Consider the following 119,486-nt stretch of genomic DNA (forward strand, 5'->3'; position numbering starts at 1 on the left):
CGCCCGTTCCATCCCGGGCCCCGAACGGCCCCGAACGGCCACGCCGCCCGCCGGGCAGCGCCCGTTCCATCCCGGGCCCCGAACGGCCGCGCCGCCCGCCGGGCAGCGCCCGTTCCATCCCGGGCCCCGAACGGCCACAGCGCCCGCCGGGCAGCGCCCGTTCCGGCTCCTCCCGGGACCACGTCCGCTCCCCTGGGACACAGGACCCTTGGCTGATGCTTTGTTCCCCCTGCGGTGGCCACCTCCAACCCTCTGTGCTTGACAGATCACCCCCAGGTTTGCTGGAATGCACAGCAGTGTTTTACCCTCTCACTAAAAACCCCGTTGTTTCCATAAATTAACTGATTCTGTTACTGTCCCTGACAGTAACTACAGACCCGAGTGTGGCACCTTGGTCCCCAGCCCGGTCACACCAGCCCCAGCCAACTGTTTACTCGGTGACTCAGAAAAGTAGGATACACACAAATAAACATCAACTTCCACTTTCCTTCTTGGGAATGTTAATTTGTTTTCCTTCTGGGTAGACAGAAGCACAAAATAATGTTCTTTCATGCTAGAGTCACGTTGAAATTCTGATGTTATAAATAAAGACGCAGCTTGAGGTGAGGGCTCTGGAACAGTGGATTTAAAATTGGCAGAACTGGAGAATCAAACAGAATTTCTGTCCCCCCACTCAGTCAGGGCCTCGATGTGACTCAGACTCTTGCTGTTATCACAGCACATAGGAATATTACCCACAACAGCAACATCAAATTTATCCTGAGTTAACTTTCCTTGTAAATAACGAGCAATAAAAATCCTGTAATTTGGATTTACAGGACTAACAGTTCCATTGCATTCTAGCATCAAATCCAGGAACTGGGTGACAGCAAATTTTTGAAGAGCAGATGTTTTATAAAAAGATGAAAATCAATTGCAAATATTTTATTTAAGAAAAAACCCCCAATTAATTGGTTGAAGAATAAGGCTTTGTCACAGAGAGTGCAAAGCCGGAGAGCACAAAACACCAACACCAAACACGCAGAGATGAACACAAAACGCCCAAGGGCTCCGTGGAGCAGAGCCCTGGGGTGTTTGTGTTCACTGCCATTACACAAATCGTCCTTACCTAGGAAGGTTTAGAAATTCCCAATTAAACCCGAGGGCTGGGTCTCCCTGCTAGAGGCAGAACCGACCCCACCGGGCCCTTGTTGTCACATCTCCTTTTCCAGCTGTTTATGTCTGACCCCTCAGCGTCCCACAGCAGTCAGGCAGGAATAATCTCCACTGAAGGCAAACCAGCCACCATCTTCACAGGGATCTCTATGTTCTGCCAAAATCTAAACAATAATAATTCATGTAGGGGCAGGAAAGGGCTTCAGCTGACTGATATGGTTATGGAAAACACGTCCCAAAATGCCAGAAAGAAATCAGGGTGATATGATTAGATCAGAGAGAAGCATCCTGGGAACTCCTGACTGAGGTGGAAAAGGACAGGCTATTTCTTCCCTTCAAAATGTACCAAACCAAACAAACAGTGCTTCTTCCTGCTTCTGGCAGTGTTTTTCCCAAAGCAAATCTGTTCCCTGAAAGCAAACATGATTTGCTGTAGTATTCCCAGATTTTAGACGCAGGGGTTGAATGACGATATTGGAAATTCTCACAGTGTTCCCCCAAACTCCCTGAAAAACGTCAGCCAGTACCTGGACTGGAGACCCCTTCTCCCACTGCTGTCCCCAAACCCCCACAATATCTCTGCTATTGATTTTTGTGCCAGACTCTGCCTGTGTGTCCCTGAGCCCCCATTGATTCTGCCCTCCCCAGGCAGAGACAAGCAGTGTGTACCAGCCAGCAGGGCATTGCTGCAGAATAAACCAGCCCAAGTCCCCAGCTCCTGACAACTCTGAGTTGTGGCACCATTTCCTCAGCAGCTCCTGACAACCTCCTGCTCGTGGGTTTTTAAGGACACTTTAGCAAGAGCTTTTTTATGCACTTCCTTAAGCTTCTATGTAAACTAAAATAAGGAATTGCAGCCTAAGGCATCCACAGTGTTGTCAGGCTTTGGTGTGAATGCCAATGACTTCTCCTCACTAAACATTTCCCATTGTGGCTGTCAAAGTGGCACTAGTGGTAGGAGTCACACAGCACAGGGAAGTCCCTGCCATGTCTCTAGTCCCTCTCAGCAGAGGTTTAGAGCCTGAACAGCCAAGCCATAAAGTGTGAGTTGGAAATTTATTTATGTGGGAAGAGCCCCCCTCGGGAAATTTCCAGCTGCAGACGTTTTCAATCCAGCCAAAAATGCCCCTTAAATCACTTCCTCGGAGGTATTCTGGTACTTCTGCTCTTTGCCTGAGTTAGAGGATGAGGAGGCAGATGAGAAGGTCGAGACATACACAGGAAAAGACCTGACCAGGTCTGCAGGGAAACCTGAGGGAATTCTCAGCTCACACTTTGTCCTTGCCCAGGAGTGAAGGTGCTGATCCTGTGTCACAGATACCATCAGCCAACAACCCCAACTTCCAATAAAGTCCCCTTCAAAGGTAGAAGCCCTGTCGTGTTTCCTTCCTTTCTGGTGCATTTTACCCTTTCAGATTCAGTTAGTTTCTGAACATCACCCCGACTGTAGCCAGGAGATCTGGGCCTCCTGCATTACACCTGAACTGCCTCTTGGAGGTGACACTTCTCGTGGCTTCTTGCCAGAGAGTATGGATTTATTTTTCCCCCCTCTCACATCTTTGTCTTCTGCTTTCTTCTATTTTGTGTTTTCAACTCAATTTATTTATTTATGTATTAACCTTTTCCCTTCTGACTCCCTGAAGCCTCTGTTTGATCCTTGGAATGTTTTCCCTCCATTCCCCCCTCCCAGTTTCTCATTCTCACCAGCATTTGTCAAACACTCCAGCAGTGGCTCAGACGTGCTGAGTGATGCTTTTCAATTTCCAGGTATGAGCTTTGCTCCAGAAACCTCCCATCCCTTCTGGAAGCATTCCTCTGCAAGGCCCAGGTTTGATCCCAAATCCTGATGGGCTGGCTGTCACCGTGGGGGAACTGCGCCAAATCTGCCATCGGGGCCAAAAATACTTCCCTCCTGTCCTTAAGAGAAGCCGAACAAACAAACCTAAGTGAAGGAGGAAGGAAGAGAGGAAGGAAAGGATGTGCCAAGTGTTAGTCCGAGGTGACTTCACCTTGCCAGCTCCAAACGCGTCAGCCGCGGGTTCCATCCGGGGTGGACCCCGAGCCAGCCCGGGGCTCTTCCTCGGCCGGGACACGACGCTCCCCGTGCCCCGCGGGCTCCGAGGACGCGGCTCCGATGCCTTTGTCCATCAGAGGGCATTAGAGGCCGCCAAAGCCCGCGGGTTGGGGCTGGCTGCAGCGACCGGCCCGGTTGTTCCACCCGCCCGCCCCGGCTCGCCTCCTTCCCGCGGTGTGTTTGACCCACTCACCCCGCGCCTGAGCGTGCACGGCAAACCGTGACGGAACTTTCCTTAGGAGTAAACCACGGACTTCCCTTTGTGTTATCGGCTTCCCAGTTCCTCCCTGACCGCAACAGGACCTGTGAAACAAGAACAGAGCCAGCAAACGATCGGACTAGATCAACGGTAATCGCAGAATGATGGGTTATGCTCCGGAGAAAGTAGAGATTCCGTACAAAATACTCACTTTGGAACTTCTACCCCACAAAGTCCAGCCATCAAAGGAGCATTCAAACTGTAGCACGGTGTTTCACACAATCAATTCTAAAAGCAAATATTTCTGTTCGAGTAGAAATCTCATTTGGATGCAAAACACCAGGAGTTTAATCCCTGTCACTTGATCTGATAAAAGAAATAGTCTATTATCAAGGCCTCATAAGAGCTCAGATACTCTAATTGCACTTAATGGAACAGTAAATTTTCTGAAATGGAGGCTGATGCCGTGCAGGGGAAAGAAAGGGACACAGCCCTGTTAGTGTCTGCCCGTTTGCCTTGCAGCTATAAACAAGCTCTCTGTCGAGTCCCAGTTGAAGTTTGTTTGATCACAATCACTCCCAGTGTATGTGCTCATGTTCCAAAGACTTCAGCAGAATGAGATCATGTCGTGTATCTACTTTTCCCTTCCCTAGTGAGTAATGCCATCCCCACATGTGACAGTCATTGCAGAGGTTAAGTTACTTAAACACTATAAAGCAATATTTTAATTGTTCTGGATGACTAATCAGTTGAGCCTAGATTAGAACATTGCCCCAAAGGATAATTCGAGGTTATCACTTCCTTTCCCTGACATTTGGTTTCCTTTCTTGTTTATCACACCACAGGGTCAGCAAGAGGAGCTTTCAGCTTGTTCCTAGTCCCTATCTCCTCTGCATCCTGCAGTGGCTCCGCTGTAAGCAATGCAGAATTCTCCATAAAATCACATTAAACTTGTCTGGTGCTTGTCTGCAGAAAGCCTTCCAGTGCCTTGTGATCAGCTCCAAAGGCTCCTCACACCCCAGCAGACCCACCCAAGGAGTCCCAGGGAATGGAATGCCCATCACTCAGGGGACCCCCGGAATTAAAACCAGTCTCAACTGGCACAATACAGGACTGGGCTTGACGCTTTTCCCCCGACACTGTGTAAAAACCTGTGTGAGTCCCATTCAGTTCAGGGGCGTTATTTCTCAGTAAGATCAGCTGGTTTTAGACCACAATCACATAGTCTGGAGCCAGGATTTGGGGCCAGTGCCATCAGCACATCCAGCAGGTGTGACCTTTCCTGCCGCAGCCCGGATCTGAGCCCTGCTGGCACCACAGCTCTGACCTGCCCCTTCAGCACTGACCAAAGGGCTGGGGGCAGAAATGGGATCTACTGTCCCAGGTGAGCAAAGACCTGCAGGATTCACATATGGGACACCTGGACCTTATTTTAACTCACTTTGAACACGGGTGCAGTGCACTGGGGAGAAAAGCCACCGGAGCAGCCTGGCCATCAGAGACTGCCTTTCCTTCCTGCTCTGTCTTCTTAAGTACTCAGGTTAGGGGAGGGACTGATGAGGGAAAGGAATTGTCTGATGGAAGGGTAAGTCTTGAACTGGTGTGGAGAGTGTGATCGACAGCTGGCTAGCTGCAAAAGGTCGCGCAGACATGAGAGAGCTTTGCTGAGCACACAGGCACTCTCATGAGAACCAGCAAGGCAGCAAGCTTCGCATGTCCTTGAGCACAGCTGCGATACGATAACAAGACCTTGTAGCTGAAAGACATGAGGGAGAAGCACGGTAAAACTAAAACTTACTCAAACTATGTAACCGCAAAGAAATGTAGAAAGAGGTGTAGCTGACTTTTAGTCTGAGCACCAGTCCTGAGCTTAACTTTTGCAATATGCATGAGCTCATTAGTGTTATTATAAATGTGCTGTGTGAATCAACAATAAACGAGATTTGCCGATCACTCATATTGAGTGCCACATTTCTCCCGCCGCGGATTTCCCACAGACTGGGAGAATGTCAAGACCAGAATTGAGTTTTGTGCTTCTTAAACAACCTCTGTGTAAGCCTCGTGTCAGCCTGTATGAATTTATGAATATAAAGACTCTTTGTTACTGAAGAGTTTTCCCCAACTGCTGCTCACTTTCCTCCCCATGACTCATGCCATTAGCTGATGCTGCCCTATTTAATTGCAACTGCTGCTTAAGCCCACACAAGCTTTTCTAAAATAAAGCCTTAAAAAAGCTTACTTGCAGTAGATAGCCAGTGGTTTGGATGGATGGTACATGGCAACAGCCTCTGGATAAAACATGTGCTGCTTGGCTGGGATTCCAAACAATGCTGAGCAGCACAGAGGCCTCGGTGATGCTGTCTTTGAGTTGCTGTAAAGTGGAGCTGGAAACTGGGGATAAAGCTTACCCCAGAGCCATGCCCTTCTTGTGAACACCACATTTACATTTGCACTTTCCTGGTGAGCTCCCAGCTGGTATCCACACACAGATCCACTCTTTGTATTTATTTTTTTAATTCTTTGGCCACATGGGCAATGACAATGCTGAAGAATCACATTGCTGGCCATTAATAACTCTCCTTGCCCTAAACCTGAACCTGACCCTTTAAGGACTCATTAACCCACTTTGCATTTTTGGACTCGTTTTTCATTGTGGATGTGATTTTACAGTGCTGCAGGTCCACGGATTTCCCAAATATCATCATGTGACTTAAAAGCAGCAGCGAAACAAAGGCAGCACCTCTGCCTTACTTGCAGTCATAACAGGCATTAAGAAACAGCAAGAAAGCATTCCAGAGCTGCAAAGGGCAGGGACAAATGCCAAGCTCCCTCAGAGTATGCAGTAGGACAGGAAAAGCCAGCTCCAACAGAAAGAAGGCAAGAGGGCAACACTTCCAGGCTCAGTGAGGAGGGAGAGGAAAAGGTTTTAGCTGTGGAGCACACGAGCTTCCTCCAGCTAAATTGTGCAATGGAATTGCACTTAAAATATTTTCTTGTGTTAGACTGGCAGGGTTCAAGTGGTCAATTCATCTTTTACTTCCATATACAGATCTCAGCTTATATTAAAAGAAGAAAATGTCACCATTTTTTTGACAGAGTCGTGGCCGAACAGCTCTCAAATGCAGCCCAAAAGAGGGCCTGGATTGAGCCACGTGGGAGCTGGAAGGCTTTGGCCCAGGAGCGTGGCAGGGACTCCAACTGCAGTTTGAAGGTTAGAAGCTACACACAGATTGAGTGTGAGTCTGCCTGATCTCCACGGGGCGGCTTTATCACCTTCCACCCGGGTGGTGTAACTCAGCCTTTACTGCGGACATGCACTGCAGGGACTCCTCAGGGCTCCCACTGCATCCCAGACCCTTTGAGTTAGTGCTGCACAGGCACTGATGAGAAAGCAATCCCATCGCTGCCGCCTGAAAAGATGGAACAGGCAAGATTCTGGAGGGTGAGCAGCAGCCCCCCAGACCAGGGCCCTTCCTGGCCAGTGGCCCTTGCCCAGAGCCTTGGAGAGCAGCTGACCTGTGTGCAGCGGGGGCGGCCTCAGAGCAGGCTGCACATTGCCTGACGTGTCAGGTCTGGCAGGAATGTGCTCCCTGAACCGTGCCTTTAGCTCCCAGCAGCCTTTCCCCAGTGACCAGAGCACGCCCAGAGCCATTCCCAGTGTTCAGCTGCCTTGACAGCCCGTGAGCAGCCAGCCGTGAGTCCCTTTGTTCTGCAGCCGATCCCTGTGTCTGTAGGTCTGAGCACATCCAGCTCACCCCCCATTTATGACATCTGTCAGAAAGGTAAATTATGCCCCCCCAAATCCTGCTTTGCTTTACTGGGGAACATATTGATCTTATTTGTTACACATTTTGTGTGCAATCTGTGCCTTCGGGAGAGCTATCGTGAGAGTACAACCAGAAATCTCATCAACCTCTTTTGGGAAACATTTATAAACAGACCGGAGCAGGCCCCAGTGAACATGGCTCCTACCTGTGTACACACTGCCCACATTCTGCTTGCACAAGGGACTTGTTACCTACCAGCTGCTGTATTTTCAGTGCTAGTGGCAACACTGAGCTTTTACTTTCCATGCTACGGAGGCTGCTGCAATAATGGAGCCCATAATTACATCCAGCCACTCGTTAGGGCTCAAATTACAAAACCGGATTTCTGTGCCAGACCTTCAGGAAGTAAGCCATGGAAGGAACCTCACAAATAACCTGCAATTACGTTAATGCAGAGGGCAGGGCCTTCCCTTAAGAGTTGTCAGCCTCACTGGCTGAGCAGGGCCAGACGGCAGTGGAGAGGAAGGTGATGCAGCAGGTGGATTACCTCTGTACCCCGGGCTGCTCAGGAATGGATGGAAAGAAACACAGCCTGCGGTGTGGGGCAGCCCAACGGTGGGGTCCGAGCTCTCTCCTCACTCTGGTGCCTGTTTACAGCACTTTTTGTCACCCAGAAACGGGGACTAGGAGAAATTGGCTTGTCCAGCCTCCACTTTCAAAGAGTGTCCATTTCTCTCAGCTTCGGCACCTCCTCCGTAGCCCTCTGCACGTGTTCCCTGTGGCAACAGGGCTGGACACAAGGCACCCAAATATTTTCAGGCGCAGTTCAACACCAGCTCAGGCCCACCTGGAGCTGTTTGATCTGTGAGCAAACACTCTTTATCTGTGAGCAACCTGCTCTTTCCCAACTGCCCGCAGCAGGAATGCAGCCTCGGCTGTTTCCAGGCAGAAGCTGTCACACATAGCCCTGCAATTCCCCAGCATGCTGACTTCTCCTGTCCTGATTCTTTTACTGATCTGCTCTACAGAATATAGGGAGTCTATCCCAGTTGTTTTTCCTATAACCACAACCTGGTTTTCTATAAATTGCATTTATAGATGATTTATTGGCATTTACACCAACACCCTTCGTGACACTGATTTTCCCTCTGTTTGTGCAATCCTGATAGTCCAATGCCAAAACATTAAAAAAAAAAAACAAACCCAAAACAAAATAACCAAAAATGTTTTTTCCAAAGTGAACATGCTCAGCAGTTTATTACTGCTTGCACCCCAGGTTAGCAGCAACTACTGTAAAGTTCTGCCTTGAGTCATATATTAAAAAAAAAAAAAAGATAAATATTTCATATTAACACAAAAGCATTCGGGTTTAGAACAATTCAGAACATTCTCTGCTGTCTTGTGATCTGAACACTCTGAGCTGGCCAGGACACAGCCCTTTCTCTGACTCGTTATGTGACTGCTTTGAATTCCTCTGGTCTTACACCAGCTTCCCAATCCCAGCCTGTTTTGGCCAATGCCTGAGGGACCAGGAGAATTGAGCACTAGGCTCCTCAGCACTTGCAGAGGTTCCTTCCCCCCTGTCCTTGTTTAGGACAGCTCAAAACTCTCAGTGTCACTTCAGCCATCTGGGAGAAGACCTCTTGTCCCCTCAGAGGGTAAATTTAGCACAGATACTTCTGAAAGCAGCTCCCCTACAAGGCACCCATGGCTGGCTCACAGAGAAAGGACGGTTTGAATCTAAAAGGAGTAACCCCAAACTTCTGTCTCCATTATTTCAGTGCAGCTACTCATCATGGAAGCACTGAAATCCCCACATACACTGAGCCATCTGCTCTATTTATTATACCCAAAGACGTGTTCCAAAAATTATAAAATCCCAATGAGACCAAAAGAACGCAGAGAAAAAAAATTCCCACAGTCTGATATCCCATCTGTGCAGTTTTTCCACTGCACACTCCTTTAGCAGACCTTTACAGATTAACCCCTTAAGTACGAGATGTACATCGCTTTAGAATCACCTAAAATTCCTCACAAGAAGGAATGGTAAATAAGTGACAGAGCAAGGGACAAAAGGGGAGAGAGAAATGACAGCCCAGAATTCCAGGAAGGGAGGCAGCCTTATCTGGTGCCCGTGGGAAAATCACACAGTTATGCTCCTGGCTGCTCCACGATGACCCTGAGAAAGTGGCCTCATCCCCCTGTTCCTCCTCCCGAGTGCTGTTTGCCTTGTCTGTTTAGACTGCAAACTCTCCGGGGCCACAGTGGTGCCAATATTGCTCGTAGCCACCAGGCACACAACAACACGTCCGTGGAATGAGGCAACAGCTGAAACGGGGCCAGGCCCAGCAGCACCTCAGGGCAGAGCAGCTGCAGCGAGGAGGGCAGGAGACACTCAGGGGCAAACACTGCTGAGAGTTTTGAAGATGTATTTACAGACCAAGAGCGGGCAAAGCCTCGTTTGCAAGGTCTCATGCACTCCAACAGCTCCCTGCAGGGCTGGGCTGTTGCTTTACTTGTGTGTTGAGTTTTTGAACACTCAGCTTGGGGGTGGCCGTCACTTGGACCTCCCTAGGACCACAGCATCCCAGAATGTCCTGAAGTGGAAGGAACCCACAGGACCATTGAAGTCCAGCTCCTGGCACTGTCTCGCTCCTCTGCTGCTCACCATTCACTTCCCTGCGAGCCCTTTTCCTCCTCAACCTTCTCTGCCCTGTCCTTCTTTCTTCCATCCTGCTTTTTCCTTTCACCTTCTCTTCTGTCTCCACAGAGGCTGAACTTTCTCCATCCCCAGGAGGTGCTCAAAACAAACAGGAGCTTGTGAATTATTAACAGTGTAGACTAAAAATAGCATAATTTTTAATGGCAAGCACTATTGCACAGATGAGCTACCCTGGACTTAAGTGTGACTGGGCCTAACTATTCCTAATTTGCCAGGAGAGCTTTATAGAATGACAGCTGTGAGGAGGAACATAACTTGTGGGCCTGAAAAAGAGAAGACAAAGCAAAGGAAACGGGTCGAACTGAATTCACCCCGTTGGAATACAGGAATGTGAAATCAGCAGATCCTGGTGCTCCAGCAGCCTGGGGAAAAGCTCCATAGCCTGGATCCCTGAAGGTATTTCCAGGAGACAGAAAGGACAAAAGCCCTTTCACTTGTGAAAGTTTATCGCAGCGAGCAAAGACTTGATGGAGAAAGATGGCACCAAGTTTGTGAGCTTCCCAGCTGAGCAGCCCCGTGCAGGCTGGGCAGCTGCATCCCTAAAGGAAGGTAATGGAAACCCCATAAATCTGCCTGAGTCACCCGCTGCAGGCCCTGGCCTGTGACAGTGTGTGACAGCCTGGGTCCCACAGCCAACCTCAGCCAGGCAGAACTGAAAAATCATCTGAAAAATCACCCTGCACGCGCTGCTTGTAAGGAGAATAAACACAGCAAGAGTCCCGAGGAAGGAAAGCGTGGCTGCTTTATCTCCTCAAGTTTATACTGAATTTTGGACAGATACATTTTACTGAGCAGAGGGGATGAGTTGGCAGCTTGCAGACAGAAGAGCTTTTCACCCCTCCCACTCTGCCTTCAGACACAAGGACTACGGCCCTTCCAGCCCTGCCTGAAAGGAGAAGGTGCTACCAACGCCCCAGGACAGCCCGTGACACCAAACAATTTCTTACAAGCCTGCAAACCGCTGGGATTTACATATCCCTTTTTGCCTTTGTGTCCATAATGCACAAAATGTGGACTGGAGAAAAAAAGAAAAGTGAGAAAGGCAGCAGCGTGGTAACACCCCCGCAAAACTGAGTAACCCAAAGCTGCGGTTTGCTGGCTCTAAAGAGCCCCCAGGGTCAGCAGTGTGTGCTGGCTGAGTGAAGCTCAGACCCTCCAGAGAATCCTTACGTGAGTCAGCTCAGCTCTGGGCTGGCCTGGCTCAAACATTCACAACCCATGAGCAATTCCAAGCAGCATTGCACAATATTCACTGGCTACAAGGGTGCCTTGTTGCAAGGAGTTGTCCAGGGATTAGCTGCAGAGGGCTCAGGCCACTGCTTTGGAACGAAATCACGGTTATTATCTGCAGTTAATTATCCTGCTGGGAGCTTCTCCGAAGTCCACAGACAGAGCAAGGAAGAGTTACTTCGGCTATACATTTATAACAGTCTAGAAGAGGGGCAGAATTTAGATATGCAAAAGGAGAAAAGATGATGGAATGAGAGAGGGATGTATAGAGATGTAAATACAAAATCAGAGAGAATGAGGTGCTCTCAGGGTCTCTTTCTCCAAGTTCTTTGTGAACAACTTCATTAACAGCAAACTCAAAATTTTACCGTAAGCCTGATGCTGCTGGATTTAAATGCCGAATTACACACCTATAGAAGCAACACCGAGAAGTAGGAGACTCCTCCAGCCGCTGGAGCAGGGAGGCGCACGGCGGGAGGACGGGACCAGGCTGCGAACCGGGCCGGGACAGGGGCACGGCCGGGCACGGGCGGCGGGCCGGCTGCGGGCGGGCAGGGAACGGCAAGGCCGGACAGCCCCGGGAGACCGGGCAGGGAAGGGCAGGGCAGGGCAGACAGGCCGGGAGGGCACAGAGGCCGGGCAGGGCAGACAGGGCATGGCAGAGACGCCGGGCAGGGTCGATCGGGGCGGGCAGACAGGCCGGGCAGAGCAGGGCAGAGAGGCCGGGCCGGGCCGATCGGGGCGGGCAGACAGGCCGGGCAGAGCAGGGCAGGGAGGCCGGGCCGGGCAGGGCCGATCGGGGCGGGCAGACAGGCCGGGCAGAGCAGGGCAGAGAGGCCGGGCAGGGCCGATCGGGGCGGGCAGACAGGCCGGGCAGAGCAGGGCAGAGAGGCCGGGCAGGGCCGATCGGGGCGGGCAGACAGGCCGGGCAGAGCAGGGCAGGGAGGCCGGGCCGGGCAGGGCCGATCGGGGCGGGCAGACAGGCCGGGCAGAGCAGGGCAGGGAGGCCGGGCAGGGCCGATCGGGGCGGGCAGAGGCGCCCCCGGAGCCCGGCCCGGCCCCCGGAGCTCTCCCCGCCCCGCTCCGCCTCCCCGCCCGCCGCCGCCATCTTGCCCAGCCCGCGCCGCCCGTCCCGCTCCGTGGCAGCCCCGCCGTCGCTCAGGCCGCCCGTCCATGGCCAGCTTTCCCCCGAGCGTCAACGAGAAGCTCATCGGTGAGCGGGGGGCGGGCGGGCCCGGCGGGGGCAGCGCGGCCGGGCCGGGGCTCGGGCGGGGCGGGCGGGCGCTCAGCCCATCCCGCAGCGCGGCGCGGCGCGCTCGGGGCTGCCCGCGGGTAAGGGCGGGATCGCGGCACACGGAGCCGCGGCCGGGGACACGGATCCTTTCCCGGCACACGGAGCCTTTCCCGGCCGCCGCCCCTTTCTCCCGGCCTGGCGGCATCGCCCGCAGTGCGGGCAGTCCGTTCAGCACCGCGTGTTTCCTTCCCTGCCGGGGCTCACCCTGCTGGGTTGTGCGGTGACACCGGGCCCCCTCCCGAGCGCGCTGGTCGCCGCGGAACAAAGCGGGGTGACGCGCGGGTGCCCGAGCCGCCGGTGCAAGGCGCTGCAGGGATCTCCCTCCCGCTCACGGATCTCCTCTGTCCCCCCAGCTCGGTCGCGCACGGTAGGAGAGCTCCTGGCCCCCACGTCTCCCTTCGACAAGAAGTGCGGCCGCGAGAACTGGACGGTCGCGTTCGCTCCCGATGGCTCGTACCTGGCGTGGTCACAGGGACACCGCATAGTGAAGCTGGTCCCCTGGGCACAGTGCCTCAACAACTTGTAAGACAAACCGCTGTGACTCTCCGTGCACCTGAAAAACAGGAGGGTTTAAGAACAGGAGATAGCCTCAAATCGATTAAAACGCATGTATTGGTCTTCTAGGCTTTGACACCTTGGGGGAAAATTAACTCCTTAAAATAACAGCTGTTGTGTCTCTTCCTGTGTGGCCAGCAAGAGGAACTATTGCAAGAGGAACTACTGCAAACTCACAAAGCCTGCAATTAACAAACTTGTTAATCAATTCGGACACACGAAAATAAGAGGAAGTTAGAATGAAAAGGGAATTTAGAGACGTGGGAAGATCTGGCCCTCTACACTTCCTATCACAATGCTGTTTGGCCTTACCTTTTAGGAATTTACTTAAAGGCAGACCTCTTTCCTTATCATTGTTGTTAGAATGCAAGTGGAGTTCCAAAACACACATTTTATTTGCACTTGCAGGCTGCATGTTAGCAAAGTTGGTAGCTAGCCACTGCAGTTCTGTAGCGGGTTACATTTCTCTGACCCATTCTTCCCCCCTTTTGGGGGAGGTTAATTGTTTTCCATGTGCTGGACACTCAGTATCTCTTTTCAAGGTTTAACACAGGTAAAGGAATTGCAGGAAACTTCCCACTCAGTTAGCAGAAAACCCTAGAAATTTTTGTGGGTCATTTTTTTGTAAATGCTTCAAAACTGTTGGATTTTGCAATAGTTTAAGTTGGTATCTTGCTCTCCACAGAGGTAAAACCGTATACAGAATATTTTGTGTTGGAAGGTTTCCAGGTGCTGGTAATTCTTGTCAGGTATAAGAAATATCCACTTTTATAATTTTAAAGTAAAAGTGCAGCGTTTTGCAGAGGTGTACGTTATGACAGCTCCCAGGTTTCACTAGAGCTCGAGGAAAGGTTTGTTTTTGGAGGGGCCTGGCGCCATGCTGTAGCTGCTGTTGTCTTTGCAGCCTGCTGCACGGCACCAAGAATGGCAGCAACGCCGTCAGCCCGCGGCAGAGCAGCGAGGGCAGCCAGAGGAGCAAGCCCTGCGAGCACGTCATCGACTGCGGGGACATCGTGTGGAGCCTGGCCTTCGGCTCCTCGGTGCCCGACAAGCAGAGCCGCTGCGTCAACGTCGAGTGGCACCGCTTCAAGTTCGGCCAGGACCAGCTGCTGCTCGCCACCGGCCTCAACAACGGCCGCATCAAGATCTGGGATGTGTACACAGGTGAGTGCAGAGGAGCTGGCAGCTGCGGGGACACACGGGGAGCGTCCAGCCCAGCTCCTGGCCTGCCACAGGACCCCCAGCACTGCCACCCTGTCCCTGAGTGTTGTCCAGACCTTCCTCATCACGCTCAGGTGCCAACTCGCGCCTCACGCTGTCGCTGTAGGACACGAAACGAAGATGAGAGACTCCAGATATTTCAGAAGGCAAAGAGCATAGAAAAAAGGCTTTTGTTGTCTAATTCTTACTACCTTTCATAAGGTGTTCCCTTACACACTTAACGTGGTTGGTGAATAGGAATGACAACTCTCTAATCCTAGGACCTTTTATTTTTTTAACAAGAAAACGAGTGACTCAAAAAGACCAAATCTGAGCTTAGGGACTTTCAGTTCTGCTGGTAGCACAGCTGCTAGGTTGGAGAGAACTCAGTTAAGAAAAATAATGACTATTGGTTTGTCCTTGTAAATTTAAGCTTAGAACAGGAATGTCTATCAAAAGATAAGTCTTGCCTTATTTCTGAGGTTCTAGTAATTAGATTTTGTAACTTTTCCAGGAGTTGCCTCTTGATAAAGGAGAGTGAAAGGATCCATGTGCTGCTCATTGTAGGGAGCATTTCTACAAAGAAAATTGTCTTTACATGCTGTAATTTTATATTCAGTATTTGTATCCATAAAGCATTTGATGCAATAGTCCTTCATGTTAAATCGTGGTGTTCTCATGTAACAGGAAAACTCCTCCTTAACCTGATGGACCACACAGAAGTTGTCAGAGATTTAACCTTTGCCCCCGATGGCAGCCTGATCCTTGTGTCTGCATCCAGAGACAAAACCCTGCGAGTGTGGGACCTGAAAGATGATGGTAATGTCTGAACTTTGTCTGCTCTAATGCCTGAGAGAAGTATCCATGTACTTGCCTCCTTTCCTGCTCTAGACTCAGTTTGGTCAGCATTGCTGAAAAGCTGCCTGTTCTGTTAGTCACCCACTCTGCACTAGGAATTCTTTAGTCGCTCACTCTGCACCCCCTTGGAATTCCTTACCTGTCTGAACCCTGGAGGCAGAAGCAGGTATTGGGCTAAGAGTGCATGAAGTGACCTGTCTGAATAGGGACATGGAAGTAGAGGCTGCATCCCAGGGGTTTTATTTCTGTGTAGAATGACTCTGCAAGAAGTTTGGGAAAATAATACACAATTTCGCAAAGGAATAACTGATTTGGGAAAGCTTTTCCATCCGAATTCTGTAATATTTAACCAATTCTTACAGCAATGCCTTTCTGTTTAGGAAACATGATGAAGGTGCTGAGAGGCCATCCGAACTGGGTGTATGGCTGTGCATTCTCTCCAGACTCCTCCATCCTCTGTTCTGTTGGAGCCAGTAAGGCAGTATGTGTCAGAGTTTCTTGTTCCTTAATTCTCCTGAATTGTGTGCATAATCATTTTAAATCTAAGTAACATTAAGCTTGTGCTCGGTGTCATGAACTTCTAATGTTTGATGATGATGTAAAAGTGCATGAAATTAAACTGGCAAATGGTGCATTGAGACCCTGATTTGTGAATGGAACTTGCACTGCTTTTAGTTGAAGAGGCTGTAAGTGTGGAGAAATAGGTCAGCACAGGGTCATGGCATAAAGCAAAGACCGCTAAAGCTGCCAGTGTTAAAAGATACTTAGATTAATGCATAAAACTATTTTGATTTTGATTTTGTCCTTCCTGTTCCATGCTCAGTGAGAAAGACTTCACAAAGTCTGAGCCAGTCAGACAGGGCATCTCCTGCTGAACAAAAACATTTCTCCCTGTTTTCCCATAGCAATGGCAATGGTGTCTAAGAGTTAGAGGGAAGAGGGGCACACTGTTCTTGCTTCCATCCTAACGCCCTGCTAGAGAACTGAAAGCAGTGCAGGTGATGCATGTACGCCATAAGCTACTCCTGGCACTGCAGAGTTCGGGCAGAGCAGAAAGGGGAGCTCAGGCTGGCTGCAGGGGCTCTGCAGGCAGTGTAGTGGAGCCTCAGAAGGCCCAGTTGAGGCACTGGCCATCACTCCTGTGGGAGTGCTCCGAGGCCTCGGCGAGCAGGCCGAGCTCTGGGGTTTGGCTCTGTAGCGGAGCACAGGGGGATGTGTACATTGCTGTCTGGAGGCTGTGTGTTTTCCATAAGCTTCTTGCTTTCCCTGTCACAGGTGGTGGCAGCAATATTGGTGTGATTGAGTTAAGCTGGCACCACTCTGAGGAGCACAGTGGTGCTGGCGGGCAGAGAGCGGCAGCTCTGGCCGCCAGCCCGGCGAGCTGTACCGTCTGTACCGTAGGACGAAGTAACCTTGCCCTCGGCTGCAAGGGGTCCTGTACGTACGCAGGTGCTGCTCCATGTCCACTGTCTGCTTGCTTGCTTGCTTTTTTTTTTCTTTTTGTTGTTTTTTTTTTTTTTGTTTTTTTTTTTTTTTTAATAATTTTCACAGCAGTGAAACACACTGACTCCTCAAACTTAAGTTTCCAGTTTTATGGAATGTTGGGGTCCCCTTGGGAGAATTAGGGAACGCGTTTGTAATTGATTGTAAAATGGTTCAGGGTTAGGCAGTGTGGGAGGCACTAAGGCTGAGTTTGGTTTGGTGAAATGTAAATTTATCCAAGATGTCAGAATTTAAACTGTGCAGGGAAAAATCAAGGCCACCAATGAGCTCTTTGAGGGACATAACAGCTTTTGCTAAAGACTTATATTCCTATAAAACCATGCTGCAGTACATGGATAGTTCCTATTAAATAATTCTGCACAGTCCTTATTTTGATTATAAATAATGTACAACTGCATGTAAAATACTGTAATATTCTATGAATTCTTACCATACACTGTGCAATTAGCTGGGTAAATTGTTATATTAATGTTGTTTGTTACTGTTGACTTGATTTTAAATGCCTAAATTCTTTCTAATAATGTGGTTAGACTTCCCTGTTGTTTTGCCAAAGACGTAACTTTTGGCTGTGAAAATTCTTTTTGCTTGCAGTATCTGTTTCTCTTCCTAGGCTGACGTTGGTGATCCAAGCAATTGTAAACAAGTGATCTTAAAGGGATGCCACTGGAGTAACAATATGTTAACCTTACATTTTCTGTCTGTATATTTCTTAAAATTTTGGTAGTTACTGAAAAGAGGGGACTGTAGAGTTTAACCCTATTTATTTCTGAATATTTTAATAAAATAGTTTTGTAATACATGAATTTCAGTAAGCTACATGGTTAAATTTTGTTGCCTTTATCTTATATTTTGGCTTATTTTGTTAATAACATTTAACAAATTTGAGTTAGAACTTGCATGTCTGCTTTAATTATTTTTTTAAAAAACCTTGATTTTAATCTGAGTATGACACTGAGCATATTTCTTAATTGTAGTAATTCATAATACCTGATTTTAATATAATCCTAAATAAGACTAGCTATACTTAAAAAACAAATTAAATGCTTCATTGCCTCTCTGAGCAGAGCTATAACATCAGCTCGTTTAATTGCAGGTTTTCCTCTGGGATATGGATAAATACTCCATGTTACGGAAACTCGAAGGCCATCACAATGATGTTGTAGCTTGTGAGTTCTCTCCTGATGGAGCATTACTGGCTACTGCATCTTACGACACTCGAGTCTATGTCTGGGATCCACATATTGGAGTGATTCTTAAGGAATTTGGGTGAGTAAAGCAACCAAATCTGGAAACCTTCTCCCGGGGTGGACTTGGAAATGAGCAAGGAAATTCTCAAGTGGCAGAGGCTGGAGGTTGTTCTTCCATCTGCGAGAGGATTCACAGCGCTGGTGTTTCAGTGTGCGCTGAGCTGTTGAGCAAAGCTGAAGAGCAGTTCAGTCCCCGCTCCCGAGTGCAGGGTTAGCTGGTTAAGCTCTGTTTGTTTGTTTGTTTGTTTGTTTGTTTGTTTGTTTGCTGGGCCGTGCTGTCCCTGAGCTGTGTCTCTGTCGCAGGCACCTGTTCCCCCCGCCCACGCCCATCTTCGCCGGCGGCGCCAACGACCGCTGGGTGCGCTCCGTGTGCTTCAGCCACGACGGGCTGCACGTGGCCAGCCTGGCCGATGACAAGTGAGTGTGCCCCGGGGCTGGGGCTCCTCCTGCACTGCTCCCAGCACAGGAGCCCCTCGGGAGCCCGGGCTCCTGGTGCCTGAGCTCTGCTCCACACCAGCTGCTTGTGCAGCACAAGCAGAAACCTGCTCTGGTAACCTCCTGTGTTGTCCTTCCCCCTCAGGATGGTGAGGTTTTGGAGGATTGATGAGGAGTACCCTGTACAAGTTGCACCTCTGAACAATGGGCTCTGCTGTACTTTCTCTACCGATGGCAGCGTTCTGGCTGCAGGGCAAGTACTGACTTCTTTTCCTTTCTAAAATACTAAGGTGACACAGGAGATGGAAAACAGTGGCTCAGTGTTCTAAAAATCTTCAGTTGTGACTGGCATGCTGGTGCTTCTGACTGGTTCTGTTTGTTTAAACATGTCTGGAATAGCAGTAAAATCAATCAGCTGATAAACTCACTTCTTATCTTTAAAAATAAATACGTGAGAGACCCAAAACATGAAGATTGGAAGGAGCCCATCAGATAGCCGAGGGCAGTTGCTGTGTGTCAGGTGGCACAGCAGGAGCTGCTGGGAGATCTGCTCCTGTTGAATAGACAAGTTGCTTATTGTGCTGCTGTAGCTTAAAATAGGAACTGGAGTAAATCAGGATGTGGAGCAGCTGGAACTGAGCAGCAGCAAGTCCCCTACCTAGTCACGTGCATTTGAGTTGGTAGCAGGCTGAGCTGGTTCCCGTGGAATAACCTGTGGGGTTTGTGGGGTTTTGTGCAGGACCCAGGACGGCAGCGTGTACTTCTGGGCTACCCCGAGGCAGGTGTCCAGCCTGCAGCACCTGTGTCGCATGGCCATCCGCAGGGTGATGCCCACCAGCCACGTCAAGAACTTGCCTCTGCCCTGCAAAGTGCTCGAGTTCCTTTGTTACCAGGTTTGAGTTATTGGAGAAGAAAAACAAAAACGAAACCAACAACTGGGAGGTGGCCCAGCTGCTGAAACTGGCTACAAACACTTTAGAGAATCCTCAAACTGTACAGCCTTTAAGCTTAAAACTCTACAGGTTTTCAAGAGCTATTTAAAGTGATAACCTAAATACTATTTTATCAAAACGCCTGACAGGTAATTTTTTTTACTATTTATAGAAAACACAGTAGAAGTATTCCTGGTGTTCTCAATTTTCTAAAATATAACTGTGAAAAACATGTACATATATAGACATAAGCTGCTACATGTTATCAATGTACCTTTAAAAATTGCTTGTATGATTTTTTCATGTGTCTCGTGTATATATTGCTTTGGTAGAGCCATGATGCATCTGAGCTGTAAATGGAAGGACAGCTGTTCTGGCACACCGAGGTAGGAAAACTGTTGACTTACAGAGCAGTTAAACTTCCTTCTGTACATTGGTTGGGGCCCAGAAAGCTGCCCCCCAGGTCAGACTTTGTGCTAGTTTATTTGTGAGGAGGTACAGCGTGGCTTTGTAGAGGGCAGTGCGTGGGGAAGGGCAGCAGGTTAAAAGGGGTGCAGTGTATCTGATGTAACCCAGGACTATGCTGAAGGCCTTATGCTCCATAGCAGCAAACCAGGTGAAATTTCAGTATTGGGCAGTGTTAGAGAACCATTTCCTTACATTTCTGAAAATCGGACTACTGTATTATTGCCTGATGCTGTGTCTGTAACGAGAGACATTTACAGACTCAGTTTATTATCCTTTAACCCTATAATATCGGTTTGGGGGTGATTATTGGTTAATGGCCAAAGATAAGCAAAATACTTGGTTTTGCCTTCTGTTATTTATCTGTACCTGCAGATATAAAGAATGTATGCATTGCATAAAATGCCTGATTATATATATTTTTGTTGAATTTTGTATTAAAAACTTGTATAAAAGTTTTCTGGTATCTGGTCTGATTTACCAACACTGTCTGGCTGCAGCGTCCAGGCTGAGCTGGTGACGCCTGGTTTGTGCTCCCAGACAGATGCTTACAGAGCTCTCTGAAGCCAGGACAGTGTTAGAAGCACGTGTGAGCTGCAAATCTGCTTATTTCAGCACCTTCATGAGCTGAGCTAAAGGCTGGGCTTGCCATTAGCGTGTTCTGCAAGATCACAGTTCCAGCCCTGGTCAGCAAGTAGGACTTCAGTGTGGGGTCTTGCAGTGAAGGGTCCCCTCAGGTTGTGTTCACCAAAAGCTGTGATTTATGGAAGTGGACGAAGAAAACAAGACCCCAGCTCCCCCTTTCACCACCTCTGAATGCTGCTTCTCCCTGCTCTGCCTGCAGCAGTTGCTCTGTTTGCTCTAACCTTTCTCCCAGGACACAAATGGATAGTGTTAGACCAAGTACACAAGCTTTCCTCATTAGTGAGGCTATTTATAATACTGTACCATGTTTACAGGCCTCTTCCTGCCATGGGGGGACACCACAGGGTGAGGCCTGATCCCCAGCATCCCCAGGAGTTCCCAGTTGTGACCACGGCACAAACCTTCAGCAGGGCCAGGCACAGGGCTGCTCCCAGCTGCTCTTCAGTGACCACTGTCGGGGGGAAAGGGGAAAGGGAACAAGCAAAGGACAGCACCATGGAGCTGAGAAAGAGCTCCATCCCCACGAGGCCGTCCAGGCTGGCCCTCAGGGCTCAGGATGCAGGGACAGGGGACAGTGGCCTGTGCCTGAGGCACTGCCTGCAGTGGCCATCTGAAACGGTGATGGAGAGAAGCAAGTCCTAGAGGAAACTGATGCTTCAGCCATGAGGAAGTGTCTGGAGTGCTCTGAAAACTGTTTATTTTCCCTATTCGTATATGGCATTTTAGCTGAATCATGACTGAGTAACACTAAGTATTGTGTGGGGTTTGTTGTTCCAATGCTAGAATGAGGACTTCCATTGGAGCGCTTCAGAAATAGGGAGGATGAATCCCATGACCTTTTCCTTACATATTACAATAGTCTCATAAAGGACAGAGGTTATGTAAGATCCCATGGGAAATCTGGTAGAGGTGTCAGGCAGAAACTGTTTACCCAAGAAATTATTTCAGATCACCTGAGTAAGGCAAGCAGGGTTTCTGTGGGATGCTGGCTTCTACACAAGGACAAGTTTGTTTTATAAACACTGCTCCGCACCCAAATCCCACTGCAATGAGCTGGATCAGAACAGCCCTAATTATTGATGACTAGAACCAAAAGAAAGCCAGAGTAAACTTCAGATAAGTCATGATAACACCGTGAGTTATCAGCAAGTTTATGCCTTGTGTAACCAGCTAATTCCAGATAGAAGTTCTGGGCCAGATATGATTTATTTCTAACAAGAGATTAGAAGCTCCGGAATGCTCACTTTTATTACAGCTGGCTGAGTTCTTTGTTGCATCAAGGAGAAAAATAGTTATTTATGGGTTCTAACAAGAGTTGCTGCACTGGGGTTCCCTGACAGAAATGATAATCCCCTCTCCCTCTCTGAGCTCACTTCTCAGCCTACACAAACGTTGGAGACTGCTCCTGCTGCCCCCTGCACACTAAGGGGAGGAACTTCTCCCGTTTCTGGAGCCTGACACACAACTCCATCTTCCAGCTGTGCAGCCAAGGACCACTGCCCCCTCCTGTGTGAACCCAGGTCAGCTCATGGAGAGCATTTAACCAAGGCACTAAGGTTTCACTGATGCTCCTCTCCTCTCCTGCTCCAAAAGGCAAGCACTTCTTTGGGAAGGCTATCTCAATCTGCTTCCGGATGTAACAGCAATTGTAGGAAAAGTCTTGTACCAGAATAAATGCCAGGATGGAAAAATTAAACTGAAATTATATGGGAAAAACACCTTCTGGGGCAACTGCCCAGGTGTTAGGGTGTTTTGATATTATTAATTATGACTGGCTCCTTGTGGTCACTGCAGAAGGAGTAAGTCCAGAAGAAAGACTTAAAATATTGCTTCATCTTAATTGCATCAGAGGAAAGGAAAAAAACCCCCCAAAATTCCAAGGTCCACTGCAGATAACAGCAGTGAGAAGAGTTTGGGTAGCACTTTGATCCTGATGTTGCATGTCACAAGACTGAGATACGTGTTTGCCCCAGTCCAGAGAGCTGTTCTGGTTTTTGTGAGGTCACTGGCATGTAAGGAAAAGGAGCAGCTGAGAAAGTCCTCTCCTTACCTTCCAACAGGTCTGTGACACAGCCCCAAGGCCACCTGGCCTCTGAGGGAGGGTTGAACTCGCCAGGTGGTTTCCTTCACACTGATCCCAAAGGTTCAGACAGTCCTGATACTCAAGCGAAGCAGCTACAGTTAGCACGCTCTGGGAACACACAGGAACGGGGGGTGGCATGCCGCTTCTGCACTTGTATGATCAGCACTAAATCTGGCCTGCAGTTTGCCATTCCCATTTCTCTGGCCTCAGGGCTCTCAGAGATGAATCTGATCTGCTGCTTAGAGAATCCTTTCCTGACTAGTCCAGCACAACACTACAAATAAAAATCTAATTAAACAGAGTCCATCGTGGCAATAATCTGAGCAACACCTGACCAGGCTCTAATGAAGCACGTTCACAGTAAAAGCTTGCAATGACGCAAGGGGAAGTTTGAGATACACACACCTATCTCTGTGGGTTGGTGTGGGGGTGAGTGCCTGCATCCCCGTGTCTGAGTGTAACTCACAGTGGTGCCCAGCTCGCTGCCAGGGGTTACTCTGGAGCCTGGGAAAAGCTCGGTGCTTGCACAGTGACAATACTGCACTGGAAAGGCAGCAACTGTGAGGGCATTTACCTCCTGGGGAAGGTACAAAGACCCCTTGGCATCCCCAGGTTTATTGACTGTGTCCACTGGATCATGGGACGTTAGAGAAGCTGGAAGTGGACTGACCTGCTCACAGGTTTGTGTTTGGTGAAGAGCTGCCAGGATGGCATTTGGCCAACACAAGTGTTGCAGCTTCTGCTGGAACCCCTGAACACCAGCACAGCCCTGGCCCTGGCCAGTCACACGCACTGCAGGCTCAGAGCCTGCCCGGCACAGCCCTGGAGCAGGGTCTGGGAAGACATTCTGTGCACTGTGGTGTGGTGAGAAGGGTTTCCTCTTTTTAGTATCACTTCCGTCTAGTAATTCATAAGAAATATGGTGTTGAGGGTGTTTTTTTAGTCTATTTTTTTTCTTGACTCTGTAATAGTTATTGGCTTCAACAGCAGAAATTATTAACTACTTGTTATTCAGAAACAAACCAGTGTTCTGACTAACCTACTATCCTAAATCATACTTTAAACAAAACGTAACTCAGTAGCATTTAAGCAGAAATGTAAGGATAATAACATTTAGAATATTTATGGGAACCTGAAAATGTTTGAATTATCTTCATTTGTGAACTACAGTAGCATCCAAGCCTTGAATAAAGAAGTCTAGCTAATCCAAACAACTCCTAAATTAAACAGACAAGAGACAAAGCTGTGAACAGAAAACATAATCCCTCACTTAAAGGTAAATAAATGAGGCACAGAAAGGGATTCTGAAGAAAACTGTGGCCAACCTCGATCTAGTTTTCCTCTCTGATGTGGTCAGAAAATCCCTTTGGCACAAGGCTACCATGCTTTCCAAACCAACGTTAAATGTAAACACAGTTCCTTACGGTCAGTGTGCCAGCCCTGCTCCAGAGGCTTCCCTCCATTCAGCTCACATGCAGTTCTGCTGCGGCTGCCTTGATTTTCTCTGCTCTTGTGGATTCACACTAAGTACCAATGCTCATAAATGTTCAATTTCCAGAGCAAAGTGGTCTGAGCTGAAACCCCTCTTAAAGCAAGAGGAGCAAAATTCTGTCACATTTCTAGAGAAATGTTTGTGAACAAGATCTCTAATTAGTTCAGTGCCACAGTCCAGAGGTACCAAGGCACCACGTTATTTTGACGGCCACATGCCTTTACAGACTCAGCATCCCCCAGTGCCCGGGGAATGAGGTTTTCACTGCGCCAAACGACCTCGGCTGTGCTCCTCCTGGAAGGTTGGGATCGGTTTGGCTTGTGGCTGTACCCTCATGCCTGAACAGAAAGGCCTGGGGTGGCAGGAAGGGGAGGAAACCAGACCCCTTCCCCAAGCCCCAAATCCTTCACCAACCCCAAATCATTCCCCAAGCCCCAAATCCTTCACCAACCCCAAATCATTCCCCAAGCCCTAAATCCTGCACCAACCCCAAATCCCAGGGAAAGGCTCCGGGCGCGTGCGGGCACCTGCCCGCTGTGCAGCGCCCTCTGCCGGGAACGCGTGGGTCTGCACACCCGGGCACGGGCGGCTCTGCACACCTGGGCACGCGCGGGTCGCACACCCGGGCACGCGCGGCTCTGCACACCTGGGCACGCGCGGGTCGCACACCCGGGCACGCGCGGCTCTGCACACCTGGGCACGCGCGGGTCTGCACACCCGGGCACGGGCAGCTCTGCACACCCGGGCACGGGCAGCTCTGCACACCTGGGCACGCGCGGGTCGCACACCCGGGCACGGGCAGCTCTGCACACCTGGGCACGCGCGGGTCTGCACACCCGGGCACGGGCAGCTCTGCACACCTGGGCACGCGCGGGTCTGCACACCCGGGCACGGGCAGCTCTGCACACCTGGGCACGCGCGGCTCTGCACACCTGGGCACGCGCGGGTCTGCACACCCGGGCACGGGCAGCTCTGCACACCTGGGCACGCGCGGGTCGCACACCCGGGCACGGGCAGCTCTGCACACCTGGGCACGCGCGGGTCTGCACACCCGGGCACGGGCAGCTCTGCACACCTGGGCACGCGCGGGTCTGCACACCCGGGCACGGGCAGCTCTGCACACCTGGGCACGCGCGGCTCTGCACACCTGGGCACGCGCGGGTCTGCACACCCGGGCACGGGCAGCTCTGCACACCTGGGCACGCGCGGGTCGCACACCCGGGCACGGGCAGCTCTGCACACCTGGGCACGCGCGGGTCGCACACCCGGGCACGGGCAGCTCTGCACACCTGGGCACGCGCGGGTCTGCACACCCGGGCACGGGCAGCTCTGCACACCCGGGCACGGGCAGCTCTGCACACCTGGGCACGCGCGGGTCGCACACCCGGGCACGGGCAGCTCTGCACACCTGGGCACGCGCGGGTCGCACACCCGGGCACGGGCAGCTCTGCACACCTGGGCACGCGCGGGTCTGCACACCCGGGCACGGGCAGCTCTGCACACCTGGGCACGCGCGGGTCGCACACCCGGGCACGGGCAGCTCTGCACACCTGGGCACGCGCGGGTCTGCACACCCGGGCACGGGCAGCTCTGCACACCCGGGCACGGGCAGCTCTGCACACCTGGGCACGTGCGGCTGCACACCTGGGCACGCGCTGGTCGCACACCCGGGCACGCGCCCCATCCCGATGCCGGCTCCTGGCAGACTCGGAGGCAGAGTGGAGAACAGCGGCTCCTCCAGCCTGCAATGACCCGCCGCGGGAGTGTTCGCAGGGGGATTCGCAGTTTGGCCCGGGTTTGGAGGGGAGGTTCCGGCAGCGCCTCCACTCTGCATCGCATCAGTCCCTTGCTTCCTGCTGCAGGTCGAATTTGTCAGCTTTAGAAAAAGGAAACGAGCTGGACGGGATTTTGTGTCTCATCAGGGTGCTGTGCTCTCCTCAGCAGGAGCTGCTTGTGTACACTGCAAACAACAGCACCGGGCATGAAGGAGTTCTGCCAAGGCTGGGAGACAAACCTCGGACTTCTTCTGTTTCTCCTGCTTTAATTAGGAAAGAGCCGATGCGTGAAACACAAGGAGTGCCAGAAATCCAAGTAGATGTAAGCCTTTGATGTTTTCTTTCCCTGAACACACACCTCTGTCAGCTCTTTAGTCTCTCATCCCTTCAGGGGCTAAAGGTCAGAGGGGCCCCCTGTGAACTGCTGCCCCGGGAGAGGAAGAGGAAGGAAATGACAAATTAGCTCGGCTTTCTAGGCCTGTCCTGATACACTTGTGTGAGTCACCAGAGCGTGACGGCAGTGGCTGCACGCTGGCATCTATCAAGACTCGGTTTCCTCTTCTGAAGCTGCTCCCGTGACATCTGCAGCCCCGCTTCCCTGGGCCTGTGAGCAATCCTGCAGCTCCTTGGTGGGGCTGCACTGCAGAGTCCTTTTACTGGGAAATGGCGGCAGAGTTCCAGCTAAAGCTGCTTATTTTCATCACTTCTGGTAAGACCAGAATTGCCCCTGGCTTAAGGAAGAGTGGAAAAACTCCTTTTCCAACAAGTAATAAGGAATCGCTTTCACAAATTGTCCCAAACACAATGAAGCCACCAGTCACCACTTCACAGCTTCCAGCTTCATTATAACTTTGTCACACACATATGACATTTTGTTAAAGAATTGAGGTTTTGTTGCAATTTCAACATCCCGAGGTTTTGTTTTGCTCCCACACTTGCAAATGCCATCTCTCACTGCTCCAAAGCTAACAGCTCCTTTTCTAGCACAGCAGATATGGGAAAGCTGGACTGAAGACACAGGTAACTTGATTCCACTTCCACCTCTGCAATCATCTTCCTGTTTCACACAGCCTCAACCTCGTGGTGCCTCAGTTCCCACTAGCTTATGTACGACCTGTTAAATACCTGCATACTTTTTTTCTTCTTTTTTTCCCCTGAAGTTCTGCAGAATTTCCTTGTTTTTTGTTACGAAAGTGAAATCTGAGGATTACGTGAACCCATGTAACACCTGGCACTGAGGTTTTTAAGCAAAAACACTGCAGCATTGACTGCAGATGTGAAGCTCAGAACTATCTCCCATTCTGACACCACCCCTCCCTGGACCACTGAGGAAACTGTCCAGTAGCTGCTGCAGGAACAATGGGTTTGTTGCTTTTCAAGGGACTCCATCACCTTAGATTCTGGTATCAAACACTTCCCAGGGATGGAAAGTTACGGCTCTGGTAAGAAAGGAGGAGTAGGAAATGCTGGCAGTGTGAGGAGGCAGCAGTAGAGCTGGCAGGGTAGGAACCCAGGGTTCCCTGGAACACTGTACTGATAGTGCCGTGTTTCACCCTGCGGCTGTCGCACCCACACCTGGGACAAGGGGCCTCTTCCTTGTTGACAAAGTGAGCTCAGGCTCACAGCATCACACCCAGCATTCATCTCTCACAAGTCTCCTTAAGGGACTGCTTGTGGGAGGGGCTGCACCGGGCAGTGCTCACGGCCAGGAAAGCGGCTCCAGGAATAGCAGGTAGGAAATGGTGTTGTGAGCCCACACATAACGCAAGGGCTATTCTTAGGAGGAAGCCTAAACAGGAAATGTAACAGGGAGTGTTTGCAGACTTGCTTCTGTCACAGAGATGGAGACAGTTAAGTGAGCAGTGCCTGAGTTTACAGTGTCACCTGTAACACCTGAGGGTGCCAAAGAGGCTTTTGCAGTCGGGACAGGAAAACGCACGAGACAAGGAGGGGGCCTTGGGTGACCTGCTCGGTGTGCACTGAGAGCCAGGGCCAACGGCGCCTGAGCACCTGTGCCTTGGACATTCCCACCTTTCATTCACTCCTGCACGTCATGACTCTCATGGCCTCGGTAATAACACAACTGAGCATCGCCTGCTTTGACACCAGGACACCTCTGAGAGGTGGAGAAGTTCTGGAAGACATTTGAAACGCAGAGGAGCAGGGAACCTTACCCAGAGTCACACCAGGAGTGTCACACCAGAAATGCAAGCACAGCTTTGCTTGGTTAAAACTGCATCATGGAAGTGTGCATTTTAAACTCAGAAGAAATGAGGCTGCATGCCAGAAAGAGAAGGCAGCATTTTAAGGATGGCCTGTTTCTAGGCAAATGTGCTGAGTATTTGGTAACCCTTAACTCATTAATTCAGAAAAAGAATGAACAAGACTAGTTAAACTACTTAATCTACTAATAAAATGTCAAGACCTATGCAAGACTCTGCTCTCCTGTACTCCTTGGCCTTTTTATTGAGGCACACTAGTGGTCTCTACCATTTTTTTTATATTTAGAACTTTTGTTTCTTTTCTTGTGCTCAGGACTTGCTTGCTGGGCCAGAGAGACCTGCTGTGTCTACTAGAGGTCAGTTTCTTTAAATAAAAAAGTAATCCAGATCAATGTGGGATTATAGGGCACGAAATCTCCTCATGGCTAAGCAGGGTCAGTGTTCTTGGATGGAAAAACTGCCCTTAAGTTTTAGTTTGCAACAAAACACTTGTCTCCTCGCTGGCTGCTGCATTCCCCCCCGCCCCCAGCAATGAGCTGTCCCCAGCACTGTTTGGGGTTGAACTCAGCACAGGCCACGGTCCAGCCAAAGGGCTGTGCTCCACATCTCCCAGGATCCAGCAGGCACAGCCCAGGGCCTGCTCAGACTGAGCTCAGGAGGAGATGCAGCCCTAGGTGCTGAGCCCTACAGAAAATCTGGGGTTTTCCGGGGTGCCCAAAGGTCAGCTGAGCACACACGAAAATCCAACCCTGGTCCCTTGGCACCACCACTGTCCTCACTGCTGTTTGGGGTCAACAGGGTTTCTGCTCACAGGAGCCAACTTTTGGTGTTGTGGCAAAAGGTTAGATCTTGTCTGTGTTCAAAGAAATTGTCCTCACTGTGTACTCAAGGCCAAATTCGGAGTTAAACTGAGCCAGTGGCTTCCAGGGGATGCAAATCTTGTTCTGAAATTGCCCCAGCACACATAATAAACACCCTCAATTTTAGGGTCTCTGTTAGGATGCTTTATCATCATAAAGCCCCTTTCTTGCATCTTATTGTTTTCCCCTATTTATTTTTATCTGCCATGAAATTATCATTACCAAGAGGAGCTATTTTAAAGGTCTGACAGAAGCAGGAACATTTAGCTCAGACTGAGGTTCAGCAGAGGCACTGTTGAAGCAAAGTGTTCAGAACACACTTGAGGAAGAATCTTCCCATCAGGATTCCCCAGCACTGCCACCGAGGGGACTTAACTGCAGGATCCCCTGGGATACCACAGATCTCTGGCTGCACAGGAAAGGAGGGATGCCAAGAGTGCCTGGGGGCTCTGTCCACAGGACAAGTGTCCATCGTGGCTGCTGAATGACACATCTGCCTGCTACAAACAGACTCCTGCAGAGCCCTGCATGTGCTGACAGCTGGCCACCAGCCTGAAGTGACTTCAAAGAGCTGAGCTGGGCCCAAGAGGTCCAACATCCTCTTCCTCTGAGCTCCCACAACACCTGGGCTCAAGCAGCAGCCGCCCCCACGAGCTCCTTTTCCAGAACAGAGATGCTGTGACCTACACAACAGGGGCTGCAGACAAAGCCGTGCCAAGAACATCAAAGTCAATCTCTACTGGCAACTGAATCTTTGAGGAAAGTAGGATACTGCAATGCAGGACATTAGCAATGACTTTAGAATAGCTGCGTTTAAAATAACAACTTCAACAACAGGAAACAAGGAAGGGAAATACCTGAAACTGAAGTTCTCCAACAGAGACTGTTACTGCACAGGACTCCAGAGACAAGACCCAATTCGGTAAAGGAACCTGAAACAGCATTTCATCAGGGATTGTTACTGTGCAGTTGAAATGGTCTGAGGTCGTGCCCCACAGTTACCTCCCCATTTCAGCTCTTGGCAGGGGTGGGCTGGGTGGAAGGGTAGGTACCATTCCCTTCAGGATGCTCTCAACCACCAGGAATGTATTTAATTTCATCATGCCTACAACCAGAAACAACTCACTCTCACAAGCTGTGAGAGAAAGTAGATTTAACAAAGATTTATGCAGTGAGTCTGTTAAATTATACACACGCCTGCTATTTTATAACACACACAAGGATGGGTTTTAAATGTTTTGGGGCAAGAATAATATTCTTATTCTGGATCTGTCCCTAAATATATTCCTCAGTGATTCAAGCAGTGGGGAGGCAGACCACGACTGAGGCTCGCAGGGCAAAGCCATGAATAAATGCATCACACAACGAAGAGCAGAATATTTAGGTTCATAAATGATAGGTCCACAGGAGATGCAAGAGGCTCGATGTGAGGAGAGCAGCTTGCATTTGCTCCCACTCTCAGTGCCCTTGTGCACGAAACAGCCCCTGGACACAAGGGGCAGGAGAGCACAAGGGGGCTGGGTCTCAGCGTGGTTATGCTGCTGTTATTCTGCAGGACTGCTCTTGATTTATGTGTATCAAAAGCATGCGGGTCCCTTATCTGTGCTGCCCGCGGCTCAGCCACAGAGCAGAGGGATCTGTCTCTCGGTTGTTTTACAGAAATCACACCCGCGGCCGCACGACTCCGTCTCTCGCGGGCGGCGGCCCGGACCGGGAGAGCACCAGCGCGTGAAGTTAATCTAACGAAAGTTAATCTAAGGAAAACAGCTGTCCCCGGCAGGATTACCGATTTTCATCGCCCGCGATGCTCTGCAGCTCCGGCAGGAGCCTGGGCCCCGCTCCCCGGCCCGGCCCGGCGGCTGCAGAGGGCACCAGAGCGCCGGGCAGGGGCCGCTGCGAGGGGACCAGGGACAGCCCCGCGCCGGCCGCAGTGTCCGGAGAGCGCTGGGCAGCCTCTGGGAGGCCCCGGGGCTGTGCGGGGCACCCCGGGCCTGCACGGAGAGACCCCCGGGGCTGTGCGGGGCACCCCGGGCCTGCACGGAGAGACCCCCGGGGCTGTGCGGGGCACCCCGAGCCTGCACGGAGAGACCCCCGGGGCTGTGCGGGGCACCCCGAGCCTGCACGGAGAGACCCCCGGGGCTGTGCGGGGCACCCCGGGCCTGCACGGAGAGACCCCCGGGGCTGTGCGGGGCACCCCGGGCCTGCACGGAGAGACCCCCGGGGCTGTGCGGGGCACCCCGAGCCTGCACGGAGAGACCCCCGGGGCTGTGCGGGGCACCCGAAGCCTGCACGGAGACCCCCGGGTTGTGAGGAACCGCTGCTCCAGGCTCAGCCCGCCCGGCACCGCCGCCGCCGCGGCAGCACAGGAGGAGAGCGGGGATTTACAGCCCCGGGGGACCGGCCGCAGCTGGGGACTGGCCGCACGCCAGAGCGAGTGGCAATAAACACATTGGCCCAACCGGCTCCGGTTCTTACTTAATTTCCCGGACTGGGAGAAAATGCAGAATTGCACAATGTTCCTGGGCAGCTGTTTTCTCCCTCTTGTGTCACCTCGAGGCACAGGGGATGTCACTAAAAGTGACATAAAATGCTGAGTTTCGGGTGTGACGGTATCTTTAGCTTCTGACAAATTCAGGGAGTCTGAGTCCCTCCCTGGCTCACTGGAGGATGCTCTGCATGTAATAGGGGGAGAATGCCATATAAACCATGCCTTGGTTTGGGCAGAAACAGCGTTAGTTTAGAGACAAGTCAACTGGGAGCCTTAGCAAGACTTTATGAGGCACTGGATGAGGTGCACAGGGAACAGGAAATAGGCACTACTCTAACATCAGTGCTCCATGTTTGCAGCCTTCACTGTGAGCTGGCATCTGTTCTGAAACTCCTGTTACAGCACAGAAGTGTTCACACTCCTTTACCCCAGCACCTTTAAACAGCCCCATCCTGTGCAAAAATTGGTGATCACTTTACTGTGAGTTCCGAGTGGTGAGATCTCAGCCCTGCACAACCCAAACATGCCAAAATTTCAACTTTTTACCTGAGTGTAGCAGACACGATCCTTCATTCCCAGTGACAGAAAAGCACTGCATTTTCCCTATGAGCTCATCACTGCTCTCTTCCTGACATCACTGCACAACAGTTACCTGAGAAGCCCTCCAGGGCTGGGTTGTTGCCCTTTATTTTTTCCACGTTTAAATCGGTAAGAACTCCATTGTTGCTACCGATAAGCAGCCATTTGGCGCTATTTGAGTGCAAACTGCAGATAAGAGAGTGTCTCCTGAAGGCTTTTGTTGTCTCTTTTCGCCAGTGGCTTTTTGTTTCTCCTATCTTTCCGTATAAGTTCTCTGAGGTTGTTCTGTGTGTGAGGGAAAGTACAGCGATCACGACTGCTTCCACGAGTGGTTGGGGAGCCTGTACTGCCCTTGGGACTCCCAGCCTCAATTTGCAAGCCTCACTTCCATGCCTGAGCCGGCACAACCCTCCCACTGCAGCAACTCAGCCTTTCCCAGAACTCCTGCAGAGAGGGCTGAAGCCTGGGCAGGTTCTTCACCGGCAAAAGCTTCTCTGCTAAAGATGTCTGGGAACCAGGATCCTTCCATGAGGAGAATGGCTCCAGCTCTAAGAGCCCTGGAAAACGCCAATTCTGTGAGCTTACAGCAAGATCCATGGGAACAGAGCCCTTCACCTTCTGAGTGCTGAAGTAAACGGATATGGAGCCTGGGATTTGGCAAAGATAAAAGGGATTCAATTTCAGTTATAAGAGTGAAATAGGACTGCAAGCTGGAGAGAAAGTTTTAGCCAGCCAGCCAGGATTGATCCAGCAGGTTCTGATTCCCAGGATTCAGCCTTGTTGTAGTCATTGCACTCATGAGTGCCAAAGGCCATTAGAACTTATCAACTGAAACGTATCTTCCACAGCCCAGCTCAGGAGCATTTAATGTCTCTAATCACTTGTTTTTTTCCTCTTTGCCAAAAAATTTCAACCACAAAACTGGTATGAAGAGCTGACGTACAAACATTGTTTCCATGTGCAGATAAGCTTCTGTTGGAGTTGCAGCACAATACTCTGCCTTTCATCTCAGTTTTCGCAGCTCTCCAGAACAGCAGGGAGGTGTGGTGACCACCCAGCACACATCTGGAGAGCCCAGGTCAGAGCCTCCTGTGACATCCTGACTGCATTCCTGCTCTTTGCTATCACAGCCCCAGGTAATAATCAGAAGGGAGTGCCCAGTCACGTGAGGGATGAGCCAGTCCAGCCTGTTTCCTGATTTTCAGGGTCAACAATTTCTTGTACCATTCCACATTTACAGAGCAGTTCCCAGATGGAACAGCTGCAGTCCACTTTTCAGCTCTGCCAGCAGCCCACAGCTTGAGGCAGACGCTTTCCTCCCTGCCTTTCCCAGGTCCTGCAGGACTGTGAACAGCACTCATGTCTAAAGGCAAGTTTGGAGCTTGCCTACGAGCTTGCCTCCATAAGGAGTCATCATGATAAATTACTCTTAATAAAATAACCAACCCTCTCCAAAATCTTGTGAAAGAGACAGGTAAGTTCTCCCAGCCCCAGTTTACAAGGAGATCACAAGATCACCTGTGGGACGTGCCCAGAGCTACACGTGGCACACAAGAAGGAGGCAGCCAGCTCTGCCTTCCTTTCCTGATGCTGTGCTGTCCTCTGCAGAGCACATCGCCCTAAAACCCAGCCTTTGGCAGCCTCATTCTCCTCAGAGCCCTCTTTTCTTCACCTTTCTACATGGTAGATTTTGCTTCTTTAGCAAGCAGGAAGAGGCACCTGAGTTGCACTGGTCTCTGAGGGGGCCACCCTTGTTCCAGGTTACTGCACCACTTACTAACCCTGCCTGGCATCTTGGTGGGCCTGTCTAGGATGACCACTTCATCCTAGAAAATAGATACCCTGGGGGGAAAAAAATCCAAACCTAGCAGGTATTTACTATTCTGAATTTCCTGATAGTCTTACTATTTCTTCTTGCGGTATATTTCCGATTTCTATGCATGCAACTACCTCAATCCATACACCTGAGAAGCACCTGTTAAAAAGAAAGGGTTAAATACAAACAGTGTGTGCAGCTGATGTGCATTGGGATGACTCTGCTCAGTACTACCCCTCTCCATTATTCACAAGCTCCTACCAGTCTGCTCTCAGCAGGGATTAAAGGAAGAAAGGAAACAAGAACCAAAGTCAGGTTTCCCTGGCAGCACAGTTTATGTGCCTTCCTAATGTGCTGCTCTATCTGTCTAACAGAATAGCAATAGCTGCTGAAGAAGAGAAAAATAAATTATGCCCTAATTAGGCACTTCTTGGTTGCTTTTCTAGTGTCCTCAGGGAGGCAAGGCCGTGTCATTCTAACCCCATCCATTTAGGAAAAAACCCCATGGACACTTAGAACACTGGACCCTTGGGAATATTCTGGAAGGCACACAAGCCCCTAGCACACCCAGCACACTGCAGTCCATGCGGGATTTTTCATTTACCCAAATGCAACCCTCTGTGTTCTTTTCTCAGCTCAGCTGCTAATGCATAACTTTACTTTTCCCTCCCCTCTGTAATTCCCAATTGGTTCTCTGGGAGCAAAGCTACTCTGCTTGGGAATGTCAGATTGTGCTGACTGCAAGAGCCTGGATAACCTGACTGAGGAAATCAGCTCCAAACAAAGCATTTCTAATGGGAAAGACGTTGCTGAGAACCTTTCTTTAGTGTCTAATCAGCAATGAGTTCATGCTACAGCTTGGCACTTCCATCACAAGATTATTTTCCCCAATCAGGTAGGGATTTAATTATCACTAATACCTTTACCCTTCTATGACATTTGCTTGAAATAAATAAATACTTTATTAGGGAGTCCCAGAAGCTGCCTCGCTGTGTACTTTCCTGCAGGCAGGCAGGCAGGCAGGCAGCACAGCACGTGGAGCAGAGCTCTGTGTGCCCCAGCTCCGTGCTGGGAGCACAGCCCACCCCTACCTGCACGCCCCACGCCCTAAGACAGTCACTGCTTTGGACTGGCAGCCGTCTGTGGAGTGACTAATGCAATCAGAGGCCAATCGGGATTAGCCCCTCCACACATCACTGCGTAGAAAAAGAAGCGCATTAAGCCTGGCCCACTAAAAGCCGGGTGGAAATGCTTTGGCCACATCACAGTAACAACACTCAACAAGGCAAAATGTCTCCTGTGAGAGGCTATTCCCAGCCCTCCCTCACTGCTGCACCGAGCAAAGCAGCCGGTTTGTTTTCCTAGCACAAGCTGACCTTCTGTGCCGCCAATATCTAAACCACATTGTCTGAGGAGAGGGAGCTGACAGCACTGAGCGATGCAGTTCTGCGAGCGCACCCGAGCGCTAGCGGTGCCGACCGCGCCCCGTCCTGCTGGGCCGGGATCCCGGGGCGCCGGGGACTGGGAATTCTGTGCAGACGGCTGTGTGTGCTCGGCAGAGGGCAGAGGCAAACTCCGCCGGGCACTCCCCCCAGCTCTCCCCTATGGCAGAGGGGAGATGCGAGCGCAAAGACCTGCGGCTGCTGTGTGCCAGGTGGGCCAAGGCTGATGAGCCGGGGTGGGCAAATAAATTCCTCTAACAATTGGTGACGGTGGGGCTTTCCCGGTTTGAAGGACACCAGAGGGGGCAGGATGTGGAGGGAGTACAGGGAGCATTGGCTGAGCTAAAATTCCCAGCCCCGCTGCACAGGTGAACAACACGTTATTTTGAAGACATCTAGGACAGCCAACAACTGCTGAAATTCTACAGACATCTCATTTTTTTTTTTAACAGAAATGCAGAATGGAAAAGGACCACATGGGTTCTTTCATAGCTTGAACATCCACATAAAATTATTAGCAACTCAACAGTCTGATTATCCTTCACGAAAATACTTGGATGCTGGTGGGTTTGATATTTCTGGTTTCCCATTTTAAATGTGAATTGTTTGGGGTAAATTACAGTGTATATAGTTTCAGGAGAGATGTTTTGTTTCATGTTTTGGTAAAAGACAGGCAATAAATTGAACAAGGCTCTTGAATTTGGAGGAGCTTGCAAAGGGGGTTCATGGATGGATGGGAGCTGGAGGCATTTATCAAATAGCTCTGACCACAGTCTCATCAAAGGAGCACCACACGAAGCAATAAAGTCCACTATTCTAAGTTCTGACTTCACTAGCTCAGTGAGCATGTGGAATAACTTCACTAAACCCATGGATTCATGTTTTATTATGCCCATTGTGATGGGCAAAATCTGACCTTTTGAAAAGGGTTCTGGGAAGCGCAGATGTGGATCACATCGACCCCTTTCATCTTCCAAGTTTAATTCCTCAGCGCTCTCCATGGTTTAAATATTCATGTCAGACAGAGGAAACATTCTCATCTCTGGTTCATGGGGGAGGCAGACAGACATGATTTGCCCATGGCTATACTTTCTAAAAGAGCCAGGAACTGTTCCAGACTGGTCCAGTCTCAATGTCTCAACCACAGGGTTATCATTCCCTGCCTTGAAATGGTTTCTGAAATCATGCACTAAAGTATGGATATGGACTTCAAACTAACTCTGTGCTTTTGCAGCATTCTGAATACAACCACTTCCCTGCACGGAGCCCTCTGTCCTTATTCTGATCAAGCACTATGGTCTTGCCAGGCCATATTCCCCCTCAGAACCAACAGGACCTGGACCCTTTGCATGGCAGAAGCAGCAGCCAGGGCCAGCTGCCTATTCCTTAGCAGCTGAATTCTCCCATTTTGCACTCAGAGCAAGGGTAAAACATACAAGCTGCTGGATCAGGGAAGACTAAACTCAAGCATGAGGGAAAGTGGTAAGGGTTTACTTTGTTCTTTCCTGTCCATTTGTCTGCCATGAATGCAGAAGGTTTCCTATTCGGTGCTGTGGAGTAAGAGCCAGAATTTTCAAAACTTTGGCTCAGCTCCTGCCAGCATTCATGTTCTCTTATCTTGCTTCCGGTGCAAACTATTTCCAGAGATGGTGCTATTGAGAAAGTTGACGACTGTGATAGAAAGTGAGGAAGAAGAGTGAGGAGAAAATCAGGAGGCTGAATTCAAATGGTGGCAAGAACTGGCCAAGACCATTCTCTCCTCAGACACTCTCAGGAAGATCAGGGTGTGCACCTGTGCAGAACTGGGGCAGCTGAGCCCCAGCATGCTAGCAGCTACTGACAGTTTCTCATTTCAAAATGAGAAACTCAAGTCAACTGTTAATGTAAAACTTATGCCCATTGGATTTTATAAAGACTTTTGGTGTGTTAGAGTAGACTGCAGCTATGTAACTCACTATTTTCTCTGGCAGCATCAGAGAAAGGTTTATCTGCCTGTGCATTTGTTCCTGATGGGTAGTTTGGGCAGCATCTATCTCCTGAGAAGTTAAGCATATGCATGAAGCCCCGAGCCCCCGTTTAAAGGAAGATTTGCACAGTCCTGCACAGAAAGTTTGGGCTACCATACTCCTCACACTCTTGTTATGTATTCTATTAGCTGGTTAATTAATAGGTGCACTAAATAGCTTATATATTGTATGAGTGCCATAATCCACGCCTGAACTGTATGCAGAGTTCAAGCAGGGATTAGGAGAGTACATGCCCTTAAGGGTGAGGTGACTTTCAAGAGAAAAAATAAATTAGAAATATTTCTTTGCTGAGAATCAAGGTGTAGAGAAACAGCCTAAAGGTATTTTAAGGACATCTCTTTTTATGTCTCTTTCACCTGACGAATTCCAGTTGGACCAAAATCGTTTACTATTTATAAACATACCATCAAGTGAAGACTCCTGGTACAAATGTCTTGTGACTGTCCACACCCTTATGGGATGGGAGCATCATTCTGTGAATATGAACAGAACCTTGCTGGCATCTGTTCACGCCACCACAGTCAAGGCAACAAAAAATTTGCAGCTCTCAAGGGCTCACAAAGCAAGACACAAACCTCCTTTATGTCACAAATTTGGCCTATAAATTGTCACAGAATAATAGGGGGTAGTTTTTTGTTTTCTTTGACTTCAGAGCTAAGACTGCAGATTTTTCCTGCTGCTTTTGTTTTCTTTGTAGTCTGACTTGCCCTCTCCCTCCAGGCTTTGTTTTAAAAAACTGCAATTGTCCAGTGGATGCTCAGCCACAGTTTCTCTGTGCCCTTCAATATTTTCCTCCTAAACTTGAATCTCAAGCCATTGGCCACCTTGAGACCTGACCCAGTTTTACAGAGCATGGCACACAGAACCCTTGTTCCCTGGGACTGACACTGGCTTGAACAGAGCTCTGCACACAGCTTGTCTTGCAGCTGTGGTCTCTGGAATGCAGAATGAAAGGAAAGGGTTAAGATTTTTAGCTAGTTCTGAAAAAATAGGGTGCCACTGTGAGGCAGAATTAAAATGAGAATGAATCCAGACTGCAGTTCTTTAGGATACACAGTGTTTTCTATAGATCTCATTTTGCATCTTCCCTCCAAAATCCCACTCTGTCTTTAACATACAAGTTTATATTGTTCTACAGAATTCTCATTAAGCATAATTAAGGAACGTCACGAAATCTAGTAGATCAGAAACCAAGATTCTCCCTTTAAATATGTTCCTCTCCTAAACAGCGTAGCACTACTGTAATCACTGTGAACAAAGAAAAACTGCCGGACCCTAATCAGCACACAGCAGGGATGGGTCATGGACACGTTTATCTTCCTTCTCACAAGCCTCCCCTGGATAAAGGAAATGCCCTAATACTCAAGGCATCTTGGACACCAGATGGCTGATTATTAGACATTTTATGAAGAGGAAGGAAGTAAAGAGAAACAGCCTGAATTTTCATGGAACTGTAGGGATAGGGGAAAGGAGGGCGGAACAAGGACTTCATCCAAACCTAACTGACTGGGAAGACACTGATTTCAAAGGACTTTGGATCGGAAGGAACAAAAGATCTGGGTTTGCTTTTCCTTCTGCAGATTAATTCTCAACTCATCAAGAGCGAGAATGATTGATAGCCAAATAAAATGCTCTTTCTATTAGCATCACTCTAAGGACTTCCTGCTGAGCCTTGTTTTTTCTGCAGGGGACAGGTTTAAGTTTCTAAATATTCTTCATAATGTTGCAAGCTTTCTTTAGACTCTCTGCAGCCTTTTCACAGACCTGGTTTCCAAGAGCCTGACTCAGTAGAGCAGGAGCAGGCTGTGAGGCCAGGAGACACAGCAGAACACACAGGCAGAATTCCATCCAGTGAAGGAATGCCACAGGCAGTGCCCCTCACGTGCATCAGGGCAGTCCCTCCACTCAAATCATTTGGCCCAGCCTCTTTCAGAGTGTCTCAATGTTTAGAAACCTACAGGAGCCAGCTCCTTCCATTTTATCCATGGCAGGATTCATGAAGCTCTCCTAAAACAGAGCTGTCAGTGCATGCAGGCTCTTCCCAGGGACCACTACGTAACTGAGAGCCACAAGACATGCACCAGAATGCCTCCAAAAGAGACATTTCCCGGATGTATCACAAGTGGAGGACGGCAATAGATCCTCCCAGGTCCTACCATGCCCAGCAGAGGGACATAGCTACATCAAACGTGCAGATGCATCTTGGGAAGAATGCGGATGCTGGATCTAGTGGTCCTGGTGGTGCTGCTCCTCCCATGGAACGGGATGTGGATTATCCAGCAGACCCTGTTGATCCCAGGACAACCTTCCTGCTAGGTATGTAATGAGTGGCATAATGTACTGCTTGAGAAATGGCTGTGGTCACCCCACCGGTGAGGCACTGCACACACAGGTTGGAGGAAGGGTTGCAGAACTGGAAGGGAGGCCTCCCACAGAACAGGACAAGAGCTGGTGGTAAAGTCTCCACACAGAGTTGGCTGCATCAGGACAAGTTTGGTTCGGTTTTCTTTTTTTCCTTTTACCGGAAGAACTGGCATTGATTCAGAGCTGCCAACAGACAAAGGGCACGGGGGTGGGAGGAGTTTGTTCTCATTTTGCTCATCAGCATCACTCGGTTGGCAAAAGCCCGAGCAGCAGGACAAGCCTCGGGCGGGGCGGGCACGGCGGAGCCCGGAGCGGGGCCGTCCCCGAGGGCTGTCACATCACACGGACCCCGGCGCACGGCAATAATGGCAGCACATGATTAACCCGCCCGGCTCCTCGCCTTTATTTAAACACCAAGAAAGGCCTCTGGGGAATGAAGCTAATAGCCATGAGGAGTCCCAGCTCCAGAAACATAATGATGGACCTGGAGCCTTTTCTCACCCAGATGAAAGAGGGGCTGTTGTGCTGCAGTTCACAGCGTGCTAATGACAAACACAACTAAAACCTTCAGCCTGTTTCAGACTCAGGCCTGTAATCTCCTTATGCAATACACTTGACAAAGCTCTCTTGTGGAACATGAGCCTGCTTTTTCCACCACAGTATATACCCCCTCCCTCACCAGACTGCACTCTACTGGACTCGATTCATTTAATTATTTATTAATTATTTTTACTCTGAGAGCAGTTAACAAAATAAACAGGTTATTTTGCTGCGAATAAAACAAACATCAGGAAACTCTGCTCGCGGGGGTATGCCTGTCTGAGGGGAAGAGCAGCGGCTCACCTGCTGCAGTGTTCTGAGAGGTAAAGCTGCCTAATTATTTTTTATTATCCCCGTGTTGTTTAGTTAACCAAATATTTGTCTTTTTGCCTCAGACGCATATCTAATGCCAATATACAAATTGCACAAGGGGATTATGCCAGCATGAGTCAAACTAGGGTGTGTTTATCCTTGGAGAGACATAAGCCTCTGTTTCTAAAGGCGGGTGTTTCTTATCCTTGTTAGACCTATGAATATCTTTCGCCAACAAAATTTGTCACTTTTCACTGTTGGCACGTCTGCTGCTAGAACAAACCTCGGGCTGGCAGGGCTCCAAGTGGGGTGGGGGCTAAAGCCTCTGGGGCTGTCATTAGTGAGTATTTATGTTACAGCAGAGCTCGGAGGCTCCTCGCTGAGATTCAGGCGTTGCCGTGCAAGCAGAGTAAAAGACTCTTCCTGCCCCAAACAGTTTATAGTCTAAACAGAAGTGACTGGTGATAAATAGCAGACAAAAAGGCAGCACTATTGCAACACAGCTAATGCTAAAGAAAGACTGCAAACCCCATGGGATTACTCTAAAAATAAATGTTGAGGGGTTTATTTGTTTTATAGACAACTAAAATTCTTATGTTCTTAAAGCCAGAAAGTCTCTGGTTGCTGTAACAGCTGCAATACTTGTTTACTCATGTGACTCCAGAAGGTAAGATGAACACATCACTCCTGTCCTCCTCCTCTCAGTCCCATCTCAAAGTTTCTTTCTGTTGAAGGGGAAGTGAGCAGGGGGTTGGTGGTGCTTAGCTGCCAGCTGGGATTAAACCACAACAGCTGTCCACAGAAAACACTGAGTGAAGCTACGCAACAGTTTCTTGTGCCTTCCACTTGTGGGGCAGAAATTCCCTTAGGATTGCCCAAACAGAACTGTTTTCCCCATCCATGATAATTTTTTCTAAGGAAAGGAGTAGTGTTTAATTTTCACATCTTTTCCTCCATTGTCATCACACAGGGCAGTTTCCAGGATCCATCCCTGACTCACTGGGATCCACCACTGCCAAACCTGTGGATTTGCTGGTCCATGCCTTGCATTTCACTGTGCCATTTGGAAAAAATCCATGGAAGAAGTGGACCTACACTAGAATTTTTCCTTAAAGGTGCAGGTCAAATCTTATTCTCATGTAAACTGGTTTGGGTCAGTTGCAGGCAATGGAGATATCTGACCTGGGGAGTGGTGAGGATTTGCTCTGGGAACACCATCTCACCATCCTCACTTTCTCTGTATATCCTAAGAAGAATATCCAGCAGCATGTCTAAAAATAGCAGTTAAGTTTCTCAGCTTCCCAGCAGAGGAGCATGCCAGAGCTACTGTGTATTGCTGTGCTGTGCCGAGGAGAGGAATACTCCTATGGCTGTGTAGGAGGAAGCCTTTGAGGGGAAAATCACCGATAATAAAGGCCTCTTTTATCTGAAATACCTAACATTTCAGCTCTTCAAATCCCAACACTGCATTTTCTTTAAACAGGTCTCTATTATGTGTTAAACACATCAAATAGAGTAATTCAGTCTCATCATCTATATTCAGTGTTGTGATAGCTGAATGAAATTGGGGCAAGCTAGCTAAAAAGGTAATAGAGGCTTTTCATACAGGCAGCATGTGAAATGCATCGGTGCTTTTCTTTCTCCAGGAACAAAAAAAAGTTCTTTTTCCCCAGTGAGCTTATGTCACTGAGTCCAAGACCATTGCTACAGTCCAGGACTTCCAGGAGTGCTTTAAAAGATTTGGGCTTCATTGGGGTAACTGGCACCTGATCAGTGTGGGCAAGAGAGATGGGGGCCAGTGGGGAGGAGAAATCCCCTCAATACTTAGGCCAGTGGCTTAACCAAGGACTTAGCAGTTTTCTGTGATCCAGTTCAGACATTCCACATTTTATTGCTGTTTTTAAAACTACTGTTTTTTGACACAGTGGCAAAAAAAGGCCACTGTACGATTCGCATTGGAATGAAGTTGACAGTGTGGGTACGGTTCACTCAATTCAAGAAAAAAAGCAGTTGTTTTACCCTAGGGAATGCAGTTCTTATGTCCACCCTACATAAACCATACATTTAAAAGAAAAACCTCAACAGGTGCATCAATAAACATGTAAAACATGAGATACGTCCCTTCCTGAAATCTCTGGGGAAAGGGGACCCTCAGTGTGCTCACATGGTCCTTCTAGCTCAGCCCAGCCGTGGTATTTCTCTTTTCAAACCCTTATAGACAGAGAGCTGTGGTTTCAGACAACTCAAACTACCGGGACTGTGCTGGAAGAGCAGCCTGAGCTCCTGCGAAGGTGCCAGCCCTGCAACCTGCGATGCTGAGCAGGGATGGAAGCACAGGCAGTGTTTAGTCAGCACATTTTTCCCGCAGGCCCAAGGGCAGCCCTGTGTGCCGGGACTGGAATGCTGCCCACGGATGGCAGCCGGGTAATGAGGCCGGCACTCCCAGCACACAAACACTGCAGGGAATGCCAAGTATCCTGTGATGCACGGCCCACAAGTTTCCTAGGTTGCTTTTCTTATGCAATGCGCTCAGCCTCTTGTCTATAAGCAAATGGATATTCTCAGGTGGGTATGTGGAGAATGCCTGCAAGAACAATGTCCTGTTAATAACGTTGCCCAGCTCCACAGTCACTTGTATTGGAGGATTTCAACCTCTTAGAGTCCTGGAAACAAAAATTTCCAGTGCTAAACTTCCAGTGCTTCTGGGAGCAGACAGGGTCGATAAAGGCTTTTTCACAAGGTCAGAATTATGGAGGTAATAAGCAAAGTTACTTTCCCAAAACCACAGGACTCATCAGATGGCAAACTAATTAAACCCTAATCCAGCAAAGCCCTTATTGCGTATGAAATTTACAGCATGTGAATAATGACAATGAAATCAAATACTTAACCTGACCCACATTCTCAAGAAAATTACTAAACAGCATATGCCACACTATTTGATGCAAATCCACACAAACTAATGTGGATACCAGTATTTATCTAACCATGAGAAAAACAGCTCGGTGTCAGCTGCTCTGCCCTGCTCCACTGCCTCATGTCCTAAATTCACAGTTTCTTTTTCTTTTTTTTAAGGAATCTCCCCTCTGTATTGCCACACGTGGCTCAGATGTCATTTAAGTTTTTAAACCCTGGTATCAATTTAGTGCAAATTAAAGAGGCTGCCTTCTTCTGTCAGTGAGGTACAACCTTACTGCCTCTTTGGATCCCGCATGTCAGATGAACAGTCCCAATTCTAATAACTGGGAGATGAGTGGTTCCTGCACTGACAGCTCGGCTCTGTCCATCAGACAGGATGGCTATGAAACCAAATGTCATGCAGTTACCTGGACTATTTTTCTCACATCTCCATTGTGAAAGCTGAAACCACAGCGATTCCACAAGGCCAATCATGAAGTTCCCTCCTACTCATGATATGGATGAACCCACACACCTATCCGTACTCAAAGCTTACACTCACTAAAATATGTTTATCCCAAAGCCCGCTCACACCTCCCCTGGGCTGGGCAGGCCGCCCCTGCCCCGGCCCTGCTTCCTCCGGGCGGCAGAGGGGAGCGGAGCCGAGCGCGGGCTGGCCGGGGCGAGCTGCGAGCCCTGACATACCTGAGGGGAGGCCGAGGGGCCGGGGCGGAGAGGGAGACGGCGGAGCGGGAGCCGGGGGCTGAGGGACACGCCGAAGAGTGAGGCGGGGAATGAGAGGCGAGGGTACGCTGAGGGGAGAGGGAGGATAGCAGGGGTGAGGCGGGCACTGAGGGGTGAGGGATACGCCGAAGAGCGAGGGAGGATATGAGGGGTATGAGGGACACACGCTGAGGGGGAGGCGGGATGTGAGCGGTGAGGGACACGCTGAAGAGTGAGGCGGGAAATGAGAGGCGAGGGATACGCTGAGGGGTGAGGCGGGATATGAGGGATGAGGGACACACACTGAGGGTGAGGAGGGATATGAGGGATGAGGAGGGATATGAGCGGTGAGGGACACACACTGAGGGTGAGGAGGGATATGAGGGATGAGGAGGGATATGAGGGATGAGGGACACACGCTGAGGGTGAGGAGGGATATGAGGGATGAGGGACACACGCTGAGGGTGAGGAGGGATATGAGGGATGAGGAGGGATATGAGCAGTGAGTGACACACACTGAGGGTGAGGAGGGATATGAGGGATGAGGGACACACACTGAGGGTGAAGCGGGATATGAGGGATGAGGAGGGATATGAGCAGTGAAGGACACGCTGAGGGTGAGGCGGGATAGGAGCGGTGAGGGACACGCTGAAGGTGAGGCGGGATAGGAGCGGTGAGGGACACGCTGAGGGTGAGGCGGGATAGGAGCGGTGAGGGACACACGCCGAGGGGAGCACCGCGGGGCGGCGGCGGGCGCTGAGGGCGGCGGCGGGGGCGGAGCGGGCGCGCTGGCGGAGCCCGGCGGCCGCGCATGTACCGCGCGGTGATTGCCCGGCGAGCGCGGCGGGGCGGGCCGCCTCCCGCCCGCCTCCCTCCCTCTTTTCCTCCCTCCCTCCCTCCCTCCAGCGCTCCCCGCCGCCGCCTCGCCTCCCGGCCTCCCTGATGCCGAGGGATGGATAGAGCGGCTGCCCTGCGAGCCGCCGGCATGCTGGAGAGGAAGGAGCGGAGCGGCGGCGAGGCGGCGGGGCCGCGAGGCTTGCCGGCCGTGCGGAGCACGCTGCAGCAGTGCGGGCTGCTGCAGGACCTCATCGACATCTCGCTCTCCAACCTGCGCGGGCTCCGCACCAAGTGCGCCGCGTCCAACGACCTCACGCAGCAGGAGATCCGCACGCTGGAGGTACGGCACGGGCTGGGCGCCGCAGCGGGGCCGCGCTGCCGCCTCTGCCCCGCGCGGCCGGGGCCGCGGCCGGGGCCTGCCGCAGCCCGCCGCCCTGTCCCCTCGGCACCGGGGCCGCGCCGCGCCCGCCGCTTCTCCCGCGGGCCGAGCGCTGCTGGCGGGGGCAGCGGCGTCCCGGCGCCGGCGCCGAGCTGTCAGCGGGCTCGGCGCTGCCGGCGCGGGGCCCCCCGCCCGCGGCGCGGCGGGGAGCGGAGCGCGGGGCCGGCGGAGCGCGGACAGGTGCGGGGCGGCCCCGCGGGCGGCCCGGGCTGTCGGGCGGGTGCGCGGGAGCTCCGTGAGGCCGTGCCCGGCCGCGCCCCGGGGCCTGTGCCGGGCGTCCCTGTGGAGCGGGATGCGATGTGAGGCGCGGAGCAAAGGTGACTCGAGGCTCCCTGGCAGGAGGTGTGTCCCCACACCGCTGTCCGGGCGAGCGGGGAAAACTCCCCTTTGCCTCGGGTCCTTGGTGTTTGCTCCTGATGGTTCCTGCTCCCTGCTCCAGGCCTGTCTCTCTATCCCTGGCTTAGCTTCACTGATCTAATCTGGTTTTCCTTTTCCCTCTGTTGCTGTGGCTCAAACAGCATCGTGGACCGGACTGGAGACATGTTCTGCTGTTTAGAAAGATTAAATTCTTCAAACACAAAACATGTGCCGCTGTGATGCTCTCAAAGAGGAACTGGATCTGTACAAAAGTCTGTATAAGTATTTAGAAAGGGAAAATAGATGTATTTTTCCTTAGTTCATTTGACCTTTAGATGCTTAAGTAACATTTCCTTTTACCTTCTGTGTAGGTAGTTCTGCTCTAAGCAAGCAATCCCCTCCTGTCCCCTTCTTTGATTCAAGTTTGATATAAATGCTAATGCTCCTCCTCTCTACCTGGTGCTGGAGACTGTGGAGCTGGGTAGAGCCTTGGGCTTTCTTAGGAAGAAAGGATCATCACAACAATGTAACTAATAAACCTACATGCTGAAAAATCCATCACATGAGAAATGAAGGTTGGGAAGAAAACTGTGAAACAATAGGTGGTAGGTAGCTTTTGGCTCAGCCTCGTGGAAATCTATCATTCTTCCTTTATTCTTCACCTGACTTTTTCTGTGGTTTTGGTTGGTTCGTCAGTTTGTTTTGTGAGATGTTTTGTTTTGGTTAGTTCTTTTTTCCCCCAAAATTTATAGCACGGTTCTTCCTCCTGTCACCTCCAAATAGCATTCAGAAGGCTATTCTCTATGAAACGATATTTGTATAGCCTTTTGGCAGCCCTGCTGAGGGCCCTTTTGATGCCCAAACAGTGTCAATCAGCATCATTTCGGAAAATGATCATCACTTATTTGCTAGTGGACCTGTTGTAAAAGAAAACCTTTATTCACAAAGTGTAAAGACCTTTTATGATCTTGAGGCTCTTCTTAGAGCAACAAAAGCTGTTCCTAGTGATGGTTGTTGAGTGTGTGCACACGATCCTCTTCAGCATTTATCTGTTTAAACAAATGAGTGCCACATTCACTGGTGATCATAAAATTTATGTTCAGAAGAAAATCTCTTTGATGTACAGTCCAGTATGTGATTTCTCTGGGAGTTCAACCAAGTGCTGGATCTCTGCCCATACATGGAGCTGTGGGCATGGGTACAGACTCTGTGTTCTTTGCACTCTTGGGTTGCCTGGACCAAAATACATGTCAGGCATAGCCCAAGTCCTGCGCTTGACTGTGCCAGGCTGTGGCCACAGAGCCATGCTGCAGGAGCTCAGGGTCTGTGTTTGCTTCCCTAAGCTGTCAGTGCTTGTGGTGGCCCTGAGGGAGGTGGGTACCAGAGCTGTCTCAGGTGTCAGGTGGAGTTCCTCGATTCCTGTGGCAGCAGTGCCACTGTGGCCGTGTGCCTCTGTGGGGTTGTGCCAGCACAGACACGAGCTCTGGTCCTGCAGGGAGCTGGGTACTGGTGGGTGGACTGCAGGCAGCTCCTGTAGAGTCCAGAGTGCAGCTGGGAGCCCAGAGATCTCCAGGGCCTGCTGTGCTTCCCTGGTGGCCTTCACGAGTCACAAATGGCTCTGTGGGTCATGAGTAGTGGCTACTGGTGGTGCAGTGCTGTGAGCCACATCTGTCCTGCACACCTGTTCTGAACTGGGAGCTCAGCTGGGCTGGGGCTCAACTCTCACAGGGCTTTTCTTCTGTGCAAAGACTTCAGAGGAAAAAGAATTGTGAGAACTTAGTTCCATTAATATAACTGGTAAACTGTGTAGTGACGTGTAGTCGCCAGGTCAAGAACGCCAACCTAACCAAGGGCCCCTAGAGCTCCTTCCCCGTTTGCTGCAATGCTTTAAGTCCTTCCTCATTCCTCTTTCTTGTAAGGTGTTCTCAAAATAAAGCACATGGTAGATAAGGATTTCAAACTGGACCTTGGCAGGTACAGATAAGCACTCACGGTGGCTCAGGGAAAACAGATACAGAAGGAGAGGAAAGAAAGGGCTGTGGGAATTGCTTGCAAAGGATGTGTTGAGTGTAATGTGTTGCCTGAGCTGCCCTTGTTTCAGGGTAGGAAGGCCATTTCTTAGAAGGGCAGGGAGTTTCCCTGGAGTGGAAAGTAGGTTCTGTTAGTTTGCTTATTAGCAGGCTGGGTTCTTTGATGCCACAAGGTCTGGTTTGGGTTTTAAGTTTTATATGTTCTGCCCAGTAAGTGCTTGAGTGTTATTCTTTTTACCCAGTGCTGGTCTGTGCTTTCAGTTCTGTCCTAGCAGTTTTACTCACTTCTCAAGTTGACTGAAATGGAAAATAATGGTAATTTTAACCCATATGTAAGACAGCAAAAAATGTCTGCCATGTAGTGAGCCTCCAGTATTGTTCTGAGCATCCTCGGAAAGAAACAGCTCTGTCAGTCTTTACCTCTGTCCTTACACTAATCCCTTGTATGACTCAAATTGGTTTTGCAAAGTTAGGGGTGTATTATTTTTAGCTGTATTTCTTTGTGAAGGCAGTATCTTTCTCGATTCATTTCCCTGGCTGGGAAACTGCTGGTGAGACTAGACATCTGTGGTGAAGCACATGCAACTTCCAACCACAGCTCGGGGCAGTCTGTTGGAGGTGAGCAGGGGAACACAGTCGCAGGTGCTGGCAGCAGGAAAGGCTCCTGTGGTTTCTCGGCTGGAAGCAGCTGCCTTGGTGAGCTGTGGGAATCCCCACACTAAGTGGGACACCTTCCCCCAGCGCCCCCCTGTTTTGACTGCAGCAGAGGTGAGGTAGGAAGGCTGAACTGCAAGACCTGAGGTGGATTTAGACTGCAGATGTGTTTTCTTTCTAGCTGGGCTCTTGCCTCAGAGGAGCTGACTGCAGTGGCTCTGGCACGGCAGCTGCCTCCAGCCTGGTTATGGTGGGAGTGTTGGGGTGAGGCAGAGCACACACTCTGAGTTCTGCCTGCTCTTTGGGAAGACTGTCCTCCTGGCTCCCTGGCCAGACTAGATCCGTGGTGGAGACACTCCTGGCCCTGTGTGCAAAGATCAGTTTGGCTTCTTCCTCGGGAATGTTTTCTGTTCAGCACCTTCAGCAAACAGAGCACCGGATCAGAAAGCCTGACTCCAACTGGGCTGTGTCACAAATAAGTCTACTCTCCACAAATCAGTCATTCAGAGTAGCTGAACAGTACCTGTGGATTAAATCTGTTGGAACTTGCTTTGGCTTTATCTCAATTCATTTGGCAATTTGTCTAGAAAAGGCTTATCTTACCAAGCAATCTCTGAGCAGAAACAAACGCTTTGAAAATGGGGGAAGGCATGAGAGAAGAGGAAGGAGGATTGTAATAGTCCACACTTGCAGATTGGAAGTTGGGCATGTGGTATGCATAAGGGAAGGACAACTGTGTTTGTAAATTGGAAGCAGTGGGAGTAGTGAATTTTTCAGGCCAAACTGCAACCTGTAGCCACATGTTTATGAGCTTAGTTCAGCTGAAAAGACTTCCTTTCCCAGCAGGTCTTATGTAAGAGAAGAAGAAAGTCTCTTACTTCATCTTACTTTTTGCATATATGCAATACATTTGTTTTTCTTAAAGTGTCTTGTGTTTTTGTAGGATTCATTCTCCTTTCTTAAATTTGTGCATTTCTTGTACAAGGTAGTCTTCAACAGAGATTCTGTTTGACTTGGAAGGAGGGAAGACCGTCTATTATCTAGTCTGCAGACATCATCTCTCCTTTGTGACAGTTACCATCAGAATTTCCACATCATAGTGGAATTTAGCACATCTCCAAACAGTGATTTTATATAAATGTTGACACAAAAACTCAGCAGCAGTGGTTTCACTTACCTGGAGCTCCTAGGACAAGCTCTGGTGAGCAGGTTTTCATCGATATGAAGACAGGACAAGGGACTCTTCGCTTCTCTGTCAAGCTCTGTGTACTTCTTGCCTTGTATTGGATTCCACGGTGCACTGATTGGGAAGCAAGAAAGGAAGTGTCAGAGTAAAGCTGTGTGCTGCCTTTGCCTTTCTAAGGCTGCCTGTGTGTTCACTGGATTCTGGTAACACAGCATCATCATTCCTGCTCATCCTGCAGCCCTGGAGCTGCAGGAGCCCAGCAGAGCCTGCCTGGGGGCTCTGTCTGCCCGTACCCGCACACAGCAACAGGAGCCCGCAGCCCGTGGTCCCACACGAGCCTCAGTCCCTGCACGCAGCTTCTAACCTTTCTGGTGTGCACAGAACTGATCTGATCAGGGAAGTAGCCAAGCTGAGCCCCCGCTGTGCCCAGCTGAACTCCTGGTTGTGACCAAGCGTGCCCAGATCCCACCTGTGCAGACCTCGGGCTGCTCCTCCAGTTCCAGCGCTGTGAACTGCATTTTACCCTAGGAAAGCCCCCATCAGTGTTCCAGCTGTGTGCTAGAGGCAGGTGTACAGCAGTGAGTCAGCGTGGGGTACACAAATATATCACCTGCTTTGATCATAAACAGCAACACTTAACAAAGGAGTCACGTGACATACCAAATTATTTAGGGAATAGTGTCTGTTACAATTATATTTTCAACTGAGGCAGTATAATATATCAGATGCTTGAGGGATAAACCCTCACTTTTCATTAATATTTCCTACCCTTATTTTCAGCTTAGAGGGATTTTTTTTTAAATAAAAGGAAAATGGTGCTGAAAACAAGCCTGGGTATGTCCCACTGTTAAGGGGCTTGGAGAATGTATTGGCTGGATTACTGCTGTGGTGAAAGGCACAGAGTGAGGTATGGATGATCCTGACTCCGCCAGCTCTCAGACTTCCCTCCGTGCTCATTTCTCACTCCTGTGGAGCAATCCCACACAGTTGACACTACCAGCAGCACAGAGCTGCCACAGCAGGTGAATCCAGAGGACAGAAGTTCTCTGAATCTGGAAACACACCTGCTCCAGAAGAAATGTGGAGTTCTTCCAACACCTGACTTGTGAGGAGTTGTGCATGGAAGTATTGTGGGCATTAGTGCTTCTTGGTGGGAGTCTGCACCTAGCCAGACTAGCACGTGATTAGGAAACAGTTTGGCATTCTGGTTCAGCAGCCAGTCCTCACTGGCGTAGCCCCCGGAATCTAGGACAGGATCAGTCCCCAGTTAGACTGGATAAACTCTGCCTTGCTTGTGGGAGGACAGCTGGGAAGCACCAAAGCCTACAGGTGGCCAGAGAGGCCTTTTGCCTTAAGCCAGAGCTGCACAGAGCTGCTGTGCCACCCACGGATCCCAGAGGCGTGTCCCAGTGCACGGCTCCAAGGACGTGAGGTAATCACTGCTGCAGCTGTGGTGTTCACTTGCACCTGTGCCAGGTGACAGTCACCTGTTCTGTGCTGGCCTCCCTGTCCCCGTTGTAAGCCTGCTTTTTGCACAACCTGTTTAAAATGGTCCCTGGAGCATTCCTGAGGTGGAAACTCAAACCTTAGCTTAGGCCCTGCTCTTGGGGTTTGAGGGAATCACAGCCAAAGCTGATTGTAGGTGTCTGGTGTTTATCCTGCTGTAAGTGCAGCACAGGGGGCTGAAGTCTGAGCTGTTGGGGCTGGAGGCATGTGGAAGATCCATATCTCTCTCTTACATCCCTGAGCTCAAGACTGTTCAAAATCTGCCTTTAAAGGTAAAAATACAGTTGTCATTTCTGTAGTCTAGTCTAAAGCGAGCAGAGGCCATGTGTCTCATTCCCTTTATGCCTGGTGAGAACATCCAGTGTGTTCTGTGTTCATCCTGGGGAAGCAGGGAGGGATCACAAGACATAGAAGAGTAAGGAAATCACGTTTTGGTTGGGGTTGTGGGGTGCCCCTGATAGGATGATTAGTAGTTATCCCACATGGAAGAGCTCTAATAGCAGAGGCTGTGAGCTCTCTTTAGAGCAGTAATTAACGTGGCACTGAGCAATGCTGCTGGGATGCAGCAGATCCAGGCTCTGATCTGGTCTGATGTGATGCTGCCAGAACAGGTCATTGACCCCAGTGTTCAACATCCAGCCAGGAGCCTCAGGGCTGGGGCCTTGGGAATCTTCAGAAGCTTTTTGCAATGAGTTTAGCACCTTCCTGCCCAGTTCTGCTCTCCTTATGTGCTTCTAAAATGTGGGTTTGTTGATTTATGAAAGAACTTTCACTTCTGTTTGAAGCAATCTAAATTTGGAAAGGAAGTCTTGAGCTCCTCATTGTTGCTGTGTAGGGGTTATTGTTGAGGCCTGCAGGTTCCAGTGTGAGGTTTTATTTATAAACTGAAGAGAAGAAATAATGAGTAGGTTTTACAGATTGAGAACTACAGATTGATGTTTTGGCCATCAGCGCTAAAAGACATTGCCAGTGGAGGTGATGGGTCTGTCAGTAAGTGCAGGCATAGGAAGATGTGTGTCCATGCCCTTCATGCTGCCTGCAGTGCTCTTGGAGAATCTCTCCACACCTGGTTCCCACCACTTTTCTAGCAACATATTTCTTCTTCCAAAGCAGTTTTTCCCTTTTATTTCCAGAGTAAACTAGAGGACTAAATCCTCCTTTAAAATATAGTTACATAGCTCCTCTGAAATAAGCTGAAATAGGGAGATTTTGTTTTTTAAAGCTTCCTGACTTTTTTAGATGTCTCCTTAAAAACTGTTCTTTATCTGCCAAGCAAAACACTTCAGGCCTTTTGTCTTTCTGAGCAAAACTGAAACTTTCCACAAAGTAAAACAGTCTTACGAATGTTTCCTTCTAACTTTAATTTCCCATAATTTCTTTAGAGACAGTTCTGAGTGGCTCCAGTCAGCATCAGCTAGTAGTATAAAACCCTGAGTGCAGATCAAATGCAGTGTTTTTCCCCCTCATTTTAGTGAATTCTGGAAGCTATGCCCTTGCCTATCCTCTCTTGTTTTAAGGAAACAATCGACTAAAATCCACGGGCAACGTTCTAAGGAGACTGATGTCTTTGGGGAGTTCTGCACAGGCCTTCAGCCTTCTCCCTTTGGAAGAAGAAAGGTTTCAGGTTTTCTTTCTTTTTTCCTGTGAAACACAAGAGTGTCTGGAATAGCTCTGGAAGAGTCGATGTGAGCACAAACACCAACGACTCTCAGCATTTGTTCACACAGCTAAGCTGGGAGAAGCCCCAGAGTAGATCTCAAAGGGCTTGTCAGTCCCATTCGTATTCAGACAGGGTATTATGTGTGTTGAAACTGGTTTGGTCTTGCTTTGTGGGTCAAGTGTAGTATTTGTAGAACCACTGGCTGACTGCTAAAGGCCTGGTTTAAGCACTGCTGTATTGACAGCATTTTGTCTGGGTATAACAACGCAGAGTTTCTGTGGGATGGCTCTCCATGCAGCCTAAATTCCTGAGCCATTTGCAGTCATGGTTAGGGACTAGAGTGGAATCTGTGGAACCTCATATTTGGAAGGAGAGAGGGAAGCTACTGTGATCTGAGTCTTTAGCTATTGCCCTGAAACACTGGCTGGGTTTGTGCTGAGACTGCATTTGTAGGAAATGCAATCCTACTTTGGGAGATGTTTTCTGTAGTGATGCTGAATGCACCTCTGTCCCAGTAATTACCTATTTACCTCTAACTCACTGGGCCTTATCAGTTCTCACCTGCCAGTCTGTATCTGCAGAGATAGCTAACTTTGCAAGAGCGAGCTGAATACTTCTGCTGGGGTGACATTAATGTTTAGTGTTTAATTCTTGTGGAAACTAAATCTACAGTCATAGTGCTGCCAAGGCAGGTTCCAGTTCCACTGATGTGTTCTTTCCTTATTCCTTTCTAGTGTGCTATTCAAATTGCCTCAGTTACCAAGAATCACTAGTTTGGGGTTTGAGGCAAAGAGCCTTGCAGTGAATGCACATCTGGCAACGCAAGAGTTCGAACTGAAGGCAGTGGCAGCCCTGCAGTCAGTGCAGTGGGCAGGCAGTGTGCTGGCAGCAGATGCAGTGGTGGTGCAGCCCCGCTCTGAGCTGGAGGCCCCAGCAGTGTCTGGGGGTTCCTTGCAGCTCCTCTCCTCAGTCAGCGCACTGCTCTTCTAATGAAGGGACAAATCCTGCCTCTGGCATTTTATTAACAGACCTTTCAGTTTCCTTTTGAGCTGTTGTGCCTAAACAGGCCATGTTTCTCACTGTTAGAGACTACTGCTGTGCACCAGAAGAGTTCTGAGCCTGCAGGGGAGCTTGCAGAGACACCCATTCTCGTTTCTGGCCTTCTTCCTGATGCTAACGTAGCCAGGACTAGCTGGCTATCCTGCCTGCTAGGATACTTAATCCTGCTGGCCTTAACCTGCGTCCTCTTTCCAGTTCTCTTAATGCAAAATGCTTCTGGTTCTTCATCTTTCCTAGGCAGGGCTGGCTGCTGTCCCTGCCGCCCAGTGCCTGCAGTGGCCTGTCCTGCGTGTCCCCAGCCCGCAGGGTCCCTCCAGCTGCTCAGCTCTGCCTCAGCACAGGGCTTTGTCCTCTGGCCCCAGCGCCGCGACGGCCTCTCTGAGGCCCCACAGACACGGCCTGACTCAGCAGTTTTCACACTTCTGCCTTGATCTGTCCTGCAGCTGTAAAACCAAGGTGCAGGGGGAAGGGGAGACACGTGAGGAAAGGCATGGTCTGTTCCCTGCCTCTGCCCTTCACTCCTCGTGGATCCTCCACATCAATGGGCTGGCTCAGCCCTTCCAGCCTTCCTGTATTCCTGACGTGAGGGTGAGGTCTCTGCCATTGCAGGCATGGCCCCTTTATACTGCACAGAACAAAGCCTCCCCATTCAGGCTGTATGGTACAGGGTGGGTTTGCGGCATGGTCTGTCAGCTTCCCTGGCAGAGCCTCGGTGGTGTGGGAACAGCATCAGTGAGCTCTGCAAGTCTCTGCATTGCTAGAATTCTTTAGAGTTCTTCTAAGTGCTGAGCCTTCAGCCTCTTTGTGCAAGTAGCTGTGGCTCAGATTCGTCTAACCTCAAACTCTGGGAGAGAGAACATGGGGGAAGTTGGAGAGCCACCCTGATGCATGAGGGATTTTGAAATTTATCTGTAAGAAACACTAATTTCTTTGTGAATAATAATTTTGGGAGCTTTTCCTCTAAGATGACTGACTGACTGCAAACAGGTCTGCTTCTGGGAGGTCGGGGTGGCTACCATGGCACAGCTTTGCTTTGATCTCAGGTAGCTGCACCAGGATCACATCTAATTACTTTGAAAGCCTGTCTCTGAGCAGTAGGTTCTCTTCCCCCAACTGGGATGGACTTCATTATACAGAGGACAAAAATCTCTCTTTTCTTTAGTAGGTTCTTATCTTCATGCAAAACTTTGAGCTGGATGACAACACTTTTGAACTTTGGGGCTATTTTAAATTTATACTTAACTCTCTGATGTTAGTTCTATGTTCATATCTCCCCTTAGATTTGAGGTGTGAAATAAAGCTCTTTTCTTCCTCAGAGGCTGAAAGACATGGGAAAAATCTGCTGTGAGCTGTTTTGCTTTATCTCAAAGCACATACCATTTGCAGCAAGGTAGCTGTTACATTCCTATAACATATTGTCCAATTATTGTTAATCAATAAGACATATATTTCACAGCACAGCAGATACACAACTTTAAAGCCAACAGCCTTGCAAAGGTTATAGTATTGGCTACCAAGTACTGTCCTCTAAATTATTTTCTCGTGTTCCAGTGAGCTTCTGCTTGCCATCTGCCCTTCACACTGTCGTCATATCATGTCTGTTCTTTAAAAGACAATTTAATTAGATCTGCTTTCAGTAGGTTTTAATCAAGTGTTATGGGGTTGCTGGTGAATAATTTACAGCCGTATCACTTGATGGAACACTTGGTCTGCTAAAGGTATCATGTAAGTGACATCTGTAGCAAGGAGTAGAGCTGGCTTTGACTGAGGACCCCACTTATGTTCCTTGGGGTTGTCCAGTTGACATCAGATGAATGTCGGGTTATGTGAGCCCACTTTCCTTTACAGGAGTAGCAACTGAAAACAAAGGCGTTGAAGCAGTTTAAAAGTAGGGTAAGAGCTGAATTTAGCTCTAGTCTCTGCTGGCTCAGTTCTTTTGTAAGTGCCTTTCAAGGCTGAATACCTTAAACAGCATGGCCTTGACCCCCACTTGAAGCTCCAGCTATTTAAACGTAAGTACTGTTGTACTGTCTTCAGACTTGGTCTGATGTTAAATTAAGTGTGTTTTGAATGAGCCAGGGAGTAAAAAACAACACTCATATAGCAAAGGATAACCAACGGAGAAAGTGGATATTTTTAGAATGCAGAAGGATTCTTTCTCTGCCTTATTTCACCTGACTCTTAAATTGGTAGAAATTCTACAGTTGTAACCTTTCTTTTTTTCATCTTGTTGAATGCATGTTTCAGCAGCATTGCCCTTTTGCCAGTTCGGCTCCCATTCTTGCATGAGCCAGCCCCAGCATGAGGCTGCCATCCACCCAAGTACACATGGAAGTTTACAGCAATAACTGTTCAGCTCTCTCTTAGCATCCAGAACTGACACTTTGAGCCATGTATGTGGCAAGAAATGTATTATACGATGGTCTCATCCATAACAGGCACGTGCTGCTACCCACGGCCTAAATAATACTCGCTCTTTGTATGAAGATTTAATTTGCTCACTCCTATCTCTGAAACCTCTGCCACTGAAATTATTACAGGAATGCTTTAAAATCCAATTACTCTTAAGCTCCTTCTCTGAATTTTTAAGTGCTTGGACCTTTTCCTGGGGCTGATAGTGAACTAGTAGTACTGCTGGCAATCAAGAACTGTATTTAGGAAAGCGACCCCTACCATTGCCCCATCCATTCCATCTTTCAGTGGGTAAGTGCAATTGTTTGACTTTAGGGAATGATGTACAGGGAGGTCCTGGAAACTCCAAAGACACCAATAGAGAATTTAGCAGGTCATTGTATCTCGTTGGAGATCACTGTGTGTCACGAGCCTTTTGTGAAGGACAAGACTAATTTACAGTTTAATTGTGTTGAAATCCTGGATGTGTCAGCATGCTTCACAGGCTCCTCAGAAGGGGCAGTGGGGTGAGAAGTTCTGGACTCTGCAGTTCCCTCTGCAATGAGGGACGACTGCCTACACTCAACCCATGCTTTGATCCTTCCTCATTCTCTAGAATGACCGACGACCAGGAGGGAGTTCTTAATGTTGGCAAGTGAAAGCTGAGTGCATTACAGTCTCACTGAGGGGAACTGAAAGCAGTCGGCCTATTCATGAGAGGCTTTTCTAACTTCTCTTGGCAAGCAGCAAGGGCAAACACGTTTCAGAGAAAGTGCTTCTGGTCCTGATTTTATTTAGTGTTTGGGACAGGACAGTGTGGAAGTTGGGATAAGGAGGGAATTAACTGCACCTTTACTGCACTGTAATTCTCACATTGCTGCTGCAGATGGCCTGGCTGGGAGACAAAGGGAGCCTTAGCGTTGCTTATCTGGGTTGGATATCTGGAGCACACACCTGACAGGTTACCTGCGAGTCTCAAGGTTCACGTTCAAGTGGCACTGTATAGTGGCTGGCTTTACAGTGGTCCCTCTCCTTTCAGCTGCTGTGGAACCCACAGGTGTTTCGCTCTCTGTCTGCCATTGCTGTTTGTTGGTTCCCTATGGATCATCCCTGGTCCCAAGCCTTGTGCAGCTGCTGGGACAGTCTTTGCAGCAGAATAAGCTGCTCTGTGTCACTGAGAGCCTTCCCCTCCCCCAGGCTGGGATATTCCTTGTGCAACGTGATCTAAGCCAGAGTGGTTGGGAACTGATAGTCCAGAGTTCATTTCCAGTTATTATTGTAGTAGGGAGTCAGGCTGGATCGAGGTACTCATTTCCAGCACAGACCATATACCCTTTGAAAGCATAAACAACCTCTAGGTCAGTTTTACTTAGCTTCATACACAAGGGTTTCAGCTAAACAGGAAGAGCAAGCGGGAGCTGAAGCACTGCAAGAAGCTGGTTCAGCACTCATCCATACAGGACTAAGTAAGGTCCCTTTTGGTGGAAAAAGAAACACATGGAGGACGAAGCTCTAAAGCAGCGGGGGAAGCTCCCTGTTTTGGTCTTTGAGCTGGTCATCTTAACTGCAGTGCCTTTTTTCCCCTTATGTGGGATCCTGCAGAAGCCCTTCATAACAGGATCTAGGATTGCTTTGAAGGCAGGCACGTTCAGAAGTTGTTGCTGTGGTCTCTTGGAGAGACTGGATTAAAGGGGCTGAACTAGGTGAATCAATACCCTCAGAGTATGAACCTGTGGTGCTGGGGAGTCATACCTGGTGTTGGTTGGTGCACACCCAGCAGCAGCAATCGGTGTGTAACTACAGCCAGCATGGGAGCACCGAGTTAGCAGCAGTAAAGCCTCCCTCAGCTGTACATTGCTGCATGCTAACACAGCCTTCTGTTAAGGTTTGAGGCTGAAAAGACACTTTGCACAGCTCAGTATCTGCACGTGGAGACCAGACTAACTTGTGGTGACTGGCTGTCATTGCCAGCTCCAGCTGGAATTTGTGCTGCCCTGGGAAACGGGGCTCAGGCAGCTCATGGAGCGAACTGGGGTCAGAGGCTGCTAAATTCAGAGTGCAGTAAGGGCTGCACTGCCGGTGGGGAAGGGGAGCCTCTGCGCTGGACAAACAGGTCACACGGGTTTCCAGAGGCCTCCCGAGCAGAGCTCCAGGGCTGCAGGAGCAGGGTGCTTTCAGGCAGGAGCAGCACCAGCGCTTTGTGAGATAAAAGTTTGGCAGAACTTCCTAGTTCCATCAAGTATTAGAGTGTTTAAGCTTAGTTTAGCAAGAATCCATCAGAGTAGTCAATAATTTGACTTCTTTGCAGTTAATTATTAATTTCCTCCTACAAAGCACCACTGATATAATTAAATTTACTTTCTAACTCAAGATTAACAGCCTCACTTGGTCTTTGCTACAGCCTTTCCTTTAGGGAGAAACCAGCTTGGATATGAGGATCTGACCATTTGTGCCCTCTTTAGGGAGCAGGGGTCACATCCTGCTCTCTGTAGAGGTGACTCCTACACTCCAGCTCTTCCTGTTGCCTCGCTTGCTCTGCCTGTGGCCCTGCAGAGGAGTAGGAGGGAAGAACTAGTCCAGTACAAAACCTCTCTGCACAGTCAAAGACACTCGGCAACTGACCAGCATCTTTAGAGCAGAGTAGAACACACAACTCATCCCTGTAACTTCGAAACAAAATGAGGGAAAAGGCCATAAATAAAACCTTTCTGCAACACCATCCTTTGTCTGACAGCCTTTCCCCACATCCCACGTTTAACCCAAACTTCTGAAAGTAATCCTTCATTCTCACTGCAATTATACTGGCTCTATCAGTGGGATGGTCCTGGGCTTTCAGAAAGGATCTGCACAGAGGTTTGTCTGAGACTGGGATGTTCCTGATCTTGGGAGAGCAGAAGGGCTAACCCGAGGGTGCGGAACTGCAGAGAGAGGGGGCTCTGGACAGGTGCTGATGAGAAAGTTTGTTTGCTGAGAAGGAAAGAAAACTGACCCCAGAGGCAAACTCACTGACAAATGGCATCACCGGTGCTGGAGGGAAGATAAAGCTCATACAGTCCACTGACACCATTTTACTTTTTAACTGTTTTAGGAGTCTCTCCTAGAACTGAGCTGTGGGGGACACGGTTAACTTGTCGGCTGAACCTCAGTTACACTCACAGCTTTTCCAGTCCTGTATTTTGTGTTTCAGTGCCTGTACACGGTACTCTGGGAACATTCTTGATAATTGGTGAGCACACTGACAATCTCTGATCCCACTGCATGGCAGAACATACCAAAGCTTTTCTTTTTCCTTCTTAGAATCTCGTGTTATAGGTTCAAAGCATTTTGAACAGAGTGGGGTTTAGTGTATTTTGTTCTTCCTGACAATCCCAAAATACAATCTCATAGCAGCTTGTTAAAATAAAGCTGTTTTGCTGTTTTAAAAGAGAGAATGTGGCAAGTTGCCACATTCCAGTTAAGCAATTTCCTATAGTTGACTTTTTTTTTAAAATGCATGTTTTTTTCAGTCGTGTCCCTACTCTGTTTTCTCTGCAAGAAGCCAAAATACCCCAGACAAGACAGAAGCCCCCACCTCTGTATTAATACTTGAAGCAAACTCCCCCTCATGAGACCAGAACATGGAGCCTTGGCACGGGGGACTGTAGTGTATGTGGCAAAGTGGAATTTTTCAGACTGTAGTGCATGTGGCTTTTTTTGGAAGCAGCATTTTCCTTCATGGGGGCAGATTTGCCCACTGTTACTGAGCAGCCCTGAGAAGCAGGCGGGAATCCTCCCGGAGAGGTTCCAGGCTGTGCTGAGCAGTGGGCGAGTGCTGGCCCTGCAGCTGGGGCAGCAGGCTGGCTCCCAGCGCCAGGATCTCCTCTCTGCAGGAGGGCAGCAGGATGTGCCTGCCCGGGTTCCCTGTCCTGCCCAATCGGGGTTTGGCAGGTGCGTGTAGAAACTGAGTAACTGGTAGAAGAACATCTGCTGAGTAATTGAAAGGAAGAGCCCGCAAGTGCTCAAGGTAGTGAGTAATGCTGCAGCTTCCTATTTCTGGGTGACTGTGCTCAGTCCTCTCCCTTTCTCTTTTCAGCTGAAGAAAATGATTGGCAGTGACTGTGCTGAGGAGACAGGACTGGACATGCAGGGGCTTTGCAGGCAGGTCACGGAAATGGGCTCCAGGGCCTGGGCAGCCAGGCTGCTTCTGCTGAGCTCCCAAATGCCTGTGCTTGTAACCGAAGCCAGCACAGGCCTCAGCTGCACTGCTGGGGTAGCAGGCAGCATGGGCAGGACCTCATCCAGCATTCGGGGAAATCAGGGCATCTGGAAGTTTCAGATAACTTCAGTTACATGAGATCACAGCTGGAAAGCTAATAATAATCTGCTGCTGATTATTTGCACTTTCAAGATTGTACTGTAAACAATCCAGTTGAATTTATAAATTACCTTTGCCAAAACACAAAAGAGAAATAAGACTTATCTATGAAGGAAGGATGGAGATAGAAAAGGTTTTTTTTTCTTTTTGTTCAAGACATTTTTGGATTCAGAAGGTGATTCTAAAGCAAGACTGCTGATACTTAGGGAATCCTGCTCTTTTGTTTGCTCATCCTGTGATGGCTGAGCACTGTAAGTTTTGCATTTGTGGAAATCCTTGGAGTGACTGAGCTGTGCAAGGACAGCTCATGTGCTGTATTTTCGAACAAGCTGAAAACCAGGAAAGCTGAGTGTGGGCACTGACTTAGTGCCTGTGAGACAGGTAAGAAGCTGTCGGCAGCTCTGCTGGATCCCTCAGCCGTTTATAGGCCTTTGCTGTGTTTCTGGCTTTGGTATTCTGGAGGAGTGTCAGAAAGAATTGCTCCCAGTAGTGTTTTACATCACACCTGGCAGGAGGTGTAGGTGAGTAGCAGTGGCATTTAGAGTCTCCCACTGTACAGGTATGGCATTGCAGCTTTCTACAGCATCCTCAGGACCCAGGATTTTCAGTAGTGCCTAACTTAGCCCTGTTCCTTTGGGAGAGATCAAGGTGAAGTACTGTAAACGAAAGGGGTCGGACAAAGCCATGAGTGATCCTTGTGTAACGATGCAGAGCTGCTTGGCTGCAGTGAAAAATCTCAACTCTTGTGGCATGAATTTGTATCCAGCACTCAGAGCTGTCCGCGGGCAGGCAGAGAAATACAACACAGGATCCCTTTGTGTTTCCCCTGCTCCTTGGGAGGAGAGTATTTCCATGACAGACCAGCACACAGGCTGTTACAATGGCTTTTTCTTTTCTCCTCAGCAGTTTGGGGTTTGTGTGTTTCTGGTCAGCGTGGCTCAGCACAGTGATCCCTCCTCTGGTCTGAGCAGGGGCAGTCGAAACCCTGAACCCAGAGCCTGCTCAGCTTCTCTCCGGCACATGATCCAAGGAGATACTTTAGGACAAAAGGGATGTAACTCAGCACAAGGAATAATGCAAAGGGGTGATGAAGAAGTTTTCTGAAGAGTATTTCCTAAAGAGCCTGTAGAGCATGAAAAGCGAAAAGAGAAATGGAATTAAAGCATACAAGTGTATAAAACACGTTTTAGAAATGTTTCTTACAGGCTGATGCTCTGGAAGTTTTTCTGAATTGTGGAAGTGATGGCAAATGTGAGAACTTTGCTGCTCTAAAGACCTTTTTCCAGCTCCCAACTGGAGCAAAAAAGTCAGGCTCCGATTTTTCATGAATTCTGCATAAAATAATTTTTGAACGCACAAGCAAAATTCTTGAACTCTGATCCTGAACTGGCACATCTTCTTCCATTGTACATTTAATGCAGATTTTTATTAGAAGAATATGTTTTGAGAACTTCAGTTTGCTTCCACAGAATGCTTTGAAAATGAGAAATTTGGTTTTAGCCAACTGTCACAGTACACTTCTCTTAAATGAACAAAACCAAAGGAAAACCAACCCCAACCCCTCCTGTTCTGCTTGGGTACAGAGACAAATGCGGTGTGTGAAGTTTCTGTGGAAATTCACAGAAGTAATGGATATTGTACCTGCTTGAGAGATGCTGAGCTTGGAGCTTGTTATCTTTGTATTTGTGATCTTTTTTTCAAGTGCTGATTAAAATCTTTCCAGGCTGCTGTAGGATGCCAAGTAGCTATTGCAGAACTGTCTGGTGTATAGCCAATTGCTGCTTATCAGTCCCCTCTGTATTTTTTCCTCATGCAACTATTACTGGGTCAGCAGCTGTGTTTTCCTCCACTTTTTAGGTGGGCACATCATGGTTTAGGTGAAAGTCTCAGAGTCACAAGAAAAAAAAAATGTTCTTTTCAAGGTTGGGAATCTGGGTTCAGGTGTCTGCACTCTAAATCCTGTATTTGTAATTAACTAATGATAGAAACCCCTCATGGTTGCTACAGGCAAATGTGAACCAGTAAGAGAGAGCCCCAGGGAGATTTTTTGAAAAACAAAATGTGAGCAGTGAGCCATGGCAGCTTTCTCACTCGGTGTCTGTGAAAAGAGAAATGTGACCCCAGTCCTTGCCAAAATAGCTCAATTCTTTCTAGCAGAAACCCAATAATTGGGAGCATTTCAGAGAATACAGTTTCTTAGCTGAGATTTCCCAGGGTGCAGAGACAGAACGTCTTCAGTTCCAAGACCTGCAACCTGCTCCTACAGAGATTTCACACTTTTCTGTATAGAGCTCTTCCCCAAAGCCCAGCACAGCAGCAGTCTGGGGAGCTGTGTGTGCCACAGGGGAGGGGAAGGTGGAACTCTGGAAGTGCTCGAATAATTGAGTCAAACAAGCAGGAATTGATTTTGCTGTGGTTTTTCCCTTCCCTTGGTCTGCTAATAAGCCTGAGAACAAACTGCTAATCTGTCTCATTCCCCAGCCAGTGCGAGGGAATGGTAGAGACCGGAGCTCTGTGCTTGTATTCTATTGAGGCTACAGAAAAAGAAATGTGTGAGACAAAAGGAAGATGGTTGGGAAGACAAGGGGAAGAAAAATGGGAAAAAAGCCTTTGGGATTAGGGGCAGCATCCCGGGCAGTAAAATGCTGCATTGAAGGAGCTTGGTTCCTTCCAAGACCTCTCAGTTCTGTCCTGGGGAGTGTTCAGCCCTCATCCAAGGTGTTCCCCTTGGAGCTCACTGTCCGTGCCAGCTCGGGGTGCTCAGGACCTGCAGAATGAGGCTTGCAGTGAGGAAAGGGAAGTGCAGGAATATGACGAGGACCTCCAATTAGTCATTCTCTTCCTGGCCTTGCTGAAGGAAATGTCTGGCTTTGTATTGTCTGCTGTAAACTCTCCTTTATTTAGGCTCTAAGTTTACACATGCACAGCTTGTTGGTGCCTTTATTTCCACTTCCTGCACCATCAATCAAATACACCTGAGAGTTCATTCAAAAATGTGTCACAATGATTAGTGCCATCATAAAAACTATGGAGGATACTCTCTTTAAAGGCACGTCTAAGTTTTGAATTTTACAGAGAAATCCATGGGCTGTAACACAACTCCTGTGCCCAAAGCATGGCCTGGTGCTTCCTTTTCAGATTCTGAGCCTTCCACAGCCTCTCTCCCTGTCACTTGCTGCCTTCTGCTGCAGTCACTGGAAAGCCCACAGGGGGTGGGGGGTAATTGTTTTCTTAAAGGGAGGAGAGATCCCCTGGGTTTGCCCAGATAGTGAATAGAGAGAGGCAGAGTGTTGGTGTTACGTTTGGGCTGCATTTGCCTCTGCAGGACTTCACAGAGTTGGACAGGTGCTTGTTTACCTGCAGTACTTTGAGAAGCCTGTGTGGGTAAATCCATCAGCCTGCTCAGTGGCCATGCACCAACTCCGTGAGGGATGGGAAAGCTGACCAGGTCTGCAGGGCAGTGTGAAGTGACAATACCCTTCAGGAGAGGTTTGGGGCTGGAGGAGGTTGCTGTGCCCCCTATGGCAGCACAGCTAAGCCTGATGAAGGGTGGCTTGGGTGAAGAAGCTCTCTGGGTGCTGGAGAGCCGTGAGCTGGGGAGCAGAGCTGCAGACCTGGTGTGGCAGCAGCAGGGCTGTGCTCAGCAAATGGCAAGTACAGTTCTTAGTCTTGCAGAATGCTCTCAGTCATTCTGTTACACTTATGTGTCCTCGGGTTGCAAAGGAAGGGGAGGGGGGCCTTTCATTTTTAGTGTTCAGTGGGTGTGAAATCTCTGATCTTTAAGCAGAGGACTGTTCCTGTAGCTGCATTAGGCTCAGATGCCTCGCTGGGATGAAATCTTTGAAGAGAATTATGTTCTGAGGCTCAGGGAACTACTTGATTGTGTAGTTTCATCCTCCCACTCTTAGCTGGGAAGGCCTCAACTGAGTCTTTACAGCCTCAGTCCCTGGGATTGTGTAAAAGAGAAGAGGGGACAAGAAAAGGAGTGGTATGTGGCCTCCAAGTGACCCAGAAGTGATGCTGTCTGCATCATTTGACAAAGCAGAAATAACATACTGTAGTGTTTGGGCAGTGGCTATTGTGTCAGCCTCAGGCATGGCTGAGGGTTCAAAGGAAAATCCATCCATCTGGTGTTCCATCTCTGCATACCCCTCTACCTCTCTGTGCTTGCATTTCCCAGTTTCTCCTAAGGCTTCTCCCCCCAGCACCCCTTGCCTGCACATTTTCCTGCTGGCCTGTGCTGGGTCCTGTTTTGCAGGGTTTGTTTAGCAATGCAGTGAGAAACTATTTCCTTTCCTGTTACAAGCAAGCCCAAAGTCCCTGAGCGGCACAGCTGGATCCTGCAGGAGCAGCAGGGCTGGCACCGGGGCCCCGTGGTGGGACTGCCACCCCAGGGCTTCTTCCATCCCTTCTGACACCCCATGCTTTTCATTGTCCCTGCTGCTGGGAGCCACTGGTTACGGCAGAGCACTGAGAGAGCTTTCATGGCCCCTTTTCTTTAAATTATTTCTAATCCTTCTTCCTCTTTCTTACTTTTACCAAGGTGCTACTACTGCATGGAGCCCAAGTATATTGATATTCCTGAGGTGTTTGTGGCATCATTCAAAGCAGTGGCACTGTTCTGCAGCCAGTCTTGTTGAAGGGCACTGTGCCTGTGGCCCAGCACAGCAGTCACCTGCAGACCTGGTGCCTGTGGCTGCAGCTGTGTGATCAGAGCAGAGGTGGGTAGGAAATGCACCCAAATGAGCAAGAACTCTGGCTACCGTTTCAGCACAGCTGAAAAACAGAACCCAGGCCTCACATTCTGGACAGGTGTTCTGCTCACTGCCAAGCTTCTTGCTGAATGAGTCAGCTGGGTTTAAGTAGAGATTGTGAATTCCACAGGCTGCAGGTCAGAGTCTGACGTGTGAGCCCCTTTTTTTCCTCAGATGCCACCTTAAAGAAAGCAAATGCCTTTGCTGCTAGATATTTCTCTGTAATATTTTGTCTGATACCTATTTTACCATGCATGGCTGGTGAAAATACAGGCCACGATATCATCCTTCAGTAGCTTCAGTTCTGTTGGTTTTGAGGGCAAAGCCATGTGGGTGACAAACTGAGTGACCTAATTTTTTAGGATACAAATAATTCCTTGAAAGGAAGTGTTTTGTTCCTCTTCCTCTTAGTTTGGGCTGTGAATTTTTGCTCCTGTGCTTGCCTTGGAAAGAGCTGTTTGAATTTCATGCTGATCTCAAGATAGTTTGGAGGTTTGTGAGATTGTGTGACTCCAGCTGAATCCTGCATTATGTGACTGTTCCTAATGGAAGCACAGATGGGAAGGATGGTTTTCTCTGTGGCTGAACGAAGTGTTCTATGAGCAGGTTTGGATCAGATTTCACTGCAAATTGAGCATATGTCATGTGAAAAGGGTACAGATCCACTCTCTCAGTTTAAGCACGCAGATTTGGTTCTAAAGCAGTCAAAACCAGGCAGTGGTTCAATTCTCCCTGTACTGGAAAGGGAAGACCACACTGTGTTCAGGTATCTTTATACCTACAGGCACAAGGAGGAGTTCTCTGAGCACAGCGGGAAATGAGAATTTCTGAGGCTGCAGTCGGTGCTGGTGATGCTGCGATCAGATGCTGATAACCATCCAGATAGCTGGGGGCATTCAGATGACTCAGCTGCTGAGAGCTTGAGTTCACAAAGGAGCAGCCCAGTGCTCTGTGGGCAGAGCTGCACACACGCTTGGGTTGTTGTCAGCTGGAGGGCCCCGCACACCCTCGCACCGGAGCAGAGCTGCTTTGGATGGCTGGCTGCCCGGCACAGAGAGGCCTGTCCTGTGCCTGCACGTCCCTGGCAGAGCTGCGCCTGGAGCTGTGTCCTGTGATCCCCCATCCGCCTGCTCCTGGCTCCTGGGCGCTCTGGGAAAGCCTCAGCGCTGTTTCTGTGCGGTGATTCCTCGGCCTTACTCTGTGCCCCCCTCGGACACCTGTCCTGGTGTGTTCCTTGGGGACCCCTGTGGCCCCACACCAGTGTTCAGGCTCAACAGCACTCTGATCACACCGGGGCTGCCTTGATTCCTGCTTTCGGGGGAAGGTTCTGCTCAGCATTGCTGCATTTCAGCCCCAGCTGGAGAGCCCAGCCTGCACTTCTACCTCTTCTGTGTTTGCTGTTTCCACACGGTTAGTTGGGATCTGGGAGACTGCTCCCTGCAGAGCCCACAGGGGCAGGGTGGCTCTCCTGGGGAGGGGTTGGTTCCTCCACGGGGCCTTCTGAGCTCTCCGTGTGCTGTGTAACTGTGACATCAAGGTCTTTCCCTTGCATGGATCAACCCTGCTGCACTCCTTCTTCACTTTAGACTGAATCACTTGGAGAAAGTGCCCTGAAGTATCCTCACATGCTGCTCTCTCCCAGTAGCTGGTGAGATCTTTATCAGTTTCTCGCGTGGTTGCCGAGCATGACTTCAGAGACAAATTTGGCAAGTCCAGTTCTGACCTTTTTATGTCCTCTTCAGTGCTCAGGTGGCCTAGAAGGTTTTTTTGGCCTGACATAGGGTTTGTGTATATAATGGCACTGGGGAGAATAGATAAGAGTCAGCTAAAGGTGTGAAGTGAATCCACTTTCACTGGATGCCTTCAGATGACTCATCTGACTTTCCCCAGTGCAGATAAACTCCAGTTCAGAAGTTTGGTCTTCTGTTTGAGGAGGCAGAAATGCAGAACCTCCCTCACACTGTGATCCTGACCTGGCCAGTGCAGTGTCCTGCTGCACCAGGAGCTGCTGGGCTCCTTCAGAGAGTGCTCCCTGCCCTCTGGGCTGGTTCTTGGCAGGAGGTTAATAGAGGAGTTCCTTCCAGAGTAATTCCTGTCTGAGGCAAGATAGATGATTTGCGTTTCTCTTAACCACATGCTAGAGCTGGGCCATACATTGATCTGATCCTTTTAAAGCCTCAGCCACCGGCTGGGTAAATTGCAGGGCAGGACTTGGTTGTAGCCTTGGAAGTTTCGGTGTAAGCTCATATTTATTGTCTCCTCCAGTGCTGCCAGGCTCCCTGAGATTTCATCTCTGGGCACAGGAGCAATAGGATCTGCTCTTGACCGTGTGCTTGATTTGCTCATTAAATCATGACAGTTGTTTGTTTTGGGTATTGCGAAACTCCTCTTCTAAACATTGCATATGTTTCAAGTCAACAAGAAAAGTTGCAGGCTTCACTGAGCAGATTATAGGTTTTGTTAAAGTGTGAAAACATGGCATTTGGTTGTGAAACGCATGATAGAATCAAACTTGGTCTCCAACTGTTGATATTCTGCAGAAATCTTGGCTGGCACTTTGGTATAGCAGTGTCCCTCTGCCTGTCCCCAAGTTGTTTCGTTTATAATTTCCATTCTGTGCCATGGTTTCCTTTTTTCTTTTTTTTTTTTTTTTTTTTTTTTTTTTTTTTTGTAAATTGAAAATTATTATTTTTGCTGCATTTTTAGGGTATTTCAAGATATGTAAATTAAAAGCGTGAGACTAAGCCACTGAAGGCTTCAGAAAAATGGGCAGTCTTCTAGCCTTTGCTTCTTTTTCCATGTTTATTTGGATCAAGTGCATTGAATTCAGGCTGGGTTTTGACCAAGTGCAGAGGCTGCAGTAGGTCTTAGTTTAATGCCTTTTAGTGGCTCTGGAACAAGATGCCACTTTTCTAAACACGAATAAAACATAATCAACAAGAAGCTGGGGAGAGTTGACCCCGGAATGCATGACACTTGATTTCTCTGGTCAGACACCGTAACTGTTAATATTCTCTGACAAATGAAGGGGTTACAATGTGATTTCTGATCAGTTAACCAGAGGTCTGAAATACTTGGGCTGCAGTTTGATAACAGAATTCTTCCAGCTCTTCCTTGTAGTATCTCCTGAATTCTGCACCTCTGTCAGTGATCTGGCTTTACAGATGCTTTCCTGTGCCATGTCTGCAGAAGTGCAGCTGGAAAACTTGTTTTTCAACAAGGGCATTTGCTTTTTGTTTATTGTCCTCTAAAGTCCCAACTGCTGGCTGGAGGTCATGGATATGGCAGACATGTATCTCAAGAGATCTGCTGTTTATTTTGCAGAAATAAATAAAAAAGTACAAGTTAGGCAGTTTTCTCCTAAACTTCTTGGACTTGCTTCTCATCTGTGCTGTAAAGGGATCTCTTAAAGGTGCTGTAAGGAGATGGACGTGCATCCAGGAGCACCTGGCACGTGTGCCCTTCTCAGAGCAATGAGACCTGGTGTCCTGGCCGTCAGCTGCACCAGGCAGAGCAGCAGGGCTCTGCCCTGGGATCAGTGATTTGCTCCAGCTGCTCCGTATCCTGTCTCTCTTCTTGTCCTTTCCCATCTCTGTGGGTTCAAGGCAGTTGGAATCTTGCTGCTTCTGGTGTGGGGTTTGCCATTTGTGATGACTAGGACGTGCCATTTAGCAAGCAGGCAGTGAGTAGCTACTATTGGCTTTATCTCTCAGTCTAGTTTGTGGTTGGAGACCTGTGTGCTGGTTGTGGGTTTTTATGTGCGTCACTGAACCCAGAAATTTTATTATATTCTCAGAAAAGGGTTTTGCAACAGCTCAGCTATTACAGCCAAACCATGTAGTTTAGTAAAAAGTCTGGGCAGGAAACAACAAAATGAAATTCATCCTAGGGGAGAAGCGTGGTGCTTGTAGGCTGGGAAGAGAATGCAAATACACTATTTATAGGACTAGGGGAAAACAAATTTGGACTGGAGGAGCAAATGCGAAGGAGTTATCCGGGAAAAACCAGCCCTGGCCCTCTGAGCCACTCAGACCTGTGCTGCCAGAGTGCTTATCCATTTTGGAGAATTCCTTTCGTTCCAACAACGAAGAGGAGTTTGACATTGAAATCCGTGCTGCACAGAGTCCCCCCCAGCAGTGTCCTTTAGGAGTTTATGCTGTGGGTGATGTTTGGGAAGGGGAAATACTTGAAGCAGTATTTTCTTCAGCAGTACCGAAGGGTGCCTGCTCCAGGGAGCTCCTGCAGGGAGAGGCAGAGCTGCGCGCAGGGAGGAGGGGAGGGATGAGGGCCTTTGCTCCTGAGCAGGCAGATCGGTCAGCGGCGAGCCAGCAGTGCAGCCCCGCTCTGTGCGCTCACTCATGTGACGCTTCTGGTGTTACTCGGAGGTTGGCCTGGAGGTCTGTGAGGAGTGCAAAGGCAGTGGCTGTCCCTCAGCAATATCCTGCCCCCAGCAGCGTGCTGTCCGCGTGACACTGCACGCTGGAATTGGACAGTGTGGGGCACACGCTATGTATCGTTTCTTTTACATAATTTGTGGTGTTTTCATTTATAAATAGATGCTAAGCCCTCCTTTCCTTCCACTGTGGTTTTTGGAACAGATTCTGATTCCTCCATTGCCTGCAGTTCCCTACTGTATTCTGGATCATGTGCTGCTTTTAGGGCATTTGCCTGTAATTAGTGTTCCATATAACTACACGTGGAGCTCTGGCTTTACAGAGTATGCTGATAGCTCATCCTTCTTCCAGGAAAAATAAATCTTGCCTGATGGGAGATCCTACACTAAAATAACAGATTACAGTCAGACTGCAGAGCTGAGCTGCTGCTTTACACACAGAGCCATCAGGGCTGGCTGTACCAGTTCCAAAATCACTGTGCAATCTCTGTCCCTAGGTGCTCCGCAAGCCTGAGGCGTGCCCAGGAATGGGGAAGGATGAGGTGAGCCAGGGGCAGCAGCAGGAGCATCCCGCAGTGCCCTGGGAATTCCTCACAAACGGCTCACAAACTCGCTGAGCTGTTTGCCTGGGGCTGGCTGTTGTGCTTGTGTATCAGAACACGTATCGTCATTGGCCCTTCCCTGGAGTGGCCTCTGGAAAGAGACAAGGTTGGGGTGATTTCTCTCTTCCTTCTCTTTTCCATGACATAGCTATTGCACAGTTGGGAAGCTGTTTTTCATTTGTGTAGGCTGATCTTTGGCATACTGGGGGCTGTTGAGTCTACAAACTTCCTGCAGCCTCTTCTTTCTGTCTGTCCTGAGGGGCCCTTGCCCATCTGCTCATCCCAGCCTGCCCAGTATCAGTGTCCAGAGAGGTGAAAAGCCCCCTGAGAAAGAAAATGCAAACCAAGCCCTGAGCAGAATGCTTGGGACAGCACCTCCATGCTCCTTTCTGCCCTGGCAACGAGCAGGAGCACGCTGTGACCTGTGACAGCGAGAAAGCAGAAGGTCGGGCAGCCGGTGACATGTGTGTGCCCCTGCCTGCCTGGGGCCTCCTGGAGGATCCCAGCTCCCCTGCTCCAGGGCCAGGGGCACTCAGGGCAGGGCAGCCAGCAGCACAGCCAGCAGCCTGTGCCTGGCACACAGGGCACACAGGGCACGCGTGGCAGGGACAGAGCCCCTGGCTGGCCCCTGCCTGGCACACAGCAGCAACACAGCAGCGTGGCAGCCACTGGGGCCCAGCCCTGCTGAGCCCACGGCCAGTCCCTCCTGAGGCTGGCCCTGCCCTGGCCTGCTCTGCTCTGGCCGGAGGAAGCAGACGAGGGGTGGAAAAAAGGAAGTGCTGTCAGCCCCTTTGTGTAAAAAGAGGTACTGAGAACGAGTGATTGGGATTTCCAGTTCCGTGTAGCCGTGTTGGGAATTTGTGGTGAAAAGGCTCCTCTGGTTTCCGCAGGTCAGAGTGGGAATGCCCAGGGATAGCTGCGTTTCTAGGACAAGGCAGCCCTGGATTGCCTCTCCTGGGAGCCGCAGTGCTTTGCATTGCTCTGGGCATTGCAGGAATTGGAATCACTTCGGTAGTCACACACTTTTTGATGAATCTCAAGCTGCATGGCACTGCTGTCAGAATTCAGTATGTGGGCAGAGAAAAACTCGTTATACCTGACAGTTGTAAGGAATAGATTGCTCATAAAACATACTCTCAACTAACTTCATAGGAAAGCACTTGAACTGTAAGGGGAGACACATTATAGTGGTCAAAGAATCCATGATTGTTTCTTCCTTTACATTTTCAGTCTGATCATGTCCCAGATGCTAAAGTTTGTTGACTAAGAACAAGTTTTGATTTATAAATCATGGATCCATTAGCTTGCTTTGAGGCATTGTTTTGTTGGGAAGGTTTTGAAGCTTAAGCCTGCCTCATGGGAACGTGAGACACAGTGAGCAATCTTTGGAGAGTATTTTCTTTTTGATAAGCAAATATAAGGCACAAATAATACTCCTTTTTGCTGTTTTATTCTTTTGTGCCTGAAGTGAAGAATTCTGTGTAGTGCATTTGCCATGAGATGGTCAGCTGATAAAAGCTTTGGAATAAAACTCTGGAATGGAAGATGCGCAGCAAACATCTAGTCCAACTCCCTGAATTTCTGTTCTTTTAAGTTAGCTGCTTTTAATGTTGATTTTGTAATAGAAATGCCCATCAGATAACAGGCCTCAGAGTCTTTGGGTACTTTGGCTATTCCTGCCTCAGAACTGCTGTTGATGGGGGTTTAGAGCAGGTCCTGCATGCTGCTGAAATGCTGAAAAGCAAAGATGCTCAGTGCGAGGGAGACGAACCGCATGGGTTTCCCTGGGAGCTCCCAGGAGGATGTCCTGAAAGAGCCCCGCTCACAAGCCAGGACCTGCTGAGTACACCCCCAGCCAAGGGAGCTCAGAGTTTGCTTTCTGGACCCGCAGGTGAAGCTGATTGACTACATCCACCGGCAGCGGCAGTGCAAGCTGAGCGTGCCCCTGAGCGACCGCACGGCCGAGCTCAACAGCTACCCCCGCTTCAACGACTGGCTGGACATCGTCAACGTCAGGAAGGAGGTGGTGCAGGTAAGGAGGGGGCACAGCCCTCACACAGGACCCTCCTGGCCCTTCAGGCTCCGACAGCCACGGCGGCGCTTTGTCACTCACTACCTTCTCCTCGATACCAGTCGTACTGTGCTGCACTGCGTTCTGTGGCCAGCATTAACCAAAGCAGGACCGTTGTTACAATCTCACACACACACACTCATAGAGCTCAGTCCACTGACAGCTAAACAAGGCAGAAAAGGCTTTTTCTATTCTTTTTCCCGTTTGTTCCTCTGCAGGCCAGGTCACAATGCTCTCGTTCAGCTTCCTTTGATCGTTAAACAACCAAAAATTTTCTTTGGCCTCAGCAGGAATCTGCCTGGGTGAAAAATTCCACAGATTTCCATGGAAGTTATTCTGGCTTGGTTCTGATGTGACTAAGTGGTCTCTGGTGAAACTGGATGGGTTCAGGACCAAGTTGTTCCTTTTACTTCCTACTGTTCATTTTGAATGTGATGCTGGTGCTGCCTTCCAGCCCAGCGAGGTTTTGGGTGGCACAGCCAAAGGTGCAGCAGTGACAATGAGAGGACAAAAGCGGCCTGTTGCTGTGGCCAAACTGCCAGGCTCCCAGCTAGTGTTGGTTTCTAAGGTTACTGGAATTGCCTGAGTCTAAAAGAATGTCTTTGTAGCTCTTTTATAAATCCTTTGTGATGCCTACAGAACAGAGAGGGGGGGCAGGGAAGAGGTGAAGAAAAGCAGGGAGGGAGGTGGACAGTTCAAATCTGCCACATCCTGGTAATTCAGGGAGCAGAGAGGGTTGAGACTGCCCTTCTCTATGTGTGGTCACTAAAAGGGGTGAACAAATTCGGGTTTGGCCTAAGGCAGAAAGAATTTTCCAGATCTTTATTATTTTGATTCGTGCTCTCTTGCTGCCCCCTCCCTAGCAGTGTCCAATTGAATGAACTCTGTTCCTGCTGGGACAGAACTGTAAGAAGTGTACAAAGCACTGAAATCCCTCTGGGATTCCAAATGCATGGTTATCTTTTAAGGGTTCTACATCCATTTCATGCAGCTGTGGGCAGCTTCTGTAGCACTTGCATCGGCTGGACTGCAGAACTGCAACACCCTGTGGGTCATTAAAATGAATTCTGAGTAGGCATGCTGGAACAGGCTGTGAGCTGGGGGAGTGGAAATAGCTGGGCTAATAAACTAAGATAAACTAAGTGCTCTGCTCTTGCAGTGATTTTTTTTTTTTTTTGGTCCTGTTATTTCACTGCTCAGAAAATAGCTGTGCAGCCACTGTTGGTGTTGGACACTGACATCAGCACAGTGCTGAGAGCTGTCTGGGATGAGTTAACTTTCAGAAATGTCTCGGGTATCATGGGATCATTCCTGCTGTTGTCTAGATTTCATTCAGCATGTTGAACGGCATTTCAGCTGAAAGCTTTCAAAATGGAAATCACTGACAGAAGGAGCATTAATAGGTTAGGTATTACAAAATCTAGAGTGGTGTCTCGCTTCGTGCACACTGCCTGTGACAGGATGGGGAGGAGTCTCTGCAGACAGGGGTGAGCGGGTCACGCTGTGGAAATGGGGATCCCTGAGTGGCTCGGGCTCTGTGCTGGTGGGAACAGCTTCCCATCTCTCAGATACTGTTAGCTTGCTGTAGAATAGCCAGGCTGGGTTTTCTTCTTAAGGCTTCCAGAAAATGGTGCAGAGAAGGAAAACTGCACAAGTGTCACAGTGTGTTCACGTGGCACACAGCCCTCTCTTCTTGTGCCTTTTAGGCTCTGGGACTAGTTGGAGAGGTTGCCAGGTACCTGTGGAGTCGTAGAAGAGCTGCCTCAGAGCCCTGCCCCGGGCACCTCTGAGAGCTGAACAGAGCAGCAGGTCTGGCACAGGAGGAGGTGCAGTGGAGGGCTCTCTGTGCTTGCTGCTTGTCAGGGACAAATCAGGAGAAAGGCCTGAGTTCATGGGGGTTTTGCCTTTTTAAATGGTTCTGATTCCCTCTGCATTTCTAGTGCTGCTGAGGGATTTTCAAGACTGTGCTAATCTGTGACATAACACCGTTGAAAAGCAGCCTAATAGCAGGAGTTCTTTAGCTCAGCGGTGAGAGGAACAATGCTCTGTTTCTCTGTCTCCCCTCCCCTCGCTCCCCCCAGTCCTCTCCCAAATAAAGCTGCCATGCAGGGAAACACAGAAGCTCCCAGGCTCTCCTGTCAGAAATAGAGCAGCAGCTCCAATTTAGAGTATCTGCTGACTCCTCTGCTCCTGGGTGAAGACTATTTTTGCTCAGTGACTTGCTCTCGACGTTACGAAGCCCGAAAGCTCTGGTGATTATAATTGCTGGGCTCCTTTATTTCTTTGAAAACCTCTATTTCAAAGGAGCAATAATGACTGCCTGTACAGTCCTGTAGCTCTGGAGGGGCTCACAGCAGTAAGAATGCAGTGTTTGTGGCGCTGGGCGAGGGCTAAAGCCACCGAGAGCGCGGAGAGCGGCGAGCCGGTGACGCTGCGCCGGGTGCGAGGGCTGGGCTCTGCCCACCCCGATGGCCTGCAGGTAGGTGCCAGCCCCCGGGCTGGGATCCTGGTTGCTCTCTGGGAATACACAGTTCCGAGGGCTCAGGAAGCTTGGAGCCCCCACCCCAACCTGTGCTATTTCTGTGGCTTTGTTACTGTTCCTCTAATCGGTTGCCAGACAGATTTTTATCATACAAAGTGGTAGCAGGCTCTGCTTTGGAGCTGGGCTAGTGCGGTGCTGTGTCCTGCTTTTTAAGTATTCTTCTAGGGAATGCTGGAGTCCTTGTTTTTTCTCAGGAGTTCTAGAGATTGATTAATTCTAGAGACCGATTGTATGTGTAGTTTAACACCAAAAATTATGTATAAAATGTTTAATATGGTGGATTGGAAGTGAGCAAAGAGGTACTTGAACTGAGACCTAGAAAAGACAGGGCAAGGAGCCTTACAGACAGAAGGTGTGTTTATGCTATGTAGTCATCTCAAGTGGGTAAAAGTTGCTCTGAAAATGGTCCTAGAAGAATACACTGATCTGGATTGTCCTGCTTGCCTTGGGAGCTGGAGTCAGGAATTGGGAGGGGGAGTGGGAGGGAAGGAAGATAAGAACAGAGTGCTGTCCCTACTCTTGAGTTGATGAAAGAAGTGTCTTGCAGAGCTATTTTCTGGGTTCTGAGCTTGGAGCATGGCTACCAAATAGAAGAGACTAAAAAAAATTCTGTTGGCTTATTTTCTTCAGCACAGAAAGTGATTTTCTCTGTCTTTATCCTTGTGCTTCCCAGAAACATAACTATTGTATTTGTCCCACATGTAACTTGTCACTGTCTTAAAAACTAACTTAAGAACAGAGTCAACTTCTTATCATCTTCTGAAGCATGTCTGGGCCAGCCCTGCTGGCTGTGGAGCAGGGGTGCCAGTCAGTCAAGCCTGGAAAGCTGTTTTTAGAGTGGGTAACTGTCATGCACAGGGAGGGGCACATCCTGCCCTGGGGTCTGCTGGCCCTGAGCAGGGCTGTGCACCAGGGAGACTGGGAGCAGGTGGAACAGGGCTGTGGTGGGGCTGCTTTGTGGCTGTTCCTTTTGGGAATGGATCTGAGCCCCAGTTGTACCCTTGTGCCCTGTTCTGGGGTACCTCCTGCCTGCCTGTGGAGCCCACCCCAGTCAGCACTGATGCCAAAGACCTGCGGAGCTGAGCAAGGCAGGGGCAGTGCTGGGCCTGGCAGCAGAGCAGGGAGGGCTCGTGCCTTGAGCAGGAGTTGTCTCCCAGGAGCCTTATACTGCCCTGTGTAAGTGCTCCTGTCAGGGGTGAGCCCGTGGCACGGGGCTCTGTTTGGTCAGCGTGGCCCAGCTTGGAGCAGATCTGTCACTGCAGGAGTCGTGAGGGGTTTTTGTCAGTGCATCCTTTGGATGGGGGACACAAGAGGCAGATCTGCCTACGCCTATCAGGTTCCCACAGCTGTATCCTCTCCTCTTTTTCTGTCAGCGTATCTGCACGAACAGGCCGTGAGGACCGCGGCTGGTGGCTGGGGATTTCCATGGGTCTGGCAGCAGCAGCTCTGGCTGCCCCACCAGATAGCAGAGATCCTGGATGTGCCAATCGTGTGTATGCAAATCAACTCTGTCCTGCAGGGTTCTATGCGCTAAAATTCCTTCACTGCTCCAGTGAAGGCCCCTCCCCAGCATAAACAGCTCCTGGAAAATAGTCTCTACCACTGCCAGGATTCCCCTTCCCTGCCAAGGGCTCCAAGTGCCCCTTGCAGCCTCGGGCACTGCGAACCCTTCATGGCTTCTGGTCAGCCCGGGGGGTCTGCAACTGCTGCACCTGTGTGCCACAGAAGAGTAATGACAACAGCTCTCCTGTCCCCGGAGAGCCAGCTGCACAGCATGCCCTGAGCCTGGCAGCTCCTCTCCAGCCTCCGCTGTGAGGTGGAGCAGTGAGGAGGGTGATGTTAGGTGAAACCATGGCCTGTTTATGCTCACAGCTTAATGCAAGCTGGAAATTTCAAGTGAGAGGCTTTCCAGAATGCCCATAAAATCTCCAGGAATTTAATAATACAGCAATTTTTCAGTACCTTCATTGCTGGGCACCAGAAAAACAGTGCAAAATAACAACTAGCAGGCACAAGATGTTCTTAAGAGCATCCTTACATTCTTTGCTTCGAGCTATCAGTGGGAATTTAAGCACCTTATGTAATGGGCTTTCTCTTGTAGCATCTGCTGCTTCACGGGAGGATGATTGGAGAGGGAATGTATTGATTTAAGAGGAGGCATTTGGGGCCTTGACAACTGTCCAGCTTTACAGGAAGAGCTGTGGCTGCTGGGTCGAGGAGCAGGTCAGGCTGATTTTGCAGAGTGCCTGCAGCAGCATTAGCTACGTAGGCTTATCTGCAGGGTGGAATCTTTACCAAAAATAACCCCTCCACAGTGTTAGATACCAGCATTTTTGCCATGTTTCAGGGATTTAAGTTAGACACCAGACATGATTAAAGACTGTGGTGAACTCTTCACCCTGACTAATTGAGACTGACCCTTGCATGGCTCCTTGGATGCATTGGCACTCACTTTTCTCTCTGTAGACGTGTGCACCATGAAGTGCAGTCTGTGTCTGATAAGCAGGAGGGCTTTAGGGAAAAGTCCTCTTACCTGTTGTAGGGAGGAATAATTTCCTGCTTTGGACTTTCTAGCATCCCTTCTGCTGAGCAGTGCACGGTTAGGCTTTAGATTTTGCCGGCAGTTATGAGGTGCTGGAGATTGAAAGCAGATTCTGTCTTTTCCTGCTTTTTCTCTCAGTTTTTAAATCTGACCTTACTAGCAGAGTGCTGTCCCTGTCAAGACAAGGTGTGCCCAGGGACACGGTGTTGAGCTTGGTCCTAATGCAAGCCTTTAACCTGCATTTTTAAAGCTGTTTTCTTAAAAAGCCTCAGCACCCACTGAAGAAACAGGTGAAGAGAGGTCCGCTGGACCCACACTTCTCACCCTCAGTGGAGAAGAGTGGGAGTAACCCCTGTGCAAGGGCCCAGGGGCCCTTCTCCCCCACAACAGCTGAGCCGGGGCAGCAGCAGAGCCTGTTTGAGAGCCACCCTGAACTAGTGACCCTCCTCACTGTCACACTGCCTGGGGGGTGACACACAGCCAAGGCAGAGCAGGCCAATCTCACAGGGATCAGGTTGACCAGTTTTATATTAAGCCACCACATATGTGCAGCACATGAGTGGCTGTTTAAAGAAAGCCTCTTACTTCCCCTCCCTCCCCCTCTCTGAAGGCTTATTTCTTTTGTCGCGTGTCATGGGGGCTGGCAGCAGGTTCAGAAAGTCTGAGCTCTCCCAGCTCAAGGTCACTGGGATTGTTTAAATATAATCTCCTCTTCTGTACTTTCTACTTTCCTACAACTTGCTGTTCTGCCTTTCTTAAACTCCTGAGCAGACGAGGAGCTTGGGCTTTGTGTGTGGGTACAGCCCCTCGGGCTGGGGCTGCAGAGCTGGGCCTGGTGGGGACCTCACTGACCGGTCAGCTCTGGGCAGAGGCAGACTGTCCTCCAAAGGGACGAGGCAAAGGAAGAGTGCCCTGACATTCTAAAGAGATCAGTTCCTTGGCATCTTAAAAACAATTGTTTTTTCTGCAGCCTGGAAGGTTCGAGTCCTTGATCCAGCTTTGAAGGTTGGTTCCTGCCACAGAACAGGCATTGGAGAAACCAGATCCCCAGCAGCGCTGCCACCAGTCCCAGCCCAGCTGGGCCTGCATTCCAGCTACCACTGGCTGCGGTGGGAAAGCTTGCTCACCCTAGGAAACCTTGGGTTTTTCCACTTTACTAGCTAACTTGCTGACAGCTCCGATAAGTTCCAGGTTACATGTGTCAGGAAAGCTTGGGAAGTGAGGGGATCCTGGGTGATGGGACTGGGGAGCTCCTGCTGAGATCTGGAGTGATGCTGCTGCCTACAGCAAGGGCTGTGTAGTCTGGGTTGTTTTCTTAGGGGGAATGGTGAGGGTGAGGAAATGTTTCAAGAGAATTCAAAAATGGCATCACTGTAATCCCACTTCCTCTAACGCCGTGTAACAGTATGAAATAGGATAAATGTTTTTAATGTAAATGTAAGACATTGGCTTTTCCTTGTGCTTAACAGGGCACCATTGGCTTCCCTGCTCCAGGAGCAGCTGGACTGGGGTAGAAAGCTGTCTCCACGGCCCACTAAATCTTGATCCCTGTTTGGCCCTGTCTCTAGAGTGCTGGCGTGCCCCGAGGCCGAGGGCCTGGTCCTGCATGGCAGAAAAAAACTGCTTCTGTGAGCTGCCAGGGAGAGGAATTTGGGGGAGAGGAATTTGGGGGGTGCTGGGGGAAGGACTGACTGTGAGAGAGACTTGGTGCAGTTCTGGTGTTGCCAGCCCAGCTCAGCTGGGGCTCTGCGTGAGCAAACCCTGCTGCCTTCCTGCTGGGGTGTTGGAGTTGTGGTAGCATATTACAGGTCCAGCTCTGAGTATCTGGGCCCTTGGGAGTTTTGTTTTTGGAAGGTGATTGCAGGGCAGGAATCCCAGGAAGCAGATTTTGCACTGTCTCTGTTCTTTCTGAATTTTATCCAAGTCATTGAGGTGCAAGCTTTTGGGGGCAGTCTTATTCCTGCATCATGGTGGTGCAGAGGTGCAGAAAAATGAATAATACCCAGCATCAGTTGGGATGTCTATGCTTTTGTTACTCTGCAAAGATTAGTTACAGAAAAAAAATAAAATCTGCCTAAACTTAATTGAACTCTGGCTCTGCTCTGGTCCTGCTTCGTGCTTACTGCTCATTTAAATTCCTGGCCTCCCCTTGAGTCAGCTGTGCTTTGTGTTTCATCCAGTTCAGAGCATGTGACAGAAGAGGCAGGATGTGTTTCTAGACTTCTGCCCTTTCTTAATGTATTCCTTTTCTTTGCTCCATGCCACAGTTACTAAAATTGGAAACTCTTTGTGTTGCCACCTACAAAGCTCCAAAGGTTGGGGCTGCTGAGCACTGTCACAGCTCAGTCCTGCGTCAGCTCTCAGAGCAAGAGTCTGGGGTAAGAAAGATGCAATTGTCAAAGGACATTTGACACGTTCACGTTTGCATTTGAGTCGGAAGCGGGGTTTAAGGACTGGAGGATTTCAGCCTTTTTGTTTCACCAAGCAGTGAGACACACTTTTGAGTTTCCCCTTCAAAGTTCAAAGCCTTTTATATAGCTTGATTCCAGGAGCTGAAACTTTAGGATAAAGGCCAAATATTGTGAAATTTGTGATCTCATTGTGAGAATAGGCAGCAGGGAGGTTTGTTTAGGCAGAACTTTTCAGGGAAATTCCTGGGTATCTGGGCTAAGTATCCTGGTTTTGTTTATTAACCACAATTGCTGCAGACTTACACTGGAAACATTTGAATGGGGGAGAAGAGACACACATAGCTCAGTTCTGTGTCAGGAAATACCAGATCATTTTGTGCTTTCCAGGCTCTTGTATCTTTTGTGTCTGCCCAATCTGAACCTTATCACTGTGGGGCTTTGGTGTATTAAGATGTAGAAGGAGTCCTGCACAGATATCTCTCCAGGCAGGATAGGGTAAGGCTGGTTCTCTGGTGAAGGAAAAACTGCTTGAGGAGGAGGCCACTATCTTTGTCAAAACATTTCTTTTTCGTTCAAATAAAGAAGTAATTTTCCTCACTGTTTCTGCTGTTCACTTCAGTACGGGAAATGCCAGACATCCTTATCTGACACTTTTTCAGGTTTTAGACCTGTTTTATTTCTGCCTCTGTTTTTAATGAGAAAGTTCAGTTTCATTAGTAGCTTTGCAAAAATTTTCCACAAGGGGAGAAGAATATTTCAATGCCCTGTAATCCTAAGGGGAAGAGCAGAGGATGACCAGTCCCGGAGGTGCAGAGCACACTCACACCCCAGGGGAGAGAGCCGCTGTGGGCGCTGCTGGCCCTGCCAGAGGGATGAACCGTGAGTCAGCCCAGGCAGTGAGACAGTGCCGCTCCCGACAGTACGCAACAGGTGACACTCTTATTTGTGCACAGAGAGTAACATGAAGGGTCTCGTCTTGTTTTCCTGCAGAGAATACCAGAGGAGCTGACCCTGGATGCCTTACTAGAAATGAATGAGTCCAAGGTGAAGGAGACAATGAAGAGATGTGGGGCCAGAGATGAGGAGTGCTCCAGGCTGAACGGGGCCCTGAGCTGCCTGCGGAAGGTGACAGAGTCAGGTACAGACTGCCTTGTTCTCCTGCGGAATCGGTGTCCCAGCAGCCCAGCCCACTGTCCAGACACTCTGTGGGGATGTTCTGTGACCACAGTGGCTCTGGGGTGTGCACAACGGGCACTGATCAAACCCATCTAGAGCCGTCAGGTGGGCTTGGTTTGGACATCGAGTCAGAGAAATAAATGGAAATAAATGTGTGTAGAACCCTCTCCTACTCAGTAGACTAGATCCTTATTAACCCTTTCTGTTCAGAGTTCTGTCTAATGCTCCAGTTCCTTCTCCATGGGTCAGGACACATCCTTGGCTTACTTAAACACAACCAGATTCCTTGTAGGTGATGCCTTCCCCAGATATGGCCAGCTCAGAGAGAAGCCTTTCCCCAGCACTTCCACAGGCACTGTAAAATCTGTTTGTACAAGAGCCTCTCCCAGAGGACTGGTACTCACATGCACCACATCTTTCTTTGTTATCAATCTGTCACTGAAAGGTGATGTTTCCTGTTGGTATTACGACAGTTCATCCATTTGCAAATCATAAAGATTAGCTAATGGAAAAAGTCAGCAAACAGCTCGGTCTCATATTTCCTTTTTTCTAATCTTTCTTGTCCCAGGCTGTCAAATATTTCCCATCCGCCCTGTATAAACCAGCCGTTGCTCAGGAGTCATGGCATTCATCTCTTAGAAAGCAACAGCATTTTTAAAAACCCAAGTACACGTCTCTCAAAAGCCCAAATCAGGCGCTGTGCTGAGTTTTCCCAGCCCGGGGCCGTGCCGGGGCTCAGGGGAGATCCTGCCAGGTGAAACGGGCGCCCACAGCCCTGCGCAGGAACGCCCGGGAGCCCCGAGCAGCGGCGCCCTCCGTGCACGCACTAACGCTGCTCCGTTGACAGGAGGGGAGCCGAGGGACGATGTGCCGATGGCCCTCCCCGAGCGCCGGGACAGCTCCTGCTCGCAGCCGGACCCCGCCTGGTCCCCGTGCGCCCCAGCCAAGGGCGGCCAGCAGCCGCCGCGGACCTGCGAGCCGCCGGCGCCGAGCCTCGGGCCCTGTCCCTCGGCAGAGACGCTGCTGGAGGCGCTGGTGCTGCCCGCGGCCGGGGGCAGGCCCAGGACTCCGCACAGCATCACCGTCACCCCGCCGGCCACGCCGCAGCCCAAGCGCCGGCACCGCCTGAAGCCGCCGCGGACGCCGCCGCCCCCCTGCCGCAAGGTGTTCCAGCTGCTGCCCAACTTCCCCACCCTCACCAGGAGCAAGTCCCACGAGTCTCAGCTGGGCAACAGGATCGACGAAGTTCCTCCAGTAAAGTAAGTTTCCTCCCAGACCGGAGCCGGCAAAGGCTGCCCTACGGAGGCGGGGAAATACTGGCAGTGCGGCACCCCCGGGAGCCCGTGCAAAGCCAGAGGTGTCTGTAAACCTGACTGCACACGCTGCAGGCAGCAGTTCCTGCTCTAGCAAAGCGTGTGCCTGTCACAGGAATATCAGTTCCTAAACATATGTACCTTTTCTTCTTTCTAGGTTCGGTAAGAGATTCTCACAGGTGTGTCTGCAGTGCCTTGCTGAGAGAGAAGAGCCTGTGCTTGTCAGCTCCCTGTTGGCCATCCCTGGGCAGCCTCTGGAGCTTCTCCACGGGCCCTCCCATCCCAGAGCTTCTGTTAACTGAGCAGGAGCTTGGCCTGCCACAGAACCGCAGGGTTTTACTTGGTTGCACCTGGTATTTGCTAAGATGACACAAGCAAGGCAAAGGAATGCCGATGTTTCAGGGGTTAGAGCCAGGGCGGTGCATACCTGTGACCTCAGACAGCTGGCACTGATGCCTCTTGGGACAGGAATTTCACATCTAACCCTTTGGTGCTTGTGGATGTGCAGTGCCCAGTGTGTCTGCAATGAGGTTAAGCTGTGTGCAGCTTTCTGAGGAAGCTGCAGCATGGTCTGCAATGTGGGGTGTTCCCTCTGTGCTGAGGACTCTGTTCGTGTGGGTGATGGCTGGCAGGAGCAGGGCTGGGTTTCGCCAGGGCCAGTGGGGGTTCTGTCCTGAGCTGTGTCCCAAATACAACCTGTAACCTTGAAAGCTAATGGAGAGAGATTGGAGCAGCTCGGAAAGTGTCCAAGTATTAAAAAAAAGTATGAAAGTCCAAATAAGGATATTATAGCTCTGCACATGCAGCTAATGCCCTTTAAAACAAAAATCTCAGGAATTACTATCAGAAATAGAAAGACTGTGAAGTGAAAATGCCAGCAGAAATCTGAGCATTTCCCTGGGGAGAGTGAGATAATGGGTGGGATAAATGAAAAAGGCATTAGAATAAGTTCAAACAGAAATGAAGGATCTTGGTGCTTCTCTTCATACAGACCTGTTGGCTGGGTTGAAGTCTGCTGTGGGCTCTGGTGAGTCCCAGGCAATCCCAGACTGGCTGATAGTGGTTTGAACCCTTCAGTGAGGATGTAACCCTCTGCCCGCTGCTGACAGCCACCTTTACTGCTCTGCTGGGGTGGTTTGGATGGCCGCCCTAGGCCAGCAGCTGGATTCCTTGGAAAAGCACCTAGCCATTCCAGCCTCTTCAGGAGGCTGAGGATCACGGATGCCTTCAGAAGCTCCCCTGGACTAACGATAAAAAAGACTGTGGTGCCATCTATGGTCAAGTGAGGAGACTGGCTCTGAGCCAGCCCTGCTGCTGTGCTGGCGCTTGCACATTGGGGTTTGCCTCAGATGTGCAATATTTCTGTAGATTTAGTCCAGGAAATATGCTAGAATTCTGAATATTGGAGAGTTTTCGGGAAGTTATGTGCTCTAGCCACTGCCATCCTGCATTGGCATTTGGAAGGTTAGATCTCCCTTTCTGCACTGCTAAGTTATGTTAGCTCACATGTGTGTTTGTATTCTTCTGGGTCATGCTGGCCCTGTCCAGAAAATCGAGATAATTTTCAGTGAAGTAGAGTATTCTGAAATCTACTGACACTGCAGGAAAACTGGGTGATGGTATTTGTGGTAAACCAGTTGGGAGTAAAGCAATTAGGAGTAAAGTCTGACTTTCCACTTTAAGAATGGCTTAGACCTGATCAGATGGATTTCTGTAATCCCTAAATGTAAACCACCACGATTTATCCAATCATATGGAAACAAATACAAGAGCAACGTCCCAGGGGTCAAAGCAGTCTGAGCTGTGGCACCTCATGGCTGGTGGTGCTGACCTGGGGCAGTGGCTGCTGGCTTTCTGTGCAGGGTGGCGGGCACACGTGAGCCATGCCTCCCTAAGCCCTCCTCTTGTTCTCCACCAGAGCTCTCCCAGGGATCCCCCCAGACGGTACGAAGGGACTTTGGCCTGGCTGTGACCCACAGGTGAGCAGCAGGGCCAGGGCCGGGCCGGGCCCTGGTGCCGCAGGACTGACACGGCTTTGGAGCCGGCTCGGGTGTCTCAGTGGTCAGATTCAGCTCCCTACAAATGCTCGTTTTCCTTTGGGCACCAGCTAACATCAGCTTTCCCCCTCGTGTCTCTCTTAGGTTCTCTACCAAGTCCTGGTTATCTCAGATTTGCCAAGTGTGCCAGAAGAGCATGATGTTCGGGGTGAAGTGTAAGTACTGCAGGTGAGCACATGGGGATGTCTCCTTCGGAACAGCCTGCAGCTGGGCTTACACAGCCTGCAGTCACTCCTGTCTCTTGACGCGATGCACTTCTAGCAGTGGCATCGTTTTTTTGGTCCTTCTGACCTGCAAAGGGATGCTCTGGCACAACTCACACCTGAAACTGGCAGCCTGACACATGAATGAATTGCATTTGTTTCCCTGCCATAGGCTTCCTACCTCATCCTGGGCAAATCTTGTAACGGGAGCTGGACCCCTTACAACAGCCAGGATTGTTAATTTTTGCTTCTCTCAGGCTTGTTAGTCTAGAGCACTGAGATTTTACTACTTCACTGTTAACTGGCTGAGAGTCGGTGAAAGTAATTCTATTAAAAATAAATCAGATGCTAAGATATGTGTGTGGCTTTCATTAGCCTAATGACACACATAATAGGATTCTCCATACAAATGCCTGCTGCTCTGGGGCTGAGCATTCCAGAACTCCTTCTGGGATTAGCATAAGAATCACAAATTAAGGGTAGGCTTCCTCTTTTTGGGAAAGAACAAGTTGCTATTTAACATGTAATGGTTATCTTTCAGATTAAAATGTCACAACAAATGTACTAAAGAGGCACCTGCTTGTAGAATATCCTTCCTTCCCAGTAAGTAATTTTCTGCAAATTCTTGGCATTTCAGTGTAATTGATGGTATGGAAAGAATAAAAAGTCTCATTAAAGCTGTTTTTCTCCCTTGTCCAACCTGTTTTTTAGTAACAAAAATAAGAAGAACAGAGTCTGTCCCGTCTGATATCAATAATCCAGTAGACAGACCCGCAGAGCCCCAGTTTGGAACTCTCCCCAAAGCACTAACTAAAAAGGTACGAGGTGGCTGGAGCGTGTCCCGAGTCCCTGGGGAGCAGCAGGAGGGAGAGGTTGGAGCCAAAACGGCTCCTTGGGCTTTCACTCTGCAAGACTTGGAAATGTGACATTTTCTCCTGTAAAACGGGGGTTGTGCAGAGCTCCAGGTGCTTACTCAGAAAAGCAATGCCACCATGGCGCCTGGGAACAGCCTCCCTCTATCTGTTGTCCAGCAGACACAAGGGGAACTGCTCCTTTCTCTGCATCGTTTTCTCAGAGTGACTTTCCCTGCTTTGCAGGAGCATCCACCAGCAATAAACCACCTGGACTCCAGCAGTAATCCTTCTTCTACAACCTCATCCACGCCATCCTCTCCAGCACCTTTCCAGTCTTCCAACCCTCCCAGTGCGACGCCTCCCCCAAACCCGTCCCCCATGGGCCAGAGGGACGGGCGGTTCAACTTCCCAGGTAAACTCCTCTCTGGCAGGAGACTCTGCAAGGACAGCCTGACCAGGAATTCATTGGGACTTGGAGGTTTCTGAATACATGGTTGTGCCTTAAACAAGGTGTAAAAGCGTAGCTTGTCATCTGATAAAAATGAAAATGTCTTTCTTACAAGTTTTTAAAGGGTATCAGCAAGATATCTTTGCAGGAAACAGATTACTGAGGATAGTTTCTCCTTCTCCTTTTTGGAAAAGGACTGAAGAAAAAGCTATTTTTTCTCCTCCTTTCCCCTTTGTGTTGTACAATGCATGCTGCCTGCAATGTGTGCTCACCAGGGGCTTTCAGTCAGGAGGGAGGTGCTTGCTGGAGCAGGCTGTAAAAATGAGAACTGGAACGAATTACTTTACCAGACCATTCCAAAACATAACTCACAGTCGACATCCATTTTTAAACCACTGTCAAGGCATGACTGGTGGAAAGGAGTTTACCTTTCATGCCCTGTGGATTGTGAGCCCCAGTGTGCAGCTTTAACCAGAGCTGAGAGAGGCAAGAATCTCTGACAAGGGCAAAGTCTAAACAGTGAGAATAAATGCAATTCCTTTGACCTGAAGTCACATGGGGCTCAGTAGCTTCCACAGCTGGCCTTCAACACTGCTGAATTTTGCATCAGCTTCTGACCTGTGAACTCAAGTTGCTGTTTGAGCCTTCTAAAAAGGACCAGAGACAGTTCACTGTAAGGATTCCACTGCAGCTACTTTGCATTGGGACAGACTTCTCAGATTCACTGAAAAAATAAAAAAGGCAGATGGTTCATGAGCTTCAGCTTCTGTGGGGGCACCTCTGCAGAGCTGAGACATGAGCGCACATCACACCTGATTTGGGCCTGCCTTGCACGTTCCTGGGCTCTCCCTTTGCTCCTGCCACTGGGGATGCAGGTGTGGTGTTTGCCAGCAGGCTGTTTGAGAGAGGTGGCACAGCTTGTGTCTGATACCTGTCATCTGTCGGGGCCCTCCCAAAATGCATGTGCTGAAATTCCCCCCAGCAGGCTGATAATCCACTAATCTGTTCCCAGCAGTGACCTGGGACTAATTCATTGAATGCACATGAGGCACTCACTGATGATCCTCTAATTTGTTTGTGTTGTTTTGTTTTTTTCTCCTGGTGTTTTTTGTTTGTTTTTTTTTTTTTTTGCTGTTCCTTTTTTACAAAACTGCAATTAATTAAAAAGCTGCCTACTACCTTCAGCATAGACAACAGTTTATCTTCCCAGGTGAGTTGATTGTTTTAATTCTACTAACCGACTTCTACTGCCAAAACATAACTTGTTTGTAAACCTCTGCATGCTGCCCAAGAACAATCACTCTGCTTTAAAAAACCTGTCTAAAACAATCCAGACTTTCTCTTACCTCAGTGTGTATTCAGCCCTCTCTCCCCTTAATCTGAGATAGTGACTTGATTTATGTATTGAGATGGAACTTTGAATATTTAGCTGTAGAACATTATTTCTTGTGGGATTCTATCCGCATCCATGCTCTTCCTTTCTAAAGACTCCCTTTTATGGCTCTGTGCCTGGCCCAAAGGACTTTACAGAGAGGTAGGGGAGATGGAAAAGGACTGGCCTCAGCCAACATGCAGGCATAGGAGAGAAGAGCATAGTTTTAAATCAGTAAAAGTATAAAATCCCTTTGTCTGTGGTTGAATTTATAATTCCTAAATAAGAAGTAAATAGCTGATACCACAATGTTAAAACTTGCAGTCTATAGGAGACTGAAGGGTAAAAGATGTATCATAACTGTTTCTACTTTCCCAGAAATTCCCAGTCCTGCACAAACAGCACAGCTTCCAGAAACTGCTGCAGACACTAAGTAAGTAGAGTTTTAAATCCTTTCATTGTCACAGCGTTTAGCTGGTAATGCTCAGCTCAGCCCAGAGGTGCTGTGCTATGGCCAAAACCACATTTAACACCTGAGAATTCCCAGGGTAACTGAAGTCACTGAGGGTGATGCTGGTTTTCCCAGTTTATAAAGCTGAAAATGACACTTAACTCGAAATGGCACACTGAGGAGTCCAAGCCTTTAAGGTCTTGTTCTGGTTGTGAGGAGGCTCAATGAAACACAAGTTGGAGTTTTGTAACTCGAAGGGCAAGGCACACTGAGCTGCAAGCAAACAGCTCTTTCAGGATCCCAGCTGCAGGGCATGGAAAAGCTTCCAGCCTGCATGGCCAGCTGCTCCACTGCAGGTGTTTCAGGGGCAGGAATGGGAGTAACTGTTCCTGGAACACAGTGTAATAACAGAGCCATGCCGCTGCCAAATCAATTCCTGCCACTTAATTATCAAGAATCACTTCCATGTCTTTGTCCCTCGTTTGCCGATGTGAGCTTAGGGTCCTTCCCTTTTCCACGGAGCAGGAGCCATATTTTTCTCTGACCTTCCATAGCTGTCAGGGTCTGTTGTGTATTGGCTTCTTCTGCTCCCCTGACGGCAGCACAGCCCCCGTTGCCAGCGGCCCCAAACGTTGTTTTCCCTGTTTGTGTTGCAGCGCTGCCCAGCAGCCGGGCACGGGCGGAGCCGCACGGCAAGCACAGGTGGGTTGGCTGCTTTGCCCCGAGGCCCCTGGAGCAGCCTGTGCTGCGGGGCTGCTCTGCCCCCACGGGACACCGCGAGCACACCTTTCCCGCCCCTTGTTGTGGCCAGGTGGAGGAACCAGAGGCCAGTAAATCGGAGCCCGAGGACGACGAGGATGAGGTGGAAGATTTGCCCAACCGGCGGCCGCACCTGCAGGGGATGATCTACCGCAAACCCAGCCAGACCAGCGTGTACCTGCAGGAGTGGGACATCCCCTTCGAGCAGATCCAGCTGGGGGACCCCATCGGCCAGGGCCGCTGGGGCAAGGTCTACAAGGGCAAGTGGCACGGCGAGGTGGCCATCAGGCTGCTGGAGATCGACGGCAACAACCAGGATCACCTCAAGCTCTTCAAGAAGGAGGTGATGAACTACAGGCAGACCCGGCATGAGAACGTGGTGCTGTTCATGGGAGCCTGCATGAACCCCCCTCACCTAGCAATCATCACCAGGTGAGGAGACAGATCTTTCCGTTAGTTCTACTGGATGTGTATTGTAGGGCTGGCTAATGCTGTTCTCGTGTATAAACATTTCCTGCAGCTTCTGCAAAGGAAGGACGCTGCACTCCTTTGTGAGGGACCCCAAGATCTCCCTGGACATCAACAAGACCAGGCAGATAGCACAGGAGATCATTAAGGTAAGGGCTCGTTACGCCAAGGGAGCCTCTGGGCAGGGCCTCAGCCAGAGCGCGGAGCTGCACACAGGGCTGGGAGCTGCTCCCTCAGCCTCTCCCCACACCTTCCTGCGCAAGTCCCACAGGGGTCCTGCCTTCTCAACCAATCCTTGACACTGGAGTTAGAAGAAGAAATGTGTTAGAAGCTGGCAGAACGTGCTTGGAAATAACAAAAAGCCAAGAACATTTCCATCTCTGCTGTGTTTCCCAGGGCATGGGGTATCTCCACGCAAAGGGGATTGTACATAAGGATCTGAAATCCAAAAATGTCTTCTATGACAATGGGAAAGTTGTGATCACCGACTTTGGATTATTTGGAATTTCGGGTGTGGTTCAGGAAGGAAGGTAAGTGGAGGCTTCAGTGCTTGGTTCCACCTCTAGAATGACAAATGATCAAATAGGAAATCATTTCCTGCAGTGTGTGAGAAGCGTCCATTGGTTTGGTACAGACTCAGTTTGCGTTGTGCATGTTTGCTTTGTTTCCCTTTTGAGCAGAGTTCTTCCTACAGTTGCAGCAGCACAGCTAGAGAGTTTGGATTTAGACTCAGAGCACAGAACAAACAAGACCTTAAACCCAGGAAGGAGCTGTGAGAGTCAGGCTGACACATGTCTATTTGTTAACATGGCAAGAAAATCGGAAACAAAACATTAGGCAAAAACGTTGGAGTCAATAACGCCAAAGCATCAGGTGCAGCACAGACGTGGCCTCCAAACCAATGTTTTAGTCCTGCTTCTGTCTCTTGGATTCAGGAGGGAGAATGAACTGAAGCTGCCTCATGACTGGTTGTGCTACCTGGCCCCTGAGATTGTCCGTGAGATGGCCCCAGGGAAAGATGAAGACAAGCTGCCTTTCTCCAAAGCTGCAGATATCTATGCCTTTGGGTAAGAAAGGAGCACCCAGGGGTTCCGTGAGAGCTTGCTGAGTGAGACTGGCTACTGGCCTGAGCCTTGCAGTCAGCGCTCCCCTTCACCCAGACTCGGGATTCCAGCTGGGACACCTTTTCCTCACCTCTCCCTAAAGCCATGGGTGGCAGGGTTTGCTGCACAGCCGTAGGCACCTCCCAGAGCTCAGCCGAAGCAGCTGGAGCGGTGCCAGCATGGGGTCTTTCCCCTCCGAGGAGCAGGCAGGGGCCTGACTGTGTGCTGGCATTGCAGGACCGTGTGGTACGAGCTGCAGGCACGGGAATGGCCCTTCAAGAGCCAGCCTGCAGAGGCTCTCATCTGGCAGATCGGCAGCGGCGAGGGCGTGAGACAAGTGCTTGCCACTGTCAGCCTGGGCAAGGAGGTCAATGTAAGTACCTCGGCTGCAGGAGTCCTCGTGCAGCTGTTGGCCAGGGAGGGAGGGGGCTGTTCAAGAGATTCGGTGTTCTCACAACTCGAAAGAGAACAGGTGAGAATGAGAGACCACGTTAAGCCTGTGCCCGTAACTGGTGCAGAAGTGGACACCCCCAGCACGGGACGCTCCGGGACTCTGACAGTGTCCAGGCCCTCTGTGAGCGGCGTCTGCCTGGGCTCACACGCACCCCAGCGCTCAGACAGTGTTGTGGTCTGCACAGCTGACCCGTGAACTGGGATAACGAGCCACCACTGTCCTCTGCAGGAAATCCTCTCGGCCTGCTGGGCCTTTGAGCTCAGCGAGAGGCCCAGCTTCACTGTCCTCATGGAAATGCTTGAAAAGCTGCCAAAACTGAACCGCCGGCTCTCCCACCCAGGGCACTTCTGGAAGTCTGCTGAGTGAGTACCTGCTGCTGCTCGCAACACTGCTGCCGTGCAGTTTGCTAACTGAGCGTTTCTGAGCTTTATTTGCTTTCCTGGGGTTTCAGACCTGACAGGGTGGGAGCACTGCTCCTCTGCTTCTCTAGTTCCTGGGAAATGACATGACTAAGCCACGGGCCTCAGACATTTAATTTCCTCCTTGACCATAATCTCCTCCCTCCAGCAGTGACTGATGCCCCTGTTTGGTGTCAGAGAATATCCACAACAGCATTGGGACGGGCCCAGCTGACCCCAGAGTGGTCACAACTTTCCCTGTGATGGTAATGGCAGGTGCTGCCTGAGGAAGGGAAGGATACAAGAGCAGGCCACTGTTGCCCTCTGAAGCGGTTCAGTCTGGATGGGTTTGAGGCCACAGACACATCTGTGCTCAGTGCACATTCACCATGTCCTGCGCTCATGTTCTTTTGTCTCCTCAGCTGCTTGTATTTACTTTCTCTTTATTCTGATGTTTAACCCACCCCTTCCCTTCCTATAATCCTTCACCTTCTTCCTGCAACACACAATCAGAACCACCCAAATCCTTGACACAGGAACTGTGGTGGCAGTTTGGTCTCTGCTGGGTGTGGGGGCCTTGGAGTTGTAGTTGAAAACTTTGCCTCTTCTCCTGTGCAATTTCCCCCCATTTGTACTGGGTCCCTGACACACCAGTGATGTCCAACGCCTTTAAACTGCAGAAAGCTTCCCCCAGACTCCGGCCTCACGCTCACCCAAAGAACACGCACTGAGCAGTGGAGCTCCCCCCCTCACCCAGGTCCTTTCACACGCTGCACTAACCCTGCTGCGGCCTGGTCGAAGCTGTACAGTGTGTAGTTCTCAAGGGCTTGCCTTAAGTAACTGAAAACTAACTCTCACGGTGTCTTTTTCCCTTCCCTCCCGTATTTCTTTGTAGGTTGTAGCTACTGGTGCAATAACGGGCTCCACCTTGCATGCTTCCATGTGTCGTATCCTAACCGGCAACTTGGACAATCACCTTCCATTAAAAACGCAAAAACAAACCACGAAATTAACCCACGGACATAATCAACACTTTATCCGAGTTCTTCTCTCTGCCTTTCGCTTGGTGTGGGCTGTAGCTTCAATAACCACTCCTGTCTGCGAGACCTCCCTGGCTAACGGCGGCTCCCGTGCCCCGGCGCGCCGCGGCCGCCGACGCTCCTCCGGGCAGGGCGCGGGGACCGGCTCTGCCCGACCAGGTGCACGCGCAGGCGGGGCCGGGCGTCCTGCCTGCAGCTCAGGGCCGTGCCCACCCGCACCGCTGCGCCTCCTGCCCGTCCTGCCGGGCCCCCGAGCCCCCGGGCCGTGTCCTCAGTGCCGCGGCTCAGGGCCGTGCCCACCCGCACCGCTGCGCCTCCTGCCCGTCCTGCCGGGCCCCCGAGCCCGCGGGCCGTGTCCTCAGTGCCGCGGCTCCGGGACCGCGGCTGACGGGGACGTTGTCGCGGCGCTTGCGCTGCGAACCGGCAGCAGCTGAGCTCAGGCCCAGAGGCAGCCCTGGGCTGGGTCGGTTGTGCCAGGGCCGCTTGTCGAGGGGAGAGGAGGACGGTCCTCGCTCCCCTTGGCGCGGCTGACGGCCTTTGCCCCTGAGAGCCAGGCCGGGGCAGCGTCCGGGGCCGGCCCGCGTGCGGCAGCCGGGATCGGCCCCAGAGCCGTGTAAAGGGCCGACGCAAGAGCGCCCTTCCGCTCCTCCCCCTGCAGAGCCGCTGCTTGGAGTGTTTCAGTTCGCTTCTGTTTACATCCCTGCCCAGCAGGACTCAAGGCAGGGCCTTGGCACAGTCACAGCCACCACAGCAAACACGTGCCTTCTAGGAAAGGTCTTTTCCCACCGGTTTGGAGGGGAGAGGACAGAGAGAACACACACCAAGGGGGTTTCTGCTGTCCGAGGACAAGCCCCCACATCCGCTCCCTGAACCCCCTCAGTAAAGCTCTGAGCTGAAAGTGCTGCTGGCTCTGCCGGCAGTGTGAGAGCAAGGGGAGAGAACCTTTATGTGTTCACAGAGCCTGGGGAGGAGCAAATGGGTTTGGGTTTGTTCTGTTGGGGTTTCTTAACGTATTTATGTACCGTGTCAAAGCTCCCCTTTCTCTTACAAGGAAAATTCTGTCAGTTTTTCCTTCCCTTCTCTTCAAGGGAAGCAAGTGCCCACAGAAAACCAGTGTCAGGCTTCTACCCACGGTAGAGACCTGGGAAAACGTCCTGCTCCTCTCCTCCCCCGCGGGCAAACCAGATTGTGCAGTTTCTTCCCCCTGATGAGGTTTGCATGAATAACTTCATGTGTTTGCTGCTGAGTTACTCGAGCATCTCTTGGCTGATCCGAAGTGATGCGAGAGCAGAACCAAACTCTTTTCAGCTCCTTTGATAGGGCGGTAGCTTTGTGAGATGAGTCATCAGTAACTGTTTCCCCCTCCCTTCTCCTCTCCTCCCCACTCTTTGCAGCATTAACAGTAGCAAAGTTGTCCTGCGTTTTGAAAGATTTGGCTTGGGAATCCTGGAACCGAGTAACCCAAAGCTGTAGCCGGTGTCGGTGTGACCGTGCTGGCCGCCTGCTCCCACACAGCACCAGAAACCCTCCCTGGCTCCTCCACGCCGAGGCTGGGGCGGCCCCACTGAAGACCATCAGCTCAGCCCCGTGTCCTGCCTGAGCACCAGCAGTTCTTTAAACAATGTTTACATGACACTTTTGTGTGAACTCTATTTTTTTAAACATAATAAACAGTGAATCAAGTTGAACGACAGCCATTCTCCAAGAGCACTGACAAAGAGAAGAGCCGCTCTGGTTCCTCCCTGTGTCCGTGGTCAGCAGGAGCCGCCCTGTCCCCCAGCAGTGGCACCAGTGCCGTGGCTCCTGGGAGGTGTTGGCCTTCCAGAGGTCACTTCTCTCCTGAAGGCAGAGCCCGGCCTGCTGCGCTGGGACTGGCCCAAAGCACCAGGTTTCCGCAGGGCTGCTGGGCCACCCTGAATTTGGCACAGCAGAACAGAGCTGCCGCAGGTAGAGTGCCTGGCCACGAGGGCCGGCTCTCAGTTCATGACTCAAGTGCTCTTCTCCACAGAACTACCACTAAACCTGTTCCTTCCCATACAGTCCCAGAGGAATTAAGAATTGCTGGCTTTAAGAAATAAACTCAAGGCCTGTCACAGCTCTGCACAGAGACCAAATTCTTCTTTGGAAGTTCAGGCACAAGTTCAAGTGCGAGGAAAGGCAAGAGAGACAGGACAAGGGACAAGCTGGCCCTAAATAATGCAGTAACTGAGGCCTTGATGCTCAGAGCTTCAGAGCCCCTGCACACACACACAGTGCTGCCACTGCCTACAGTTGGCCACGCTTGAGCTTGTAAGTTCCTTGAAAAACACAGGAATACAGTGGTTGCTTTGAGGAAAAGAACCTTTAACAACGACACAAGTCTTGTACCCAAGAAGGCAGTGTCTGGGCCTGGAGGTTCTGCCTGACCCCAGCAGCTCAAACTCGTTTCAGAGGTTAATTTTAAAACCAAACCCACCCCCTCCTCCAGTGCAGTGTGAAGGTTACGGAGGTGACAGCCAGTGACCCCACCAAGGGGACAGAAGCGTCATCCCCCTTGGAAATCAATTGCCGGCCCTGTTACCAGGGGCTCCCCTTTCCCCAGCAGCTCGGGGGGCGAATCCCAGATCCTCACGCAGCGCCGGCCCTCAGTTTGGCTGCCGTGTGTGAGGAACTAAGTGGCACAAAACCCGAGCTGTGTTGAGCAGAGAGCCTCAGTCCCGTGTGCAAGTCGGTTGTAGCCTCTTACAAGCGTTGACAAAAGACTTCGCAAACGTGTCAGATCCAAAAGAGAAACGAGCCCGGCACGGGCGGGCACTGGAGGGCTGTCCTGATCCCTGTTCCCCTCGGGCTCCGCTGTTCTCGCTCACAGTGTGTCGGCAGCCCGAAGCAAAAGTCGTTTTCCCCCAGGTGCTGCCTAACGAAGAGCAGCACAACACAGAGCCAAAGCAGGGAAAAAGGTGCTGCTGGCCCTTGAGAGGAACGCAGGCGGGCGTCGTGGCCCAGGGAGGGGAGGGCGGCGCTGCCGCCGGGCGCAGTGTCCCTCGGCTCGGCGCCCTCGAGGGCCGCGGCGGCCTGGGGCGCTCCTGCCGCGGGCTCTGCGTGCACCGGGCAGGCCGGGAGCTGCGTGCGATCAGGGCGCACGGGCCCCGGCTCCCTGCAGCCACAGCCTGCGGCCCTCTGTCGCACAGCGCGGCTCGGGCCCGGTTCGGCGCTTTCTGTCCTGCGGGCCCGGGGCAGGGCGAGGGACGCCGCGGGCTGTGCCCCGCTGGGAACACGGCCCGCTCCAGGCCCGGCCCCGGCCCCGGCCCCGGCCCCGGGCGGTGCGCGGGACGCCCGCGAGCCGCCCCGGAACACGGAGCCCATCCTCTGCCCGGGGAGAGACCGGCGGCGGCCGCGGGCAGCCCCGCGCACCCAGCCTCAGCCCGTCCCGGTGAGCTGTCGAGGTGACAATGCTGCGCAATGCTGCTACAGGAGCCGCGTGTCAGTAGTGAATGTAAATGGTCGTAACGTGGTGAACATGGACACGTTTTCTGTTCAAATGTGATGTAAACTTTGTACAGTACAAATTTTTTTTATATTTTCTATGAACTGAGTGTCTTCCAGAACTGCTATTAAATTAATTACAAATTGATAGAATTAACAACAGTTTCTGTATTAGTTTATGCAACCAGAAAAAAAAGAAAAAAAGAAAAAAAGTGCACTCTATGCTACTGGAATTCTGGATATGTAGGAATCTTTACAGTGAATAAATCTTTGGTCTGGATAAAGGAAGTGTCACCGGGTCCTGGTCTGACCTTTCCCTCCCACTGGGCTGTAGCCGAACCAGGAGAGGAGCAGACTCCCCCAGAGACCCCCCAGCACAGCTGCTCCTGCCCTTCCCCTGAGGGACACCAGGTGATCTCCCCCCGCACAAACCCTCTGCAATTACCCAAGTCTTCCCCCCCAGATATGATGAGTCACATTATTAAATGGGCAATGAAGCCAGCACGGAGTTTTCTCCAAGCACGAAACTTTAAGAAGCTGCTTCCCTCCCAAAAGCAGCACTTGAGGCTGCTCTGGAAAGCGCAGGCACCTTCTCCATCCTTTGCACAAGGCGCTGCCACCACCTCCCGGCCGCAGCGTGGGGCAGAGCTCGGCCAGGCAGACGCAGCTCTCCTCACTGAAGTGCCATTACCGGGCGTTAATTAATCCCAGGACGGTTCTGCGGCTGCCAGCAGCTTTGCGCCGTCCTGCCAGCGATGGGCCAGGGCACCATAAAAGCAGTTTTACATCTCATCCGTCTTCTCTACATCTCACACGCAAACAATAAAAAACTTAAGGTAAGTTGAGCTTTGCTGTCTTTCATGAAGAAGAAATAATAATAAATTTAATTCTCAATTCTCCTTGAAGGGCAGAGGAGCCACACAAACTCCAAGCACAAAGGCCCTGCCCCAGCTGTGACTGGAGCAGTTTGGTGTTTCCCTGCTCACAGCTGTGCCCCAGAACTGCCCCGGGCACCAACATCGGGGTCCCTCTGCGCTGGGAGAGCCGCAGCAGCCAGGAACAGGCAGCACATACATCCCAAGGGAGGCACACCCAGCACTAAGGGAGCATTGCCAGCCCCGGCCAGCTGCGCTGCGACACTCAACGGCACTTAAACCCCCGCAGCAGACAGGAACATTTCACCAGCCCAGCTGGGTGCTCAACAGCAGAACACCCAGAGCAGCCGCAGCAATGAGGCTTCACTCAAAGGAGACACCAAATAACAACTAGCAAAGCACAGCTCGGGCTACAAATGAACTGACTGGAGCAGGATCCAGGAAAGCTGGACACCGCACATCTGGGCTCAGCCTGCTCCTCCCAGACAAGGCAGCAGCTGCAGCCCTGGCTCCCAGCAGGGTTACTGGGGCAGGCAGAACCCCGCAGCACACAGACAGTGTAACACAGCATTACTGAAACACCAAGGAGGAGAGAAAGCCTTTCACCTACCTGGCCTCGCTGTCTCCAGGGCCCAGAGCTCGGCAGTCTGGCACATCATCCCAACAGAATATCCCAGTATCTGCCAGACCCTGCCCCACAGCCCCTTGCTGTCCCTAACGAGCCCCAGGTGTCCCTAACGAGCCCCAGGTGCCCCTAACGAGCTTAACGGTCCCTCATCCCCCTGCCCCAACGGCCCCCAGGTTTCCTGCATTCCCTGATGCAGGGCCCTGCACTCACGGACTCTGTGCACACGTCCTGTTCCTTTTCCTTCAGTTAATGATGTTATGAAAATCAGGCTCGAAGTATATCCCAATGTCAGAGTGCTCCCCAAAGCTCAGGGATGCACCCTGTGCACTCCGGGGTGGAGGGCAGCCAGGAGTGTTCCCATGCCAGCCAAGGACTCGCCCGGCTGCCCCAGTTCAGCCCAGCTCCTGGGGCTTTTACAGCACCCAACACCAGATACAGAACCAGACTAAAGAGCGAGGTCTGTCTGCACCTCAGTGCCCTGGCACACGCAGCCTGTTGTGGATGCTGATTTCCCAAAGCCATATAAATTTGGTTTAAGTGTCAATTAAACAAGCACTAATTGTTTCAGAAAGTGTTAATCTGCAACTCCCCGTCCGGTCCCAACCCAGTGGGGTGCACAACCGCCTCAGTAAGCCAGCCCAGTTCCAGGTCCTGGGGCCAAGGCTGTCCTGAAGCACGCTGTTCACACATGGCACTGCTGACTTTTGAGCCTCAACTCTGCCTTCATCAGATTCCAGCTCCTGGAGACAAGGGATGACAGGAAAATCTCACCTTAAGCTTTTTTAATATGCTCACATAGCCCTGGTAATTTCAGAGAAGGAACTAGTTCTCATGTAGCTGCAAGGCCTAGAAGAGCCCAAGTCCAAATCCAATGAGCTTTGCAGCTTCAAGCCAGTCTCACTGCCTGGTGCAAACTCACATTTGCCTGGCAGTAACAAAAATGCAAAACTGATCACAGACAGACTGCGACTCCTGGAGCTGCCCTTAGCTCAGGGAGGAGCACTGGCTGGAGCCCAAACCCACCTCACCACAGCCTGAGAGCTGAGTTAGTTACCTCTGCCTTTGCGGGCTGCAGCCAAGAGCAAGAAGAGGTTCACTCATCTCCACTCGGTCCACTTTACCCACACTGATATACCCTGTCTCAGTTTAAAGGCAGATTTTATTACAAACAAATCAAGTAAACCAGAGCATAGAATTCAAACATACAAAGTGCTTTGGAATTTTTGGAATCTTCCTTCCGTGGGCTCTGTTACAACAACAGCGGCTGAGGTTCATGTACCCGAGTCCCACAACGCAGAATTCAGCACTGCTACCTGCTGAGCAGATACATCTGAGGTGGCTGCAGCAGGTGTTGCCACCTGGGGGCCAGCACGTTATTATCTCATTTGCAAACATTGCTGCAGATCCAGGCACCTGGCCAGACAACTCCCAGCAACACAGCCATCCATCCACTTGCTTTCAAGTGAAGATAGTATGCAAGTAAACCAACCTGATATAAATAAGGTCACAAAGATAGACAGGACATTTTCAAAAAAGATTTCAGCTCTAGTCAACTTCGTACAAAACTCTGCATTTTCCTCGTGTGAACAAAACCCACCAGATTCATACTAGCATAGATGGTATTAAAAAAATAATTTGCACTTTCACTATTAAGATAATGTATTGAAAGCGTGTCAGAATAAATAGCAACAAAAGTTAAATTTATTATTTTACTTAATTAAGGCTGAGGCTTAAGAGCCAAATCCTACAATCCTATACACACGCATGATTGAACAAGTATAAGAAGGAGGATTTGACTCTTTTGTTTTTTGCAAATAACAACAAATGTGCAAGTATTGTCTAAAACACAAGAGAATTTGTTCTTCAGCTGGTGGGTTGCAAATCTCTTTTGACTTCTTGTGGGAACACAGCCCCAAATATATCTTCATGGTATCGCTTTTGGCTCTGCAAAAAGAAAGGACACCCAAGAGATGAATGACACGCTGCCAGCTGCTCCTTATCCCTCTGTTCAGAGACTGAAAGGCCTTTTGCATTTGTAGCACTGGTTCTGTGATTGCAGGCTTTAGTTACTGCCGCTGAAGGGAGGCCCCTGAATCCCAGGTACAGATGCACCAGGGCAAGTTCTGATAACAGGAGGGTCTCAAAAAGCAGCAGCCCCAGGCACCGGGCTCTTAGCGACGGGCCCATGGAATTGCTGAGCTCACTGCTCCTCTGCTGGTACAACAAAGCCTCAAGCTCCTGATGCTCCCAACCCGCCGATCCCCGGGAGCCCCGAGCACGAGCGGAGTCCCAGTGTCACCCCGAGCGACCAGAAGCCGTGCTGGCGGCCCCGGGGGACCAAGGCACTCCCTCAGAGCTCTGTCCCACACACGGAGCTGGGCCTGGCTGTGCAGCGCCCCGTGCCCACCGCTGGAGGGGAGGGCTGTGAGGAGAGCTACCTTGAGCTGCTGGACGTAGTCGTCTGCCTGCTGCTGGCTGAGGCGCAGGCCGCGGGCCAGCAGCGCCCGCAGCGCCGCCGCCACGTCCCGCGCCATGCGCACGTCCCCGCACACGTACACGTGGCCCTGCTGCCCCTGCAGCACCTCGCACACGCGGGCCTCCAGCTGCCTCCGCAGGATGTCCTGCACGTAGACCTGGGGACACAAGAGCCATGGGCACACGCGCGCTCTGCAGCGCTGCTCTGAATCCATCACGGGCCTGTGCACCGAGGCTCTCAGTGCCCCGTCTGTTCCAGCTCTGCACCACGGCAAAGGGGAGAAACGTCTTCAGGCTGCCCTTTACAAGCCCCCAGTTTGGAAGGCGGGCCTGTCTCTTGAGCAAGCTCGAGCAGACAAAAACCCTTCTATCTGCCAAAGTCTCCCAGCTGCCAGGGGAGCTAAAAAGAGAGTGACTTTTGTGCTGCTGTTTTGTCCGGTCAAGAGTCTTCTATGCAAAATTAATTTCCATGGTCACTGTGTCATTGAAATGGGGACAAATGGCCGGAGCCAGCTCAATTCTCACTCATGAGCTAATCAAATCCTGCAAAATACAAGGTTTCTGAAAATATTCCAGTTCTAGTTTCAAAGGCTGTTTGCACTGGATGTGTCTCTCCACGGCCGTGAGGAGTTATATTTTTAACTATAAAAGCAATTTAGGGCACAGCTTGCTTGTGCTGGAGTGCACAGGGAGATTTTCATTCATCTGAAGGCGCTCAAACCTGGTCACAATGCACTGAAGCAAAATGCTAATTTTTTTTAAGAGCAAACAGAGTCCAGACCTTAACTTGAGGGATGATTCTGGAGGAGCTAACCCTAGAAGAACAAAGGAGGCAGCCTTACCTTCTCTTGGCCAGGCAGTCTGGAGTAAGCTGTGTAGATGTCTCTCAGGACTCCCTTCCTCTTCATTTCCTCAGTTTCCTCTCTGTAGATGTGATCCAGCTCCGGCTGCCGGCAGCCGAACACTAAGGTCATGTCCCCTCCTTTGAGCCCTGGAAGCAGCGTGGGGCGCGGGGCGGTCACTGACACGGGCACGGGCGCACGGCCGCGCCCCCGCGGTGACCGAGCGCCCCGGCGCAGGGCAGCGGGCTCGGCCGTGGACCGGCCGCGCCGGCGGGGCGGGTCAGCGCGGGGCGGGGGTCGGGTCGGCGCGGGGCGGGGGTGGGGTCAGCGCGGGGCGGGGGCGGGTCGGCGCGGGGCGGGGGTGGGGTCAGCGCGGGGCGGGGGTCGGGTCAGCGCGGGGCGGGGTCGGGTCGGGGCGGGGCGGGGGTCGGGTCGGCGCGGGGCGGGGGTCGGGTCGGGGCGGGGGTCGGGTCGGGGCGGGGCGGGGGTCGGGTCGGCGCGGGGCGGGGGCGGGTCGGCGCGGGGCGGGGGTCGGGTCGGCGCGGGGCGGGGGTCGGGTCGGGGCGGGGGTCGGGTCGGGGCGGGGCGGGGGTCGGGTCGGCGCGGGGCGGGGGCGGGTCGGCGCGGGGCGGGGGTCGGGTCGGCGCGGGGCGGGGGTGGGGTCGGGGCGGGGCGGGGGTCGGGTCGGCGCGGGGCGGGTCGGGGCGGGGCGGGGGTCGGGTCGGCGCGGGGCGGGTCGGCGCGGGGCGGGGGTGGGGTCGGCGCGGGGCGGGGGTGGGGTCGGCGCGGGGCGGGGGTGGGGTCGGCGCGGGGCGGGGGTCGGGTCGGGGCGGGGCGGGGGTCGGGTCGGCGCGGGGCGGGGGCGGGTCGGCGCGGGGCGGGGGTCGGGTCGGCGCGGGGCGGGGGTGGGGTCGGGGCGGGGCGGGGGTCGGGTCGGCGCGGGGCGGGTCGGGGCGGGGCGGGGGTCGGGTCGGCGCGGGGCGGGTCGGCGCGGGGCGGGGGTGGGGTCGGCGCGGGGCGGGGGTGGGGTCGGCGCGGGGCGGGGGTGGGGTCGGCGCGGGGCGGGGGTGGGGTCAGCGCGGGGCGGGGGTCGGGTCGGCGCGGGGCGGGGTCGGCGCGGGGCGGGGGCGGGTCGGCGCGGGGCGGGGGTCGGGTCGGCGCGGGGCGGGGGTCGGGTCGGCGCGGGGCGGGGGTCGGGTCAGCGCGGCGCGGCCGAGCCCTGCGGCGCCCCCGGCCGCCGCCTGCGGCTGTGTGCGCAGCCCTGCCCCGGGGCCCGCGCCTACCTCGGTGCTCCAGGTCATAGAGGCGCTGCAGCCAGAAGCTCCTGAAGGGAGCAATGCCCGTGCCCGCCCCGATGAGAATGCAGGGCTTGGCCGGCTCCTCCGGGAGGTGGAACTCATTAACGCTAAAATGCAAGAACATGTTAATTAGGTAACTGGTTTCTGACTGGAGTTCGTGTTCAGCTGCCTGAATGACTGAGCAGCACAGCCCGGGTCCCCAGACTGAAGGCAGCGGTGGGGCTGACCTGGGTGCTCCTTGCTCCCTCCCCTTTCCTCGCTCTGGAGAAGCTGACAGTGGGGACGGGGTCATAGGAATAGAACCAGTTCAGAATTTTCTAACGATTTGTGATTTTACTAAATGTAAGGCACAGTAATAGACCTCATCTCTGGAAGACAGGGAATTCCCTCTCTTCTCAGAGAGAAGCGATTCCAACTCCAACTCATCAGTCACTTGAAAATATCCAAAGAAAGGAAAGCGCACTGAAGGAGCTGAACCAAGAACTCCTCTCTGTGGTGTCTAATTTCCCTCACCTGCGGATGAAGCAGGGAACAGTTTCATTGAGCTCTATTGTGTTCAGCCACGTGCTGCAGACTCCGTGGTGCAAAGGCCCTTCTCCATCTAAAAGCAGAGCAAGGCAGAACACCTCAGTCAGCACCGAAGCCCTCTGCTTTCAAACAAGCATGGTTTATACTTAAAATCATCGTTTTAGAATAAATCTTTGTCTAGTAATGATTTATAGAACACGGATACACTGATGATGGTGCAGGATTTTAGCAAATCTTGGCCCAGGCTGAACACCTGCCCTGCAGGAACTATTCTGCAGGTATGACAGCACAATTTTTTTGTTACAGATATGCTTCCTGCTGTATGGCAGACAGTTTTTTCCTGAATCACAATGCAGCCTAAATACCATTTAATTAAGAGAGAGATGAAAAGAACAGTTCATTACCTCTTGTCTTGTAGTTTACAACTGCAACTGTCAGATGAATCTCTCTGGCTGTCATGTCACAGGACGAGCTGATAGAATAGTACCTGGGCTTCAGAAGTGGCAGCTGAGTCAGCAGGAAAGCTGTGGACACCTCAGCAGAGGGGAACTCCTCCAGGACCTCCAGGATGGTTGGTCTGTTGTAAAGCTTCCATTTATTGTACTCTTCTGTGCTCTGAAAGCCAAAGGGCATCACCACAACGTTACCGGGTCACGCTGAGTTCAGGAGAGCAAACATATTTGAAATGTCACTTACAAATAAGATTCCTGCTTTACATTCAATGAAATATGCAGGTAAAACAACAAAGAGTTCTCAAAACTGTGCCAGGACCAATACTGGGGTTTCCTAAGAAATAATTTAATTCTGAACACAGAAGTTCAGAACGCCCACTACAATGTTCTCAGACACCAGCTCTCTCAGTGAGGATGCAGAACCTGAAGCAGAATCCATTTCTCAGCTCCCAGTCATGGCACATCCATGAAATTTGTGGTTCCAGATCCTGACTCCTCCTGAGCCTCCCTGAACCTGGGTAGGAGGAGGAGCCAGCACTTACCACACCAGTGAGTCATTACTTAAAGCCACATCCCTCTGACTCTCAGGGTAGCAAATTCTCTGACAAAAACATCTACCAGCTCCCCTGCAGCTCCTGCACATGCAAAGTGTAAGGTCTTTAAGGGTGTCTCATCAGAAACCACCTCCAGGCAAGAGAACCAGGCAGGCAAATGACCCACCCAGAACCACACAGGAAGCACCAGATCTTGGTTCCCACGCCCAAGCTGAGCCCCAAGACCCCTCTTTCTCTCACTGTGGTTGGCTTTCCAAGACCACAGAGTATCTAACAGAGACATAAAAGTCCGTCACTACGAAAATCTCTTAAGCTTCTGCTACAAAGAGCATCAGAGGGCCCAGTGCAGAGCACTGCAAACAAAACTCCAGCCCTAAGGCTCACCTGACACAACACCTCCAGCCTCTTCTTGTCTCCTTCCTCTGTCACCAGCTGGGCGAGTTTTCTTAGCAGTGGTTGGGAGGGTGGAGTAGTGATATCAAGCAAGTATGTCAAAGCCTGAGGTAGTGTGCAGGCCGGAATCTTTCTGTGACTTGTCCAGTATGCACCTGAGAATGAAGGAAAGAAAAGGACACTTAGCAACACCCACACTGTTTGACAGCTGGAGAGCTTTGCAAAACTCAGTGTCCTTCAAAATACCCCTTCGGGTGAGGGTGCAACAGGTCTAGACCACAGGGCGCTTCTGAAAGAGGTCATTGTGAGGTTTTGAACATCTTCTAAGGGATGGATCTGACACAGAAAACTTCACGACAACAAAACACCACTTGGAAAGTCACAGTCTTTCACTTGGGGAAACTGTCTTTCCGTGTTCCAGAATCCTATAATTGTTCCTACTAGTATGGGAAGGATGGATAGGACGTATAAGTCTGTTTCAGGACTCTTACATGTAGCTGCAATGAGCAAACTATTGATTAATTTAATTGCAGTCAATGGCCAACTCAGCAACTGAATTACAGGGTCCCCTCAGGTACCTCTGCAAACCCTGATGAAATCATGGTTTTGCCAGAAAGGGCAAAATCAGAAGCAAGAATTACAAGAAGAACTAAAAAGCAGCAACAAAACCCTATTGAAACTGTAGAAAAGGATCATAGAATTAAATCCAGTCAACAAAAGTTCTTAGGAATTTTAAGGGAATCTGTCCAGCATCCTCTGTTGTTTTGTCTAAAGAGACCCAACTCACCATCAACGCGGGTTTCAAGCCTGATAATCTGATCAGCTGGAGGGGCATCCTTGACACGTGCAATAACGCCACGGACTAATTCTGCCTGGTTGCCCGGGAAAATCCCAACGTGCTCCCCGGGAAGGTAGTGCACTTCCTGATTAGTCTCACAGTGAAGTTTAACCAGAATGGTGGCACGACTGGATAGCAAAGAAAGAGAAATGACACAGATCTTGGTTACACTGACAGGATTTCCCTCGGATCACACAGGAAAGGAATAAATCTGCAGTGGCAGTTGGCAAGGGCTCCCTTGTGTTCATTACCAAATACCAGACCAGCTTAAGGCTTCACAGAAACTGAAATCCGATTCCAGGCATGTGAAGTGCTTGTATCCAAACCAACTGGGTGCTGAAGTTCTGCCTGGTCTGTCCAGCACGGAATAAACATGCCTGGAACCAGCCAGTGGAAGAGCTGTCCCACTGCAGACTGCACAGCTCACATGCTTCTACTAAGGACAGCACAAAATTCCTACGTATTTTTGTAATAACTGCAGGGAGAAGATGTTTATAACCAGGGACTTTGGATGGTTAAGATTTTAGTAAAATGTAGCATTGCAATATTCAAAAGAATGAGGCAGCATACCTGGACTTCAAACTTTGAAGATTCTGCCTGAATTTCAGCTTCATGGGAATTACGTCCTTGCCATGAATGCTTGCAAGAGCTGGTGAGAAAAGAGGATATGACTCTTGGTAACTCTGTGATTCGGTTTGTTTAAAATATCTTCAAATAATGTGCAGAGGAGAACTGAACCACACTTTCCCTGGAAGGTGACCAACCATCAGTCAGTTGTGTGTGCCCCATTCCCTGACTAAAAGCAGCTCATCTCGGCTTTGTTCCTCTGGGGCTGTCTAAAGGTGTGATAGTTCCAGTGTTACTGTGCTGGAAAAGACAACTTATGCAATGTAAACCAGAGTCTTTTTAAATCTGACCATGTTCTTCATTATAGGCATTCTGCCATCCAGCAGGGCCAAGAGCCTTCTGAGAAACCTTCACAGTTCAGCCCCTCTGAAGCAGCAAAGGCAGAGGGAGGGGAAGGTGGGAGCAATACCTTTAGCCAGGTCCAGGGGCTGGGAGTCCTGCACTAGCCTGTAATTGGCAGGGTCCCAGCCTTCCTCAGAGGTGTAGATCTTAGGCAACTGAATACTGTCTCTCCCACGGACGTTAAAAATGTCACAGGCAGTCTAGATAAAAAACCACAGAAATAAAGGCAATTCACAGTTAAAAAAAATACTCTTAGCAATGTTATAATCCTAATAAGGAGCTATCAGTTTCACAGATTGCTGGTTTTTAGTGCCCCTGGTGTGTGCGTTCAGTAAGGTTCCACTTCTGTAACAGCATAGCTAAAAAAGATCTACTGCAAAAAATTCAGATGTTTGATGCTACACTTGTTCATACTGAGCATTCCATTATCCCAAAGGGTTCACACAATTTTGTGCAGATATTAAAATATGACAGAAAAGGGACCCACTTCCCTCTCCAAGTTAGGCACACAATAGAGAAGAGGGGAGCTCCAAACTCAATATAAATTCAGATGTCTGGTCTCCTTCATTTTCCCTCATTTTTATGGGAACTGAACTAAAATGAGTGGACAAATGACTAGAATATGAGATGTGTTTCTGTATCACCTTGAAAGCATTGACTGCCCAGCTGCGGAAAGCTTCTTCTTGCCCACTGAGTGCATCCCCTTCACCCACTGGCGTGAGCTGGGAAGCCCCCAGTTGGGCCAGTTTCTGGTCAATGGCATGAGCAAAGGCACAGAACTCTGGGTACATGCTGGACCCCAGCCCAAACACAGCATATCTGCAGAAGGAGATGAAAAGAAGATTGCTGTGTTATGCTGTTACGGAGTGCTGAAAGACTCGATCGCGTGCAAACCAAACAAAGTATTTTTACCTAATTTTATTTCCTAGCAGTTTCAGTCTGAGCAAGGAGTCCTTAAACGTCTGCATAAAAATTCATAAAATACTTGAGGTTAGAAAAATACTCTGGTTTAAGAAAGAATACTATGATTTGAAACCCGATCAGTATCTTACTGAAGGACGTGAGGTACATCAAAGGTTTGTCTTTGGTCTTTAAGCGAGTCTCATACACACTTGCGAGGTGGACATTACCTTTCCGTTACCTGGAGAATCTCCATTTCCAAAAGTGCTAGTAACCACTAAAAGAAGCGTTTCTTTTTCCAGGTCAGAAATGTTGTACTCATCCATGCACAGAATCTGGAAGGAATAAAGCTCATGAGACATTGCTAGCAGCCATAAGAACCAGCCTTAGGTATCTCAGATGACCGCTGACCAAACTTACATGGCATTACGCTAAATGAATACAAAATCAAAATTCTAGTCCGACTCGTAGTTACAGAACGTTCAAAACACAGGTTTGGAGAATGGAAAAGCCTGCAGAAGCCAAGCTCCTGTCTCCAGGCGGTGTGGCTGATTTGTCCTGCTCACCTTAGTGCTGAAGGCACAGCTGAACAGGCTGCACAGGTTGTTGGCGAGTGTCTCTGACTTGCCTGTCTCTGTGGCGTAGATCACGGTGACCCTGGCCCTGGTGGCCATTGCTCTTCGCATGAGTGAGGATGCAAAGAGCACAGCCCTGGGGAAAGAACAATCACACAGAGCTTTGAATGGAGCTACACTAATTCAGCTTGATTCACAAACAAGCTAGGAAAGACTGAGCTTGAGCATGGCTTTTCTTTGGAAGATGGTTCAGAGGCAACACACTCTAGATAGCTCTGAGCAAGAACTTTAGATAGGAATGTTACCTCAGACTGCACAGGTAAGGCTATGATTCAAACCACTCAAGGGGTCCCTACTGTAATAATTTTTTTTAAAGAAGTAGAGCAGAAACGTTACAAGAATAGAACAGTTGGACAAAGCATGAAGAGACTTATTTGAACAACTTACTTTGCCAAGGTGCTAAACTTTATTTCTTTTTTCTTTGGCCTCCGGGTCTCATCATGCCACACATGTGTTTTCCATGCATCCACCTTTAAAAAAAAAGGTTATGCTTTAGCTAAGGAACGAAACAATTTGTGTATCTTTAAGGGGCCATATCAAATTGAATCTGTATACACGATCCTCTGAGTAAAAATATGGGGTCAGTCTCTGGCGCATTAAACTTAAAGCCAGAGAATTCAACAGCGCTAACAGCACCTTCCACATAAAATAGCTGCTGTCTGTTACCTCTGAATCTGCCTAGTGAACTTTCAGGAACCAGGGCTTGGCACCCAGACTCCCGCAGGTCCTGTATCGCACCTGCACTGCTGAGGTTGTCTGCCAGAGTCGGTTTTTCTTTTTGATGATGTGTACCTGGTAGTAATAGAAGGGCGTGAGGACGTAGTTCAGCATCTCCTGGTGGAAGACGGGCGTGATGCTGCCTGACATGGGAGGCACGATCCACACCCAGTCTGCCGGGCAGCCGCCCCGCGAGCGGAACTCGCTCTGCATGTACTTCATGAAGGACTCGGCGGCCGAGTGGTGATCCATGATGGTCACATTCTGCTTCTGCAACAATGGCAAAAGGGAAAACCTGATTAAAAACCCTGGTCTGCCCTTCTATCTAGTGTAGCTAAAGTAATCCTCCTGCTTAGGTCAATATTTCAAGGACTTTACTCAGTCAAAGGAGTATTTATGGGAAATAAATACTATCAGCAGTTACTGTAAAGATACAGATTGAGGCGTGGGCCTTTGATTAGGAACTCTTAGATCTTTTCTTTAACATCAGCATTTTACCTCTGCAGCACTGGGAGTACATGCTGCAAAGCCTCTGACTCACTTTTACCCACTTTTCATATTGTCATGGTATCTTAAACTGGAATTTGAAAACAAAATATATTAATCCAGTGGCTTTACGTAAGTTTTTCAACATAGATAAATATGTTAAAAGGATAAAAAAATCTTGCCTTTAACTTCCTTTTCTATTTTCTCTTCCTTCTGCCTTTACCTGTGAGGAAATATGAATTCCTCTACTTTCTCAGGTGTAAATCAAGAATAACTCTATTGGAATCATGATGCCCTCTCCATTGAGTGAGAGGAAGAAGGGACAGTGAGTGTTCAGTGTCTCTCCAGATCCCACGCTCAGTGATTTACCTGGAAGCTGTGAAGCACAGCTACATTGACCTCCACAACAGCTCGATCCTTCCATAATGATGACAGTTTGTTTGTTTCCAGTCCCATTCTCCTCCCTACCTCCTACATGTGAAAAAGAGAGAGAAAAGGGAAAAGGAAATTTACTATACAGAACTTATATCCCATGATTTCTCAACCCCATCAACTCTGTACCAGGAAAAAGTTGTGCAGAAGGGGAAAGAGTCAGTCTCATGTTGGGGAAAGTGGTAGCAGCAGAAACACCTGAGATTAAAGGTAAACTGGAATTTTGGAGTTCTGGTTCTTGAGGACGTTCCAGCTTCATAAAGCAGGGAGTGGTTCCTTCCCACCCAGTGAACACTGCCTCTTATCCAAAGTGTGGATAAAGGACGGTGTCTCTCACCCCAAACTGTTGGCGCACTGAGATCCCCCCTTTGCAGCCCAGCCCAGCTCCCCTCCAGCAGGTACCGTCAGGATGTTGTAGCGCTGAGCGTCACAGAAGTCCCGCACGCCGATCTCTGTGCCCATGTACCAGCCGTTGAAAGGACACGCGGTGAACTCCAGCCCTCCCACCTCCAGCAGCATGTTGGCCACAGCAGGCAGCCCATACCACTGCAGGCCCAGCTCCTTAAACCACTCGTACCTGCCAAACAAGCAGCTTGAGTTATTATTTGTGTGTCTTTTCCTCGAAAACCAGAAAAGCCCAGGAAGATGAAGAGTACCAATTCTAGGAGGAACCCCTGGACCAGGGTCTGCAGAAACTCACAGCAGTTTTCAGTGAAGTATTTGGGTATCACCAGCTACAGGAACTGCAGAACCATATTACAGAGTTCTGCAATCTGCAGACCAGTCCCAAAGCAAACAAGAAGAGAAAAACAATAACAGAAAGGCAATAAACACTGTTATGTGTGCAATGTTACATGTGTATTACTCTAGCATAAGAAATTGAGATTTTTTAAATTCTGAGTATAATTGAAATGTAGGTTGGGAAAAAAGTCTTCCAACAAAACTGTAATTTGCTTCCTTAATTTAAATCTCATTTCATTGTTCTAACAGCATTTTGTCTTTCAGGATGATTTGCCATCATTTCATCCTGACAAAGAACTCATAAAACAACTGCCACAGGCACAGCCCAACAACCTGCCAAGGTGAGGCAGAGGCAAAAATGTAATTATCTAAATCCTGTGTGCTTACTTTGGATGCTCCATTGGCACTTGGAGGACAATTTCTGGAGGTATTTCAAATATTTCTGGGTCTTGGCCATTTGCTTGGAGAACAAGTGGAAGTACATCAAAGCGACCATATTTCGGCTTCCACCCAAGCTCGATGCACAACTGCAAATACAGAAAGCACACTTTGTGTTCTTTTCGGGTTTCCCCTTCAGATCTGAAGACAAAAGAATTTTAACCCTCGGAAACCTGCTGAGGTAAATTCTAAGTGAAAAAGGTTCTCTTTGCCATTCAAACAATGTTGAGTCACGCTGATGAAGTACTGGTTATGTGCCTGGTCGTGTCTCCGGACAGTATTAGCTCACCCTGTTCTGAGATGGAGGGCAACACTTTTATATCAGAACTGTGGGAAGTGATTGTTCCAGCCCGCACCTAGAACCTGCGGGGCAGAACATCCCATTCCGTCCTCACCTCCCGACCACCGCGCGTAAGCATGCGAGGTTTACCCCAGGGAGGTGGGCCGCAGCCGCAGGGGCGGGTTTGGAGCTGTACCTGGGTGAACTCCAGGGTGGCAGGGTCTCCAAGGACAGAGCCATCGGGCAGCGGGTAGCCGGCGTAGCGGATCAGCTGGCTGTTCCACACGCGGAAATCGTGCCGCCCGTCCGTCCTCTGCGGGAACACCGTGATGGCAGACCTGCCCAGAGACAGCACACACCTTACAACACGTCCCCACTGCTCACACAGCAACTGCCACCAACAGGAAACGTTCTACACTGCTAAAATGAACATCACTAGAAATAAAGTCATTCATCCTCTCTACCCACCTCCCCAAATCTTCAAATCATCGCTTTGCCCCAGGAATTGCAAGAGGTTTTGTAACATCAGCCACGAAAGTTATAGATTTTCAAGATGGTTGATGGAACGCATGAGAGGAAAGTGTAGGTACCAGGAAAATTAAGAGCAGAGACAAGTTGTCAAAGTGTTTAGATAGACCATTTCATGTGTTTTTGATGCCAGATCTGGATGTGATTTTTGCTGTTTAAATTTAAAATTAGAGACCTACCTTATATTACCATTGTTTGTGGAATACTGAATATGATTACAGAGATGCTCAAACATTTCCTTGGCTGTTTTACAGTCCCGTGCATCAAACACCTGTGTGTTTCCAACAGAAATGTAAATAAGAAGACTAATTTTCAAACAGTAATGCAAACTTGTCATTTTTCCTAGGCACTTAAGGAATGGAAAGATTGTGACTCCACTAAGAAAGGTTCATTTTTATCATTCTGAAATGCATCATTTTCACCCGTAACAACACACCAAGGACCAAAACATGTAGCCAGCTCCATGACACACCTGGTTTCTACACTGCTACGCATTTTCATTCAGCCATGAAGCAGAGAACTATAAAGAAACCCATCTCCTGATATGGACAGGAGGGAGTCCTCCTCAGCCAAAGGAGTGACATGGTCTAGCAAAGGAAAGGACATTCTTCTGAGTCACAGCAGAGGACTGTTTGGCTAGAGCTTAGGTGTAGACCACATCTCACCTGCAGATTGGACCACTGGATTCTCCCGATGCACCTGGGCGCGTTCCTCCAGGCCTGCTTGGCAGCAAAGATCAGCTCGTCCTTTGTCAGCTGGTAGGTTCCTGTTGTTTCCATCTCCTTGGTCACTGCTTCCAGCCGGGCCAGATGTTCTTCAGTTTTTGGCCTTTTGAACAGGAAACAATGAGAATTTCATTCAAAGTGCAGACGTTCTCTTTATGTTTTGGCTTCAGAATTTAAGACTTGTCCTTATGGAGTGCAAGGACATAGCTTTTGGGCCCCATGAAGAAACTAACACAGTAGAAATTTAAGTAGTGACACCATCCTTTCACCACCCTATATCTGAACAGATTGACCACAAGCTATTCTGTGTAAGTTTTTGGTTTAAATTTGGATTTTCTAGATTAATTCGAAAAAAAAAATCACAAGGAAACGAAAACCAGAGAACAGGTGAGTTTCAGGGCACATGTGGGCTGAGTGACTGTCTTCTCAAGTTCCATTGTGTTTACAAGGCCACAGCTCTTCTGAGTAAAGTAAGATTTTCATTCCTATAAGGAAGTGCTGAGCAATTCCTTTGTCAGTAAACCAAGTCTAAAATTCTTGAGTTTGATAACAGAGGGTGAAGTCAAAACATTGGAAAATGTTCATCACAGCAGAGACAAAAATTGTTTTATTGTGTTACAGACAGAATGAAAATAGCCTGTACTGTGTGAGAGTTTTCACATTTTCAGCAAGATGAAAGATCAAGGGCAAGCATGTGAGATAGTGTAAATCAATATGATCAAACAGCCATGAGCAGAGACACGGGGTGTGCAAATGCAATAGGCTGGTGAGGACAGCCTGTGTGTAAGACAGGGACTTTCAGACAGATTCAGAGGGAGAAAAGATTTGCAAGGAGTTCAAAGTGTCTAAAGAAGTGGCCATTATGCGGCTGAGTCCCTTTGAAAATTTGATAATGTTTTTTAATGGGACGAGCAAACACTGAACTGTTGCTTGAAAGCTCATCATGTGGAATGCCACTCCAAACCCTTGGACATCAACCTGCTCTTCCAGCATTTCCTGCAACAAGATGCCTCTGCATCATGGCCATTTTTGTGAAAACACAAACCCCTCTCAGAGTGCTCCGTGAGTTATGCTGATAGCACAGAGCAAGGGGGAGAAGCTACACTGGCCTTCCAATCTTTGGCTAAAGCCTTGAGAGGAACACAGAGAAAAGATACGTGGAACAGCACAAACAAAAGGCATTACCCACACTGGGACTGATCTGAGTGCAGCTAATCCCAAGAAAACAGAAGGTAACACTCTGGCAGAGAGTCCTCAATGTATTGGAATGTAGCACGCTCCAAAGGGATGGAGCTGAGGAGTGCATGGCCCGGAGTCCTTCCCTGTGTTCCCAAGATCTTGGATTGGCAGATGGAGCACATGAAGTGCAATGACAGTTTTATTTAGCATCTTTAACAGTCCTTACGTATTTTTGAATGGATGCTATGTAACAGGATAGTTACCAAGAGCTGTGAAGACACCAAACCCTCCTGGAGGCTCACAGACAGACAGGTAGGTAGAGGATTTTATACCAAAAATCAAGTTGACTTACTCTTTAAATGAGCTGTAGTACTGCTTGAGGAAGTCTATTGCCTGAGGTAAAAGTTCTTCCAGTGGAACTGGCCCATCTCTGGTACCTCTCGTCATGCCCTTTGGAGTCATGAGTGACCCGTGGCAGGCTTTGTTCTGGCAATTCATAACCTGAAAACCAGTAACATGTCAGAAAACAATGTTGCACTCTGTGTCTTTTAGAATTTCTCAAAACTCCCTTATCATATTTCCATATTTTACCTCTTTTGCAGTCAGGTGTAGTGTGTCAGGAAAGCTGGATCCATCTTCCAAGTTTCTTACATTTACATGTCTTGGACATCCTGATATTTGGTTTGAAACTTTGATGCCATTTGGAGGGAGATTCTGGGCAGAGAACAGATAAAAATGCATGCCGTCTTCAGACCTCTTGAATATCTTTCAGTTTCACTTTATAGTTAATGTTAATATCAAAATATTTCAGATTAAATTCAAGAAACTAGATAGATAAATGTGATCTGCTCCGACATGATTATTTGACTACAAAACTACTGAGCTAATCTACAGTTTGCTATGAAATGGGGGGAAAAAAGTATTTTTGCGCTAATCAAACAGTGTCTGCCACTACAAATACCTTAATAATTTCAGTAAGTCCTCTGAGTATCTCTGCGCATTACAGTCACAGTCTCAGGAAAACAGTGAACCAATTTTAGAGACGGGACAGGTTTGTTACTAAAGGTTTGCAAAGGTATATGAAGGAATCAGGCATCCCAGTCCCCATGGGGTCACCTCTTCCTTTAAGTCTCATCAGTGCTCCATTTTTGTCGGAAAAGAACAATCACCAAAGATGTCCCAGCAGTCCTGACCTCCTGCAGCCACAGTCAGACCTCCCAGGAGAAGGTGGAGCAGCTGTGAGCAGCAAGCGCCACTCATGTGAACTGTTACTACCAAACAACGATGCTGGGAACAGACCTCTCCTCCCTCACTGGGCTTTGCTGGAGCTATGACGGGCAGCCTCTCCACCTCCTTCTTGCTTGGATCGTGCACTTTGGCATCATCCTTGTCTGAGCTACAAGAGAGAGAAAGAAAAGTCAGTACAAGGTAAGGTGCTTTATGTAGGCTTTGCTGTCAGCATCAGCAGGAGATGCTCAGTGCTGTCACTGAAATATGCACTGAGCCCATACCCCAGCAGAGGCAGTGGGCAGGACTCAGTAGTAAAGGCATAGTACCCCCCTTCCCAGAGCACTGTGTGGAAGAAAAGGAAGGATATGAAACCTGAAATGAGTAACACTCCGAAGACCGAGAAATTTAAGATGCACGTGCAACTTATTTTATACAGTGTTGTGTCCGAACTGCATCACAGAACTACTTCACCAACTTAATTACAGTATAAATAATCCCTTTGCTATTTTTATGGCATACACTCCTCCTGAGAGTTAGAATACCTAAAACCATGATAGCACACCAAATGAATTTAAGACTAGGAAAGAGAAAACAAGATGATTTATTATCCTCAATGACTGTTTAACACAAGTGTTTAATGTTCATTACCAGGTTACACCACCCAGAAACCCACAGTTCTTTGGTCAATATTAGTATTTTGGAAACACATTACAGGTTTCTCCAGGATCCAAACCACTTAATATCTTCCCTTTTCAAATCAAAGAGAAACTATGAACCCATTAAAACCCAGGATCTTACCCATGGATCTTTCTATTTTTCTCCACGTTGTTGTTGATATCCTTCTCTTTGGGGTGCCGGCTCTTGCCACCATGAGATTTGAACACAAAGTGCCACGGGCACAGCATTTTGTATGCTTTTTTTTTTTTTTTTGTGGTTTTACTTCACTGTGCTGAAACCTTGTGATGTGGGAACACTTCTAAGGACATAAAAAACCCAACAAGGTCAGTTTTTACCCAAGAAGGCAACTCCCCTTAACATCTCTGAGAAACTCACCAGCCTAAGTGATCTGATCTAACTAACATCCTGTGTTTAAAATGAAAATTACTTGATTCCTAGGATAGTGATACTAAAACCAACACTTTATGTGCAGCCAAGTACTAATCCAAAATACTGGCAAGAGGATTTCAGATGACCCCCAGCCGTGTAAAGCAGCAAATATTGGTTTCTGAGCAGACCACGAGCCTAGAAAAGGGATGTGAAACCTTGCTGTATTTTTCACACAGTAATGAAAAAAATCTTGTTTGTAAGTGAACCAAAAGATTTAGCAGTGTATCCACCCTCTACAGACCAACAGGATTCTGAGAGGCTGAAGTCTGTGGCTTCTAAGATCTGTAGCACTTATTTCAATGTAACACACAGCATTTACACAAGAGTGTACAAAGTTTATGCTATTCATTTTAACATACATTTTCTGCTCATTTCTGAATGTAAGATGGATTTTGTGCTAGGGAAGGTGTGACAGAAGAGAAAAATCAAGCCAGTAAATTGCAGGGTTAAAGAGAACCAGCCCCAGCATTTGAATCTGGTTCAGAACAGAAATCAAAACTTGATGTTTCCAAGATGTTAGAGAAAAAATAAGAAAATAGACATTGTCACATATTCCTGATGTAAATTATGTCTTATTTTGATATTTATATTGCTTTTGTAGTAAAAGTTAAATTTATGCTGGGCTCTGAAAATAGTTTGTTGTAAAGTCACACAAAAAGAGAAATCCATCCAACTGTCTGTGCAGAAACTACAAGGTGTTAGGATTTTTTACTACTCCAGGTGAGAGAAATAATGTGTAATAAGCATTTCTCTACAGTTACAAAATAGGAAAAAAATCTAAATTATTATTCTGCAATAAAAAATGCTGTGATCTGCCTATACAATTTTGTAAAACACAGGAGGAAAAGAGAGAAATGGAGAGGGGGAAGAAAAGAAAGAAACATAGAAACAAAGAAGGAAAGAAAGAAAAAGGAAAAAGGGGGAAACAATACAAAGGGAGAAAAAAGAGGAAAAGGAAGAAAATGAGGAAAAGGAGAAAAAAAAAACCCTAATAACAGGAAAAAAGAAAGATAAGAAGAAAAAGCAAAAAGAAAGAGAGTAGACTCACATTTCCCTTCACCGGCACTCAGAGCAAGAAGCTGCTTTGTGTCCTGCACCGCAGGGTTCTGTGGTAGCACTGACAGTGTCACCTGTTACACGCACAAACCTTTAAATCCGCAGAAAGGAGGAACAAAGTTTTCAGGGCAGCTGGACAGCTTGGAACTAGAGCAGGAGACTGAGTCCGACACTTTGCTCCTAACACAGAGAAAAAGATACAGCTTGCCACATAATTTATCTGTGAGCTGCACTAAATGGATGACAGAATGAACACCTGGACATGGTGCTTCTTACCGTGCTTTCGTGAGAGGTGTCCAACCCTGCCAGGAGAGACTCCTCTCTGTCAGAGTTTCTTGCCTTTCACCTCTCAGGCTCTGTACCCCTCCCAGTACAAAGCATTTTATAGTGCAGGACCACGTATGCAAAATAGCTCTGAGGAAGGCTGGACATGGATAGTGAAATCGGGGATTCCCCTGCTCTTGTCCTGTATTGCTTGGAGAAGCGGAGGGTGCGTGTCTGCTGCGTGAGCAGCATTACATAACCTGTGTGAGGCAGGGAGGCAGCTCTTGATGCTGTCAGCATCCCTTCCTTCCCTTGGCATGCTGCAGCCTTGACGCCTGCCTGTGCTCCTGCAAAGGGCAAAGTATCACACTGAACACTGTTTGCAGCCTTGCAGAGTGTTATAATTAAAATAAATAAATGCTGAAGGGCTTCTTACAGCTTTTATCCCCGTGTGGCCAGTCTCCAGGCACCTCCTGTAAACCCCTATGGCTGTAGGAAGAGAGTGAGCAACTTCAAGAGAAATGTTACAGAGCTGTAGAGCTTTACAATACAGGCCAGGCAAGCATTTAACCATGTGCCTGTAACTAAGGACAGGTATTTTAGTTTCACATACATATACTTCTTCCTTCTGATCAAGTTTTAAAGGATCTTTCTCAATAGAGCATTTGTAGAATTTCTTGCTCTCTAGAGCCCCCTGTTCTGCCTGTTGCTGCCTGTGAGATTTGTCCCTTGGTGCTTTTCCAAAGTATTGGGAATACTGGAAGGAAACTGCAACTTCCTGAAGTGCAAACCATTCCCACCATGCTGTTTGTGGGAATATCAGGGGGACAGCTGGATGAGGAAGACGGGATTGCTGAGCTGATTTTCACTGTGAGACAACATGAGGACACGTACATTTTACAAACCAGGCTTCTCCCTGCAGCCTGGAAGGCAGAAGCCCCTTGGGCAGGGCTGGCAGCAGGGCCCAGTGCTGCCCCAAGGCACCTGCAGCCCATGAGGGTGGTGCCAGACAGTGCACCAACAAGGATTTTGACCTGCCTTGTTTATTGGTATTACGTATGGCTGTTAAAGGAAACTGTTTACAAATTAAAGATGACTTATAAATCTGCTGACTAATATGAGTGAAATGAGGTACTGGTACTGATAACCAGGGAAAGATTTATAGTTGCTGACCAAAGATCTACAGAAATGAGGCATAAAGCAACCAGAGAAATGAGGAAATGCGTGTTCTTTTCTCATCTGTCACTCTTTTACTGGGCAAGCTTGGACAAGGTGTTTTCTTCTATCTGTGTCTAGTTTCTCTATTTGAAAATGAACATATTGTGTACGTTGAATGAGATGATTGTGTAAAGCATTTCTGGAGGCAAAGCAAGTGCTGTGCACACATGTTCATGCATGAGATCCCCTGTATGCATCCCAGCCAGGATTGCTAGAGATGAATCTCTTGATAAACAGACCTGTGTTTTCTGAGCACTCATCTGCTTGGCTTTATCAAGCCTGTGCTGCTTAGCATCCACTGCTCATGAGTTTTCACAGCTTGATTCTTCTTTAATGTGGTGCCTTTCCTCTCACCTGAATTAGCAGGTGAATCCCTGTGTTTAAAATATTCCAGTCATTAGACAGATGTAATCAGCAGGCAGAAATGATGGGTGAGAGCTGTGCCACTCAATGCCATGCCAGAAAATTCCGCCTTTAGATTCTTTTTTGCATTTGCTACTTTGTAATGGGCTTAAAAAAAACCTCTTTGCATCTTTCCCTTTCTTATTAACTCCTTTCTTCTATAGAACATGGAGAATCTTCATGTCTAGTACTGTGAGAAAGAACATGTCTTCGTACAAGTTTACTTGAATTCAGTGAGTTCTAAGCTTTTTGTGTTTACCCTCCTTATTTCCCTGTGATTGGGACTGCTGAAATCTAGGAAAGGTCACGTAGGGATTGGATAGGAAAAATCAGATTTGGGATAACCAGAGGAGGAGAAACATCTTTCCTTAGGAGAACTGTTAAAAGGATTGGCTGAGGTACAGCCATTCAGGGGAACTGCTTAATCACTCCAGTTGCTCAGACAGGACCTGTTTTTTTACTCACTTGAAATCAATAATAAAACTCCCTCTGTACAGTAAGAACAAGAGAGAACCATTCATTGCTCAGGTGGACCAGAGATTAGCTAAACAAGCTCACTGGGCACTCCTTCTACAAATATTCTACAGGGCTTGGAAGGTTTTTCCTTCAGAAAACCAATTCTGCCCATATTTCCTACTTTTGCACAGACACTTCTCCCTCTGCCATACCAGAGTGCAAAAACTGGTTGCTTTCCTCGCATTAGCTTTGATGAAAGAGGTGCCCTTTCAGAGCAGACTTTGACCTATTCAATGCTGTCATCTTGAGTTAAATTTTGCTTTGTTTCTGGGTGTCTGATGGTCTGTAGTCTGAACAATCAGCTCTCTGCAATTTCCTTCCAAGTGAGTCACATTCTGTGTCTGGTATTATAATACTCATCATATCTGCAAGATTCTGCATGAACTCAAGAAGTAATATTCCTGAAAACATTTACAAATCGAGCTCAGGTGGTAAGGTTGCTCCTCTGAGATCAGGGCATTTTGAGTCTTCAAAGAACTACTACACTGAAGCAAAGTTGGTGACAACAAGGGCTGATCATCCAAACTTCATGGAACCCAAAGAGATGTTCAGCTGTCCCAACATTTCACAGGTTATTAGTGAGCTCTTTCTAACTCCCTTTCCTAGTTTAACTATTGTCTGAGAAGTCTCTTGCAGCACTGCTGCACGTGACAGCACAATAAATACAGTACTGCAGCCCCTGTAAACACTCGGCATCTCAGATTTGTAACGATTTCCCTCACATGTGGTGGTTTCAACAAAGCTACAATTAATAACAATAGTAACTATTGCTCTTCCCAAATATCTCCTCTCATTGACTACCACCAGTCATCTTCTGTTACACTGCTTTTGTTTTTCACTTCTCAAACAAAATTTGTTTGGTTTGAACCTTCCCCTAAACTTTGCAAGATGGCAACTCTGGTTTTCTTTTTTCTTTTTTTGTTGGTGTTCTGATTGCTGACTATTCCTTTAAGGACTTTAAGATAGTCACCATTAACTGTAGCCCCTTCTTCACTGGCTTCTTAATCATTTCAAAATGTTCCTGATAAAGTGGGGATAACAACTCTACCAAAAGCAAAATAAAAGATCCAGGCCTTGGCACTTGAAAATATGCAAATGAAAGTAGGATCCCGGCCCTGTCTGAATTCCTTTTTAGTTTCTGCAGATTTAAGGTATGCTTAAAGCAGCAGTTTGGTGTGGAAAGTGCAATGTTTTGTTTGCCATGTCCTGCTCTCCAGTGGAAGATTGAATGTCAAATGATGGCAGGGTGGGGTGGAAAATTTCCGGTCTGACCATCTGAGGGTGAAAACGAAAGTTAAGGAGAGTGCTAAATTTGCAGAGACGTGCCAGTAAACCCATTCCTTCCTGTCTGCTCACTGTCAGTTAGGCCAAACTCAGACATGCAGAAAGAACAGAATTCCCTCACCAGTCACCCTCTCCAAAATTCCCAGGGATGAGGAAGTGAGGGAGGACCAAAGCCATCTGACAATCACCGTTTGTTGTGCCTGCCTGCACGTTGGCTCAGGCAGAAGTGATTGCTGGCACCTCCTGAC

The 119,486-nt window shown here is 49.6% G+C and overlaps 3 protein-coding genes and 1 long non-coding RNA gene across 7 annotated transcripts; 2 read left to right on the forward strand and 2 right to left on the reverse strand.

The window, feature by feature from the left end:
* Nucleotides 1-525: 525 nt before the first annotated feature.
* Nucleotides 526-11,929, reverse strand: LOC136299881 (uncharacterized). 3 transcript variants are annotated; one of them, XR_010723582.1, is made up of 4 exons: nucleotides 11,558-11,929; nucleotides 3,423-3,532; nucleotides 2,860-3,097; nucleotides 526-1,319 (listed from the first exon to the last, which is right to left on the reverse strand). It is a non-coding gene; the product is annotated as an uncharacterized lncRNA (long non-coding RNA). The 3 variants fall into 3 exon arrangements; XR_010723584.1 differs by lacking the exon at nucleotides 526-1,319 and adding an exon at nucleotides 2,215-2,406; XR_010723583.1 differs by lacking the exon at nucleotides 526-1,319 and adding an exon at nucleotides 2,215-2,461.
* Nucleotides 11,930-12,242: 313 nt separating this feature from the next.
* Nucleotides 12,243-20,094, forward strand: WSB1 (WD repeat and SOCS box containing 1). The gene is made up of 9 exons (XM_066201880.1): nucleotides 12,243-12,360; nucleotides 12,795-12,963; nucleotides 13,901-14,160; nucleotides 14,884-15,015; nucleotides 15,435-15,535; nucleotides 17,651-17,823; nucleotides 18,108-18,221; nucleotides 18,385-18,492; nucleotides 18,979-20,094. The coding sequence occupies exons 1-9, from the start codon at nucleotides 12,321-12,323 to the stop codon at nucleotides 19,136-19,138; spliced, it is 1,257 nt and encodes a 418-aa protein (XP_066057977.1). The 5' UTR covers nucleotides 12,243-12,320; the 3' UTR covers nucleotides 19,139-20,094.
* A 24,725-nt stretch (nucleotides 20,095-44,819) lies between these two features.
* On the forward strand, nucleotides 44,820-95,532 carry KSR1 (kinase suppressor of ras 1). Its single transcript, XM_066202213.1, has 20 exons — nucleotides 44,820-45,079; nucleotides 72,016-72,156; nucleotides 80,681-80,828; nucleotides 81,714-82,125; nucleotides 82,337-82,341; nucleotides 84,098-84,158; nucleotides 84,321-84,404; nucleotides 84,981-85,042; nucleotides 85,151-85,257; nucleotides 85,537-85,705; nucleotides 86,910-86,951; nucleotides 87,492-87,546; nucleotides 88,221-88,266; nucleotides 88,376-88,755; nucleotides 88,844-88,940; nucleotides 89,188-89,321; nucleotides 89,727-89,858; nucleotides 90,132-90,267; nucleotides 90,577-90,710; nucleotides 93,181-95,532. The coding sequence occupies exons 1-20, from the start codon at nucleotides 44,855-44,857 to the stop codon at nucleotides 93,257-93,259; spliced, it is 2,649 nt and encodes an 882-aa protein (XP_066058310.1). The 5' UTR covers nucleotides 44,820-44,854; the 3' UTR covers nucleotides 93,260-95,532.
* Nucleotides 95,533-97,438: 1,906 nt separating this feature from the next.
* Nucleotides 97,439-116,757, reverse strand: NOS2 (nitric oxide synthase 2). 2 transcript variants are annotated; one of them, XR_010723618.1, is made up of 29 exons: nucleotides 115,831-116,757; nucleotides 115,547-115,734; nucleotides 114,190-114,367; nucleotides 113,461-113,557; nucleotides 112,753-112,875; nucleotides 112,514-112,662; nucleotides 110,923-111,085; nucleotides 110,437-110,528; nucleotides 109,926-110,067; nucleotides 109,399-109,538; nucleotides 108,673-108,847; nucleotides 108,208-108,309; nucleotides 107,428-107,622; nucleotides 107,023-107,105; nucleotides 106,567-106,711; nucleotides 106,231-106,335; nucleotides 106,013-106,062; nucleotides 105,745-105,919; nucleotides 105,168-105,300; nucleotides 104,702-104,780; nucleotides 104,081-104,259; nucleotides 103,285-103,448; nucleotides 102,299-102,509; nucleotides 101,880-101,967; nucleotides 101,352-101,473; nucleotides 100,069-100,217; nucleotides 99,190-99,384; nucleotides 97,806-98,695; nucleotides 97,439-97,491 (listed from the first exon to the last, which is right to left on the reverse strand). XR_010723618.1 is itself a non-coding variant. In XM_066202212.1 (28 exons), the coding sequence occupies exons 3-28, from the start codon at nucleotides 114,294-114,296 to the stop codon at nucleotides 98,615-98,617; spliced, it is 3,444 nt and encodes a 1,147-aa protein (XP_066058309.1). In that variant the 5' UTR covers nucleotides 114,297-114,367; nucleotides 115,547-115,734; nucleotides 115,831-116,757; the 3' UTR covers nucleotides 97,715-98,614. The 2 variants fall into 2 exon arrangements, 1 of the variants encoding a protein (XP_066058309.1); XM_066202212.1 differs by lacking the exon at nucleotides 97,439-97,491 and having other exon boundaries at nucleotides 97,715-98,695.
* Between the last annotated feature and the right edge of the window lie 2,729 nt (nucleotides 116,758-119,486).

Source organism: Chamaea fasciata, unplaced genomic scaffold (assembly GCF_029207755.1).
Source record: "Chamaea fasciata isolate MVZ Bird 193981 ecotype frontalis unplaced genomic scaffold, bChaFas1.0.hap1 SCAF_21, whole genome shotgun sequence".
NCBI lineage: Eukaryota > Metazoa > Chordata > Aves > Passeriformes > Sylviidae > Chamaea > Chamaea fasciata.

Coding starts and splice junctions, on each gene's coding strand:
- WSB1 (XM_066201880.1), top strand. CDS start 12,321: ATGGCCAGCTTTCCCCCGAGCGTCAACGAGAAGCTCATCG. Junction 15,016..15,434: donor GTGGGACCTGAAAGATGATG/GTAATGTCTGAA, acceptor CTTTCTGTTTAG/GAAACATGATGAAGGTGCTG. Junction 18,493..18,978: donor GGCAGCGTTCTGGCTGCAGG/GCAAGTACTGAC, acceptor GGTTTTGTGCAG/GACCCAGGACGGCAGCGTGT.
- KSR1 (XM_066202213.1), top strand. CDS start 44,855: ATGGATAGAGCGGCTGCCCTGCGAGCCGCCGGCATGCTGGAGAGGAAG. Junction 45,080..72,015: donor AGGAGATCCGCACGCTGGAG/GTACGGCACGGG, acceptor CTGGACCCGCAG/GTGAAGCTGATTGACTACAT. Junction 72,157..80,680: donor TCAGGAAGGAGGTGGTGCAG/GTAAGGAGGGGG, acceptor GTTTTCCTGCAG/AGAATACCAGAGGAGCTGAC.
- NOS2 (XM_066202212.1), bottom strand. CDS start 114,296: ATGCTGTGCCCGTGGCACTTTGTGTTCAAATCTCATGGTGGCAAGAGC. Junction 112,876..113,460: donor AGCCCAGTGAGGGAGGAGAG/GTCTGTTCCCAG, acceptor TTCTCTGCCCAG/AATCTCCCTCCAAATGGCAT. Junction 100,218..101,351: donor CTATGACCTGGAGCACCGAG/GTAGGCGCGGGC, acceptor CGCTGCTTCCAG/GGCTCAAAGGAGGGGACATG.